Genomic DNA, 144,179 nt, shown 5'->3' with positions numbered 1-144,179 from the left:
TAAAGGCTAGTAAATGCCAGATTGGACAAGGCTCAGTGGTTTACCTTGGACATGAAGTAGGTGGAGGGAGGATACAGCCTCTTCCCAGTAAAGTACAAGCAGTACAAGACTGGCCTACCCCCACTACGCAAACCCAAGTGAGAGCCTTCTTAGGACTCACGGGGTATTACCGCAATTTTGTGGCAGACTATGGCACCATAGCTGCCCCTCTGACTGCCCTCACAACTCCGAAGAAACCCAAGAAGGTAAATTGGACCGACGAGTGTGAGAAGGCCTTCAATGGCTTAAAAGACTCCTTGTGCCAGGCCCCTATCCTCAGGGCCCCTGATTATCAAAGACCTTTTATCGTGCAGACGGACGCCTCTGACACTGGGATAGGAGCTATACTATCACAAGTAGATGAGAAGGGTAAGGAACACCCTATCGGTTTTATTAGTCGCCAGCTTAAGGACAGAGAGCTCAGATGGTCCACGGTAGAGAAAGAATGTTTCTCTGTTGTGTGGGCCCTAAGGAAGCTGAGGCCCTACCTCTATGGGACCCACTTCACTGTGCAAACTGACCATAAGCCGTTAAAGTGGCTAATGAACATGAAGAGGGAGAATCCAAAGTTGCTTAGGTGGTCCATAAGTCTACAAGGCTTCGACTTCACTATTGAGCATAGGCCAGGTGTCCAACATAGCAATGCTGATGGGTTGTCCAGAATGTTTAACCGACCTGAACAAGAGACTCATCCAGGGGTGGATTAGTTCCCCCTGTCCATAGTCTGGGAGGGGCGAGTGTTAGGAAAGATTTCGTGATTGTAGGTAATTTTCCTTCCATGTGGCAACCCCTAAACTTTTTGCTGTTGTTTTTCACCTTGTTCTTGACTTTGCCAGAGAAGTGCAGCCTTCTGCCGCACTCCTCTGGGCTTTTGCTCCTTTCTTACGGGGAAACTGACATGCCCTTAAGACAGTCAGTACCGGGGAACGCTGTTTCCTGTAGTTTCTTTTATCATGTTGCGGCTTTCGTGCAACATGACACAAGAGGGCACTGTAAGCTAAGTTACAGCTCTCTTGGGTCTCTAGCCTTCTACAGGCCCTAGATACTCGTTTAGGATTGTAACTGATCGGTGCAAGTGATTCAGGGACGGGAATGGTGGCAGCGATCGTTTCTTGTGTTTTGAGCTCCTATTGGCGTTCTAAGCGCGTTTCTCGCGCTTAACCCAAAATGGTGGCCTGGCTCCCAAAATGGCCAGACCACGAGGCTCCTTTGTCCTGTCCGCTGACCGTCTTGCTCCCTTCACCTTCCCCAGGTCGAGCCGACCCGGGGCCTTCCTTATTTGGGCATGTACTTTCCCACGAAACACGGATGCTTTCGCGGGCTTCTACATGTCTTGTGTGTGCCTCCAGGATGTGGGCTGGGATGTCTGGTCCCAATACACATCCTGGGTGCCAGAGAGTCTAGGGTGGTGTGAATGCCTGGGACCACTGTGGTCCGTGATTGGTCCACGAATGGTGTGAGTGTTGATGAGCGGATCTCCCATTGGGTCCCCTCCGTTTTGGCGCGAAGGGAACCGTGGATAAGAGGGGGCTGGAAACACCACTACCAGGTCGATCTCCTGAGTTCTCACGAACGAAGGAATACAGGAGCCAAGTATCCTGCAACCAAGAGGCTGAACCGAGGAATCGCTGGTGACCCGCTGAAGGACTTCTCCTCTGCACTGCTGTCGCCTTGTGAAACCCTTTTCACCTTTGATCGAACCAGAAGGCCTGTACTGGTACTTCGACCCTTGGAATAGCGGGGACAGCTATTCTCGGCATCTTCATCATCTCCTGCCAGTAAGCCTTTGGAAGCGTCTCTGGGCCATCCAGCTGACTGACCAGCTTACACGGGAGTCTTGCTCTGTAACCGCCGCCAGGTTGTGTAGTATTTCAAGTCCTTGTCACTCTCACACGCTTCGTATACTTGACGTTCCCAGGTCTGAAGTGAGTAGTGTACATTTGGCTCAGATACACACGGCCGCTCCGTTGCCCTGCTGTGGTAACAAACTGTGCAGGTTTCTTCGATTGGGACGTCTTTTCACTCAACACGACGACGAGACGTTGCCTGCTCTTCTGAACCTGCCAGCTGCTGAAACTGACGCGGAGAAGCCTGGGTCTGCTTGCATCAGGGACCGGTGAGTAGCATAGCTAGGATCTGGTCGCCCTCCTGCAGGAGCCCATTGCTTTTCCCCGCTGTGTTAAACAGCACCCTTTTCCGTACTCGCGCTCTGCTTCTGCCCACTGTGGAGGCTGCGCTTGAGTCGCGGAACTTGTTCTCCTTCATTTGTGCTCTGAACTGAACTGCCTGATTTCCCTCGAAGAGCTTCTCCTTTTGCCCGTTGGCACCAGCGTGTGCAGGTACTTTTGAGCACAAGGCTCCACTCTTCGCAGGGCTCGGACTTCCATCTAGTTAGGTGCCTCTGAAGGCGAACTGGGTCTAAGCATTATTTCGCACTGCCTGTTTTCCTTCCCTTTTAGGTGGACTACATATTTCGTGCATATAACGCTTGAGACTTGTTGTATTTGTATATATATTGTATTGGTATGGTATGTGTTGGTTTACTATTGTTATATTGTGATTTTCTCGCTACGGTCATTGTTTTAAAGGCCTTGAAATAAATGTGTATTTATTTTTAATATAACAACTGTTTGGAGTAGTTTGTAAGTGTTCTTGCTTTGTGTGCTCATTGTGGGCTTTCAGTCACCCTCACCCCTCTTGAGACCTAGTCTTGACCGCCGCGATCGCTACCTTGATTGGTCTGGCTCGTCCAGAGGTTACCCTGTTCCAAGTAATTAGGTTGGCCTTCTGAACTTCTGTGCCACCAGGACAGAGTTCAGAAATCCGTCTTAACAGGTACCATTAGGGTTAACGCATGACCCAGGACCATTCCCTCACTCTTTTTTACAGACGCAGCAGCAGCAGCAGCAACAGCTCTCAAACATCTCAGCAAAGCGCATGCAACAGGATCAAGGGCAGATGAGAAATAGCCGCACGGCCTATTCTTCCCTCCATGTTCCTGCGTTAACACAGCCAAAGCACATCCATCCTGTTCATGCACATACAACACAAAGGCCTTTTCATAATTGGGAGTTCCTAAAACTGGCGCCGAACACAGCGCGGTTTTGAGCAAGTCAAATGCTGTCTGGTGTTCCAAAGTCCATGGCAATGGCAAAGAAATGCCCTTCTTTGTCAAAGCCAGCATTGGTTCAGTCGTTAACGAAAAGTTAGGGATCCACAATCTACAGTAGGAAGCCATACCTATCAGGGCTCTAACTTCCTTCTGAGTATTTGGGACAGACATGCCAGAAATAGTTTTTATTCGTTCAGGTGTCAACCGTCTTCCCTCCTTTGACAGGAGATAGCCTAAACAGGCGACCTCCTGACAACAATATTGGAATTTCTTAAGTGAAGCTTTGTGGCCATGTTTTGCTCGATGACAAAGCATCAACATGGTGCCTTCTTTACAGGCACTCTCAGAATCATCAGCCAAGAGGAGATTATCTAGATACTGTAGCAACGTGCAAGTAGGCAACTCGAGAGTATCGAGCTGCTCTTTTAATGCCCTACTATAAATACTTGGACTCTCATTGTACCCTTGTGGTGCACGAGTGAATGTGAACAAGCGTCCACCTAGGGTAAACGCGAACAAATACCTACTATCCTTGTGTATGGGAATACTGAAAAACGCGTTTTTGAGGTCAACAACGCTAAAGTGAGTGGCAGAAGCCGGAATCATGGTTAATATCGTTGTAACATCAGGTACAATAGGAAATTGAGGAGCCACAATTTTGTTAATAGCACGTAAATCAATTATAAACTGAAAGGGAATTGCATTATCACCTTTCTTGTATACTGGCAAAATCGGCTGTTACACAAACTACCCGTAATTTCCTCAGTTACTCCACGATGTACAAAATCAGAGACTATACATTTCAAAGCCTGTTCACCTTCAACTGAGATCTTATATTGTGGGATGCGAGGCAATTTAACTCCATGTTTCAGAATAATTTTAACAGGTTCAATTTGAAGAATGCCCACATAATTATCATCAATTGCCCATAAGCATTCCGGAATATTACTGAATTCTGGCGGTAAAGGTCGAGTCAAAAACTGAGAGGCGAGTGATTGCTGAGGTGAAATTGTTAACCGAACTCCGTCCGGAGAACAGAGTATTACTGCATATAATTCCTTCAACAAATTGAATCCCAGCAAATTCTCCCCACAGTTTGTGGTAAGTAGAAATGGACACTGCTCCGTGAAGGGACCCAGTGTTATCGGTACCGGCAAAGAGACCAGACAAACTACAGGTGTGCCTGAAAACCCTACGGAAACGTTGAACTGCCCTGACAGGGGAATATTTGGAACCCGTGAATGGTCAATGGAACATTTCTGTGCTCCCGTATCTACTAAAAATAGACGCTTCCTATTTCCCACTGCCATCTCAACGTAGGGGCCTTTCTGATGAACAGGAATAGGGGTTGTTTCCAAATCCTGCTTTGGGCAATCCTAGTGAAACAGAATGTCGTCAAAAGGGAGCTCTTCAGAGAGGTACGCGGCAGAAGGGTGATCAAACATTTTTTTATTATCTACATTCGAAACTTGCTTATCCTGTGAAGGAGGTTGCTGTGATTCTGGTGCAAACTGACCTCTGCCAGGGCCCCCTGCACCTGGGCGACCTCTGTATCGTCTACCCATGTTCCCAAATGAACTTTGCTGCAAGGTCGGACATTGTGCGCGCCAGTGACCTTCCTGTCGACAATAGGCACACTGGTTAAAGGTTACCGGAGCCAGGGGCATACTTCCCTGTGGAACGTACTGACCTCTAAATTGATTACCCACTCTAGGGTTTCTAACAATCTGTTGTAATAGGACTTTTGTTTTCAGGTCACCCCTTTTTTTTTCAAGTTTTTCCTTTTCATTATTCACACGATTTTCATAGTACTGAGCCATGTGCAGTACTTCTGATTGAGACTTCGCCTGCCAAGTGCTTTCGGAAGACATAATCTCTAACTGGATGTCAGGCAGCAATCCATGTACAAATTTGTTGACAAACAGCCTTTTTACCTTACTCTGTGCCTAAGTCTTGTCCACTGAAATCTGAAAATACCTGTTCAAACCGATTGAAGAAATCGGTGGCACCCTCAGACTTTCCTTGGACACAGGCCGTAAGCTTGTCCCAAATGATTCTTTTTTCAGGAACTATAGTTTTTTAATTTTACAATAATCCTATCAGGCAAAGTTAATATCACTTGAGGCGGTCGCTCGCCATCTGGTCTTTCTCTGTCGAGCCTAACCATGCTACCCCATGTATCTCCTAACCCAGGTGCATCATCTACAGTTCTAATCTGTTTCCACAAATCAACTGGCAGGAGTACGGGAAATAATAAATCAATATCACTTAATGTGAATACCGATGATTGTAAGACCGACTCTACTTCTTTATAGAACCCCGTCGGATTCTTTCTTATATCGGGAATAGATTGCTTTATGGTGTTCACTTCCTGTCTTGAAAACGGGACGTGAAAAAACTGCGATACGTAATGTGCAGGAATGTCCACCGTGAGTATTCCTTGTGCAGCATCGGCCGCAATCTCAACTTTTGGGACAAATGTCGGAGGGACCTCTCTCATAGGCAACTGGAAGTAGGTAGCTCCGAACGCTTACTAGGCAACAGAGCCAAATCAAGCGCTAAGGCAGTCAAAGAAGTATCAATCGAAAAGGCTCTCTTATAAATACTCAACAATTCTGCCGGACAACAAATCTTTCTTTTTACACACTCATTCTGCAGGTATGCTACCATAACCTGTATCACTTTCTTTTGCATTTCTAACGTATACTGACCATATGTGTCATATACTTCATCTGGAGTTATCGACATATCCGAAATCCATCTTATTGCATCCTTTGTACAAATTTGCGCTTCCTCACCTTTTAATTCACGACGAGGAAAAAAACGTTTCTGTAAGAACATAATACCTAAACTATCACCATCTGCTTCCTCATTCTGTAACTCTTCCAACTCCTTCCTATACACAAAAATCCTCTTGACATGCTCATATACTTTCTCTGCAGTATCTCTGGACAACGCTAAGGCGTTCAAATCCCGTAACCCTTGTGGGAGATCTACATCGTTTAATCTATTCCACATTATACTCAAATGAATCCCTAATCCTTCAATAAAAACATTTTTCTCAGGAATACCTTTTAAATTTTCGAGTGTGGAAAAAACATCAGCGTGTTCACCCTTCTCGTACAATATTTAGCCCAAGCAATCAATTCATTATTTTTATCTGGGGACACAGTATTACGAGCCACAACCCTTGATCCCGCTCCGTGGTCTACTACAAGCGATGCGGAATCACTTGGAAGAGGAAGAGTAGGCACATTCTGAATATCAACAGGTGGAGGCAAGGGGGCAGGCAAAGGAGCAACGGCTGGAAGAACAGGAAGAACAACAGGGAGGACCGGAGGAACTATAGGAGGAGGAATAACAACAGGAAGGGGCACAGCGCCAGGAGGAGGGACCTACGGGGGTGGCGCGGAGGCATCGGGCCTTCGTTCATGCAAAGGTTTATTAATCAATTCATCTGACGTATGAAAATCCTTTGAAGGTTACATTTTTTGAATGCCTAATTGAAACGCTCTGTCCATGTTCTTAACTGACTCCAATTGTTTATTTTGATCATATAACCGTGCCTTTTCGACACTTGTCATATGTCGATGCACATGTTTCTCTCTATTCTTTTGTTGTTGCAAAGCTTCTGTTTTCCAACTGTGCAATGCGTCAAATGCTGCAGGTCTAGCCTTTTTCTTTACCAATACAGAATCTAGATATTCTATACGAGGGATTTCAAAGCTACCATTGGTTGGCCACCGAAGATTAGAGTTATGTCTGGTCTGTCTGTGCCAAATGTCATTAAATGCCATACTACCAAAGCCTTTCTTACAGTACATAGTACATGCCGGCGACCCCTCCTGTGGTGCGGGATGGCTATCTTCCAAAGATTGTCTGTAGCTGCGGAATAATGCCCTAAAGCAGGCAGACAATTTCTCAGGCATTTCAGAGTTCTGGTGTTACCTGGTCAAATAATTGTGCTCGCGAGTACAATGCACCAAATTCAAATTGTCAGGGTTAAATTAAGAATTGGGTCACGATTCACCTGACCAAAGGACTGGGAGGCCCGATCGGGTTACTAAGGACAATTCAAAGGACCCACGTGTCTGGTGATTTTGGCAAATTTACCCATCTCGATATATGGACCCTCGTCAAGACATCATCTCGGGCTACAGCTCACCGTTCAGGGATCGGATTGTGCTGTTCTGTCGGGGAATTCACTTCTCGTCCAGAGGGGCCGTTTCTGTTGGCACCGTCCGATCGCAGTCCGATAGCTGAGCCAACCTTCAACGAGACGAAGTCGATCTTGAGGGTCCCTATTCGGGCGCCATCTGTGGAATGAGAAATTACAATATTAAGGCTTTTACACCATGCAAAGAGAAATACACCGACACGGGCTTGTAAAGATTCCCAGAATCTTTATTGCAATTATGTACAGTTTACAAAACAAAGTACACAAATAGCTATTTGGCCGTCAATACATCACAGAGACCACCAGCAGGGTTCAATGTGAGCAGTGAACAGGAATTGCTAGCTGGACATCAGCGTATTTATACAGCTTCTTTATAACGATGTCCAGCCTCTTACAAGTTATTCAAGTACTGGGCTAGGGTCGCGCCAGGTTCGTTCCTAATTTACATATCTTGTGCATGCGGTTTACTTTTTAATACATTTGCTAACAAACACTATTATTTTCTAGGTTTAACTTTACACTCTTTATACATTGCTTTAATACAGGTCAAACAGATGTTTTGCATGTCGTGTTTAGGTAGCGTTATTGTTCTTGTATACTTGTAGGTTAACATCGCCGATTCAAGTAATCCCCTGATCCCGAGGTCAACAAAGGACAAGGTCTACATGACGCTAACATGTAGCCTGAAGGCAGGTTAGACATTAACAGGCCGATTCATGGAATAAATGTGCGCCGAAAATCCCGGCGCAGAGGGGCCAATACGTGCGCTGCGCCGAAAATAAGCGAAAAGCGCAGGGAAACCAGCGCACGTCGATTCATGGAAGTCCGTGCGCAAGAAAAGCAGAGGACGTGCGCTGAAAAAGCACGCGGCGCAGGCCGGCGCACAGGTCAACCAACGTCGTGCGCCACGGCCACTGCGCTATCACTCCGAGCGCAGCGCACAGCTCTAAAGTAGGCGGAACACAGGGCGGGACACTCGGAATGGGGAATAAAATGGGGCACAACACTCGGAATGGGGAAGAATGTGGGCGGCACGGGGAAAGTATAGGAGGCAAGTGCGCGGAACGCCCACACGCTCGCATACAACACGTATTCATGGAATAGAATAGGGCAAAAAAGCGCACGCTCAAAGCAGCGCACAGGCACAAACAGGCACAAACACGACCGCCACAAGAAAGCAGGCGGTAGCGTCTCTGCGCCTGCAAGAAATGTGCGCTAAAAGGTGCGCCAACAAATAGCACCTATATACAGACATGATCAATGTCCAATACTGTGGCCCTCCAGGACAAATGACGTACAAAGGGGTACCCACAGACACGCGCTGAGAGAAAAAATAAACGTGTGCGTGCATACCGGGGTGCGCGGGAAGTTGCACACGCGATATGGCCGGGTACGTGGATTACAGGGGTGCGCGGGAAGTTCCACACGCGATTAGTCAGGGTACGTGGATTGCAGGGGTGCGCGGGAAGTTCCACACGCGATATGGCCGGGTACGTGGATTTCAGGGGTGCGCGGGAAGTTCCACACGCGATATGGCCGGGTACGTGGATTTCAGGGGTGCGCGGGAAGTTCCACACGCGATATGGCCGGGTACGTGGATTGCAGGGGTGCGCGGGAAGTTCCACACGCGATTAGTCAGGGTACGTGGATTTCAGGGGTGCGCGGGAAGTACCACACGCGATATGGCAGGGTACGTGGATTGCAGGGGTGCGCGGGAAGTTCCACACGCGATATGGCCGGGTACGTGGATTTCAGGGGTGCGCGGGAAGTACCACACGCGATATGGCCGGGTACGTGGATTTCAGGGGTGCGCGGGAAGTTCCACACGCGATATGGCCGGGTACGTGGATTGCAGGGGTGCGCGGGAAGTTCCACACGCGATTAGTCAGGGTACGTGGATTTCAGGGGTGCGCGGGAAGTACCACACGCGATATGGCAGGGTACATGGATTGCAGGGGTGCGCGGGAAGTTCCACACGCGATATGGCAGGGTACGTGGATTGCAGGGGTGCGTGGGAAGTTCCACACGCGATATGGCCGGGTACGTGGATTTCAGGGGTGCGCGGGAAGTTCCACACGCGATATGGCCGGGTACGTGGATTACAGGGGTGCGCGGGAAGTTCCACACGCGATATGGCCGGGTACGTGGATTGCAGGGGTGCGCGGAAAGTTCCACACGCGATATGGCCGGGTACGTGGATTTCAGGGGTGCGCGGGAAGTTCCACACGCGATATGGCCGGGTACGTGGATTGCAGGGGTGCGCGGGAAGTTCCACACGCGATATGGCCGGGTACGTGGATTTCAGGGGTGCGTGGGAAGTTCCACACGCGATTAGTCAGGGTACGTGGATTTCAGGGGTGCGCGGGAAGTACCACACGCGAAATGGCAGGGTACGTGGATTGCAGGGGTGCGCGGGAAGTTCCACACGCGATATGGCCGGGTACGTGGATTTCAGGGGTGCGCGGGAAGTACCACACGCGATATGGCCGGGTACGTGGATTTCAGGGGTGCGCGGGAAGTTCCACACGCGATATGGCCGGGTACGTGGATTGCAGGGGTGCGCGGGAAGTTCCACACGCGATTACTCAGGGTGCGTGGATTTCAGGGGTGCGCGGGAAGTACCACACGCGATATGGCAGGGTACGTGGATTGCAGGGGTGCGCGGGAAGTTCCACACGCGATATGGCCGGGTACGTGGATTACAGGGGTGCGCGGGAAGTTCCACACGCGATATGGCCGGGTACGTGGATTTCAGGGGTGCGCGGGAAGTTCCACACGCGATTAGTCAGGGTACGTGGATTTCAGGGGTGCGCGGGAAGTACCACACGCGAAATGGCAGGGTACGTGGATTGCAGGGGTGCGCGGGAAGTTCCACACGCGATATGGCCGGGTACGTGGATTTCAGGGGTGCGCGGGAAGTACCACACGCGATATGGCCGGGTACGTGGATTTCAGGGGTGCGCGGGAAGTTCCACACGCGATATGGCCGGGTACGTGGATTGCAGGGTTGCGCGGGAAGTTCCACACGCGATTAGTCAGGGTACGTGGATTTCAGGGGTGCGCGGGAAGTACCACACGCGATATGGCAGGGTACGTGGATTGCAGGGGTGCGCGGGAAGTTCCACACGTGATATGGCCGGGTACGTGGATTACAGGGGTGCGCGGGAAGTTCCACACGCGATATGGCCGGGTACGTGGATTTCAGGGGTGCGCGGGAAGTTCCACACGCGATATGGCCGGGTACGTGGATTTCAGGGGTGCGCGGGAAGTTCCACACGCGATATGGCCGGGTACGTGGATTACAGGGGTGCGCGGGAAGTTCCACACGCGATATGGCCGGGTACGTGGATTGCAGGGGTGCGCGGGAAGTTCCACACGCGATATGGCCGGGTACGTGGATTTCAGGGGTGCGCGGGAAGTTCCACACGCGATATGGCCGGGTACGTGGATTGCAGGGGTGCGCGGGAAGTTCCACACGCGATATGGCCGGGTACGTGGATTTCAGGGGTGCGCGGGAAGTTCCACACGCGATTAGTCAGGGTACGTGGATTTCAGGGGTGCGCGGGAAGTACCACACGCGATATGGCAGGGTACGTGGATTGCAGGGGTGCGCGGGAAGTTCCACACGCGATATGGCCGGGTACGTGAATTTCAGGGGTGCGCGGGAAGTACCACACGCGATATGGCCGGGTACGTGGATTTCAGGGGTGCGCGGGAAGTTCCACACGCGATATGGCTGTGTGCTCCCAGGCATTACCTGTACACCCTCCACGGCCCCTGCAGGCAGCACACACCACAGGGAACTACCCTGCACACCTGCTCATGTCTCCCACCACCCCCACCCCCCATCCACCAGGGACACCCTCCACCAGGCCCCCACCCATGTCTCCCACCACCCCCACCCCCCATCCACCAGGGACACCCTCCACCAGGCCCCCACCCATGTCTCCCACCACCCCCAGCACTGTGGGGAACCTGCCAGCAGGCCCCCACCCATGTCCAACCCATGTCTCCCACCACCCCCACCCCCAGCACTGTGGGGAACCTGCCAGCAGGCCCCCACCCATGTCCAACCCATGTCTCCCACCACCCCCACCCCCCATCCACCAGGGACACCCTCCACCAGGCCCCCACCCATGTCTCCCACCACCCCCAGCACTGTGGGGAACCTGCCAGCAGGCCCCCACCCATGTCCAACCCATGTCTCCCACCACCCCCACCCCCAATCCACCAGGGACACCCTCCACCAGGCCCCCACCCATGTCTCCCACCACCCCCAGCACTGTGGGGAACCTGCCAGCAGGCCCCCACCCATGTCCCCCTGGCCCCAGGTCCTGACGATACACAATCATGGCAGTAATGGCCAGCATACCCAGCACAAACACCCAGGCAAGGATTGCATGCACCCACATAGTGAATGCAATCACATGACACAACCCCAAAGGCAAGTATGCAAAAGAACACATGTCTGTCACACACACATACACAATGGGTGCAAGTGAATGTCAAAACCCATATCATGACATGTAAGAAACCAAAGAGAAAATAACACAAGTGTAAGATAATATAAAAATGTATTAAAAACACAAATCAAGTAAACCAATAAAACATACAACTATGTGGCAAAGTAAATAAAAGGTCCATGTCCGAGAACAAAAATGATAAACCAAAAAACAAAGGATTAAAAAATCTATATAATTTGTCCAAAGCAAAACCATGTAGTAGGAAATCAAAGAAAAACCATTACGTCATGGTGTAAACAATAAAAAGATTTAAAAATGTATCTCCCAAAATATAACAATATATACAGGAATGTTCCAGGGTCCATGAGCCCAACAGCACAAATGAAACCTAATACAAACTAATAAAATAAATATGTACAAAAAAGTGGCCATTGTCCGAGCGGTCCAAAATAATAAAAATAAATAAAGGAAACCTAGCACTAACTAACTAAAAAACTATATACAAAGGCAGCGGGCTAGTCCTGCGGCTCACTTGGTGATGCTGGCCAGGGCATCCTCGAACTCCATGTCAATGTCCTGGAGGCGGGACTCTGTCCTGGCCCCGAGGTCTCGCAGGGACAACCCCATGTGCTCACCAAAATCCCTGCGAGCCTCCTCGAGGCACTCAGCCCGCCTCAATGCCCGATGCATGGAGATCTCCGCCCTGGCCATGGCGAGCCGCTCCTCTTCCGCCCGCTGCCGCTCCGCACCTATCCGCTGGGCAAACTCCTCCCACACGGAACACACCGCCATGCCAGGGTTGCCCTGCCCTCCGGCCGATGCCTGCCCCTCTGATCTTGATGGCCCTGAGCCATGATGCCTCCCACGTCGAGCCCGCTGCTGCCTCCGACGCTGATGGTAACCACCGACGCCGTCGTGCACGTGCCCTGCCCGATGATGCCGGCACATCTTCCATCTGCTGGGGTCCACTTGCTGTGTCGTCCACCCCTGCTGGACTTCCGACTCCCAACTGTGGCAGGGATGGGATCCCCACCGAGCTGGCTGCATTGGTCGGGGCAGGTCCACAGGGGGCCATGGTGGCATCTGGGCCGGAAGACGGCAAGGAGAACGACCGTTGGATAGCCTGCACAGAGGAGGAGAGGGCCGTCAGATTGGCCAACACATGCAGGAACCCCCCGAACATGGCCGATCCCAATTGGGCCACGTCGGCACGGTGCACTTCGTGATGACGTGCGTGCTCCTCCCGGGAAGCACGCACGTCATCACGAATCACAGCCGTGCGCATTGCGACCCCAATCAGGACCTGCTCCACGCGGCCAGGGGTTCCCACGGCCGCAGGTGGAGGGGAGTCAGTTGACATGGACATCCCCACTACCTGCGGACGGGCCTGGGACGGGGCATCCCTGCTGGTGCATGGTGGTGCACTCACAGGGTCAGGGACAGCGACATGCACAGGCACCTCCACGGTGACCTGTGCTGCCTCCTGCCCCTGGCCCTGGACTGCACCACTTGCACCAGCAGGGATGCTCCCACCAGGCCCCATGTGTGCACCAGTGTCGGCCTCCTCCTCCTCTGTGCAAACCACCAACCTGGATGGCTCCTCACCGTCTCCCGCCGTAGCAGGCCCCTGTGGGGGCTCACCCACCCCTTCCGCTGCAGCCGTGGGTGCATCCCCGCCGCCTTGCTCCACAGCGCCGTCTCCGCCCTCTTCTTCACTAGCCGCTGCGTAGAGGGAGACAAAGGACACAAGCATCAGGCTACTGTAAAATGGTCCCCTAGACAGGAAGCAATAGCAGATGAGCACCCCTGTCAAAGTACACTTCCATCATGTCCCTCCACAACACATGGGTCAGTCCAGGCAAAACACACACAGTAACAGGCATGGTGCATGCCATGCACATTTCCATGCATGTCCAATTGACTCTTGAAACATTCAATGATATGTGACTCACATGCATCATGGCTCATGCATATCACATGCACACACTTCACCTCAGTCACATCCATCTGGCCCCAAACACAACGAACACAGGCGAAACAAGGGTTAGTTGGGTGCGTCACAGAATCTGTGCATTGTCACACACATGTGTCATGCATCCATGGCATGCACAAGTCACAGACACGCAGGTCAGGCACACAGACATGGCTACCATATATGTACCTGGCATCAGCACCCATCCTTCACCCCCATCCATGTCCAGGTACAGAGACTGGCATGCTCTCATGTCCTAAATCTGCATAGGGCTCCCCATGCCACATTTCAACACATGCAACAACCATGTGGGTCACACATCACTGGTCGCACATGCATTACCATGATGTCCCTGCACACATACATGCATACATGGCCCATGGCACACATACAGGCAAGTATCATAGAACCAGCACACCGCAACATGCCCTGTCTCACACAGTAATGCTTGCACACTTACCGCTCAACTCCAGACGGGCCTCCCTCTCAAGGACCTGGGCGTGGAGCGCTGGGCGTACGCGTTCCAGGACCCTCTTCTGGATGTAACTCATGCGGCCCCGGCCCCCCTCCACGAGGCGCCGGGCCTTCACAAGGGTCCTGGACCTCAAGTCCTCCCAGCGCTTCTTGATCTTCTGGACGTTGCGGGTTGCCACCCCCTCCGCGTTGATGGCAACCACACAGTCGGCCCAGATCCTCTCCCGTCCTTCCTTGCTGGCGCGGGACGATCCAAAGAGGGCATCATACTGCCCCAGGACATGCTCCACCAGGACACCAACTTCGGTGGCAGTGAAGCTGGTGCCCCTCTGCCCCTCTGGCCTGGGGTTGCCACTGGTGCCAGATGTCGAAGTGCCCGACATGGCAACCCCAGAGGCAGGTGTGGGTGGGCAACTGGGTCCTGGGGCTGGGCTGTGGAGCAATGTAATCCCAGTTGGGAGTCTTCAGTTCCAGCAGGGGTGGACACAGCAACTGGACCCCTGCAGATGGCTGATGTGCAGGCACCAAATGGCAGGGCACGGTGGCAGCAGGCAGGCAGGCAGGCAGGCAGCAGCAGATAGCACGTGGGAGGCTGCTCAGGGCACTGGGGGGGCAGTAACTCGGCCTTCTGGGCAGGAGCGTGGTGTTCCGTGTGTTTTCGGGTGGCCAGCTTGATACGGAGTGATTTGGCACGTGAAATTCCTGCACGTCAGCGTGAAATCCGAGGAAAGGGCCTTAGCGCGTAAGTGCATCAGCACGCATACGCGATTCTATTGGACCAGAGTCCCTCACCGCGTAAGCGCGTCTGACGTGATCCGCACGGGCGTTCCCCACTCAGCACGTGATGACGGAGCACACGTGGAAATACTGCACGTCAGAGTGTCATCGCGTGTAATTGGCCAAAAGTGCGCGTACACACGATTGGCCAATGTACGTGTATTACATCGCGTGTAATTGGCCAAAAGTGCGCGTACACGCGATTGGCCAATGTACGTGTATTACATCGCGTGTAATTGGCCAAAAGTGCGCGTACACGCGATTGGCCTATGTACGTGTATTACAGGGGTGCGCGGGCACTTACACACGCAAGTACGTCAGCGCACCTGTATGCCTGCTGCGTGGGAATTTCCACACGCTATTGGAGTGGGAACTAGATTCCAGGGGTGCGAGGGTCACACGCTCGCCTAGAACACGCGCAAGGCATTAATTTGCGCACTTATCAATAAACAAGCCAGATGGCAGGATGAACATACCGTTCCTAGCAGCAGTGGCAGTGGGCTACCAAAGGAGGAGGAGGAGGAGAGTCAGGGCCAGAATATTCACACCCAGAACCAGCCTATTCGGGATGCCTGATGACCAGGTGTATGGGAGGTACAGGTTTCCAGCACACATCATACTGGACCTGGTCAGTGAGTGGGAGGATGACCTCACATCACCCACCCTGTGCTCCCAAGCACTCAGCCCCCTGCAGAAGGTCCTGAATGTACTGCACTTCTTGGCCATTGGATCCTTTCAGCGGACAAGTGCCATAGTGGGTGGTGTGTCACAGGCCACGCAGTCACGCTGCCTACACCAGGTCTTGAACATCATCACTGCACGGCCATCAGTCCCCAGGCACATATATCTCCCCAGGACTCATGCAGAAAGGCGGACGTGCATCCAGGATTTCTATGGTGTGGCTCAATTCCCCAAAGTGCTCGGTGCAATTGTCTGCACACATGTGGCTCTACGTCCACCCAGGGCAACAGAGCACATCTATAGAAACCGCAAGCACTGGCATTCCATCAACGTGCAAGTTGTATGCAATGCCAAGGGAATAATCACATCAGTATATGCCAACTATCCCGGGTCCACCCACGACAGCTTCATCTACAGAATGTCTACACTATGCCGGGAACTGGAGGCTGGCCAGCATGGAGATACATGGCTGCTTGGTGAGCATGAATGCCACTGCACATGCATGCATGTCAGATACTGGGTCATGACACAACACCACTAATGATACCCATCACCACCTCCGCAGGGGACAGTGCCTACCCTATCAGCCCCCACATGATGACCCCAATCCGGAACCCCACCACGCCACCCGAGGTAAGGTACAACACAGCCCACATTGCAACACGGGGCATAGTGGAGCGCACATTCGGAGTGCTGAAGTCACGCTTTCGCTCCCTTGACCGTTCTGGCGGGCAGCTGTTATATGCTCCCCGAATAGTGTGCAGGATCATAGTGGCAGCATGTGTCCTGCACAACGTTGCAACACGCCGGGGCCTGCCCGTGGACATGGTGGTGCCCCCACATCCACAACCACATGCACGCCCGCTGCGCATGGGAGGGGAAAGGGCACGGGGGGTGGCAGCCCGTACGCAACTGGTGGCCAACTTCTTCACCTAGGAATCACGGTGCTGGCTAGTGCACACTGCTCTGGCACATACCATCTGACAATCAATGATGACACTACCTGACAATGTCACAAAATTACTCGACAATAAACTGTCAGATACACATCAGCCTGAGATTGTTAACATGGAAGTGTCACTATGTGTGCACCCCTACCTACACATACACCAGCAATGCATCACAACGAGAAGACACAACTCCATCAATCAAATATGCATTGCCACAGGCGATTCACTACATGACAACATTGCCATGTCACCCATTCCCTTCACAGTCCCGCCACTGAGGACACCATGTCATGGTATGTGAGAGCAAACAAACTGGCCATCACAACATGACACCGGTGTCACAAATAGCAGTGCCCCAAATGGAACATAGCCGCACTTGAACAGCTAACCGCGCTGGAGCCACTACTACACACCTGTGTAAGAGTAATTTCAATCAAATTACACACCAACCCACCCTGAAGCCCACCCAAACAAGACACAATGCATGTAATCAATGGTAGTCTCATTACCTGATTCTGCTGGTATGTCCTCACCGTCCAGATGTACAGTGATGGCGCCACACAAAAGTGTCAGTGCACATCTACCGACATGTAGTCTGACTCCAGAGAGTATGCCCGTGTGAAGAACTGGGTGAAATACCTGCAAAACACGAGCAACATATGTAAGTAGAGGCACATATCAAACCATCATGCATAGTTAGGTGCAACAACAATGTACACTATGAATGTCTACACAGTATTGACTATGGACTGGCCAACAGCTCATGGGAGTCCAATGTCACCGTGTAATTTGCTGTCACTTGGGCACACCCTTTGCAAGCCCATGGAAACGGAAGCAGGAGGGGTGTGGATGTCTGCTACCCAAGCATCTAAACCAAACTCAGGACAAGCCTGCATGTGCCCAGCCACAATACAGTGTATGCCCAGGTACCCACACAAGGCAACACTCTTGGAAAAGAAAAAAGAAAATTGAGAAAAAATGGCCATGAAAGGGCCGGCGGGGGGGGGGGGGGCACCTATGAGGTCCGAGGACAGGATGCACGCCACAATCCACCTGTGTGGATCATGGGAAACTAAAACACCCCATAGGCTCGTGGCCCACACGGCTACTCTGTTGTGGGAGATGAGTCGCTATCGCTCTGGCCAGACCCTGAAGCTGACTCAGGAGGTGGGGGAGCTGCCTCAGAAGATGGTGTGACAATGGGAGGCAGCCCACGCAAAGCACGAGTTTGCTCCTCCATGGCTGCAAGCAGGCGGGTCTGGTAGTTCTGGTTCTGGGTTATAATCATGCGGAGGTCCCCATGCAGTAACTCCTGGGATGACCTGACCTCCGCACGAGTTGCCTGCATCTCGGCCGAGAGCGTCCGTGTCAGACGCTCCAGCTGCTCCTCTGTCCTTCTATGGGATGAAGCCTCAAGCTCTAACAGGGTCGACCTGAGGTGACGGAATTCTTCCCTCAGGCCTTCCCTGTGGCGCTGGGACTCCATGGAAAGTGATTCCCGCAGAGTCGCCAGTGCCGCCCGCCTGTCCTTGTTGGACGCCAACATATCCTCCCTGTGTGCCTGGCTGATGGACTCTGTAGCCTGCTCCAGTCGCTCCATCAGCCTTTCTGGGGGGACAATGGAAGTGGCCACCCTATCCATGGCCTGTGCAATCATCTCGGATGATGCTGCCTGTTGGTTGGCCATACCGTAGATGGATTGCTCCCAAGCGGTATTGCCAGGTGGCATACGGCCACCACGTTGACGGGCACCACACCTGCCTGGGGCAAGGCGGACTGCGCCTTGCTGTGCCGGCAAGGCCTCAGGCTGCAGGACTGCATTCCCTCTCTGATCTGCAGCCCCAGGAACAGGATCAGAGATTGTGTGGTGTGGCCCTGCATCCGTAACCACCGGAGGCTGAGCTGCCGACACTGACATCCCCATTGAGGGCAATGGCCCGGCTGCAGGTGGGTCGGACAGAGGAGATTCTCTCCCAAGAACACTCACCTGCGACTGCACATAGGTGTCATCCTCCGAGTCTACACCTGAATACTGCTCGGGGGAGGAACCCCCAGAGACACCCCTCGACAGCACGACCTGCAGCACTTGTGGGTTTTCACCCACAAACACACCACGTCCCTCACTTGTGGAAGGTCGGCCCGGGTTGCCCTCCTGGGACGGCTCAACCACCACATCCCCAGCATCAACAAGTGCTTCGTCCCCTGCAAAGACATGAAAGAGAAAAATGTAAACAGGCATTAGCACCATGGCATGCAACAAGGGCTGATGAACAACAGAGGCAGTAGTTCTACGACACATGTCCCACATGACTGGGAGACCTCCTATGCATTCACCATCACTGGGTCTGTAGGGGAGGCTCAGGGCATACAATGTACAGATTGGAGAGCAACGCCTGCTCACCATGCTGCCTAGCACTGCCATCACACATTGGCCGGTGATTGCCATGTCAAAGGCACATGCCATCACACACATGGCATGTGACATAGCCACCAAGTGAAGAGGGAGAGGAGGGCAACTTTTTTGGATTTCTACCACTCTGGTCCTGACATTGCATCATCACATCAATAAGTTGACATGTTGTACATGGATCTGCTAGTCCAAATTGGCCACGATGCACAGTGCCTTGTCTACATCAACAAAATGCAGTAAACAATGAGATTCCACCTCCCCATCACCTGTAAAGGAATCATATAGCATTCATGAAGAACCGGTCCAGAAATGTATGAAGGTACAGCGGAGCACTGAGGGGTGGTGGGGCAGTAGGGGATGCCAGTCAACAATCCTACTGGTGCTGGTGTCATTCATGTCACGCAAGTGCAGGGGTGGGTGGCACAATGATGTGCAAGGGGAAGTGGCGGCTGGAAGTGCTGTACAAGGTAAGTAGGACTTAACGTCAAGGGCAGATGGTGTTAGGCGCAGACAAGTGCTGGGGGGGTGGCCTATAGGGGTACAGAGACAATCATGCAGTGCTGTGGGCTCGGAGGGGACAGGGGAGGTACACACTGCATCTGGCTCGGCAAGGTCCTTGCAGATTTCTATCTGTCCTGCAGAGTTGTCACATGCCGCAGATATGTGCCCTTGGATTGGGGATCTCATCTTGGTGAAAAGGGTGAGGCGCTATTGCCTTTGGAGCATGTGGCAGGCCAGTTTGCCAGAGGATGAGCATGATGCAGGACATTCCCTCTCTGCCACCCGGCACCTGTGGTCTGGGTTCACATGATCCGAGTCATGCCAGGACTCTGCATTGGCATGGGGCTTCAGACAGGTGGTCATGACCGTGGCAAAGACATCCAGTGTACCTGACATAGAGTGGAGCATGGAGTGGGCCCTGTCAGGATGGGAGTGAGCCTAAGGGGGAGCTGGATGGGGGGGAGATTTTGGCAGCATGAGCCTCGACTGACACACACTTCATGGGTTGGAATACCAAGAAGGTGTGTGACAGTGGTGAGGGTGGCTTTGCGTGTGGTGTGGTGAGGGTGAGCTGGGAGGAGAGGAGAATGTGATCACTCCAGGAGAGAGGAGTGCAGAGATGGACGGAGAGGGGAAAGTCAGATGAGATCAGAGCATCAAGAGTGTGCCCTGCAGAATGAGTAGGGACAGACGGGAGTCTAGAGGGTGAGAGGGAGTTGCTGAGGTCACAGAAAGGTCACGTGGGGGGGTCAACAAGCATGCAGGTGGATGCGTACAGCAACAAGGAAGAGGATTTCTGTGTCTGGGGACATGAGTGAGGAGGAGAGGTGAGGACACTCAGAAAGGAAGTAGTACATTTGACCAGTTTTCCCAGACACAGTACGCACAGTTTGTGAATGTCAAGGTGTGGTAGAGAGAGACGTCACACAAGCCATTCCAGAGTGGAGTAGGTCTAAGTAGGAGTGACAGTGGCAGGAATACCCTCAGGGAAGCCAAGGGCACACCCCCCCTGCACAGTAGTGGCGGGCAAAGGAGAGGGTCTCCTGAACATCAGGTAGGAGTGTGTGAAGGATGCAGACAGAGCTGGCCGTCAGACATGTTTCCATGAGACCAAGGATGTCAAGGTGCATAACCTCATGTAAGTGACAGATATCGGAGGAATGCCTGATGCAGCCGCAGTGAAAGGAGTGTAATTGTGGAGGAGGTTGACAGCCTTGGAGGACTTACGGGGAGTGCTAGAGATCAGAGGTGCAGCATGTGTAGGAGTTGGAGTGGGAGGCGGAGAAGGATCATGGGAGGGTGCAGGGAGGCAGTGCAGGATTGATGAGGAGAGAGGAGGGGGGACAGCAGGAGAGGTAAGGAAGTTGATGAGATGTGGCTAGCATTTCTCAAGGAGAATGAGGTTGGCCTAAGGGCCTTGGACTGAGATGCTCCCATTACCATGCACATCAATTGTGGCCTCTGAGGGTTGGAAGGAGGCCAGGAGTACACCCCAACGGGTCCCACCATTGATGGTGGAAGAGGAGCAAGGAGAGAGGACAGGGACCATGTGAAGGGTCTATGGGACAGGCAAAGGCATGTATGAGCAGATGTCGGTGAGAGTTGGCTTTGAGTAGGCTCAGATGCACTTGTCAGCAATAGGGTGGGTCGCATTGGAGGGCAGGGTGCCCTCATTTGACTGTTAGCAAGCAGGTGTCGTGAGTAGGGCATGATGGTCTGAACTGTAGAAGTCAGGGAAGATAGACCATGAAGAGCAGCATGGAGTGTGAGGGAATGGGGCTCGAAACCAGACGGTACCAAAGCACACAGGTAGGAGGTGGATGTCAAGGCAACATCCACAGTATGACAGCATGTTGGTTGGCATTTATATACAGAGGACGCATTAGCATGTGGTATCATTGCATGTCAGGCATGTGAAGATGAAACTTGATTGGCTGGGGGAAAGTATAGGAATGGTATGTAAGACATCAGATGAATAGACAGGGGAGTATGAGCAACAATGTAGTGACAAAATGACAATTCAAGGGCAACTTCCATGGTGTAGGGCCATATGTGCACTGTTGCCAGTTGGGATAGTGCTGTGGGCAGATGGTGTTGCACTGAACATACTGGATGAGGCACATGGGTGCCACTATCTACTCTGCCACACACCCCCTTGACAGGCACCCAACATGAATGCTTCACACACACACCATGCACATGGATAATACACACATGCATGTGCACTCACCGGATGATGCCTCGTAATCAGGGAGATCTCCCACACCTTGGAGTTGTCCCTCGGTGACGTAGGATCCAGCTACGGACTCGTGTGGTGTGAGTTCTATTTCCTGTGCTGGGGACCCACCTCCAGTCACCAAGGTTGCGGCATGACTTGAGGCCAGCTTATCCTTTGCCCTGCGCTTAAGGTCATTCCAGCGCTTCTGGCAATCACTAGCTGTGCGCCTCACTACTCCAAGGGCACTTATTCTGTCAGCAATGGTCTGCCAGTGTGCCTGGCGTCTGGCATGTGTGGTCTTGGACCCTGCAACGATGACCATTTCCCTATCATGATCTGACACATACTGAACAAGTGCATTCAGTTCGGCGTCTGTGAAGCTTGGCTTCCTTGATGGGCCGGACTGTGCAGCCGTGCCTGGGGAATCAGCCTCTGCCGGACGTGCACTCTTCCTCTTGCGCTTGGAAGGGGGTGGGGATCCAGAGTGTCCTACGCCGCTGTGGACACTAGGGGCAGGAGCCGTGGTGGACTCAGTACTGGGTGTGTGGGATTGCACACTCAGCATGGGAGTAGGTGCAGGCATTGGGGGTAGTGGGATGGGGTCAGGCCTGATCTGAGGTGCATGAACTAGGACCGACACAGTCTTGGCAGGGTGTATGAGAGGTGGGGTGGATGGAGCCACACCCTGGCTACGGGGGCCAGCAGATGACCTATCTGGCATAGATGCGCGTGCCCTGATGACACCAATGTGCACCGGTGCACGTGCAGTGGACCTGCTGACCTGGATGTCAGCGATGGGATCACCCTCGGACAGGTCTGCTGCCACAATGGGCTGGTCCAACAAGGGCTGATCAGGGTTGGTATCAGCCACATGACCCTCAACTGGGGGGGGGGGGGCATGGGTGTCCCTGACTGGTCCTCCAGACTGGGGGGGACAGGGGCACCCTGCAAGTCACAACCACGTCCCCTAGTGGATCCTCCACGGCCACCACGTGTGGCTCGGCCACCTTTGCCACCCTTACGGCTTGCACGCCTCCCAACCATGGCACTGATGTTATTGTGCGTATGGGAGTCGGTGTGCACAATTGTCCTGGGCAATTGGGTGTCAAAGGGGTTGGGTACCAGATGGTATTCGTACCCTAGTGCAGTGGCAAGGCTATATGACACCCCTGGGGAAAGATGACGGGTCACGCAACGCACAGGCACCCCAGAAAAGTTAAGGAACGTGCACAATACCCCTCCTAGACCACGTGTGCTGATGGAAAACCCTGCACTACGCTGTGGCATCCAGTAACACAATGAACGTATGCGTGTCACACGCAGCCTAGAATGACCTCTGAAGGGGTAGGCTACACACGGGGCAAGCACAGAAGTTAGATACGTGCGTGACTCACCGTCTGCCAGGTAAAAGAGCGTGAAAAATGAGCGCGTTTGGTTGGCAACACCCCCGCCAAAAGAAGATGTGTACGCTGTCTGAGGAGACAGGACAACAGTAGAAGGGGACACTGTTTGAGGGAACAGGCCCAGGTAAACCAGTACAAGAGGAAAAAGAGAAAAAGCTGTCAGAGGTAACAGGGAGTACGAACTGGAAACGCCGTGAAGTAAATCGCGTGTGAAACGACAAGAAGTACAGAATTCACCCACTCGCTCTCCACGAAAAGCACGTACAAGGAAATGGTGTTCAACACTACCTTATATACAGGCCCACACGTACAGCGTCACTTACGGCGTGTACGTGCTTGGCCCATGTTCACCAATCACACGCTTTGTCACTTCTGCGTGTGGATCCTTTTTCACCAATCACACGCTTTGACACTCCTGCGTGTAGCTCACTTTTCACCAATCACACGCTTTGTCACTCCTGCGTGTAGATCCATTTTCACCAATCACACGCTTTGTCACTCCTGCGTGTAGATCCATTTTCACCAATCACACGCTTTGACACTGCACGTGCAGGTAACTATAGACGCACATATGCTGGTGACGGGTTTTCGCGCGATTCGCTGAGTGTGGGGTTTTCACGTGCAAAATCACTCCCTATCAGGCTGTCCACGCGTTCAAACACGAAAGACCACGCTCCTGGCCAGGAGGCAAAATTACAGTCCCCCAGAGCCCTGAGCACGCTCCCACCTGCCATCTGCTGCTGCCTGACTGCCTGCTGGCCACGTGCCCCACAGTGCTGGTGGGTGGGGGGGGTGGGAGACATGGGTGGGGGCCTGGTGGAGGGTGCCCCTGGTGGATGGGGGGTGGGGGTGGTGGGAGACATGGGTGGGGGCCTGGTGGAGGGTGCCCCTGGTGGATGGGGGTGCAGGGGGACATGATCAGGTGTGCAGGGTAGTCCCCTGTTTTGTGGGCTGCCTGCAGGGGCCGTGGAGGGTGTACAGGGTACACCTGTGAGGGCCCACCCAGCCTAATCGCGTGTGTAACTTCCCACGCACCCCTGTAATACACGTACCAAGGCAATTCGCGTGTGAGAATTCCCACGCACCCCTGAAATACACGTACCCTGCTGAAGTCGCGTGTAAAACTTCCCGCGCACCCCTGTAATACACGCGCCCAGCCTATTCGCGTGTGGAAATTCCCGCGCACCCCTGAAATACACGCGCACAGGCTATTCGCGTGTGATAATTCCCGCGCACCCCTGAAATACACGCGCCCAGGCTATTCGCGTGTGGAAATTCCCGCGCACCCCTGAAATACAAGTACCCTGCTGTAATCGCGTGTGGAACTTCCCGCGCACCCCTGAAATACAAGTACCCTGCTGTAATCGCGTGTGGGACTTCCCGCGCACCCCTGAAATACACGCGGACAGGCTATTCGCGTGTGGGACTTCCCGCGCACCCCTGCAATTCCCGTAGCCTAGCTTTTCGCGTGTGAAACTTCCCGCGCACCCCTGAAATGGACGTAGCCTGGGATTTGACGTGTGAAACTTCCCGCGCACCCTTGAAAATCGCATGGGCCGCTTGCCGTGATGGTCCAGTGTTAGCGCAGCCCCTTGCGCTGGTTTGTGATTTTTATGAGATTTCCCAGCGCAAGGGGCGTTCCTGGGGGCGTAACTGGCGCTGCAGCGAGTCGCTGCGCCACTGTGCGCCACGGCTGCCTGGGGAAGCTAAAATCCATGAATACGCTGTGCGCCGGATTCAGTTTTGGCGCACGCGGCTGGCGCAGACTATCGCAGGCGCACGCTGTGCGCCAGCCGCGTGCGCTACTTGTGCGCTGGATTCTATGAATTACCCTGTAACTCTTCTACAGGGGTTGAAGAGGTTAGAGCAAGAACAAGAGAACACAGGTCGGCCATTTTAGGCCACAGGGTGACTTTGCACAATAAACTAAAATGGCGGCTTTAACCTAAAATGGAGGCTTGATTCACTTAAGGTCACAACCTTGCAATACGGAATTCCTCGCAAAGCGACTGGGCATAGGCCAACATATACAATGAGGACGAAACAATATTATATCAGTTTTAACAACAAGGCCTAGAAAGATAGTTTGTCTTGTCCTCCCTCCGTACCCTTGCTTGTCTTGTCACAGCTAGCAACATGAGTACTGGCGCGTTATAAATGAATTATCATACCATATCAAATACTTCAGAAAATCCATACCCAACAAGTTTAAAGCACGTTAATCAGTGACAACAAGCAGAGCCGTGCAAAATAAAGGACCTTTAATAAATTGTACAGGGTTAGATATTGGACTTTGAACCGGATCAATGGGGAATTCCACTCATATGTTTACTTCCCCGGAGAGGGCAATACAGGGCACTAGTTTTTGGGAAATCAATCTACAGGACACACCTGTGTCAAGGAGATATTTCATCTGTTTGCCTTGCACTGTTGCTTCTACAAATTTCCCCTTTGGATGTACAGAAATACTTATGTGCCTCTTTCTCTCTCCAGGGCAGCCATAAGCTATGTAGTGTTTTATACTGTAATCGTCCTCATAATAATCCCTAGCAAAATACTGCTGGCCTTGCCTAGGGTCAAAATAATCTGTCCTTACAAAAGTTCCTTTCACCATTCACCATTCCTTGCCCATACAAGAGCCCACGCCCTCTCCGGTGCAGCCGACACTCCCTTATCTAGTGGTCTTCTGCCCGACAGAAATGACACCCAGTATCTATTATACTTGCTCCATTTCTTGGCGGAACACTTGCACCTCTTCCTCCTCTATATATTCCTCTTCCCCTTTGTATATGTATATTACCTCTGCCTCTTTCGGGAAAAGCCTGTTGAATTAGCGCCCTTGTTTCTAATTCTTTCATCTTCTTTTCCTTCTCCCCCCTATTGTTTGCATAATACCTAGGCATAGTCAAACTCTGAGCAGCAGTTTGAGTCTGCCATGTAGACTCATAGGTTTTTATATCATTCTTTAGGTGAGGTAACCGACCCTCTACAAAGCGTAATCAAAAGACTTTCTGCCCCTATGGCATTGTCATGATGCCTACCCCCGGAGCATCAGGCCAGGCCCAGCACCCCCGGAAGCAGGCATCATGCCCTCGGGTAAAAGCCCAGCTGCCCCTTATAGGGACTCTTTGGACTCAGTCCTGGCGCCTTTGGCGCCAGGCTCATGTTGGACATCAGTCCTGGCGCCATAGGCGCCAGGCTCATAAAGGGAGGTGTTTTGTGCACTTGCCTGATGCAGACCATGCTGCACGCTTCAGGCCTCCCTGAGACCTGAAAGGGACTATTTTTTCATAGGGACTATTTTTTCACTCGGGCGTGGCCAGGGAAGGATACATACCTAGTTGGGGAAGGACACATACCTGGGACTTCTTTGGAGGCTATTTAAGCCACGCCCATACAGCAGCTCATGCTTCGCGTTGTTCTGCTTCCTGCAGCTTAACGCTCACCGTGTCTGCTCCTGCTCCTGGACTACAGCCACGCCCGTCTTGAACCTGGAAGACCTGCAAGGAAGGAAGAGAAGAGAAAGGTGAAAACCAAGGATTATTTCAAGCTTCTTACCTGCATCCGGAATCTTCTCGCCAGCATCCCTGAAGGAAGACTTCAATTTAAAAGCATTGCGTTGCTCGCTGCAGCGCCACGCTTCACTCACCTGTCCTGTCCTCGAGACATCTCCCGGCTCCATCGCGGCTGTGAGCATCGGACGCCACATCTCTGCACCTAGGGGAGAGAGGAAGAAACAAAAGGTGAGCAGAAGGACACACAGAAGGAAAGCCTGATTAACAGCCATACTACTTACCGGCTTTTCTTCCACATTTCGGGTCGGCGCCGCCCCGTTGGCAGGTACCGTACCCCGGCCCCTATGGGGAAAGGACTAGAGACATTTCAGAGGAATGATAAGGACATCTAGAGGGATCGACCTCATTACTACTCACCTCGGCAGGTTAACCCCTCGACGCATCGCCTTCATTCTGCACCTGAAATAAAGGACAGATCACAGGTGAGAAAGACAGCATAAAGGGGGCCTCACTTGAACTTTGAACTTTCATACTTACGGCGCATCGCTCAGGAAAGTCAAGTGGATTTTGCCAGCGCCATTCTGAAAACCAGTGAAGTAACTGGACGAATGCGCACCCCTGCACCAGAAGCAGGATGGAGAGTTCAACCTTCCAAACCATAAGGTGAGCTTAAACCGGGTTTGGAGGAATAGAGAGGAACGGAGGGGGGAGGGGGGAACTAGCACACCATTCTGCAGACTGTTAATCCCCTTTCTCATCTGCAGAAGGATATTCCTACGGGCCAAGGAAGCACGATTTGGAGGTCCTGTCCAATCGGTGTTCCGGGTCCTGCGCATCACGCTAGAAGAGGCCGCAGTAATCCAGACTAGATCAGCGCCCCCGTGGGAACCAGGTGGGCGTTACAGGCATAGCCATGTCCATTCCACTGATGGAGGCAAATGCTTCCTCCTTGCATGCAAAATACCTCTCAACTGACTCACCCTCTTCTTGTCTGCAAGCTGTCAACTTATCCCAATTGATCTGTTTACACAGCACTATCTGCTGTATTCTGGTTAATAACAGGACTGGGAGAGCTAGTATTTGTTTAGTCAACATACCGCATTCTTCTCGTTTATCAGCATTGTCAGTAAGGTCAGCCCATTTTATGTTGGGATCTAGACTATCCTGCATTCCACATTATCGCCCCTCATGCATTGGCTGAATGCATGAAATCAATTCATCTATTTCTCCCAACATGAGCAGACCTTTTTAAGAATGCGGTATGTCTGGGTGTAGCATTGTTCTGGATTTTTATTAATATCTGGATAATCTTTAGTAAAGGAAATCAACCCCATTCTATTCCAGGGGACATGGATATGGTGAGTGGGATTTTGCATATTGAATCCCCGTACCTCCCTCATGGGATATGCTGAATTTTGGGGTTTCACAGTGTCACTATCAGGGGTAGATACAATTCAGGCTGTGCTACTTCTGGATTGCCTCAGTGGAATGGAGGCTGTTTTATTGTGATATGAGGGTGGAGGTGGCCTTTTTAATAATAAACATTCTACCAGTGGATCAGTCTCCTCTTCAGGACTTGTAGCTGTTTTGGAGATCAGGGCAGAAGGAGTCCTGGGTCTAGTCAAGTATACCCCTTTATCCTCCTCGTATTCCCCAATCCCATTCTTCCTTCACTTGCTTATGCTTGTATGCACGAGCCTTGTCTCTTTCTGATTGGGGCCGCTTCTTCTTCAGTTGTTCTTCCCTCATACATTTCTGTCTGGAGTAGTTCTCCCAGTGTCTATATGTTGCCCATTGCAGGGGTCTAATGGCCTTGTCACCCTTGGTGGCTAACGTTTCACTTAAATGTCCTATTATTTCCAGGTCAAAACCCACATGAACGATTGTTGCCGGTATATTCATTCCAATTCTGCAAGAATAATACCACCCCATGCCTTTCTTTATCATCAACTCCCATCCCGGCGTTTCTTCTTGGGGAGTAGGCACATGTTTTTCTAAAGAAACTTGACACAAACACTGATGCAATAGTTCACTCAACTACTGGGAATCACGAGCAGAGCAATTATAAGGGCAAACAAATCGATTTGGCCTTATTGGTATGAAAATACAGTACATTTTATTTAAATATGATTTTTTTTTTAAAACACAAAACAGACACTGGTAAAAAATATTCTATTAATAGTTAACACTCGTGTGTCGTACAACCACAGGCTTGATAGCGAGGCACACAAACCTACATTGTCAAATAATTCACACTTAGCACTCAACAAAAAAGCAGATTGATATTAAAAGCTTGAAGCAATTAAACAAAAGCTAAAGTGCTGAAATTCATAGAGCATAATCAATATGGTGCCTAGTCATCAGTTTTTCTAATTCTGAACGATTTCTACAACATTGTAACCCACAACAGCCTATTTTAGTGCATGAACTTCCCATTTTTTTAACAGTAGGCTTCTTGTGATCACAAGGTTGTATTGGTATTGGCCACTTAATGCTGTGCTCCCATAGTCGATACAAACTAATCATTCATAACATCATATCACACATCATTCTGCACTAAATCATCACAATCTATGCATGAAATGGTCTTAACCCCTTTCAGCAGTCTTCTGTGCCTGCGCTTCAACAGGAGTTTAAGTCACCCTTCCACAAACAGGCGGGGGGACGTTGGTCGCTGAGATCAACGTGTCGAAGAGACCGGCTGGCAGGTGAAAGTTGTGGCTCCAGGAAACCTCTGTCCACCTTTTGCAGTTTGCTCCACGACCCACGTCGTCCGGTGCCTGCTACCCGACTCTGGCGGAACAGTCCAACTGGATCTTAACTGCAATATGGTCCCATCTGGGGTGCCAATCTGTGGGCACTAACTCTCATAATGCATGCCCATGACCATAAGCATCAGAATGAGACACAGGGACAGAAAGTTGCAAAGGCAAATAGCCACAGCTTATTAACCAATGCGCTTAAGCAGAAAGCAAATGGCAGCAAAGCCTGTGTCTGTACCTATGAGGTTATTCTGAGAACAAACAACTTTTATACACTAGGTTTTACATATCTCCGTGAACACAGAGTCAGGGTCTCAGGCTGCTGCTAGTGCAGCTGCTATCTGGGTTATTTTCTTTCTTGGAGCCTGCTCCAAGAATAAATATGTACCTGCAGAAAGGGTGTTTTTACTGCAAGACAAGCATACTATTGTTGTGTGCATAGAAATGACCTGCTTGCAGAACAAATGTTCACTCACTTTCCACAGTTCCTACAATTACCCCTTCACAATTTTCCACAGTTGCAACTGCCACAGCTCAAACACAGGAATGTACCCTGTTTTGTTGGCTCAAAAAGGCTGGTTTATGACGGGAGTCTCCATTAGCTTGGAGAACAACTTCTCTTTTGGATTTGAGGGTTGAGCAGTGGAGATGTCTTAGGGGTCGGGTACCCCCATGTGCTACAGAATGGCTGTACCGGGGAAGGCAAAAGGGCAACTCCTGCTGTGCCTGCATCACAGCCCCAAGGCTTAACAGGGGAATGTCACAAGTGTACTACCTCTTCCATAATGCCTCAGTTACCTAGACAGAACATTATAGCAGAAACTGCCAAGGAAATGCCACTCAAAACAAAACCACATTTACTTGATAGTGATGAGAGGGAGCAAGTGCAACCAGAGCAAGTCCCTCTTCACATTCTAAGCAGTCAAAGTCACTTTAGGAAAGCAAAAACAGAAGGTACTTTCCGACTCGTCACATGAAGTATTTTTGTAGTTTTGACAGCCTTTTCCATTAATTCCCTGGTATGAAGATCGACAACACTTTACATTTAAACATAATTCGGGGCAACACATTTATTTTCACACATATGCCCTCATATTGTGAAATGTAGTTTTGCCAATCCTGCCATGTCTGTTTTAATATTCCGTAGCAGGCTCTTAAAATTAGCTTCATACATAGGACTTCTGTTGAGAATTCAATACCCTACCCAGGTATGTAAATGCTGAGCCAACGGTTTCCTCTCCCAATTCACCAGATGGGCTTGGACACTGTCCACTGAAAGAAGGAGCACCTCGGATTTGGTATGATTCATTTTGTACTTTAAAAATAGCCGAAATCTTCCAGAGTCTCTAATAGTGTAGGAAGAGTGTTCTCTGAGTTGGACACTAGAACCAACTTGCCATCCTGCCAAATTCCCTTTATTATCCCTTTATTTTCTCCGACTCAGGTATAGTCTCTGTTAGTGGTCATATATGTGGATTAGAGGGCATCCTTGTCTTGCTCCACTTTTAAACTTGCTGATTGAAGGCCATTCACTGAAACACGTGTGTGTTGCTATTTAATGGATTCACCCATCCAATAAACACTTCAGCCAACCCAAACAAATTTAGTGCTCTGAACATAGATTTCGAGTTGGCACAATTAAATGATATGATATCATTAGCCATATGGTATGATATCATTAACCATAGCGTACAGTGACCGCAATACACACCGATCTATCAGTGGGAAAAACTGAGGTAAATATCCAAAGATATACTAAAGGACCAAATGGGATACAGTTGCAATACGACCAAAGACAGTAAACATAGCAAACTAAGACATAAAGACTAGAACAAATTGTCAAGAGGACCATGACCTTAACTATGACCTTACCCAACAGTCATAAGAACAAAACATAGAGATAGAAAGGAAGCACTGCATCACAGGCCCCATTACAATGGATGAGAAACAGAATGTTTCATCACTACACACTGCCCACCAATACAAAGCCAGAAGCACAATGCCCCACCACACAAAACCACAACTAAACAATAGCCCCAAAGATGCTCGCCCTGTGAAAATCAAAGAACCGGTCAGGACAAAAGGACAATACTGCAACACGACCCGAACCATTCAAAGCCTTAACCGACCAGGGTCACAATAGATCACCTGAGAACAAATATCACCCACCCAGTCCCACACCTGAAGATTAGGTTCAGACACACCCACCAATCCAAACTATACTGAATAGGATGCAGGTGGCCCAGCGCATCACCACCAAAACAAGTCGGGCCTCGAAGAACCAGCAACTTCTGAATCCACAGGTTCACAACTCTAACAGAATCATAAGTACCTGAACCAGGATACAGACCCCACTAACCAAACCCTCAATCTTCTGCATACTTACACCCACACAAAACCACACAACCATCTCTCTCCCAGCAATTTGTACGCACTTTACAACACCGCATCAGCAAAACATAAACTTCACCCACAGCACTCAAGGCCTTCCTCCGATCCGATAATAGCACCAAAGCCCAGCACTCGGTGTATACCGAGCTGAAGCTGCCAACAGCAGACCACTTCTCCCACTCACCTTCTCCCCTCCTCCCGACTAACCCTACCCACCCTTCCTGTTTACAGATCCACCAGAGCGCCTGGGGACCAATTCCGTTGGAGACGGTGCGCTATACAAGTACCGCTAACATAACATAACATGATATTGTATTTGTATCGCGCTCATGTACAAGTGTTGCAGAGCCTGACCAGGCAAAGGGAGGGGAACAAGGAAGAAACAAAAACAACGATCTTACTAGGCCCAGTGACATTAATAACGCGCAAGTGCATGGAAAAAGGGAAAGAGGGGGGAACGTGCAATTAAGGGAGGAGAAGTCGAACGTGCGGAACAGAGGAGAGAGCAGAATAAATAATAAGAAAAATAAATAAATAAATAAGGCGATGAACAGTGGAAGTGCAGCCAGCAAGTGGCAAGTGCTAGATTAGTCAGATAGGGTAAATATGATAAGTGCAGAAGAAAAGTAGGAGGCGGCTGTATGGGTACAGATACAGAGCCCAGTCCAGGGGGGGTCCGGAGGCAGTGCATGAAGGCGGCAGGTATCTGGCCCGAAGGGCAGAGGTTGGCCAGGTGCGCAATGCCGAGGGCGAAAACAGATCAGCAGGAGCAAAGGCAAAAGCGAAGAGGCTTTTTCTGCATCCATTATTATTGCTGGGGAGAAGGAGGAAAGCTGAAAAGCAGGTATCACTGGAACCCCAGACCTTAGCGAAAATTACAACGATATGCAGAAAGGGAAAGTCTGGTGGTATAAATTTAAAATTAATTATTTAGGTGAGAAAGGACATTCAATCAATTAAAATATCAACCTAAATTAACATACAACAGACAGTGTGGACAATGTCAATGGAAAATGAGAACAACATTACAATTAGGGTACAGAATGTGAATCAAAAATACATGATTAAGCACAAAATAGAACCTGAAACTAACAAAACGTCTAAAACACAGGACATCCAAAAGTGAAAAAAAATCCAACATTTCTAGGGGCCAATACAAATCATAATAACAGCAGCTGCACTAAAGAATTGTTGTGCAAAAATTCTACAACAGAATCACTTGATATGATTCCAACATGTGGCTTGACATATGATATTGGCATTAGTTATAGTTTCCATCTTCGGCCCTCTATGATGTTACCGACCAGTTTTGACATTGCACGCGCACTTATGCACGTCTTCACTAGGGAAAATCGCAAATACTAAAATATATGTACATAAAATGCCAAAAATCACACTGTCAAATTGTGCAGAAAATTACACAGCCACGGTGGTGGCTGTGTAGTTATGGTTAAGTTGCTGTTTCCATAGGAAGAGCACTTTTTGGGCGACCTATAACTCGGCTCCCCCTAGATGAATCCTCACCAAACTTTGCAAAAAAAGTATATGGGCCACTCTGAATTTATTTGCAAATTTTGGTGAGGATTCGCCCAGGGGGTGGAAAAGTTATAAGAGGGGTCCCAAAACCTCTTTTTTTCCCATGGACTGAATGTCGGACAAACTTTGCACATGGCTACAGGACAAACCGCAGGACGGATTTTCACCAAATTTGTGCCAGGGGTAGGGGCTTGGTCCCGAAAGCGTGCTTTCGTAAATTTGGTGACAATTTGTGCAGTACTTTTATTTAAAATGACCAAAAAGTAGGTGTCAAAGAATTAGTGATATCTATGTTTGCTCCGCGGTCACGCTTCCCTGTTCGCTCTGTGGACAAGATACTGATTGGCTAAGGGGCTGGCGTCATGACCGCGGACACGCAACGTCTCTGCCGATTGGCTGCAGTGAGCCGTGTTCTGCGTCAGATTGTTTGGATGCGCCCGACATCTTGGATCCGCCGACAGCTGAGCGGCGATCAGTGGCAAAATGCTATTTCAATAACTGTTTTGCTGTGTCAGAGTGTTTGGGGAGGTTCAGACAGTAAGAGATGAGTGAAAAAATGTATTTGTTCGGGCGGTAGGTGTTAATGATGTATTCCCTATGCTCGCCTTGTTCAGGATGTTTGTAAGTATAGAAAATGAGGGGTCTCATAAGGTTAGTATTTCAGTCCGTGCTGTGCGCAGGCAACTTAAAACTGTTCTAAGGACACGCGTGGTGTTAGCGAACATTGAAATTGAGTACATGGCGTAATTAAATTATTTTTTTCTATGGGTGTGCTATTGATTTGTACGCCGCCATGGGTGTGACATGCTGCGGTGGTTGTGGCCAGGGTCTAGAGTCTTGGATGCATGGCCATAGGCCGTAGGCCGGAGGCCATACTTACAAGACTGTAGGCCCTGGCCACAACCACTGCAGCATGTCACAGCAATGGATACACCTGTAGAATTGCTTATTGATCAGATGGTTGTGGGGAGTGTGGAGAGTATTGGGTGGATGGCCGAAGGATATTTAGTAATATCCATGGACATACGGCTAGGAGTCTAGCCTGTGGCCACAACCACTGAAGCATACCACACCTATAGCTACACCCGTACTACCGCACATCTCTCAAGTGGTTGTGGGGAGGGCCTGCAGTTGAAATTGAGTACATGCCGTAATTAAATTATTTTTTTCAATGGTTGTGCTATTGATTTGTACGCCGCCATGGGTGTGACATGCTGCAGTGGTTGTGGGCAGGGCCTAGAGTTTTGGATGCATGGCCGTAGGCCGTAGGCCGAACAGCACATTTATACGTAGTGTAGTTACAAGCCACAATGGATGTGATATGGTGTGGTAGTTGTGGCCAGGACGTAGAGTCTATGGTGTATGGCCAAAGGCCATGCACCCAAGAACAAAGATATAAGCGCTGCAGTTATAAGCCACTATAGATTTTATATACTGCATACCCATACTGTCATGATGCCTACCCCCGGGCATCCGGACCCAGCCCAGCAGCCTCTGGAGCAGGCATCCAGACATTTATTAAGACCCCAGCAGCCCCGGCTGGGGGCTATCTGGGTTCAGTCCTGGCACCTTAGGCACCAGGCTCATAATAGACATCAGTCCTGGCGCCATAGGCGCCAGGCTCATAGACATTACTTACCTCCTGCAGACCATGCTGCAAATGAATCAAAGCCCACGTGAAGCCTGAATGGGACTATTTTATTACAGGGACTATTTTTTTACTCAGGTGTGGTGCTGGGGAACTTCTTACCTGGGACTACTTTGCAGGCTATTTAAACCACGCACGAACAGCAGCCCATGCTTTGCGTTATTCTGCACTTCAGCAGCGTGACGCTCACCGTGCCTGCAGCATCCAGTCCTCTGCCATGCCCGCCTCGAACCTGGACACCATCCTAGAAGAAAGAGAAATAAGAACAAGAACTTACCTTTTAATCTTCATCTGTTCTCTAATTCGCTGCACTTCAGAATTGGAAAAGACACGTTGGAAATAAAAGCATTGCATCGCTAGCAGGCGCGCCGCGCCATACTTACCAGTCTGCATCTCCACGGTTCAGAACTGCAGCTATCATTTCATCACTGCATCCGTGGAACCTGGAAGGGACTAAGAGAACAAGGTGAGCAGGGGGCTAACAAAGACAATCAAAGCAACCATATTATACTCACCAGAGTTACCGCTCCCCTAGGCATCTTTCATCAGCGTTCCACCTCTTTAACGCCGCACCTGTGGGAGGAAAGAACACTTGTTAAAGACATTTATTTTGCTTTTAGCGGACAACGCTGGGTAATACAGACTCTTACCCACGCGCAACCTGCAGCACTTTAGGTGAACTCTTCTCGGATTAAGCTGCAATACAAGGGCATAAAAACGAGTGAATAACAGACAATTGAACTCTATAGACATTAGACTTACAGCTCCTTGCCATTTACCACAGAGTCCAACACGTCTGGAACTCACCCAAAATCTTCAAACCAGTGAAGCAACTGGGATTCTACGCGCCCCTGCGCTCGGTGCAGGATGGAGAGCTCATCATTACAAACAATAAGGTGAGACAACAAAAGGGGAATATCGGGGTGCTTAGAGGGAACAAATTAAACAAGTGTTTCCTTGCATCCACTGGGTGGCTAATTCCCCTGCTCCTGTTTTTAGGAAACCACTTTTACGAATCAAGCAGACGAAGCTAGGAAGGCCGGTCCAGTCAGCCGTCTCTGCACTATGAATAACGCTGGTGGAGACCTTAGCAGTCCAGTTCCGATCGATGCCCCCGTGGGAATCAGGTGAGCGTTACAGAATGCAAAGCCCATCTACAAATCCCCACCCGGGCGTTATGGAGACCTCAGAAGCTGACCAACTGGCACAATTATTAGGGGAACTTAGGGCAGAAGTGCACTCCGCCCGTCAAGAGACTAATGCCCTCAGGAGAGAACGGATTGTGTCAAAGGAGCGCACTGATGATCTTGCTAGGCAATTGCTGCAAAACAAAGCTGGGCAAACACCCTTACCTGGACTTGGCGGGAATCCAACCCCTGTTACATTGAGAAATCCTGTGCAAGTGATTTTACCTTTAGCTCCACCTGAACGCTTTGCTGGGGACCCAAAAAGGTTTGCAGTGTTTATGAATCAATGCCGCTTGCACTTTTTATGCAGACCTGGAGCCTTTCCGAATGACCTAGCCAAAGTAGCCTTTGTATTATCATATCTTAGTGGCAGCACAGCAGTTTGGTCCATTCCACTAGTCAACCAGGATGACCCCCCTCTCCGGGATTTTCAAGGTTTTCAAATGAGCATGGAAAAACTATTCGCCAGACATTCACAGGGACAGGCCCTGGATAACAAACATTTATCCTTATGACAGGGTAACCAGGATCTGTTAACCTATATTGCAATTTTCAATAGGTTGGTGGAAACCGGATGGCCTGAGGAAAAACGAGTTACATTATTTCACCGTGGACTTCCGGGAGAACTCAAAGACGTCTTGGCTCAAGTTGTGAACCCATCTCAGGATTGCGCAGAGTATATAGACTTAGTGGTCCAGCTGGACCATCGACTCCAGAATAGAAAGGCTGACTGAGCCAAGTTCGAGAATCGGGTATTAGTTAAGCCCAACGTTGCCTCCAAAGGGACTGATGCATCTGAACCTATGCAGATCGGGGGGGTTTAGAGGACCCTTAATGCAAAAGGAAAGAGAAAGGAGACTCCAGATGCAATTGTGTCTGTACTGCGGAACCTCAGGACATTTTCCATGGGATTGCCCTGCAAAACCACCCAAGAGGGTGGTAGGAGTTGCTGATAAAGGCCAAAGAGAACCCGATTCGGGAAACGACCACGCCCGACAAGCCTAGTGGTCCGCTTGCCGAGCTTAAAGAAGGACACTCAGACCTTGCACCTCATCATAACAATGGTCCTTGTTGATCCAAATCAGCCATCACGTATGCACGCAGTAGGGGCATATATTGACAGTGGGACCATTGGAAATTACATGGACCATGATTTGGCTTCAAGGATGAATCTACCTCTTTGCAAGAAGACCACTTCGGATGTCATCACCACAGTCGATGGAACTGAAATAGCCTCAGGGCCCGTAACTCATTCCACTACAGAGATGACACTGTTGGGTCAAGACGGACATTGAGAAGCTATTGTGTTTGACTTAATCAAGGCCCTGCAGTTCCAAATCATTCTGGGAATGCCATGGTTAGAAACACATAACCCTTGTATTGATTGGCGAGAGAAGAAAGTGACCTTGCCGGATTGTGCACATACCTGTTACACGAAAGAACCTTTGAACAAAGGCCTGGCCACAGTTACTACTCCAGTCGTGCAGTTACCTCAGGAATATCAAGACTTTCAAGATGTTTTTCAAAAAGAACAGGCAAACACATTACCGCCTCACAGACCATACGATTGTCAAATCGACCTCTTACCAGGTGCACAACCTCCTTGCAGTAGGATCTACGCCCTTACTGAGCCCGAAAATCTTCACCTATGACAATACTTGGATCAATACCTTGCTAATGGCTTCATTCGGCCATCCAAGTCTCCAGCATCCTCAGCTTTATTCTTTGTGCCTAAAAATGATGGTGACCTTAGAACGTGTATAGACTACCATGCGTTAAATCAAATTACGGTAAAAACCCGATAACCCTTGCCTCTGATCCCCGAGTTACTAGACCAAGTAAAGGATGCTTGCATCTATACCAAGTTAGAGCTCCGAGGGGCATATCATCTGGTACGTGTAAAGAAAGGCGATGAATGGAAGACTGCCTTTCGCACCAAGTACGGATTATTCGAATATCAGGTGATGACCTTTGGGTTGTGCAATGCAAAAGCAGCCTTCCAGTATTTTATGAACGATGTCCTTCGTGAACTCATTGACATCTGCGTTGTTGTATACATAGACGATATTCTAGTGTACTCCTCCTCAGAATCAGACCATGTTAAGCATGTTCATGCAGTCCTTGAGAAACTACGCCAGCATAAATTATATGCAAAATTGGAAAAATGTGTTTTTCATACTACAGAAGTCGAATTCCTTGGATTCATCTTGACTCCGAAAGGGGTCTAAATGGACTCTCAAAGGTGGACGCAATTCTCAAGTGGCCATCACCCAATTCAGTTAAAGGCATACAAAGCATGCTTGGATTTGCTAATTTCTACCGCAGATTTATTCCGGACTTCTCACATGTGGTACACCCCATCACAGCACTTTTGCGAAAGAACAAATGCTTTTTGTGGACTGAAGAGGCCGAAAGAGCCTTCCAAGAATCGAAATTGAAATTCACGTCTGCGCCTGTCTTAAAGCATCCACGGCCCCAAACTTCCATATATAGTGGACACCGATGCATCCAGTTTAGCCATGGGAGCTGTCCTATCCCAGAAGAATCCAGAAACCGGTCAACTTCATCCAGTAGCATTTTGGTCTAGAAAGTTCTCAGCACCCGAGTTGAACTATGCGATCACTGATAAAGAATTGTTAGCCATCAAATCAGCCTTTAAGGCTTGGTGGCATTATCTTCTCGGTGCCAGGCATACCATTACTGTAATCACAGATCACCGGAATCTGCAGTATTTAAAACCAGCCAAGGCCCAATTGTTGCGTCAACTTCAGTGGGCATTATTCTTTGACGAATTCGATTTCGTGATCACCTATCGACCAGGTTGTAAAAACGGCAAGGCAGATGCATTATCCCGAATAGGAATGGGAGAAACATATTCCAACCCGGAACCAGTACCTTTAATTTCAGAACAATGAATCCTGGGCATAACTACGCTACAGACTTTAGAAGACATTCATTTCAAAATCCAACAACTTTCCGATCCAGCAGCCCTGCAGGACTGGGTAAAGAAAGGCCAAGACTATTCTGTCATCAATGATCTACCTTACTATCAAGGGTGTTTATTTCTACCTCACAAGGAACTACAAGAACTAGTCATCTCCAATTATCACGATACTCTGATGGAAGGACACCCTGGTATCGCAAAAATCGAGGCTAAAATTAAAAGACAATTCTGGTGGCCCACCTGGCGAAAAGAGGTAAAATCGTTTGTGCTGTCTTGTGGTATCTGCGCCCAAAACAAAAGTCAGAAGAAAAAACCAGCTGGCCTTTTACAACCGTTGGATATTCCGCCTACACCATGGAACACTTTGTCCTTAGACTTTATTACCGATTTGCTTCCATGCAATGGATTCAACACCATTCTAGTTATCGTGGATCTTTTTTCCAAGATGGCCCACTTTATTCCTTTAAAAGGATTACCTTCCACTTCAATTTTGGCCAAGGAATTTCTCGAAAACATTGTGCGAATCCATGGAGTTCCTTCCATATTGGTCTCTGACTGAGGTAGTCAATTCATTTCGCAATTTTGGAAGAAATGTTGTCAATTGGCGCAAATCGAAGTAAGGTTATCAACCAGTCACCATCCCCAGACCGATGGTCAATTAGAGAGGACCAACCAGACTCTCGAACAATACCTACTTTGCATGCTACACTAAACGGAAAGCAACTGGAAGGATATTTTATGGATTGCTGAATATGCATACAATAACTCAGTACACTCAGGAACCGGACAGAGCCCCTTTTATACTATCTTTGGGCATCTTCCTCGAACCTCAGAACTCAACTCGCCTCAACACTTAGAAATGCCCGCAGTAACTCACCTGCACTCTACTATTACACAAGCCTTTAAAGAGGCATCAAAACATTTCAAACAAGCAAAAGAAAAATACAAGAAAAATGCCGATCAACATAGAAGTGACACTCCACCATACCAGATTGGGGATCAAGTTTGGCTGGCTACAAAACACATACCTCTGAAAGTAACTCTAACTTTTAATCCTCGATATTTGGGACCTTACACCATCAAGGCCATTATCAACTCGGTGGCCGTCAAATTGGAATTACCCTCTAACATGCGGATTCACCCTGTCTTTCATGTCTCACTTCTAAAACCAGTTCAAGTTGGGACTAGATTAGCCAAACCACCTGACCCCGTCCTCATAGATGGGGAATTCAAAGTTAAAAATATCCTGGACTCTAAGATGGTTAAATCAAATCTTTTTTATTTAATCTACTGGAAGGGCTGCGGACCACAAGAAAGGTCATGGGAGCCTAGTGATCACGTTCATGCGCCTCGATTGGTGAAGAAATTCCATCAGAACTTCCCAGACAAACCAGGGCCAGGGGGAAGAACAACTTTAGGAGCAGGCTTGGGGGGGAGTGCTGTCATGATGCCTACCCCCGGGCATCCGGGCCCAGCCCAGCAGCCTCGGGAGCAGGCATCCAGACATTTATTGAGACGCCAGCAGCCCCGGCTGGGGGCGATCTGGGTTCAGTCCTGGCGCCTTAGGCACCAGGCTCGTAATAGACATCAGTCCTGGCGCCATAGGTGTCAGGCTCATAGACATTACTTACCTCCTGCAGACCATGCTGCAAATGAATCAAAGCCCATGTGAGGCCTGGATGGGACTATTATATTACAGGGACTATTTTTTTACTCGGGTGTGGTTCTGGGGAACTTCTTAACTGGGACTACTTTTCAGGCTATTTAAACCACGCCCAAACAGCAGCCCATGCTTCGTGTTATTCTGCACTTCAGCAGCGTGATGCTCACCGTGCCTGCAGAATCCAGTCCTCTGCCACGCCTGCCTCAAACCTGGACACCATCCTAAAAGAAAGAGAAATAAGAACAAGAACTTAGCTTTTAATCTTCATCTGTTCTCGAATTCGCTGCACTTAGAATTCGAAAAGACACATCGGAAATAAAAGCATTGCATCGCTAGCAGGCGCGCCACGCCATACTTGCCAGTCTGCATCTCCACGGTTCAGCGCTGCAGCCATCATTTCATCACTGCATCCGTGGAACCTGGAAGGGACTAAGAGAACAAGGTGAGCCGGGTGCTAACAAAGACAATCAAAGCAACCATATTATACTCACCAGAGTTACCGCTCCCCTAGGCATCTTTCATCGGCGTTCCACCTCTTTAACACCGCACCTGTGGGAGGAAAGAACACTTGTTAAAGACATTTATTTTGCTTTTGCCGGACAACGCTGGGTAATACAGACTCTTGCCCACGCGCAACCTGCAGCACTTCAGGTGAACTCTTCTTGGATTAAGCTGCAATACAAGAGGATAAAAACGAGTGAATAACAGACAATTGAACTCTATAGACATTAGACGTACGGCTCCTTGCCATTTACCGCGGAGTCCAACATGTCTGGAACTCGCCCAAAATCTTCAAACCTGTGAAGCAACTGGGATTCTATGCACCCCTGCGCTCGGTGCAGGATAGAGAGCTCATCATTACAAACAATAAGGTGAGACAACAAAAGGGGAATATCGGGGTGCTTAGAGGGAACGAATTAAACAAGTGTTTCCTTGCATCCACTGGGTGGTTAATTCCCCTCCTCCTGCTTTTAGGAAACTACTTTTACGAATCAAACAGACGAAGCTAGGAAGGCCGGTCCAGTCAGCCGTCTCTGCACTACGAATAACGCTGGTGGAGACCTTAGCAGTCCAGTTCCGATCGACGCTCCCGTGGGAATCAGGTGAGCGTTACACATAGATTGAAAAATCTATGGCATTACACTCAAGTCTGTAGCCCGTGGCCACAAGTACTGCAGCATATTACAGGTATAGATACACTCATACTATCAAACATCATTCAGGTGGTTGTGGGGAAGGCGTAGCGTTTTGGGTGCATGACCGAAGGCCATGCTCCCCAAAACCAACTTTATACGTAGGGAAATTAGAAGCCACAATAGGTGTGATATGCCGTGGTGGGTCTGGCCAGGACCCAGAGTCTTGGGTGCATGGCCAAAGGCCATGCACCCAAGACTGTTGTCATAAGCAGTGAGGTTATAAGTGAACATGGGTGTGCTGTGGTGCGGTGGTTGTGTGCACAACCTAGCGTCTTGGGTGCATGGCTGCAGACCATGCACCCAAGAGGAGACTTATAAGTAGTGAAATTACAAGCACCATGGTTTTCATATGCTGTGATGGTTGTGGGTACGACCTATAGTCTTGGTTGCTTGGCCGTAAGGTGTAGGTGGTAGGTTATACATTGCAGATGCTAGCCTATAGCCACTGCACCATATTACTTCCATGGATTAGATGTGTACATTCGAATATGTATGACATGACTGTAATTATACTTACTGTTTACTTTGTTTGAAATCCATATATGTTTTACATGACTTTAATACTTGGCGGAAATATCCTTTTTTAACTTCTGTGATATAGGAAAAAAGCATGTTAGTGTTTGCATTTTATAAAGACGTAGTATTACATTGTATAATAGACAGCTTAGCTTTTTTTTTACCCTCGTATTTAGTTTTCAAACCAGTGTACTGTGCATTTTGCTCAGTTTCTGTGTTTGTTTTTCAAATCCTTGGGTCTGGGGGAAATAAATCCTCGTTGGATTAAAAAAAACCTGTATTTGGTAAGCTAAAAACTATTTCTTTGTTTCCTTTGAGTGTTTCCTTGTTCTTTCTGATTAATGTTATGTCTGGTGTCTTGTTGGAGATTTTTAACAAAAGTTAGATACCTGTTGGTGTATTCTAACTGTGCATTTGTTGTTACGGATCTGTGGTATTCATTTATCTGTGTCGTTGTTATACACTCTTGGGCAGTTAGATACCTGTTGGCATATTCTAACTGTTTATAGTATTTTACTTGATTTTTTGGCAATGTTGAAGTACACATTAGTTATTAAATGTTGGCTTTAAGAAGATTAAATACACATTTGTAAGATTAGCTGGCAATCTCTGCTTTTGAGTAATAGTGCTATCATTACATTCCAACCATCCACGTTTCTGCAGTGTAGTGACCTGCATTGGGTGTATCTCATTTATACCTATTGTTGTAAAGATTTTCTTTCCAAGTGGCAATTGACCGTGTGTGAATCCAGTCAGCTTGCAGTTATTTTTGGTACCATCTGCATTATAAAGTAGAAGCATAAGTATTATGTAGTTACTATGTGCTTGTATCAGTAAGGTGGAGCGATTGTCTGAATTGCACATAGTACATAATCTGCCATGGTTTGCATTCTGTACAAGTTGCTTAAATGGAATGAATTCACAATGAGTATGGATACATACACAAATCGCTCATTTGGGAATTGTTCCTGTATCACATTGTTGCAGAGAGTGCATGTATGTTTCCACATATATGACATCTGGAAGATTTCATTTATAGGTATGCTTTTATTTTCCAGTACTTGTAGTAAGTACATTAGAAATTCTTGTGGATCTTCTTGTGAGTTTATAGTGAATCTCACCATTCCAGCACAGTAGTCAAATTCTTGTCTTATTCCGTGAACACTGTACGTGTTGTCAGGATTGTTTGTTGCGTTTCTATGAAGGACTTACATTTGCAAACACAATTGGTCTGTACTGTGTAAGTAAATATTGTTGACAATTGCTGTCAATTGAAATAGAATATTCATTGCTACATTTGCATAGCAACTTACACCAATTTCATTTGAAAATTTGAATGGACCAGCTAGTTCTGTATCTGAGAGGTTTTTTCAGAGTTTCTGTTGCTTCTTTGAAGAATGACCTGGTTTACTATCCCTAATAGGTTCTGCTTTGCTTGTGGTAATTGATGAGGTTTTACCTTCTTTTGTTTTCTTTGAAGGATTTGCCGTCAGATTCTGTTGCATTTCTGTTTGAATTAGTTTTCTTTTATAACGTTTTACTTTTTCTGGAACAGGATATTGTTTCAGATGGGGGGTGTACAGTGAACACAGTCTATTTTATTCTACAATGCAAGGAATATCAGCGTTCAGTTTACTTGCATCAAAGTTGATTAGAAATAGACCGTGAAGTGTACGTAAGCGTGATAGTGCTACGTAGCTCATGCCTTCTTTAAAGACTGTGCTTCCTATATCTATCAATACTTTGTCTAGGGTAAGACCTTGGGATTTATGTATGGTGATTGCATATGCAAGAGTTAGAGAAAATTGTTGTCTACGTACATACATGTCTTTGAAGCGAAGGAATCGAGCAGTTGAGCGCCCTATCCTTTTCACTTCTGAAAGTTTGTCAAAGCGAATATTGACACTGAATGTTGTTGTCACGTGAGTATGTTTGAAAGCCAACAACTGTACCCAGTGCCCCATTAACTAGCCCTTGTTCCACGTCAAGGTTACGTTTAAGCATTACTCTACAATTTAAGGATAATTTTAATATTTTTCCAACCTAGCTGTGTTGGAGATTGAATTTTCTAAGCTATTAAGTCTTGTTGTGGCTTGCTCACACATGGGTAGTGTCATACCATGTACGTCTAGTTTGTCTGTGGCGCGAATTTCCATTAATGGTTGCATATATTTATTTAACATTGTTTCATTGAATTTGAAACAGCTTGCAAGAGTTGGCATTAAGGCCATACAATTGACATTTTTGTGCGCTAATTGCTCCATAACATCAGTAGCACATGCATTACCGCCATAAAGTGCATAAATGTGGTGGTTTTTCTATAATGCTTGTGCTTCTTGAGATAGTACACCAACTCTAATACTTTTCAAGATGTTGGCATAAGTGAGATCTGCAGATTGCCGCATGTTTTCTGTTAATTATCTGTATTGGAAATGTTGTCAAAGGTTGACATTTCCTATGCTGCCAACAGTTTTACAGCAGAGTTTGTGTCCTAAGGTTTTAAAAATAGGTTCGCCTTTCACTGGTGTCAATTGTAGAAGATCTCCAAACACAATAATGTGTTTCCCTGCAAAGAGTTCTCCGTAGTTTGTGTTAAGTACTTCTTGCAATCTGAGGTGAATCAAAGCCAACGTCCGGTTGGAGACCATGCTCACTTCATCTATTAGTAGCATTTTCATTTGCTTTAATACTCTGCATAGTTCCTTTGCAGCTTCTGCAGAAAGTTTGTAATAGTCTAATTTGTTTTGGAGTTCTACTGGAAGGAGTAGTAATCGGTGTAAAGTGACACCGCCTATGTTGTAGGCAGCTAAACCTGTGGGGGCAGTTACAACAGCTGACAGTTTATTTGTCAATTGTTGAAGGAACTTGCTGATGATTTTGATTAAGAATGTTTTTCCTGACCTAGCTTCACCACTGACATACAGCAGTATAGGTTTGTAATTTTGGCGGGTACATTCTTTATTTTCGTGTTGTACACCATGTGCAATTTGTTTTGTTACGTCTTCAAAAATGGTGCGCTGATCTTTGTTAAGTTTTGCTTGTTGTTCATTTAAGTCTTCTATATCTTCTTGATAGTGACACATGGTGTTTTCCACTTCTGTCATAGCTAATTCTGCATCATTTGCTATTAGTGGCTGTCCTAGTGGTTCTTGGCTTCCTGTTACAGAAGGCTGACTACCGTCGGAAGAGTCCTTATCTAGTTGGGCCTGAAGCTCTTCTTTGTGTTGCTGTTCATTGTGCAACATTGTTTTGTACTGCGTAAAGTTCGCATCGGTGATAGCGCTTTCATTTGCTTTGAAAGCATCTTCATAGCAGTCATAGTTATCTAGTATCTCTTCCTCTTTTCTCCATGGTTTAAAAAGTTGTAGCAGACACATGTAATAGTTCTTCTTTCTATTGAGGAGTTTTTAATGACAATTTGACATGATTAATTAAGCTTCGTTTGGTAAGTTTCACTAAACTGCCTTCACAATCTGTCACTCTATATCTACATTTGCTTTCATCGGATTTTATATTATTTTTGTATGCAAAGGTTTGAACTATGTGGTATAGACACATGTTTTCCAAAGTGCTACTCCTGTTCGGATAGTATGTGTCCAGTAAATTGTTTATTTAAATGTCTTGGCTGTTGGGATCATTTCTGGCAATTGTTTCTATGTCCTCATATGATTTCAGAACTCTTTTTTCTAGATTTATCAGGACCAAGACTTAGCCATACTATGTTGTCTGATTTTCCATACAAAGCAGTACCGTTTAAATGATCTGCTGCTTCATAGGTGTCACATTCTCTATGAGAGAGCATTTTTATGCCTAGGGTGTACAATTTCTTAGATAGTGTTTTGTCTGATGATAGGTCATCCCAGAGGTCTTGAAGCTTTTGTTAAGTAGGCTGTAACATATCGTGCAACAGCAGTGAATTGTCTGCAATGTACTGCACATCTATGCCTGCATTCCATAAAAGGGCAATGATTGCATTGTAATCATTGATATATCTTGATTCTTCTGTTCTTTTTATGTAATATGTGTTCTTAGGTGATTTACCTTTAACACTATGTCGAACTGAAGACGTGAAGTTGTTCACTTCACCTGTTTCTGTAACTGGTCTAGGGAAACCAAAGAGGCATTTGGTGTAGTATTTCTCTTTGTTTTTGTATTTGAGACGACAATATTTGCCACATTTGTGTCTTTGAAATTGTAAAATCTGCCCATGCAGGTCACTATGTGTCCGCTGTGAAGGGATTTCACAAGTGACATATTTTTGGATGAACTGCAAAACAGTGGCATCACTGTCGTGACCAAATTTAGGTGCACCTTTGATCCATAAAAGCATGTGAATATGTGATGCTCCTCTCGCTTGGTATTCTTTTCTCCAATACAAGTGTTGCACTTCTCTGAGGGGAGGAACAGTTTTATTGCAAATAAAGTGTAGCATAGCAATGAAACGATGATGGAAATATCTTGACACATTAACTGGATCTAGAGAGCAAAGTTCTCTAGGTGTTAATATATCTATATTGGTTTTGTTGTTGTTTGATATGAGTAGGAACTCATGTAAATCTTCCCATTCATATTCTGCGCAACTTAGTGTAACAAACCAAGTCGGTGGTCCAAGGTTTCTGATCATACAACGTACGTCTCTGTGCCGTCGGAACCAGTATTCTTTTGTACCACTCATGTTTGCAAACAGATTTGTTATACTTGATTGTAAAACCTCATCTTTTTCTTGTATTTTTTGCAATAATTGCGTAGCTGACATATTTTGAAAGTGGGTTCCAGATTTCAAAAGGTCTACAACTCCGTAACATAGGGTTGCTAGTTCACTTTCAAATAGTAGGTGGAATATGTATTCTACATTTTGTCTAAATCTGGGATCTTCCGAATACATTCGTAATAAGCGGTATTCTGATGCCTTAATCTGAGTGGGTCTATCATCGTATCTTCCACCTTTGCCAGTAGGAAATAGCAGTGGAAAAGCACATGCTTCTATACTTGTTTCCCATATGCTCATTGGTGACCCTTGATTTGTCGCATTTGGTAAGTTTCTAGTGCATCATCTATGCTTTCATTGGAATGCAATGGATGACTTGTGTAATGGTCCAAAAGAGTGGATACTGCAGCAGGATCCAGAAGTTCAAATTGTCCAGTTTCTGATGACTCTAGAATTATTTTAGTTTTTTCCCTTAAGCTTTATTTATTTCCTTGTAGTATTTGTTATTGTCGTTCAGATATTGCAAAGCTTGTTTAACTTTATGTAAATCCACCAGTTGTTGCCAAATCTTTTTGTCTTTTGTTGGTACACCATTTACCAAGACAATTAAATAATGCTCTATTGAACGTTGCACTCCTAGAGTGTGTACATTTTCTGTTAGATCTAATGGCAAATAAACTACTTTGCCACGAATGCCTTTCACCGATTCAGAGGGAGGTAATTTTGCTGTTTTTGGTTGAAGGCGTATAATTGCTTGAAATTGGTGAACTGTTTGAATTATGATGCTCTCATACAAATTGAGTTGTTGCAGAGTTTTTGGTAGTGGGAACAATTCCAAATTATTTGTGATAGCACGTGAAGGAGTTTGGTTGTTGTCCAGTTTTGTACTGCAGCAACTGCAACATATTGGGTTCACTTATTTGGTATTTGTTTTCTGCTAAAAGGTAGAGAGCTAATTCAAACCATTTGGAATCTTCATTGTCTTCTATTTTGTATGCTATGTCTATATTTTTTCTGTACCTTTTGTAAAACTTTCTGCGGCAACACACATGCACATGGTTTGGTACTTCAGCCGATACACTTTTAAATTTTAGTATTTCTTCTTTGTATGTGTGTAATAGAAGGTTGCTATGTGCAGAATTCTTGCTAGTATGTTTAAAAACAATTGCATTTTTTAAGTGGCTTTCACTTCCAAAATATTTTCTCTGGATACGGTCGATTTCTTCTTGTAGGTATTTGGGTGTACCATGCAGAAGAGTGTTATTTAAATTGGCTAAATCTGAAGCTGAACTTTTAGAATAGTATATTTTATACACTAGATTTCTTACATTTGAATGATGTATTGCTATCCTTTTGATATCATGGAAAGTGCTTTTGCAAATAGGTCCTGAAATGCAGGCTAATGAATGTCCTTGTAGTCCTGTTTATTTGCGCACTGGACAGATATCCATATTTTGCAGCACTTTCATTTTAATTTTGTCTTCACCTTTCACATACTGATTGAGGAACTGACGTAAAGATTTGGAAGATTTGTTAGGAATGGCACACATTGACGTGCATGGTCATTTGTATACTGGACGTTCTGGTTCAGTCGAATCGAGAGGTAATTCTGAGTTTTCAGGGGATACTTTTCTAAGCAGTGTTTCTTGTTCCATGATGGTATTATTGATTTTTTCATACCCTCGTCCACTGCTATGGATGGCAACTGTGTTTGTTTGATTTTGTTTGTATGCTTCTTCATTAAAATATGGTTCTGTGGTTGTTGTGTGACTCCATTCACCTCCACAAATATGTAAGAAGTTATTTTTGTTGACATTCCGTTTATTGATAAGTTTATTTTGTAGTTTGGTACTTAGTTTTGTCAGTGGTTTCATTCTATTTAACACTAATATAAACAACTTCCTTTTGAGAAGGATTGCACTGTCCACGAGAGCTTGCAGGATTAATTTTCTACAGTAGGTTTTAAGGGTTGAGGATGATTTTGGTCCTCTTCTTATTAGATTCTGAAGGAATGTGGCAAAACATTTTTGCTAAAATACTTTTCTTACTATGGGTTCTTGTTACTATATCAGGATTAATAGGAGCATTGTTAGCAGTACTGGTAGCAGATTTTTTGTGAAGAGTTTTGTGTTTCGTGCCACATTTTGATGGAGGAGGTAAAGTTTCGGTAATTGAAGCTTCCTTTGTTTCGCTAAATGACTGTATTAGCTGTTTTGTTCCAACGTTCTCTGCAAACTCTGCTACAGATGGATGCTTAGTTTCGACACTTTTATTTTTATTTGCTCTATTTCTGCATTCCTTTCTACGGACTTGCTTTTTGGTAGGCGTTCTTTGGGGTCTGTTGAAAAAAAGAAGGCATGGTTTGGTCTGTTGTACAATGTATGTGTGCTGTGCGCATGTGTGCATGAGTTTGATGGGGAAGCTCTTTGTGGTAGTGTGTGAATGTGCATTGGCCTCTTACAATGATTTGGGAATGCCATTTTTCTGTTTGTGTACTACTACAATGTGCTTCAGATGAGAGTACAAAGTAAGCTAGTGGTGAGGAGAAGCATTAATAGTAAACGTAATGGTATAAAATTGAAACGGCTATTTGTTTTCTACTACTAATATTCTAAGGCTTCTATATGTTATTTGAGTTCCAAAAACACCAGGATTTGTGAGCCATTCTGCCTGTTATTCTTTGTTTAATAAATGAGAATTTGTGGGTGGAATGGTTCAGAAATCAATGTTTGTTTTGGTGCGCAAATAAATAAATAACCCACACAGTCTCTTTGAGGAATAGTTAGAATATATAGGTTGTACTGTACTTACTTTTTTTGCGGAATGACCAGGTTTCTTTGGATATGTCGTTTGCAGTGCAGATGCTGTTGATTTTCAGGAGGGTAGTCTTCACTGCGATTGTAAAAAGAAGAAGTTAGTAACTTTGTGTGTTCAAAACAGTGATGTTACTGCACACGTTAATTTTGCATCTTTCGTCCGAGTATTTTCCTTTGAAATTTCAACACAGTGCATGTGTGAATTTCACTTCACTATGTGCTGCTTTTGTATTTTATTTGCAGTATGTTAGTTGCACGTGAATCAGAAATTAGTACAATTTTTTAGGTTATGAAAATGCCTTGTTTTTTAAGCTGTGTTATCCATAGCAGAGAGGTTTGTAAGTGATAGGTCATTATAGTAGATGGGAAATATTTCACTACTTTCATATTATAAGTACGCATCCAAAAAATCGGGAGACCCTCAGAGGGACATGTCACCACAGCAATCGGGAGCATTTATTTTTCTCATACGATCGCATTGGAAGTAGCATTAATGTAGGCGGTACACAGTTCAAAATTGTGACATTTTCTAATGGAAAATCGAGTTTCGCGCTAAATAGCGAGGGTTGTAACGTATGTATAGGTTATGCGGGAGACAGTAAGAAGTAGTGCGGTTTGTCAATGAAAAATTGGACCTCTTGCACTTAAAGGGAGAGTGTTGGTATCTATTTGCTATGCAGATTTAGTGGCATTCATTTGTTTAAATGAAATCATAAGGGTTGCACAAGTTCTCTGATTAAAATATGCATAACTGTATTTCATACTCATGCATGTGCGCATGCATGGAGCTGTACGTAGAAATCTGCGAAACTTGCACAGTAGTTTTCGAAGTAGGTGCTTTGCAATGATCTGCGACTTGCATTCAGAGTGATCAATAGTGCATTTGAAGTGGGAAATTTTGATGACGGAGTTAGATGTAGAGATGTTGAATGTGATTGGTGGATGGTTGTGTGACTGCTTAGCTGTGTCCAATGGGGGAATGGATTCACCAGTGATGTGAAAAGGGTAGAAGGACTGGCTAAGAGTTATGTGCCGCACGTAGACAAAACTTGTCAGCGGGTAGGGCGTGTCACATACAGGGTTCTACAGCAAATCTAGCAATGAAAGGGGACTGTAGGCATCAGCCAATCAGATGTTCACATTGTTCTTTTGTGTCGAAAGACGGCCTACTTTCGGCACTATGCCGAAAGTAGACATGTGGCACACAATTTCGATGTGAGAGGAGTGGATGTGGTGTGGAGCGCTGAGACTGATCGCAATGTTGCAGTAATTCTCTAGGTTTGCAGAGAAATGCGTAGAATGACCACTCCTCATGTGGTACTTTTCCACTACAGTGCTTGTACTTTGTTGGAAGATTCTGAACAGTTGGTTCAAGCAGTAATGAACATCTTTCCAACTGCGAAAGTAATTTTTTCTGGGTTACTCGCTAGAGGAAAATGGGACAACAGTTCTGTTTTCTGTCCTGATCAAAGTATTGGGAGGTGTAACATCAAGTGTGGCATGCGTGCCTTCATGTTACGAGCTGGAATGTTTTTCTGCAGCCACGAGAACATTGTTCCCAGTAATGTGGCTTATTTTGAAGCAGATGGTGTTGCGTTATCTTCTTTGGGAAATGCCATGTTCTTTTGGAATGTAAGGCTTGCTTTGGAGAAGGTTCTGTAATGGTTGTAGGAGTAAAGTAAGATTAAATAATATAAATAAAATACAAAATAACAGGTGTCTTTCAGGCATCTGCCAAAAAAAAAAAACGGCTTTTTTCAGAGCCCACCTTAAAGGGGAAAAGGGGAATAATATTTAAATGTACAGTCGTCACGCTCTGATCCTCTACGTGTCCGCGAACCTGGCGGTAGTTTGCAGGCAGCGCGTATTAGCAACAGGGATTCTGGGCTGCAGACGCATGCAAATGAGAATGTGCAAAGGTAGGGATTGGTCAATAAAGTTCAGTGGGTTTGTTCTGAATGGAGAGATTTAGTGAGAACATCTTTTTTCTAAGAGGAGAATAGACAGCTATGGCTGTGTGCACGAAAACAGATTATCTGGATTTTGGGAGACTCATGGATACATTGGCTGAAGGAGGTTGCAGAACGTTGCGGTATATCTGCAGATCTTGGATTTCCTCATGTGGAAGTGCACTGGCATGGCGTGTGTGGAATGAGGTGGCTGGACTTGGTACCTCTCTGTGCTACTTTACAGACAGACCGTCATCCTGATATACTGATATACTTATCATTCATTGCGGAGGAAACAGTTTAGGCCATGTCTCTGGAATTTCTTTGCAGTTTGCAATGAATTAAGGACTTGTGAAGGTCATGTAAATGTTTCCAAATGGCCAAATACTTTTTTCCCGTATTGCACAAAGACAAGTATGGCTGCGTTCTTCTGCATTTGGTCCACAAATGGAGAAAGCGAGGCGTAATGTCAGTAAGCCTGTATGTGACTTTGTAAGAGATGTTGGCATATCCTCATTCCACAATGAAAACATTTTGTTTCGCAGCACTTTTATTATTCGCACAGATGGAGTACATCTCACATATGCTGGCAATCAGATTTTTCTTCGCAATGTACATAATGCATTGCAACCTTTTTTGGATTCATAGTCACCTATTTGGCAATCCGTTTTTTCAATTTACAGTTTTTGAAACACACAAAACACCACCAAAAGGCTATTTTCAGAGCCACCATTTACTCCCATCGAAAAGTGCATTGATTTTGCTCCGCTTGCACCCTCCATTTTTGTGCGTCCTGAGACTGTTTTGAAAAATGCACGGGGGGCCTAGAACAGTCACTTATTAGTTCTATTGTTAAACTGAGAAAGGCGGCTCTGAAAAGAGCCTTTTTTGTAATTTTTGTTGTTTTCCAGTTTACTGCTTTTGAGCACACCACACACTAGGAGAGGAGGGCAACGGAGGGTAAGGAAGGGACACTAACCACGGGGATAAGAAAGGGCAGGTGGAGAGAGAAAAATGTGGGGTGGGCTTTACTTAGGTAGGGAGCAGTTCTTCTGGTGCTCCGTGACCGTGCCTCAAAAGCACTTCGAAGACTCTCCCTCCAACCTGCAGAGTACTGCGTCGCAGTACATACACAATATTGTGACCCTCAAAAGGTAAGGGTCAACAGCATTGCAAATGGCTTGCGAGGCAGCTGGAGGGATGCGCTCCCCCACAGGAGTGTCTCTTGTGGTGAGAGGATCAGACACGGAGGATGCTGTGGAGGAACTCACTCTACTACGTCCTTCACATGGCACCACCTTGCGAATGTCCGCACTGCGGAACGAAGTTAGGTGTCCCTTCATGGTTGTCGTATCAAAGCTGTACGTACCAGGTCTCCCGCTACTCAGCACCAACTGGCACTGGTTACACCTGTCCAGGTTCGCACATGCTTTTGGTATGATCCAAAAAACGGAAAATAACCGCCTCACCCACGACTCCCGGCGAGTGCTTGAAGTGTGGACTTCCTCCACCTCATTCTCTTCTTCCTCTTCTTCCTCGATCTCTACCTCCTCACCCGTATTTCCCTCTGCAGGTCCTTGGGGAGGTGGTGGCGTTAGAGGGTTTGCGGGTGGTGCTGAGGCTAATGAAGCAATAGTAGCCATGGATGCCATAAGGATTAGTTGGCTAATGGTCGCTACAGCAGTAAAGGCAGCAGAACTCAATCTGCTATAGCCAGAAGCACAATTAAGATGAGCTTGGGGTGTGGCCATTTATAGGGGTGGAGGGGTGCGACTCATGGCCATATTGATCACTCAAAAGCGTTGCAAAAATTCTAAACAATACGTTCAAAGGTGGAGCCATTGTATGGGAAATGTGAAATAGTGATTTTAAACTGTAAAATAATTTCCCATGTTTGTATAAGTTCTTTTGCAATGTTGCGGAATCAGACAAAGTGCGCAAATTAGTCCACATGCTCAGCGTGGGTGCGGTCACATGATGACGTCCTGAACACATCCGCGAGGGAAATGGGTGCCCGCTGGACAGCAAATGCAGAGTAACGGACGTGCGCATGTGCGCAAGTGTTCTACGGACAGTGTTTGTGTCCTGAAACTGATTAAAAGTGCGACACAAGTCAGATGGACAGTTAAGGACAGGCACGATGTTCACAGTACTTATGGGTGTAGTGCGCATGTGCGTACATGATCTGCTGACTGTACGGCCAGGTACAGTGTCCTTAGGACACCTCCATTTTGTTTGACTACGGACATGCCGGCCAGCGCGCCTGTTCTACGGACGGTTCCATTTTGGCTGCGGATGGTACGGACAGGTGTAGTGTTCTTAGGACACTCCCATTTTGCTCATTTGCAAACATCCCAGACACCTGGTGTGTTCTAAGAACATGTTTTATCTCATTTGTGAGCGGTACGGAGAGGTATTATGTCCTTAGGACGCCCCATTCTGTTTATTTACACACAACTTGAACAGATGGTGCGTTCTAAGATCAGTTCCATCTTGGTTGCCATTGGTACGGGTAGGTGTATTGCTGGTAGAACATCAATATTCTATTGCTTATGGCTATGTCGAACAGGCGCGCTGTCCGCGGACATTTGAACTCTTTAAAAACATTTTTTTTGCCTCAAACCCTTCTACTACAACTAACCTAAAACAACTTTCAATACACACACACACACACACCAATCAACAGAAATACAGGGGGAAGCAGATACTGAAACAAACATAGGGGAATTAGGGTTCAACACGGGCTGGTTGTGAGGGGATGATTTGTGAGGGGATGAAGGGATGGATGTTTCATCAAAACGTTTGTTTTCTTCTTGAAGGTTTGGGGATGGTTCACTAGGAAATGGAGAAGGGGGCAGGTACAGGTGGGACAGTGATATCATATTTTTCCTCTCACAAGTTCCTCCACAAATTCCCATAAACTGTTAAAATCGTCGTTTAGTATGTCCACTTTCAATTCTATCCTTTTCAGCCTGTCTTCCTCTGTGTCCTTTGTTGGCGTTTCTTCTTCTTTTATCTGGTCTGTTAAAAATAAATATATATATGTTAAATGCCCATAAAATACTGACCATTAATTTGCTTATGCAGAATACTTTGTACCATTAGTATCGCTATCTTCAGACATTTCCCCATGCGGAAAATTCTCCTCCAGCCACTCCAAAGTACTGCACATTTCTGTGTCAAAACAACAGAAAGAAATTATTTTTTCTGCCCCTCATACAAAAAAAGTACACACACATATAAGAAACATGAAGTTCACTTACTATTTTGTTGTAATTTGTCTTCGTTGTACTGTGCCTCTACTGTCGCTCCTGGCTGGCACAGTTTCTGTGAGGTAATTACGTTGGAGCCATACCTTTTTTTGTTATGGTATAATCCATTTCATTCTACATGGTCATTAAATGCATGGTTATTGTTTCAGATAGTACTTATAATGTCTTTATGCGTCCTTTTTCAAAGTTGTACATTTTTTATCTAACACAATAGTACCATTTCTGATACCCCCTGGCTGTTTGGGTACTGTTGACCTCGTCCGCTCCCGTCCGCAGACAGGTGCTCAGTCCATGCCTTTCGAATATCATTAGCGAGGGGGTTCAGTATGTTCGATGTTACATGTATATAAAGTAAGGAAATTATACTACATATCTTCTAAAATCACATGATGAAAGTGTATATTTAGCAAAAAAAACTTTATTAACGAGATGTTATGATTAAGTTCCTCTTCAAAAAAACCTGTGAAATTCAGTAAAAAAAAACTTTATTAAAGGGACATTATGGTTAAGTTGCCCTACTAAAAACCCATAAAATTCAATAAAGAAAACTTTGTTGAGGGGACGTTATGGTTAATTTGACCTACTAAAAACCTGTGCACTTCACTAAAAAACTTTACACACGTGATATTATGGTTCAAAGTAAAAACGAAAAACCCCTGAAATTCGCCCAGTTATGGTAGGCTAAGCAACCATAACTCGCGCCACCACCTTGCACTGCTAAGACTAACACCCAGGACATCAAAGATGGCATCACAAATATCATTGATGACATCATTGATGACATCACATGTCCAGCACCTTCTTTTTTGTTCACTGCCATATCTAGGCCAGGTGGTTTATTTACTGACAGTCAGAAACTTAACATTCAAAAGGTATTACATTTATAGATGTTGCTATTCTCACGTGTTCTTGCACTACTTTCCTTAGAATTTACTCACATCTCATGATGTACATATATAGGGGAAGAAGCAGGCCTGAAACACAGCAATCATTTGTGTGCCCGAATACAATGATGTAGATTATACACAGTTGCTAATGATACTGCCTCTTGTTTGCCTACTTTAGTCTCCATATATAAGCCCCATAAGTGTATGCATTGTAGTCTATTCATGTTTGTGTGTATTAGTAGAAATATTTAGTAAGTGATGCATTATTAGGTACTCAGAACATGTTTCACAGTACAGAAAAGTCTGATACAGAACCATTCACCATTTTATTATATAACTTTGGAAAATTACAAATATTCCACCTCTATGGTGTATGCTGCAGCCAATACCTACATTTCTGTATGAGTAGGTTCCTGTACTAGAAAGAACACTGCAATTGAATGTTCTTTAGAACACTACATTGCGTAATGAAGTATGTAGTTTATTACATATCGCTTTATATTCCCTGATACATTTTTTCCAACATTACATTCACAAACCCTTGTATGAAAAGTAAATGCACATGTGATGTCATCAGTGATGACATCAATGGCATTTGTGATGTCATCTTTGATGTCCTGGGTGTTAGTCTTAGCAGTGCAAGGTGGTGGCGAGAGTTATGGTTGATTATTCTACCATAACTGGCGAATTTCAGGAGTTTTTCGGTTTTACTTTGAACCATAAGATCACGTGTGAAAAGTTTTTTTAGTGAAGTACACAGGTTTTTAGTAGGGCAACTTAACCATAACGTCCCCTCAGCAAAGTTTTTTTTATTGATAATCTACATATACTTACAATAAGCATAGGCCAAAAAGTTAATTTCCTATAATTTTGGCTAAACACCTAAATATTTTAGAGACCTGAAAAGAGCATACCTGAGGTTTATAAATTGCATCGCCAGACACGTAGCCTTGCCGACCTAAAGCACAACTAGAAATGAGCTACAACATTTGTATCATGTGACATATTTGGTGCAAGATACAAAAACATGATGACAGCTCTCAACACAGCAGCCAAACGAAATAGAATGAGAAGCATACCTATTACTTTAATCGATGAGAGCCGCTAAATACACGCCCACCATCTACAGAAACGCTGGCAATTGCTCGCATGTCTTTGCCATCAATAAATTACCCACATTGCCTCGCTGCGCTCACACAGCAAAGTCAGTGCGCAGGGTTAAAAAGACTCCTGGCGTTCACTTAAGACGGAATAAGTGAACTTGTATAAAGGTAAAACTTCCCATTGCTCGAAATTTCGGACCACCACTATGAAGTTCATCTTAAAAAGCCTGCAGATCATAAATGAGGTGGCTACCCTTGCATACCAAAGGGATGGATCAGGATACTGCTTCTCTAGATAAGTCACAATAATAGGCTTGTGGGTTGGAAGTGCAAGGGCATTCAGAGGAGATTAAACCAACAGGGGGTAAGGAAGATGTCCCAGCTGCATCACTGTAGACAAGCAAGCATGGTACGGCTGGTAATACTAGGGATGAGCCCTAGGAATGGCAAAGTGAGGTATATAACAGTTAAGGGGGCCCAGAGTATATTACAAATGGAGGGGGGGACACATGGGCCTGCATGCTTTCTAGCTGTGGGCCATGTCACGCATAATGGAATTTATCGTATCCTGTTGTTTTACCGACAGGAATGACTTCAAAGTAATTCATTTGGAAAAAAGTCATTGAATAATATAGGGGTGGGGTAAGGGGTTGAAATGCTTGGGGGGTTTGGGGTAGGGGTACTAGTATTGGGAAAGCAGAACTTGGATGGGTCCCCCTCAAATAAAATAAAACAAATTTGATGTTTTTTTTTTAAAGAATGACTTTGAAGTAAACCACTTCATAGTAAATCCTGTTGGCAAAATGACATGGAACCGTATTTATATATGCAAACATCTCAAACGGTTTGGTGACCTATTCCTAGGCCGTTGGACAGGGGACCAAAACTGCAGATCTCCATCTACCTGGACAAAACTGCGGGAAGAGCATGAACCCTAAGTCTCCTGCCGCTCTCACGCTCACCTAGAGGGTGTTTACTATTGATGTTGATCAGGATAACCCTAGAGGAAAGGACCCACAGACAGAGACAGCTGCTGCTGGATCTTATGGTGGTGGCTTTGGTTCGTGAGAGCTTCTTTTGATTGCACTGTGTAATCTGCTAAAAGTTGCTTAGCCAATGTAAAGGGTGTGATGCTGGAAAAGCATCCGAGGGACAGGGCCTCCATATCCTTGTCCTTTACTGTTTTTTATCGTGTGTTCTGTGGTGTTTTCCATGCAGGAGTTCATGTGGGACTCCTGGCGGTGCAGCTCTCTTTCTTTTGGTTTGATGAACAGACCCGTGGGATACCCTTATGGCACCCATGGGTGGGGGTACAACCCTGTGCTCCTAGTGTATGTTTTTGGGCACCTGTGTTTGGCCCACAGAGCAGGGTATGGGCTGGTGGCAGCTCCATGCTGAATTTGACAGGTGCTCTGAGTATCCACCATTTTGGGATACACAGGCCCTGCCATTGGAATCAGTTGATTCCTGATAGGAAACAAGATGGCCCCTGTGGCCTCTTGCTTTCTATTGCCTGTTACCTTGTTTTCCCAAAGTCCTTGGAAGCCCTGACTCTGTCCCTTCCCCCTGACTGGCTGTTGGGTGGAAGTTCCATATATGGTGTTGTTGTGAAGTCCAGGCCAGACTGGCTGGAGCTTTCCCAGTGACTGTATGTTGTGGGTATACCCTGTGGGTGGGACCTGGGTGAATGGACTGTGTGACAAATATGCATCCTTGTTGTGGATGTCTGGTTTCTGGTGTTTGACACAATGACTGAGACAGCCCTGCCCGAAACTGGTATGAATGCAGTGTGGAGTGTTGAATGGCTGGGTACTTGTCCCAATACACATAACTTTTTGTGAGTGTCTGGAGAGAAGTGAATAGCCTGAATGCACAATGCACCTGATTGGCTGCCTGCCTGCATGAATGCCCTTCTGACCGATTGGGTGCCTGAGTGTGAACCAGCAGAATGAATGGGAGACCAACTAGTATATCTGGGGGCCTCTCCCTGCTAGAATTCGTGTTCAGAAGCTGAAGAGAAACTGGAGTTGAAACTGAAGCTTAACCTTGAAGCCCTTCTGGAAGAGAAGTCTTACTGTTGCTCTACTTCAACAATCTGAAAGCTGCTGTGTCTCCAAGGACTGATCCAGAGAGGACCTGGTAAGGCGCCATCTTCCCGAGCTACGAGGGACCATTGTGCACCAGCTGATCTTTGCCAAAGCTCCCTGGTAGACAGACCTATGTCAGGCTGCCGACCGGAGATGGGGACTGCCGGGGAATCCTAAAGAAAAGCACCCAGACTGTTGTCCACCACCGTCGACGACCGCCGTCGCTGACTGTAGCCGCCGTGCTCCTATTGCCTAAGAACTTTCAATTCACAGACGCGCTCATCCAAACCGTGGCCCGCCTTATCCTGCCGGAGAAGGCCAGGCTGTCGATGCGCTGAGGAGCATCCGCCGGTGAGTTTCCCGCCACCCAAAGACCACAGAGACGCCGACGACTCGACGCTCTTGCTTGGCCACAGCTCTTCAAACCCTTTGCGGTCCAGAACTATCGACATCGAGGTGCCCCGCAAGCCTCTTCCTTGCAGGACGTTTACGCTTCCCCGTCGACGAGCACCGCGAGGAACGAAGCTGCCACTTCACCTCCGTACTTCACCGTGTTCATCACCAGACGTTCGACGACCCGTGGCTCCTGCCTTAAAGGGAGTGCACTCAAGAAGGGCTGTCAATTTCCTGACGAGGAACTCTACAACACCAGGTACTTTGGGGTTGCTGAACTATTGGAAAGTTTCCTATGAACAATATATGGACTGGGCTTGTGGTATATCTTTATTCTACAGGTTGCCCAGGTGGGGGGATCTCCACACGGAACTGTGTCTAACAGTAGAGGCCAGTATTCTGCCTATTGTTCTCATCAACAGCTTTCCTCTTATATCTATTGTTGGTTTCCTTTACAAACTGATTTGTGTGACATTTAACCGTACAGTTGATGCACTTTTATGAGATCTAATAGTAATAGTGGTACAGAACTGTATATTTGCCATTATAGATAACCGAGTACAAAGTGAGTTATCGTGATATTGTACATAACCTTGAATATTAATTATATAAAGACTGTGTTTTAACTAATACAGTGTGTGGACATTCCTTTGTGGGGTCTTGGGGACTACACTGTACTTAAGAACCAGCCTGCATCATCTCCTGAGAAGCTAGGCCTTGATTGCTCGACCACGTACCAATAATAGAGAATCTTGGCTGGGGTCCTGTGTGCCTCTCCTCTGCCATATAGAGAGCAGAAGTACAGACACCCCCTCCAGTCTTTACAAAGGGGTGTACATGTATTGTGCAGACATTCAATAGGTGAACCTATTGACATATGCACTGTATTTTCTACATAGTAGTTCTGGATTTATGAGAAGAGAGGTACCTTTTCAAGAAGGTCTGACTGTTCCTTAGATTACTGCTGATATACCTCCTGTACTGGATGAATCCAACTCCCCTAACCCCTTTTAAGGCTTTGTGCAACAAGTCAGAGGATATAATAAGGCTTTAATACATTCTCTATTGTTATTTGATGAGCAGTGGGTCCCATCATGGGTCCCTTTGGAAAGTGAATGTGTGCTGTTTTCCTTCATGCAACTGTTAGTAGTGTCCCCTGTTTAGCCAAATCTATTCACAATGCTCCAAAACGAGTGCTCCACACCAATAAAAAGGTAATGCTGTCAAAAAAGGTAGTGTCCCAAAAAGACATTTTAGGGCTCATGCATAAAAGCGTCCATACAATGTTCCAAAATCACTGTACTCAAGCACACATGGCATGCAATAAAACAGGCAGTATTTAGCTCCCTTAAAAAACTGCTAGAGAAACAATGCAGCCATGGTCATCCACAGTCAGGGTTGAGATTATGGAGCGCGCAGGTGTTTGATAGTTCAGCCTAAATACTTTGATGTAGTCACGTCAAGTTGACAGCTCCCAAATCTCATGAGATTAGTAGGACTTCAGGGTATTGCAGTGCAGTATCTGGTTTGGTAACTCTGGTTCCTTCTGCGAAAGAGTTTGAAGTTTATTTAATGAGGAAGAACATTGGGGCTTTAGTGTTCCTTCCTGACTGATATATGTGGGCAATCCACACAAACCAGTGAGAAGAGAGTATTTCTCACCTCTTCTGAAATAACATTTTATTTCAATTTTTCAAAACATATATAACAAGCCTAAAGAACAAAGGCTCATTAATGAATTCACCCGCCTTGTGAGATCACGCCCTGCCCTCCTCCCCATCCCAGCAATATTCATCTCAGATGTATTGGTCCTTCCAGAGCTGCAGGTATCAGATAACCTGTTGATTCATCGCAAGTCAGGTGCCTTAGGCCTGATATTTCGTTAGAAATGGCAGCCACAGATCCTCTATGTTTTCCCTTTGTTCATCCAGCATGTGTGTGATTCCCTCCATGTCATAAATGTCATATGCTTTGAGCAGGCATTCCCTTTTTGTAGGTGACTACGTTCTTTCAATATTGATAAAAAGGTGATGGGTGGAAGATTTTGAATAAATCTGAACCACAGGCACTGAGCTGGACAAACGTCCACACCACCTTTTTTTTAGTCTGGCTGCACCCTTGCAAAAGGGGTCCAGCCATACGCACATCAGACAGGTACTGCCACCCATGGGAGCAGCCCAGCCTAAGCTGCTACTAGGCCAGGCCCCCTACGGCCAGAAACACAGCAACCCGAGACATGCTTTGATCTTGTTGGGCCTTATCAGTGAAGTGCAACTTGGTTCCCTATGGCGCAGTGAGCAAAGGACCCACGTCTAGGCATACCGTCACTCACACAAGGAGACAAACTACATTCAAAAAAGTGATGGGTGGAAGGTTTTTGAAAAAATCTGAACCACTGGCACTGCTCTGGGCCACCTTCCACACCACTGTTTTTTTGCCCCTCTGTGCCATTGGAAAAGGGGTCCAGCCATATGCAAATCAGTCAGGTACTGGCATGCATGGGAGCAGCCCCGCTTGAACTGCTAGACCAGGTCCCTTGCGCATGGAAACAAATGCAAACGAGCTTCCAACCTCTGGCAGCCAACAGTAAGGAGTGGGTCATATGATTCAGAAAGTACACCTCGTCATCCTATTCGCCAATCCCAAAGAGGACGAAACAGTGGCAAAATATCCTTTGTAATCCTATCCAGCTCCTTGATCCATGCAAGGATCTCCTTCCAGAACTTCTGAATATTTTTGCATCCCCACCATATGTAACGTTAGTCTCCAACTCCATGGCAACCTCTTCAATCTCTTCAGTTAACCCCTGGGGATATCGTAGATAGGAGAGCTGGGGTATAGAGCCATCTATGGAAGTACCTAATGGCGTGAGCCTAATATTGAGTGGCTATGGAGGACTGGAAGGCCCTCCTACACATCAGCAACCATATGTTGCAAGAGTTGTCTCAATCCCATATCCTTTCCTCATTGATTATGGACTCATATGGGCTTGCCTGGATCAGCCTACAAATGTTCCCTTTAAAGAGAGGAGTTGAGGCTCCTCAAGTCACTCTTGGTGAGGATGAGTTGTTCGAAAAGTGTCATTTACCTCTAAATGTTGTTATCCCATCTCAGGTCTGTCATCGCCCCTTATGCTGGAGATAAAGGAACACTGATAGGTTTCCCTTGTTTAGCTGGTTGTCAGGCCGGTTGTGCAACATGAGGTACCCCTTTACCCACAGCTGTCTCGCCTTCTGGAGCTGGAGCCTGGCCTCCTAACACCCCTGGAATCTATTAGGGTCTTGGGTAAGGTCCCTAATCGGGTGATCCCATGTGCAACTTAAGGGGGGGCACGATGTGAGGAACCTCAAATCTCCGCCCTCCTTCCAGATTGTCTAGAATACCGATAGAACCAGATGCTTCAGAATCCTACTCTGCAGGACCCATAGCCATTCCCCCAAAATCACTGGATCAATTAAGGAATTCTCTGTCTATGCCCATTGATTAGTGTCTTGTTGATCAACTTAGTTTACCAGTGCCCTCATTTGCGTTGTCCTATAGTATGTCCCTCCCCTTTCCTTTAGTCAGGCCTTTTAGGTCAACTGAAGGGACGTGTGGGGGAGTTCGATGGGAAATCATAGAAATACAAATGGAAATTTCGGCAGAGGGATCATCTTGGTTGTATTCAGCCTCGTCAGCCAGGAAAGCGTCAGTTGCTTCCATCTGACCATCTCCTGCTGGAGCCGTTCCCACAGGGTCTGCTAGTCAGAAGCGGTTCTTGTTATGGTTATTGCCCGATATTTTAATCTATCTGTTTGTATAGTAAAAGGCAGGGATTCCAAATATTCCCTGTCTCCTTGCACTAAGTTCCCACCTGAAAGGCTATGGACTTGGAAAGGTTCATTTTATAAACCGATAGTCTCCCATATAGCTTGAGCTCTTCTAGTATATAGGGGAGTATATGGGGGATAGGCTCATGTGGGCTAGTTGCATACAGCAGCATATCGTCTGTGAAGACTCTCACCTTAAAGACCCTTTCATTTATCTCTACCCCCCTCACCCGATCTTTAGCCCAGATGCTTGCTGTCAATGTCTCCATTGTTACGGCATATAAAAGGGAAGAGAGGGGGCACCCCTGATGTGTTCCCCTCCCCAAGCCAAAGGGCTGCGAGCAATGTCCATTGACCCACACTCTATCCGAGGGGCTAGAGTATAGGGCTTTAACCCACATTATATCCAGGACTTCCCAAATCCCATTCCCCAGGCCCTTTTCCATAAATGTCCAGCTCATACGGTTGACTGCCTTTTCGGCATTGAGGGAGAGCATCACCATGTCGGTTGCTATCACCTTTGGCTTGATCATCAAATTCAGTATTTTTCTTAAGTTGTCTAAGCCTTGTCTACCCTGGATAAAGCCCACCTAGTCTCCATGGATAAAGCGCAGGGGGGCCGTGTCAATCTGGAATGCCAATACCCTGGTGAAAAGGTTCAGGAGTGATATTGGACAGTAGGATGAGCACAGTGTCTGTTCCTTCCCCTTCTTAACCAGCACTACAATTAGGGATTCTTCAGGGAGAGTGGGATTCCTTCGCTACTTTGGATACCATTAAATAATTTAGCCAAAAAGTTGTCAAAAATGTCTGCCTAGCATTTACAGAATTTGACTGTGAATCAGTCCAAACTGGGGGATTAGCCTGCCTTCATGCATTTTATTGCGGCTTTCACCTCTTCCAAAGTGATGTGCTTGTCTCGCCATACCCTATCAGTGGCTGTAAGGTATGGGAGGTCAAGCTTTGCTAAGCAGCTTTCCAAATCAGTCATGGGGCCTTCATCCCTACTCCTGCACAGTTACTGATACAAGTCTGAAAATTCTAAGGCTATGTTCCTCTGGTCTTTCTTAATCATCCCACTTGACCTTTTACCAACTCTACTATACATTTTAACCTTTAGGTTTTCAGCCTTTGCGCTAGGAGCGTACCCACTCTGTCACCTTTTTATTTCACGCCCCCTCCATGATAAGGTCCCTTGTCGTATCTTCGGCTGCCTCCCATACATATTTCATTGCCACCTCCCTATTATCATTAATATCAAAGAATAGAGTTTTTTCAAAAGAAATTATTTCAGTGGTTGTTTTTTTTTAACTCTCTTTATTGGTGATTCACGTCACATAACATTTTACCATACATTATAAAGTTGAGGTACAACATCAGGCCAATTAGTTATACAACATTCAGACAGGGCATTGTTCTGGCAAGGCTGCCATCAGTCCAATTAAAGCCGCTCTGAGTCCAAAGGGGAGAAGCATTTATACTGTTGCCTGCTACCCACTTACTTCAGAGGTGTTCAGACTGTGGACATAATGTAACATCACCCTTTAAACTCCCATTTCAAGTACTCCTCCTACATGCCCGAATCAGAAATATGGGCTCACAGATGTTCCGTGAAGGGGCTCCAGATGTTCTTGGGTCTATTCTGCAGCCCACACAGTCCTCCATACTCCTTGTCAGTGTCACGTAGCCATGTTAAGTTTTCAGCCACATCTTTATCCCTGCTGGAGATGGACTAGTCCATTTCAACAATATACATCACCTGGCGACTATCATACTTGTCATAAGTAGTTTCCGGTACTGTTTAGATAGGCCGGAGGCCAGCCAAAGATAAAGCACAGTAGGTCACCAGAGATAGTCTGCCCCAACATCTCAGGCATACTTTTCCCCACCTCCTCCCAGAAAGGCTTCAAGCTATTACAGGCCCACATCATGTGCAGGAAGTCAGCCGGTTCATAGGTTCATAGTTGCATCTCGGACAGCAGGCCGATCTGGTGCTATCAAACCGATGCGTGCGGGCCGGGGTCATGTACCCTCTGTGCAGTGTGTTAAGCTGGATCAACTGTAGCCTCGTACTGAAAGCCCTGCTGCGTGTGTTTTCACAAATTCTCGGCCACTGTTTGTCTGTGAAGGGAATCCCAGCATCCCTCTCGCATTTCTGTCTGCATTGTGGGGGTTCTTGAGGAGGGCCTTGCTGAATCAGTTTGTATAATGCGGAGAGCTACCCCCGCTGCCCGGCGAGCACAACATGAACGTCAACAGTGGGGTAGCTTGCGGTATCGCCGGGAAAGGAGGGGACCACTCCCTGAAAGCTGCTCTCATTCTAAAATACTGCAGCCTCCAATGGAAACCCTCCCCCATCTTTTCAGTAAAAAGCTCCTGGGTGACAAAGGAACCATTCAGGTACAGGTCTCCATATGTATGATCCCCACCCCCTGACATTTTTTTCGAATGATGACTGCGTCACAAGTTGGTGCCAGGCTCTCTATATTCCACAATAGAATTACTGGGTGAAAGGGGACATCTACCCGCATCCTTTTCAGGGCTCTTTTCCATGCATGTAGTGTACATGTCACCGAGTCAAATTTACATTGGTCCGCCACCCTCTTGGAGACCTATACCCCCTGCAGCGAGAATGGGTGGACCGAGCATTTTTCTATGCAGACGTGGGGGGAGGCCGGGGCCCCTGGCATCCATTGCGAGGCAAAATATAACTGAGACGCCAGGAAATTCTACATCAGGGTGGTAACCACCCCCCCATCCCAGGGGAGGGACAGAGTGTCCCAACTACTAATACGTGGGTTTCACGGATGCTATGCCAGCTTCACTAGATGAGCCTTCACCTCTGCAAAGTATCTAACCCCTGGCCATACTAGGAGGTTCTGAAAAATGTATATCAATTTGGGAATCGCCACCATCTTTGCTACTGCAATTCTGCCCAACAACGAGAGGGGGAGCCTGCACCACTTTTCCACCTTTGCTTTCAGATTTTGTCGATATTTTACATGGTTGTCTGCCAATAGTGTCTGGGCATCTCTAGTCATCCGCACCCCCAAGTATGTCACCCCCTGCTGCTCCCATTTATATCTCTCATTATTTGGTGATTTCATCGTGGCTTCGTTCAGTGGAAATAACATGGAGTTACCACTATTCAGCCTTAGCCCCGAGGCCTCTCTGAATCTCTCAACCTCACGTGACAGAGGCCCAAGTTAGTTGCGGGGTCTTTAAAATATAAAATGGCATCATCCGCATGTAGCGACACTAGTTCCATAGTACCACCCAAAGCTAGGCCCCTAACCCCATGGTATTTCCGCAGTCGGGCTGCCATCACCTCTATCGCCGCAGCAAAAAGCAAGAGCGAGAGCGGGCACCCCTGCATGGTCCCCCTTCCCAAAGCAAAGGCTCAAGACCTCATGCTTCCAATCCCTATTGGGGCGTTCGCCCCAGAGTATAACAAGCTCACTGCCGCGAGGTAATATTTCGAGACCCCTAACTGGTGCAATACCTCAAACAGATAACTCCACTCGACTGAGTCAAATGCCTTTTCCATGTCAAGCAGGGTTGAAGTGGCCTGTACTTTTGGGTCGATTTGTGCCAGAATTGCAAATAGCCTGCGCAGGTTTGCTGAAGTCCATCTCCCCGGAATAAAGCCAGACTGGTCTACATGTATTAGGTGGGAGATATGCGGGAGAAGGCAATCCGCCAGTATCTTGGCAAAAATGTGTGTGTCGAGGTTCAATAACGAGATAGGGCGGTATGAGGAGAATTCCAAAGGGTCTTTGTCCGGCTTCTGGATCAGCATTATCATGGCTTCCTGCATTGTAGGGGGGGAGCGGTCCCAAATTCATAACCTCCTCCCACATTGATAGCATATGTTGTGCCACCTCGGGTCCCCACTCCTTAAAGAACTCAGCCTTAATCCTGTCTGTGCCTGGCGCCTTAAAGGAGGGCAGGGCACGTATTGCAATGGGAACCTTGTCGATCGTGATGTGCGCCGCCAGTGATTCCACTGCCTCTTCGCTCAGTATCGGAAGTGCTGCCTCCCATATATATTCCTCAATTTTTTCCCCCATAGGCATCGACCCCTTTGATGTACATAAACTCTTGTAATATCGGCGAAAGTTATCCGCTACGTCCTCCCGCCTTACCACCACCCCTTCCCTACGGAGTCCTTACTTCTGCTATATCGATATTTCCTCTCTAGTGCCTAACCATTGCTGCCAACATTGCTTACCTGGCCTTCCTTCCTCACTGTATCTATGAGCCATTGTCGGGCGCACCAGGTACCTGACCTCACTCTCCGCCAGGTCATTAAAGCAAACAAACTCTTCCTTCAATTTAGCTAGAGGCCAAACCTCCCCCCCTCCCTGCATCTACTTTCACTTCTTGCGCTTCTATTTCATTCACTGGTCTGCAGTATACATTTTAACACACCCAGTTCTAATGACAGGCACCCGCCCCTGAAGCACAACCTTAAATGCCTCCCATACATTACTCATATCAGATACAGAACCTACGTTCTCCTGAAAATACGACTTATTAAAGGCATGCATTTCACGTTTAAATGCTATATCCGAGCATCTAGATGGGAGTGTGAATGTTAGCATGTGCCACACTTAGACATAGCTGTGAATGTTAGCATGTTAAATATCATATAACCCACTAACCAAAAATCCTTAACATCTCTGCATACTTATCTCATTCAAAAAACTCACACACTCATCTCTCGCACAACAACCCACACACACTTCACAACACTGCAACAACACAGATACTGGCACCAAAGATCAGCACCCGGTGTATACCGAGTTGAAGCTACCAACAGAACACCACTCCTCTCACTATCCTACTCCCTCTTCACCTCACTAACATTTAACATTTAACTGTACCGGAGGCTTGAATCTCCAAAAGGGACGGGATATTACCTCCGGTTCTGGACTCAGTGACCAGAGGACCGGCGAGTGGTCGGACAAAGTTCTAGGGAGGAGAATGCAGTCTATTGTCTGGTGGATCAAGTGAGGGCTTTCCAGTATGTCATCTAACCACAAGGAGGTCCCATGCACTTCAAGTGAAACAAGTACTCTCTTACCTCTGGACAAAGCAGCCTCCACACATCTCCCAACTCTAGCTCCTGCATGCCCCTCAGTACCGCCTCTGCAGCTTTAGAACACGGTCGGTCCACCCCAGCTGATCTATCTCTACATGGATCAAGTACAATATTGAGGTCTCCCGCCACTACCAAGCAGGTGTGAAGGAATTTATGGCATTTGTTCCCTGAAGCCGGGATCATCCACATTGGGTCCGTATACGTTAATAAACGTGCCCATTGTGGCCCCCCAGCAACCCGACACAATCACAGATCTTCCATTCGGGTCGACTGAAGTTTCTATTGTACGAAAGCGAAGAGACTTGTGCACAAGAGTCATCACTCCTACTGAGTACGATGAGTATGAGGTGTAGTGCTTACGGCCTCCACATGCCCTTGCCACTCCTTCGTTCCCCCTGCCACCAGATGTGTTTCTTGCAGCAGGACCACCTTGGTGCCATGCCGTTCACAATACTGGACTACTTTGCAGGCCTTGTGTGGGTTGTTGAAACCCCTCACATTCCAGCTAATTACCCTATTTGCCATTGTTTGCTCTTACGTTGTTTGAGTTTTCCTGTCTCGCCCACATCCATACGTAGGCTGACCCGTGGCCAGCTCTGCATGACATGAATCATTTTTAACTGGCAAAACCCAACAATCCCTATGATTCCCCTCCCGCCCCCCTTACTCCAACATCCCACTGACCTACCCACCCCCACCTACACTGCCCAACCCCAACTCGCAGTGACATATCCCCCCCACCCAGCTACCCTCAACAACTGAGTTACAATGGGGCACAGCCCGGGGGCGCCAGACTCCGACACCCAAGTGACCTCTCCACACCGTGTACCTCGGGGGGAGATCATAGCTTAATCTTGGTATGCTACAGGACAGATTTGTTACATGTTTACCATACATATTGGATACCCATCGGGGAACATTGACGTTATGGATACAGTTGACCACTTTTAATCAGGGGACGGACCAGAGTGTCCCAAAGCCTCTGAAGCAGCACTTCCGACGTCTGCAACAGTCCGACTGACATAACTGTTATGGCCCAGCAGTCTGCTTTGGAAGCGTCTCTAGAAAATCGTGCACCACTCCTGGGTCTGTAAAAAAAGTGCAATTGACGCCAGAAAAGAGAGGCGGGCCTTCTGCACAGATGGGGTGAAGTGTGGGTAAAAGGAGACCCTGGTGTTTCCATACATGAGGTTTCCGAGCTCCCTGGCCCTGCGGAGTACAGTATCTCGGTCCCTGTAATTTAGCAGGCGTGCAATTAACGGGCACGGGCTCTGCCCTGGTCTAGGATCGGTCTGTGACACCCGATGCACTCTCTTAACCAGGAATTTAGTGAACAGTGGGGGGGACCCTGCAGCACCTCCTTGATGAAGTTTTCCATGAACACCTCCATATTCTGCTGTAGGAACGATTCGGGGACCCGAATGTTGTTTCTTCGTGATCTTGCCTCAAGATCTACGTTCTTGTATTTGACCATCTTCACTTCTCTCGGCAGCCCCTGGATTGCATGCGTCACCTCACCGCTAGTGTCTTCCAGTGTCTCCAGGCGGTGCTCAACTTCAGATATCTGTCTGCTTTCTTTCTCAATGTGCTCCTGCATCCTGTCCACCTTGTACGCCATCTGCGAAGCCGTCCTCATCTCTGCCAGCACTAGACCCAGTTCTGATTGCCGGATGTCTCCATTCAAGCTCCATGATGGCTCCTCCTGGCCAACAAGGGGCATTTTATCTTTGCTACCCTGAGACTGCAACCTCATCTCACAGCCTTTATATAGCCTCTCCTTCTGTGAAAAGGTCAAGCGGGACTGCCGTTTGTTACCTTTAGCCATGTACCTCTCTATCCGCCACGCTGCGGTGCCCCACCACTGCCGATGCTGTATTCCAGGGGGGCCTGCCTGTGAAACCGCATTTTGAAATACATTCTATGTATGATGGGTTATCATGAGATTAATCCATTGCATTCCTTAGAAATGCATTCGTTTTGCATTTCGTTTAGGATACTATGGTTTTGGTCTAAACTATAAGGGTTCCATATATGCTGAAGAGACCATGTGATTTATGTACACTTTTGCATTTTTATAGCACATTGCAGCTTAGCTTTAGGTGCTAGAATCTGCTCTGTCTCTGTCCATTTCTGATGGTTTTTGCCGAGTGCACAGAGAATTGTTTTGCGCAGGCGTGCACAGTGAGAAAAATGTTTTGAAAACATTCTTGAGTCCTTGGCAGACAACCAGTAGACAGCCTTGGCTGGCTGACTGCAGGCAGAGAGAAGGTTTTCTGCTGAGTAGGGGAAAGAATATTTTGGGTTCTGCAAATGAACTGTCTCCAGAGCAAAGACAGGATTCTTATACGATATGCTTGTCCTTCGAATGTAGAAACGTCACCAGGACTAGTCTGGTTCAAGCCATAACAATGTATGCACATAGGTAAACATGCTGTCTTTCATGAAATGCTTGCTGGCTGAAATTATAGTAGCCATAGAAATGAGTCTGTCACAGCACTACAATGCTAATGTATAACTGTGGGGTTTCTGTTGAGTTGAATCAGAATAGACGGTAGGTGCAGATGGCAGATGCAGACGAGGGGAGTAAGAGTGTTTGTCTGGAGACTCTCATCATAGTCTTAGAGAACTGGCTGTGAGGGGACAGAGAAAGGCTGAGAGCTAGTAGGGGTTTTGCTATTTGCTAATGCTAGAGAGAGCATTGCTAGAGATGCAGTAGGTTAGGCTCAGCTGGTCTCGGAGCATTGCTAGGAGAAGCCGGAGGTGCTGGGGTAGTTGCATTTATGCTTAGAGAGTGCTGATTTGCTTGCTTATGTAGTGATTTGCTGTCATTTTTGTCATGCATTGTAAGGCATGAATAAAGATGCATTTTTACTTTGAAATGAACCGATTTCCTGTGTCTTTGTGATGTCTTTGTGATTCTCTATAGTTTGTTTGTTTACACAGTAACACAGTGCACACATTGGTTGGGCCCGGGCCCTCTCCTCTGCTGGTAATGAGCTGGAGTGGTAGCGTTGCCCCTCTGTCCTCCCGTGGACAGGGGCAACCACCGACTGTGTGTCTCTATCTGCTTTTGGCATCCTGCAGGAGGAGTCCCCGCATGCGGCTCGAGGCAGCCCCGGACTGACACTGCACCCGTGCGCCCAGGGCCTTCCCCTGCCCAGCTATTGTCTGTTCTGGGCGCCCAGCCTTAGACCGCACCTTTTTTCTTTTTTGGAGCCCCCCTGTCTCCTTTCCAGTGTTTACTCCTTGGCGTTCCTGGCTCAAACAGGAAACAACGGTCCACCTCACACAGGCCTGCAGGCTCTAGATTTATTATGAGCCTGGAGTCCAGTTCACACAACATTTCCACAGGTGGCCCCCACGCTCTTAATTGCCCTCAGCCATGTGGATCAGAGCATCAGATATCTTCTTTTTCTGGGGTGGCCACGTCTACCGCCATTAAACCTGCCGTTTATGTTGTGAGAAGTCCTGCCGGTGAGCCTTTCTCTCAGCATGCGTGCATATTCTTCCATCAGGGCAAGGCTAGGCTTCCCCGTGAGTCCGCGCTTCCCAGGTTCTATATATTTCCGGGCTAAGCTGGGGGATCGTGTCTGCTGGGGCTGGCCCAGCCTGCACCTGCGACGCTCCCTCCTTCCCTCACCGGTCGCAGCTCCTCTATGGCTGGGCTTCCCTCTCTATGTTACACCTGGGACCTCCGCAGCCGCAAAACCGCTGGGCTTCCAGCCTCTATGCCTCCTGTGCTCGGTGCGCACTCACCCCGGTCAGCCGGCCAGCGACTATGCCACGCTCCTCTTCTGCCCACCAACGCGCCCTCAGGCTTTCCTCCACTTGCCATCATGCCTCCATTGCGGCGGATGCTGGGCCGCCATGTCTTCCTCACGAGAGGGCCCCCTGGCTCCTCAGCACCACCATGGGGGGTTCCACCAGCTAGTCTCCACCTCTGATTGTTGCAGGGTTCGCCCAGTCTCTCACCGAAGGGCTCCCGCTGCCGCCCGCACCAAGACCTTCATCTGGCGCCAAGCAGTCCCTCCGGACCGCTAGCTGCACACCGCTCTTTCCTCACGTTCTCACTTGTCAGGAACTTTCTCGCGGCCAGGTTCAACCCCTGGGTGCTGACCCCTTTTAGCCACATATCCCTCGGTCAGGATTCAGGATTGTGCCCTCTGGGCGGTTTAGCAATCTCCCCCCCTGGCAAGTCAAACACAGGGATCAGAGGAATGCGGCCATCTTGGCTACAGGCACTCTAGCTCCCCCAAGTGGTTCGTTTATTACAAACCTTTCACTTATCACTCCAATACCAAACAGAAAAGACGGTACAAATAGAGAGAAAACATTGTCCACATATCATCCACTGTAAAATTACATAAGTCATCATAATACCATGATTCATTAAAATTAATTCATATAAAAACTATATATATAATTTTTAATATCAGTTCCATAAACCTATGTAATCTAATACACTACTTAATCCTTTTGGGGACAATACTTTAAATGATGCATCTAAAAACATTATCAAAGCAAATACCTGAGCAGATTTTTCTCCATGCACCTACGTAAGCAATCATTCCTCTGCTCAAAAATCAGGTTCTGAAATTAGTAAGACTAGGACAGAATACCACTATATGTTTGATTGTTTCTATTTCATTACAATTTGAACAAAATATACAAGTATTATTAAGTCTTCCCACCGACTCACGAGATTCTAAGACCTCATTAATTGGATATAAAAAAAACAAAAATGCAGAAATTGTGTTTGCTGGGGAATTTGCTCAGGTACTTACGTAGCACATTAAAATCCTGTATTTCATGGTTTGCTAGATTCAATAATTTATCATTTTCCTTTTCAACTTGCGTCTTAATCCAATATTGACACCATAATTTAACTTTTGCCGAATCAGGATTAGCTATCAATTCTTCCTGCGTAGTCACCAAGCTGTCTAAGGTAATTCTACAATTAGCTGCCCATTGCTCAAGCGCCCACTCACTCTGATTACCTGATTTCTTTTTCCTTAAAAATTAATTAATAGGCGCCTCTCCCATTATGAATTTCTGAAAAATAGACTACAGATCTTCCAGGCCACTATTACATATAAGGATAGTAGCCTCAATTCTGACCTAATTATCTGAATAGTTATCCCCTTTGGTAGCACATGCACCTTCTTCCAAAATTCTGCTTCTAACACGCCCATAATTCCCACGATAGACTAAATGTTGTTACCGCTCCATAGGTCATTGCTGGCACTACTTTTTCTTTGTAGAATGTCAGCACCGGGGTAACTGAACATTTCTTGTTAACAGCTGCTCCTTGGGCAGCTAAACCTTTAGCCTTAGCTCTTAACTCTATTACATTGGGACTATCATTTATACTTGAATTTGAAAACACACCCCCAAATAACATAGCACTTCCGCCCGTTTTATTATATCTTTACCCAAAGATCACATGAAAGTGATCTTAAACGTTTTCTTCATCTCTCTCATAGACATTATTCTAGATTTAGTTGCATTACAACTAACCCATTCTGCGCTACATAATCCTGCAATCGATTCAGCTGGCGCTGTAGGCCAATGGGTGTCTGATCAATCAAGTCCAAGTCATTGGCGTACAGCAGCCTGACTACTTTCTCCCCATTAAATTAAGGTGGAAAAGCAGTTTCACCATCCCAGAAGGTACCCAAATCATTTGCTTCCTACCACATGACTTAGTGATAATTGGATCACTGGCTACATTAAGTACCTCTGGTCCAATTGCCTTAATAGAGGTAATGTTTGCAGTTTGAACTACACCTTCATCTAAGGCAGTAGTGACAGCAGATGGTGTGGTAGAAAATCCCTCCAAGGCTATGTATCGAACCAAAACATCAGCATAGCATCAGTGCTTAGAAGGGAGTCTATCTAAAGAAGCTTCTTCAGATAGATTGTTGCGTGCTTGTTTAATAAGGTCAAGCGGATTCATATGGCTTCACAAAATATAGAACAAGGACACAAAAATTAGAGCCTAGATTGAAGAGGAACAGAAGCCACACACCCTTCCAGGAACTGGGGTAAGCAGGCAAACGCGAGATGCGTTTGTCGTGGACCGAGTGAGAATATAAAGAGAGCAGGGACTGCTGGCAATTGGTATTACATGTAAATTGGATGCAAGTCTGCAAAAGAAAAACGATCTCACTAGCATCCTCAGAGTAGCTGAGTTTAAAAGATACTAGGGACCACACAATCCGTTCTCCCAAATGCCCCAGAAAAAGGAAAATAATCACACGCATGCACATAATGTTCTCAATGTCATCCACCTTTAAACCTTTTTCTCTCACCGGCTGATCTAGTTCTCTGTGCTTTGCTTTCAATTTTGCTTTTAACACGTCCACCAAGAGCTGATTATGTTAAGGACTCCACCCTGTCTTCGATCTTGCCTATCCTAATCATTATTTCCGCCATTGATAGCTGGACTTCAGATCTCATTGCTTGTATTCCTGGTAGGATGGATTCAACATCTGATTTGAGTCACGTCATCTCTGTGGCACCTCCTCCAGTAGGTAAGCTCATCTGAGCAGTTTGGTTGTTCCCCCACAAATCTACGCTGGGGGAGTTCACACTGCCACAAGGTGCCAAAAAATGAGGCACACCGCTCCCGTGCGCCGATTCCACTGGGTCATCTGCCGACACTGCTCTTTTTTTGGCGCAAAGGGACTGTTGCCCACCTCTTTATCCTCTTTGCTCTGGGAGACAGGGGTTATCTGCTTGCGCCTTGACCTCGCCCTGAGCTGACCCAGATTGTCCCACTTTTCCTTCGGCACCACACAGTGATCCCCAGCAGGGGCTGCCCCTCGGACCCTGAAACCCTCTCTTCCCAGCTAATTCAAATCGACGTGACGCCAGGCTCCAGCGTCACACCGCCATGGGCGCGACCTCCAGTTTTTACCCTGCTGCCGCTACAGGGCCTCTCTCTGCTGCTGTAAACTGGGATGTATACTAATTGACCTTTTCACAATTGAACCCAGGAGAATTTACATTTTCACAATTGATCATGAAATGAAGGTCAATTAGGACATATATGGTGGAGGTAATCCCCCGCTCAATCCAAACCCCCCCGCTAACCCCTTACCCAATCCCATTATATTATTTAATACCCCAAAGCCACCTCACGCTTAGGACCACTATTATTAGGTCAATTAGGACAAAAGGTTAATTGTAAAGGGCAAATTTGGGTAATATCGTACACCGCAAGGCTGGGCACACATCAGCAGTGTTACCGCTGCACTCACCGGCATCCGGGAGTCTCTGCTCCTCCCCCACCGCTTGTGTCCTCCTACGTCCGATGCAGCTTTCAATGGGTGTCTGCCGCCGCACCAAGCACCTGCCCTCCCTCTGCAGCTTGCAGGATTTCCTGCCTCCTGGTGCGAGCCTCCGATTCCGGTTTACACAGCACTTCCTCTTGTGAGGAATTCAACTATCCACACGGCAGGTGTGCACTCGCCAGGGCTTTTTTAATATATTTTTTAAGAAGTTGAATGATGGGAGATCAACCTTGGAAAATGTGTGGAGCTAAACCGCACATATTTTCCTATGCTCACTGGACAACAACAAACACATAGATCTGTGTACTCTGGAGGGGACAAAGCCTACAGGCGCAAACCTCCTTTCACATTTAATTTGAATGTGAAAGCCAGGAGTACATGAAAGCATCAAGATGAGGAGGGCAACACCTTCCTCCAGCTATGGCCAGCCTAATTAAATATTAAAGGATCCGCGCAGCCCATTGTCAGTCTGCTGGTGGTGGGGCATACTGATGAGAGTTAATTGAAGCAGGCCTACGGGAGGCCTGGCCGCAGAGCTGACAAAGGGGCCAGGAAACCCAAAACCTTTTTGATATGCATATCTGTCAACCTGAAGTCAGCTCCCACCCCTTGGAATGAAGGGCAGTGAATGTCATGTCTGGAACAACTGTTTACAGTAGGCAGCCAATGTAGGGGGAACCTCTTTTAGAGGGAAGAAGTATTTGATAAGATGGAAGTCTGTTCTCGCCATAACTTCAAGGGAGACCTGCTCTTTGATGGGGTGCCACAGGGAGCTCAATTAAACAGAGAGACCCTCTGATCCACAACAGACAGGAAGATGGGTGGGACTTAGTAGTACATGTGCTCACCCCTTTACCTTTCCTGTTGCAAAGCACTCTGGTTATGACCTCCCACATAACAGATGATGGTTGATGGGGACCCAGGATTGGTTCATTAAGGTAGGCTTAGCCCGCACTAGTCACTGGGGCCCATTTGCCTTTAAATGAGGGCTGAGCCCCTCTCTTAGCAGATCACCCGAAGACTTTGCAAGGAGTAACAAAAACTCATTTGGCCACTGGATGAAGGTACAGTCTGCCTTACAAATTCTGCCAGTGAAGGAAGGCTAGAATTTCCAAGAGGGAAACAAGGTCCCTCCCCTAAACATCTCACAGGGAACAGAGAGTGGTACTGAATCCAGAGGACCCTCCAGCAGCTCTGGAACCGGTACCCAGCCAGCACAAAGTGGGCCCTGCTAGGCTCTGCAAGCAAGCTTACAAGGTGGGAAGTGCCAGAGAGTCTCTGAACCGAAAGAAGGACAAGGCTGTTGCCTGCAACACTCTCCTCAGCTTTGGGCCATCCGCCTTAAAGGACACAAGCCCAGCGAAAAATCTAGGAAGATTGTAACCGACAAGCATCAACCAGCGTCCACTTTTGAGGACATTTTCGAGGCAATCGAGCACCTCATGCTACAACCGACTGCACCACTGACTGTTGTCATACCAGAGTCGCACACGCCGTCTGAGATGCCTTGAACAGTGCTTCAGACCCACCAACCAGCACTGAGACAATGATTCCTGACCCTGAGCCGCTGTGTAGGCCAGCCTGCAACCGTCCATCCAGCCTTGCTCGCTGAACTGCCTGCCGCCTGATACCCCCAGCTGTCTCCCATCTTGAACTCTGTCTCAGAAGCTGAAAAGCACCCTGAAACTGACTCGACACTGTCAAGCACCAAGAACTTCTACAAGCACAAGGTACATTGTGCTTCTGTCCCTCTGGTCCCTCTCCTAAGGGCCCTAGTGTCATTTCAAGATCCATTGCCCCCTTTATGCTGAGACCAAGTATCCTTGAACATTGTGAGTATTTACTCTAGTGACTACCCTCCTGTCAGTATCCAGAGTGCATCCCTTTTCTTTCTTGAAACTGCCTGTCCTCTGTATTCCTTTAGAGGGTGGGCTGTATTTTGTAGTGTGCTAGAACTGTCTGTTGTGATAATGATAAAGTAGATATTTGTGTACAAACTTGACTGACGGTCCCTTTTATCTTTGGGTAATAATTGTATTTTTGCAGTATTGCAACTAACCAACTATCCATGACCTTGCAGAGATAAGCCTGCCGTTCCGTCCACGTTACCAAAATTGGACAATGAGGTTCATAATTGACTTGTGTTTCCAATTTGTTCGGAACCCTTCTGGTCTACTAGAGGTGTGGGGCTGATTGATGGTTTAGAAACCGATATTCATCCCTGTACCACTGGTGCCCCGGAAGTTGATTTGTCACACCTCTACTGCAACGAAAGAGGGCCTCTGGGAATGCCACCAACCTCTGGGTCAGATCCTGTCTTGGTGGGCCTCCAGGAGACATTGACTCCGTGGGGGGTGATAGACTGTTATGTTCCGCCGCTGGAGCGGTGTCTTGATGTGGCTACCTTCCGGTGCACCCCCTGGTAGACTCCCTCTATTGAAATGTAACATCAATTCATCCAAGCCTCAGACAGAATTTGGAATCTTTAATAAATGAGCTGCTGACGCCTGTGGTGTGAATTGTATCCAGTTTTACAACACCTTTGGTTATTAGAATACTGCGGAGGCAGTGCCTGTATGGGAGGTTGACTATGTGAGAGGTAGAGTAGAGAGGAGGGGCAGACTGAGTGACTGTCCCTGAGGTCTGCGTATAAGCCTTTGAATACCATGTTTAGGGCCTGGATATTAATAGCTGAAGCTGCGCTTCAGTTAAAGTACAAAATACCAGGGACAGTAAGTTAGATTTGGGGAGGGAGCAAACCATAGGAGGTTTCTGTAGGGACTTGTGTGACACATTTTGAAATGGAAAGCCGAGAATATAATGTTTGCCCAAGATCACAAGGCTGAACTGTAATGAAACCCTCCTCCTCCCAGTCTAGACTGCAGTTCTGATTGCTTGACTTGCCACGAGGTTGGAGCACACGTTCTCACAATGTGTTTTGTTTGCTTAAAAAAACAAGTTTGCACAACAAACAATACTTCAGCATCCCACTGCAGATTGTTCTCCTTCACTCCCCATTGAATGCAAAGATGACATATAAAATATATTTTCAAAAGTCCATGTGAATCTAGTCCTAAATCCTCTAGATTCAAAAACGAAGCATTGTATAATGTGAAAGACTGACCTGAATGGAAGTAGAACATGATACCCGTTCCATGCAGCCAACATCACCACCATCATTCGCTATGTGGGGGGAGTAGGGTTACCTGACCTGAACTAAAGCACATTTAACCCCACATTGATACAACCTAAAGATGGAAGCCACACAAGTGGGAATATACATTCTGATCGTGCCTAGAGGGTCTAGATCAGTGCTATGTAAAGACCCACCATGGCCCACACCACACAAGCGAAGGAAGGACTAAAAATCCCTTACCTTTTGTTAGGGAGAATTCTCAAAAACGTGCTAATTCCCTCCACCTTCAAGACCCCCAGCAACTTTGCTGGCTTTTGAGGACATAATTTTTTACCTGGAGAGAGTGTGACCCGTTTTTTCCCACTCTCTCATGTATTTTTGTGTACATTTTACCTCTGTGTTTCTTTTGGTTTTGGAGTCTGACAAACTCCATAGGCATCATCTTTTACAATTGTGCCACACAGCACCTTCAGCGCAGTGGCACAGGGAAGTCTTTTAGATTTCCCAACCTTTAAATACCTTATCTGGGTTAAACTACTATTTCCCAGAGCAGTAAAGTGAAATTGATTTTCCTTAGCATTGTACTTGCTAGACCCAGCAAACCCTATCTTACAATAGAGTGCTGGAGGGGTTACTTAGTATCCCCTTTGTCTAAATGCTCATGTAACATATTTTATGTTACCCTTTCCTCACAGAATGGCTGGTGGCAGTGGTTTAGTTCCAAACTACCAGGGTCTGGAATTACAGCAGCTGTTCGCAGCTCCGGTAATTGTAACCGCGGGAGCCATCTTTTTCAAAATGGTGCTGAGTCATCTTTGATAAAATGGTCCCCGGTCTTTGTTTTTCCGCCATGTCTTTGCGGAAAGCTCCTTCTAGAGATTTTCTCTGCACGCCAAACCAGGTTTGGTCTCTTTGTTCATTTCGCCTTTGGCGGGCTTCAAGAGTGAAACCCACCTCTGGCTCCAGAGTGTCTGGGGTAGGCAGGAAGTGAGGGAGGTGCCTGAAACTCCCTGTGCTTAGGCTCCTAGGAGACCCAAATGCACTCTGTGGTGATTGGCTGGCTGACTGTCCGGCAAGGACAGCCACCCTGCTAGGTGAGTGACAGCTAGGCTGGAATGAATGGGAGAGAACTGAATAAAAGCTGAGTCTTTTGGCTGCAAGGCAGAGTCGACCACTGGACGAAGGAACCGAAGAAGAGCTTAAAGAGGACGCCTCTGCAACTCCTGGACCGTTGATTTGCCCAGTGAAGCCCTGCTGCAGTGACTACTTGCCAAGTTCGCATTGACAGAGAAGCCCCTGCAAGGACGACTTCTCCCTTTGAGTTGGTGGCACCAATCAACTCCAAGGTAAGCCACATGGACACCCATCTCAGAGCTGGTTGAATTTCCTCAGAGTTGCTGCAGGAAACCGAATAGCCATGGAGAGGGACACCAGATTGTGTGTGTTACTTTTAAGCTGGCCTAAAGCTTGTGAAAGATCCTCCGGACTCCCACGAAGAAGGACTGACCAAGCCTGAGCCCCATCAGCACAGTCCGGGACCCCAAAAGCAAGGACAACCTACCTTGACAGCCAGGAACTATGCTTATTGCTATTTGCTGTACCGCAAGGAGCAGAAACGCGAAACAGCCACTGGAAGTGAAGTTTGCTGGTTGCGGGTTTTGACAGTCCCAGTGCAGTGCAGGAGTCCCCCGACATCCTCCCGCTTGTCCCCACTACTGAGGCCCAGGAACAGTGATATCTGCAGAGCTGCACAGGAACAGAAATCATCAGCTGCATCTTTTCTTCTTTACCAAGGTATTGTAAAACAAGTTGTTAGGCAGAAATATATGCATTACCCTTTGGGAACACTACACACAATTAGGACCACAAGTGGCAGCACAAATTCACCTTTGGTACAAGCCTGTACTACACAGTAAAGTGGTAGCAATGGTTGAGCAGCCAGACTTATCTCAAGAGCAAGTGAGCAGTATCAAATAGTTACACAAAGGACAGCAGTTACTATGATTCAAACAAACACTGACTCAAGGTTTCCAATTAAAAGAATATACATTTATTTACTCATCAGTTGTATAACGTTTCACTAAAGTAAAGCAGTTCAAAAATCACACTCTTAATACACCACACCACTCCCGATAGTTTTCAGACAAGTTCAGCTCACAAAATGAAGTGTGAGCAAAATGGCACTCTGTTAACTTAAAAAGGGAGGGAAAGACAAAGTTAGGCAGAAATTGAGCAGCACCAACAGGTAAGTAAGCAGGACAATCTAGAAAGAGGAACTCCAGTGATCGGACCAAATAGGCTTAGGGCCAAAGTCAATAGGACAAAAGTCTTTTGCTCAAGATCACACAGTTCAGGGGAGTTCGTGGTTAAGTCTTTGCCAAAAGTTATGGATGAAGTTGGTCGGCAAAAAAAATTAGTTTAAAGGAAGAGAAGGACACGCCCTCAGATTGGAGAAAGGTTTCACACCCTTTCACCGCGGCTGAACGAAACGAACAACCGGATGTTGAACAGTACCTTAAATGGAGAAGAAGCTGTAGCTGAGGCGGACGTTCCTGGTAGTTCCCGCAGGCTCACGGTTCCTGAAGCGACTGTCGGACTGACACGAAGTAGGAAGACTGGAGGGTCCTGCACTACCCGGGAAGAAACCAGCAGCAGAGCAAAGCAACGAATAAAAGGTGCGCTCCTTAAAACCCACACAGCGAATTCAAACAGAGGAAGGAGTCCTGGCTTGCAGTTTGGGTGAACTGGTTGGTCCCACCAGCTCAGGGAAAGAAGATTCCTGGAGAATCTTCTCTGTCGTTGGATTCTGAAGATTCGGACCTGCAGCAGGGCTTCACCGGGCAGTTCAGTCGTTGCAGGGGTCCTCTTCTGTCAGCTCCTCGTCGGTTCTTTCGTTCCAGTGGTGACTATGCCTTTCCAATCCCAGAGACCTGCTTTTTATGCAGTTTTCCCCCATTCACACAACCTGGCTGTCAATCACACAGGAGGGTGGCTGTCCTGGCCGGACGGTCACCTAGCCAATCAAACAGGGGTGCGACTTGGGTTACCAAGGGAACCCATTGCAGGGGTCCTAAAATCCCTCCCTCACATCCTGCCTACCCAGACTTTCAGGCGCCTAAAAGAGGGCTTCTGTGCAGAAGCCCGCGAAAAGACAGTGAACAAAGGAACCAAACCTGGTTTGGCACGTAGAGACGAACACGAGAAATACTTTTCCAAAAAGAAATGGCAACTAAACCCAGCCGGAACAATATTAAAAACAATATGGTCAAGCGGGTTTAAGTTTGAGGCTACCAAGATAGCCTAAAACAATATTATTTAAGATAACCGTTCTAGGAAAAATAGGGTAGTTACCACTGCCACCAGCCAAGTCTTAATGGAAAGGGAGCAAAACAATGCTCCAAGAGAAACAGACAAAAAGGGATAGTGTTAACCCTTTCCAATACTCCATGTAAGATGGGGTGTACTGGGTCTCTGGTTTATAGAGACTAAGTAAAGTTAATGGCAACTTTACATGTTTCTGGGAGACAGAAGTCAGTCCCAGAAAAAAGGAGTCAGTGGGAAGTCTGAAAGACAACCCTGTGTCACTGCACTGAAGGTGCTGTGTAACACATATTTAAAAAGATGATACCTATGGAGTAGGTGAGGCTCCATAGCCCAAGATCACACAAAAAGGCAGAAAACACTCAGCAAAACACAGGTAAGAGTGGGAAAAAAGGCTCACATTCTTACCAGGTGAGAAAAATAAATCCTAGAAATCCAGCAAAGCTGCTGAGGGACTCAGTAGGTAAGGGAAATGAGCCATTCTGGAGAATTCTCCCTAACACAAGTCTAAGAGAACTTACCTCTTACTGTAGGAGTGCTTGTAACTTCCACAACTCACAAGTCCAATCAGCTGTGGCCCTACTTTTGATTCTTCTTTTCATCAAAGACTCCTAAGAACTTGTGAAAACACTTTTTCACTACTTACCAGAAGTGCTTTAACCTATCCAAGACTTTTGCCCATTGACTTTGGCTTAGCCTATTGAATTGAATGACTCTTCTAGTGAACTCTAAACGTATCTGCACTGTTTTGGCATAGTTTTGGTCGCTTGTGTTCTAATACCCTTTGCCTTTTACCAACTTTTAAAGAGTATTCTGAATGCCAACAGTAAGGTATTAATGTCCCCAGCACCCTTGTTACTGAAGTCACCTGTGGGTGTAGGTTCTGTCTGTGGGCCATCCCAAAAGGGTCTTGTCTGATTCAGAAACTCAAAGTGTACAGTATTGAAGTATATTTGTGTGTTGCTATTCTATTGTTCCCTTCTGAAGAAGGCTTTATAACTGACTGATAAATACATTATTAATTGTTTATGCAAGAAACCTTGAGCGTAAGAGTTTATTTGAATACCTGTACCTTTGAAAAGGAAAGAAACACAGCCTCCCTGATGATTGATGGAGTCAAGAAAACGTTTGGAGGAGAAGACAATTTGTTGCTACAGCAGGAAAACTTGACTGGGAACCAGAGTGCGCGCCTTGTCATCATTTTTTAGACTATGTTCCAGGAGTCCCGGGCTCAAGAGGCTGCAGCACCAGGGCCATCATGCCTTACTATGGAGAGCCATAAACATGGTTTTCCCCCTCCCCCTATCAAGGATACATTTGTGCTTTGGAGGGAGTTGTTGCCCAGTCACCTGCAATTGAAAAAAGTGTCAGAATACAACTACCAGAATCCTTGGAAACATCAATGTGAATTAACCTGAAACACCTTCAAAGGAAATGCAACTAGACACGCCTGAAAAGGAAAGAAACACAGCCTCCCTGATGATTGATGGAGTCAAGAAAACGTTTGGAGGAGAACAGCAGGAAAACTTGACTGGGAACCAGAGTGCGCGCCTTGTCATCATTTCTTAGAGTATTGAAGTATATTTGTGTGTTACTATTCCATTGTTCCCTTCTGAAGAAGGCTTTATAACTGACTGATAAATACATTATTAATTGTTTATGCAAGGAACCTTGAGCGTAAGAGTTTATTTGAATACCTGTACCTGTGAATCTTTGTGTAACTCCACTACAGCTCACATTTCCCCTCTTGAGATAAGCCTGGCTGCTCAACACGCTACCAAAACTGTGTAGTACAAGCTTATATCAAAAGGTTGGGTTGCCTATGCATGTAGTCCTAGTTGTCTGCAGTGTTCCCAGAGGGTACTGTGATTCAAACTTGGCCTAACAACCATGCTCCAGATCCAATATGTAGGCAGCAGCAACAGCATTGTGATGTTTCTGGGCCTGGCTCCTGTGTTGCAGGACCTCTATGCAGCAGCGGTGCGTGGTAGTGGCAAACAATACTGAAACAAGTCCCTTTGTGGTAGTTTACATAATTTTGAAACCATTGCATAGACTCTATGTTGAGAGAGTGCTCAAAGGGTAGTTGTATGTTCTTTTGATGGGAACTGATTGGTTATATTATGTGACAGTCGCATGCGACATACTATCAAGTTCCAAATTCCCTCTTCCCTTCTTCTTTCCCACTTTGCAATTTCCCATTACTGCCCACACTTTCTTCCAAAACCTTGCCATAGACAAACATTCTGTTAACGTATGTTTTAGATTGTCATCAGGTCCCTACAAGCCCAATATTGGAGACTCTCTGGAGACACTTCGCGACCCACAACTGCATGATTATATAGGGCCTGTTATAAATCAGGGTGTTACAGCGTTGCTAGGGAGTGGCTGGGGGGGCTATAACCCCGGGTCTTTTGGTTGTAGCCCCAGATAGAAGCTCAGGGGCTACAACCAAAAGGCTAGCTAGCCCGAATCCTGACAACCCCGACAATAGCGTAGCCCCAGATCTTTTCCAGACCTAGCAACACCCCTGCGAGGGCGCTGTGAAACATGCGCCACATCCTTAACCAATCCTCCTCCATCAGCGGCAAGACACACTCCCTGTTCTATTTCTCCTGAACTATAATGCTTTCTTCACATCTGTCCTCTTTGACGATACTCTCATACAGGTCTGAAACCTTCTAACTCCAGATAGAGAGACCACCAGATCCCAGCGTAATCTCACTAATTATCCTCTTCAGGAACCCTCCTCCCCCTTTTCCCAGGGCTTTAACAGAGTGAGTAATTTGCCAAAACTGAAGTATTCCTTTGGTGATAAGAGCAATTGGGTTTGCAGGTTGGTGCCTTCATCTAACAGCTGCTTGATGTACATGTACATGTACAGTCCTCCAACCTACCCACCAGCTCCAAACATGTTTAATGTGTCAGTTCTACTTCTTCTGATGCAGCCCATAGAGCAGGGCTCTGCAACTTGTGGCTCGCCAGACGCTTTGGACTACAACTCCCATCATTCCTAGTCACCATTGTCAATGGTGAGGCACCATGGGGTCACATCTCGAGAGCCTCAGGGTGCAGTTCCCTGTCATAGGGCATAACCACATACAACTCTTTCATAAAGCAGAAAGAGAGGGGGTTGCACTGGCTACTCCTATCATTGCAATGCACTAATATTTGCCACATCCACCTGGTGATATTTCTGGGAGTTCAGGAGCCTTTTCTCTCCCATCTGGCTTCGGAGGACAAAGTCTAGTCTGACAAAATGTCTGATGCCTCCCTGCCCGCACCCGCCCCCTACCCCCCCTCCCCCCCTCACAGAAAGCAGAAGGCAAGTTAGTGGATGTTTTTAAAAAAATGTGCCCGGTCACATAACAGGCAACATGGGCAGGGGAAAGAGAACCGCTGGTGAGATCATCATTGTATTAGTCTCTTGCTGGCCCCACCAGGAAAGGCACAGAGGGGACCACTGATAGAACAGGCCCTGTAATACAAAAAGAGCCCTGGCCCATCATTCTGGGAAACATAGTTAAAGTACCAAAGCATCACGAATACATTGTAAGAACCCTGATGCTATATTCTAGGAAAACATAGCTAAAGTACCAAAGAATCTCTAAGGAATCGTAAAATAGAGAAATGGATCCCTGACTCTGTTGTGGGAAACATAGTGAAAGTCCCAATGCATCAAGAAGGCACTGTAGGGTAAAGAGAGCCCTGGCAGTGCATTTTTGGAAATGCACTGAAAGTAACAGCATTTCAGTAACAGAAAGGGAGTGCTGACGGGAAGTGAAAGAATAGAAGCATCAATTAGACATTGTATGATAAAGGGAGCCTTAATGCTACATTCCACGAGAAGTAGTGAAAGTACCAAAGCATTGAAATTACATTGTTAGAAAAAGTGAGTCATGATATGTGGCTTCGTTGTGGAAAATGGAGCACCAAATTGTCTAAGCGACGGTGGGCCTCATCACAAATAGCGTTACCACTGGGTTGTGCAGCAGTATCTGTGCCGCATCACGACCTGTCGTGCACGCACCCATGACTCCGACGGTAACACTATTAGAGCCCGGCAGTAATTGCATTACCACCGCCGGAACGGGAAGCATCGGTGGCCATTTTGGAAAACACAATCCATTTAAAATCTCAACTCCCAGCAGCCAACTAGCAGAACTGAGAGCAGAACATGTCACAGGAAAGGCAGAGAGGCAAAGGATTCAGAACATCGGTTCAGAAAGACCAAGCTCAGCGTGGGTGAGCTTGTGGCACTGGCTGAGGAGGCAGTGGGCCACAGCGATTAGCAATATGGGGCACGCCAGCGGAAGACCAGTGGGCAGCGGTGCACAGCCATATGTGCCAGCATTGCCCAGAAGGTATCGGCCGTGTCCTGCGTACCCCATGATGGTGAGGACTGCCGGAAGCAGTGGAACGACCGGAGGGTACCGGTGCAGGGACTGCTTGCACAACACCACAGAGAGTCCCCCTGCAAGTGGAGGAGGCAGTGCACAGCCACTGACACGGACACCGTGGGAAGAAACATACAGAATGGTGCTCAACCTCAAGGGCATTGAGAGAGGCGGCAGTGCTGAAGAGGGAGCCAGGAGGAGGGAGGTGAGTGAACCCCCCACCCCCTGCATGTACAAGTCTCAACCCTACACTATAGCCCACATGCACAAGGACACATGCCATCATCCCACAAAATGCAGCATGCTGACAGGGCAGAGAGATAGCCCGTCACCTCAGGCAACCCCAGGGCAGTCATGGTGCAGGGCACCAAGCACACCACTGAGCGCTTCAGCAATGAGAGGGAAGGCAGGTGAATCCCAAAAACAAATCCATGTGCATCCCACCCCTACTGGTGCACTATGTGACAGCAGGACTGAGGTGCTTTAGCAACCATGACGCCATGCATCAGTCACCCCTGAATGTAGGGGAACCAGTAGGCCATTCCCATAAGTGCACGGCAGTCAAGCCAGAGGGAAGAACAACCCCTCAAACATGCCCACAGCCTGCCAATCAACATGCACCACTGAAGAGCCATGATGGTGGCATGGAAGAAGCCCACCCCCCCCACCATGTCACTGCCGCCCGGAGAGGGTATGTGGGGCCATGAAGGGCCACAATAATGCATGTCATAGGAATCAAACCCTGCAATGCCCCCTGGCCAACCAACACACAGGGCAATGGCCAACAGGCCATCGGCTCACACCCATTGCCACTGGCACCCATGAAGGTGGGCCCACATGCAAACCCACCCCCCTATGTCCAAACATGCCCATTTGGCCACATGTCTGAGGACACAATCTGTACAATACCAATCATGTCATGCATGCCAAATCACGTGGTGGAACCATGCCTGACGTAATGTCCTATGCCTCCGACAGGAGCGCATGCATTGCCAGAGGCCCCTGAGGAGGCAGCAGGGCCATCAGGCAGTGGAGCCACAAGGCAATCGAGGTCTGCAACCAACACCACCCAACGAGGGGCCCGGACCCTATCACCTAGATGCACAGCACACCGTAGCACACCTGCACCCAGCAAGGGCAAGGATGCTGGGGACACCACTGGCACTGCTGCTAAAGCAGCAGACTGTCAAGGCAGTTCAGGTAAAGCTGCAACCACACTTGCAGCCGTCAGCACGGACAGGGAGTCAATGGCTGTTGCAAGTGACACCAGGAAGCAACAGGGGGACAACAGGCCTGAGTCCACACCTGGGCAAGACCCACATACCCCAGGGAGCCCTGTAGCAACACTGGAGGCTGATGTGGACATACCAGTTTATGGATCGCCTGCATCCAGCCCCTGCCCATGTAACGCTCACCTGATTCCCGTAGAGGCGCCGGTCTTGACTGGGCGTATACCGTATCTTCAAAGGTGATGTGTAACACACGGCTGGCTCTTTGGGCTGGACCTCTGTGCACTGTATTTCTGACTCGAAGGGTAAGATGTCTTAGGTAAGTGAACGCCGTGCTCTCCATCTGCCTCGGGGCAGGGTGCTGTAACCAGTTTCTTCACTGGTAAGGGGAGCAGGCCTCTTCACTTCAGAGGACTGCTGTCCGTCGTTTACTGCACGAACTGTAAGTTTCGAGTAATTCTAATGTCTTTAAAGTCTTTAGTAATGATGTCTCTTGTTTTGCAGGGTTCCGGCGATGGCGGATGACGAGCTGAAGTGAGTTGAAAATGGAGCCCGTGTGATGAATAGAAGCGCCTGGAAGCACGTAAGTAAGCGCTTGTTGCCTGCTTCACGATGCGCTCTAACTGTCTTTTTATTTTGCAGGTACAAGTTCGGAGCGGCTGCAGGGTGCCGGAATACCCACTGGGTTAGATGTGGAAAGGAGTAATGGAACGTGAGTATTAAAGTTCCCCAATGTCTTTAAACGCACCTTGTTTTGTCTTTCAGATGCGGGATGCAGCGCCGAAGGCCTCCGGAGCGTGCGAAGAGTTGGTAAGCTTTTGTCTTTCAGATGCCGGAATGCAGTGTGAAGACCTCCGGAGCGCACGAAGAGTAGGTAAGCCTTTGTCTTTCAGATGCCGGAATGCAGCGCGAGGCGTTGGTGACAGCCGATGGACCAGGTAAGTGAAGAGCTGTCACTGAAGACCGTAATGTTAACCTGTTCTTTCTTGTCTTTATAGGTGTTGCTGAAGACTGGATTCAGGATGGTAAGCCTTTTCCCTTAGGCCCAGGATCAGATGCAGAAGACACGATGAGCGTTCTGCTGCAGAGGATGCAGAATAACGCAAAGCAAGATTCATCCATCGGGTGTGGTTTAAATAGCCTCCTGTAGTGCTTAGGTGTCTCCTTCCACAGCCACGCCTAGGTAAGAAAAGAGTTCCTGCTTTCCAGAAGAGTTCCAGTGTTCTGAATCTAGGGAGTGGCTCCTGCCCCACCCAACAGGAAAAGTAGTTCCAAACAGAAGAGGATCAGAGGCTCAACTGGCAGGCAAGTAAGCAGCATGGTCTGCTGCAGGTAAGTCCACCCAAGCATTATGAGCCCGGCGCTTCCAGCGCTGGGACTGGGCATATTTATGAGCCTGGTGCCACTGGCGCCAGGACTGGGTCCAAAAGGTCCCAATTGGGACTGGTTGGCACTCGGAACCTGGGTTATGGATCTGCTTCCAAGGGAGTTGGGAAAACCCTGACCTTTTGGAAGCAGAGATCATGACAGCCCAACACCTAGCCCACGTTTCTTACTGCATAGTCCACCCACCAACATGGTACTTCAAAGGCTTGATGCCATGGAGTGTAGGCAGCGGGACATGGAGGTCATCACCCATACACACTCTGAACACCTGCAGACCATCAGGGACTCAATCCAGTGGGCCACACGCAGGATCGTGCGTCAAATGGTGTGGAACAGGGCAGAGACAAGTGGCAACACATCCACTCTGACGGAATATGCCCAGCGTGTGTGGTAACTCTCTGAGGGTGTGTCTGCCCTCGAAGAAGTCATCCATCAGAGGAATGAACTGCAGCGCAAGCAGGACCTTGTGGGCCCCTTCCTGCTATCCGCCTCTACGACACCCACAGAGGGGTCACAAGAGGGCACTCTGTTGAGCCAATCGCTGTGCCTCTTGCGTCCTAAATCACCTTGTGCTGGCAAGGGGGGGAAAAGGTCCGACAGTGATGAACGCTAGGCACTGGCTGCCACAAGTGGCTGTGCTGGGAAGTTGGTGGGGGGTGGGGACAGGGGGGATAGTATGCTGGGGAGTTAGCGGGGGTAGGGGATTTGTGTGCTGGGGAGTTTGTGGAGGTGAGGGAAGGGGGTTAGTTTGTGCAAAATTGTTAGATAAAAGTTATTTGAAAATCAATAATGTGTGGACATTCATGATTGTCTACATATGCAATTTATTCATGGTGCTGGTAGTAGACAGAGGCGGGGTGTGTTACCCACTTGGAAGGGTCACTAAGGAGGACGCGCACACGGAGTGGAAATGAACAACTCTTTATTCTATCGATATCAAACAGGAACTGGCGCTCTCAAGCCTTACCCAGAACTCCCCTTTCTTCCTCCCGCTCCCCGCTGCAATAACTCCGCCTTCCCAACGGCGGGGGCCGTAACCATTAACCCTTGAGTGCCTGGCAACACCACCCCCGAACAATATGTCCAAACATCAGAGTCAACACTCTTCAACTAGTCTCGCCGGCTTCTTGATGACTCTCCGAGGTCTCTCGTCGAGGGTACCCGGCCCGGATGATTCCGGAGTTCCTTCTTCCTGACTTATTCTTCCCGGGTCTCTTCCCGGAGGGATCCACAAGTCATCCCGCAGTTCTCGCGGCTCTGGAGAGGCCGACCGCTGGGGCGGTTCCACTCCCTCACGTCTGCTGTAGTGTCTGAATTGTTGACAGTTCCTGGTGACAGCTCTGTTCTGGTCCTCAGCTGTCACCATCGTGCCTTTTACTGCGGTTACCCTCATGGGGCTCGGGGCGAACCCCGGATCTGTCTTCCTGGGTGTTGGTTGTTGAACGAGCACTTCATCCCCTATGTGAAAATCCGGTGTCACAGCGTGGCAGCGGGAACCGGTGTCCCGTCTTGCTCTCTCTTTTGCCTCTGCGTCCCTTTGGAGTACATCCATGTTGGGTAGCTCCTCATATGATGAGTTGTGAGGTATGCAGGTTCTCACATTGTAACGGAGCATTAACTCCGCGGGCGTCTTGTTTGTGGCTTCATGGGGGGTGTTTCTATAGTCCCGTAGGAGTCGGCACAGTGCCTGGTGAGGGTCGACTGCCTCTACTCTTGCTCTTTGTGTCGTCTTCTTGATTGACGCCATGAAGCGTTCGGCCATGCCGTTTGCTTGCGGGTGGCGAGGGGTCACCTTCATGTGTTCAAACCCTAGGTGTTCCGCTAGTGTCCTGAACTCGTATCCGCAGAACGGTGGCCCATTGTCGGATTTGACTGTTTTAGGGATCCCCCACTCGCTAAACAGTTCCTCTATGGCTGCTGCTACTTGCAGGAATGCGGTAGTGGTGACTGTCTTGACGATGGGGAATCTTGAGTGCTCGTCTATGAAGAGCAGGAGGTAGTCACCAACTTCCGTTGGCCCATAGTCCATAGCTACGCGCTCCCACGGACGTTCCGGAATCTGCGTGTGTTGTAGCGGGGATGGATGCTCCGGAGGGGCTGTGCACTGGCATGCATGACAGTTCCTCACCCATTCTTCTACTGCTGTGTCTAGAAATGGGAACCAGACGTGGCACCTTCGCTGCTTCTTAGTGTTGTCGGCCCCTCTGTGCCCCTCATGAGCCGTGTTGACGATCTCGTTCCTTAGCGTGGCAGGGATGACGATTTTGCACCCTCTGAGGAGGATGTTGCTGTCTTTGACGGCTAGTTCTCTGTGTATCCTGGCCAGCCTCTCGATCTCTTGTCTGCATACCCCTGGGTGCGCCAGCATTGCTCTACGATGGTCGTTCCACTGGTTGGTTGACGTGAGGCTTATGGCGAGAGCTGTAGTAGGGCCAGCGGCTGAGGCGGCAGCAACCCTCTCAAGGGACAGCGCTGGGGGTAGTGAGTTGGACGATATGTACTGCACGTAGGCGACGTCCCCTTTTCGGGTCAGTGGCGCCCCAACAGGATGTCGTGATAGATAGTCAGCGGGGTTCAGATCACCCCCGGGACGGTGGACAATGTCATAGTTGTATTCCTGCAGGCGGATGCCCCACCGCTCAATTCTGGGGGGCATTTTGGTGTGTGGGTTCCCGAATAGGGACAGCAGGGCCTGGTGGTCCGTGATTAACGTAAACTTTTTCCCAATGATGAAGTTGTGAAAATGCTCACAGGCCCAGACAGCGGCTAAACTCTCCTTCTCCGCCTGGGAGTAGGCGAGCTCCGGGGTGGACAATGCCCTGCTCGCATAGGCGATCACATGTCTTGGGTGGACATCTGCGCCGCTGATCTGGGCCAGGATGGCGCCAAGGCCCACCGGGCTCGCATCCACGACAATTTCAGTGTGCCACGACGGGTTGAAGTATGCGAGGTGGTGTGCCTCCGTAAGAGCTCGCTTGATGTCAGAGAATGCCTGACGACAGGCAGGGGTCCACTCGAAGATTGACTCCTTTTGTAGAAGTTTCCTCAGCGGGTCGGTAAGGGACGCATAGTGGGGTATGTACCTCGCGCAGTAGCCCGCCATGCCGAGGAATGAGCGGACCTCGGCTACCTGTTGCGGCTCACCCAGGTTGGTGATTGTGTCGACCTTGTCAGGGTCTGGAAGCATCCCTTCGCGGGAGAAGATGTGTCCAAAAAATTTCAGTTTTGTCTTGCTGAACCGACACTTGGTGATGTTGAGAGTGAGGCCCGCTTCCTGAAGTGCCGCGCACGTGGCATGCAGGGCCTTGTCATGGGACTCCTTCGTAGATCCAAAAACGAGGATATCGTCGCTGTAATTTAGCGTGCTCTTAATGGGTCGGATCACCTGCCGTATGGCCTCCTGAAAAATCTCTGCAGCGGATGAGATCCCAAAGTTTAGCCGCCGGTATCTGTAGAGTCCATCATGGGTGGCGAACGTTGTGATGGGCCTGGACTCCGGGTGTAACTCCAACTGATGGTAGCCTTGAACGAGGTCGAGCTTGCAGAACATCTGTGCGTTGTTTAGTTGGACAATCATATCCTCGATGCATGGTCCCGGATGTCTCTCACGCTGAATAGCGGTGTTTGCCACCCTCATGTCCACGCACAGCCGGATCTTGCCCCCTTCCTTGGGCACGACCACAAGGGGAGATACCCATGGCGTTGGCCCCGTGGCAGGTTCGATAATACCATCGGAGAGCAATTGTTGGAGTGCCTCCGACACTGCTGTTTGTAGGTGAAATCCGACTCTCCGAGGATGTTGCGGTACTGGCGTCACCAAGGGGTCGATATGAAGCCGGATGGGAGGGGCCTTGAGCTTGCCCAGCCCCTTGCATAGGTTAGGAAAGTCTCTTGCGATGTCATCTTGTGTGAACAGGTTTTGTGATTGGTAGCACGTTACAGTGCCGACTGAGTCTCTCAGATTTGGGCTGTTCGAGGTTGCCGCGATGATGTCTCCCGTTTTCACGTGTATCTCGATTAGCCCCAAGCGAGACGCCGTATGGTAACTGAGTAGGCATTGACTTCTGGCCAGTTGTTATGGCCCTTATCAGGGGGCCCAAATGATTACAAAGTACGCGGAGCCACAGAACACGTCTTACTCTCTTTATTCTTCTTACAACTCTCCCCTCCCCCTGTCCCTCCCCTTCCCTTCTCCCGTCCTGCCCCCTCCCTTCCTTTTACTTTCGCTTTATCATAAAGGGCCCGCGCCCTCTCCCCTGTAACACCAGTGACCGGATGATGTGTATCATCGTGTCAATCGCCGGCCGTTCAAAAGGAGACGTTGCGTGAAGCATCCCACTGTCTGTAGGGGTATTGCAGCTCCCCACTGGAAAATCCTCGAGCGAGAAAGTTCGAGAGCAGGCGGGTTCGGTATCCTAGCGTAATCCTGCTCACCCATAATGTTAACAGTTGCGCCTGAGTCAATCATGAATTGGAACTGGTAGTTACCCATTTTGACAGGGATTTTGGGGGCCTCTCTGGCCTCTTCAGTGTCAAGTATGAGATTGACAAATTCGTCCTGGTCATATGTGTCATAAGACAAATCATATGCCCCTTCCTGTTCGTCGTGGTAGGCAGTCTCGTACCTGTATTCCATCGGTGGGTGGTCATATTCATCGGTGAGATGCCTGGGTTGGTCTGCCTGGTCAGGCTGCAACGAGTATCCCTGTGGTTGGTACTCATCAATGGCTCTGATGTATCACCTTTGCCCCTGCTGGTTGTATCTGGGTCGGTTGTATTGTGGAGGCGGCGCCCGAAAGGCGTCCTAGTCTGTGCTGGAGGCCTCATCGGCGGAAATGGTATGCCTTCTCGGCACACAGAGTGAAAATGACCCTCTCTTCCACAGTTTGTGCACCGTTGGGATAACGCTGGGCATGACCCTGCATGTGGAAATGACATCCCACAATGATAGCATTGCCTCTGTTGGCGGGGAACTTGCGTGGGTTGCGTTCTGTATGGATGTGACCCTCTGTCACCTGAACGAGAGGGCTGTATGGCCGCGATGAGCTCAGCTGACTCTTGTTTAGGGTTGCCTGGATTGGCCATGGATGTGGCTTGGGCGTCAACCCTTTCATGTATGCGGGCGAGCTTGCTCACCTCTTGGATGGTGAGAGGTTTCTTTAAGAGCTGTTTCTTGAGGGCCTGGGACAGACATCCTCCAAAGACTCTCAGTCTTATTGCTTCCTCTAGCGAAAATGCGTCAAATTGGCAGTTTGCGCCTTTCACCCATAGGCGGGTTATGAATTTATCGACAGTCTCTTGTGGCATTTGGGTGCACTTGTTGAACAGATAACGTTCATAATCACAGTTGACTTCTATGATGAGGAGTTTATCTAGCGCAGTGATCACGTTTTTGAATGTGTTCTGTTCAGCTGCGAGGATCGTCTTCACTACGGTTTTTATCTCCCCCCCTATCAAATTGAGAAAGATGTCTCTGATGTTGGGAGAGTCACCATCACCAGACCCCCTTACATAATGTTGGAAGTCCTCCATCCAGTCAGTCCATCTCGGTCCCTTCGTGGATTGGGGGGTCATGGTGAAAGACGGGGGTAGCCGTAGTTGAATTGGCTGCGTCGCGCGAACTTGTTGTGGTGAGCTGGGCCCGGACCCAGAAGTGGAACCCCTTCTGCTCAAGATGCCTGGTGGTGGTAGCTTGTGGAGGCGTGGGTGGGGTCACCAACACGCGGATGCGGGAGGGGCCTGGCGGACTGTCAGGGCCCAACTGCGCACTTCCCTGTGCTTCTGCTTTTACTGGGAGCAGTCGGCTCTCTCCCGGTGAAGCGGAGAGAGAGCGGATGGTGGCGCGTGAATGCGCGTGTCTGCGGCGTGCGACCGCCACCAAATCAGGAGGAGGAAAACAGGAGAAGGCCCTGATGTGGGTGGGCGTGCGTGCGGCGGATTGCCGGCAGGAACGTCGGAAGCGCACCAGCGCGAGTGTGGCGGACTGCCACGGAAGGAGTTCGGAGGCACGGAGGTGGCGGATTGCCAAGGAGGAGGAGGACTCCGTCGTGCGCACGAGATGGCCTCGTCGCCAGTGTTACCCACTTGGAAGGGTCATTAAGGAGGACGCGCACATTGAGTGGAAATGAACAACTCTTTATTCTATCGATATCAAACAGGAACTGGCGCTCTCGCGCCTTACCCAGAACTCCCCTTTCTTCCTCCCGCTCCCCGCTGCAATGACTCCGCCTTCCCAACGGCGGGGGCTGCACTCATTAACCCTTGAGTGCCTGGCAACAGGGTGTTCTAGAAAAAATTGTCGATTTGTGCCTGCCGGGCCAGTCTCCCGTCCCTCACGTCATCCCTGTGAAGGTCTGCTCTGGCTCCTGCCTCATGCTGTTCATCTGACTCTTCCTCTGAATGTGGCCTGTCCGCATCAGGGCGCAGTACTGCATTCCTCATGCATTGTGGTACACGCAGCATTACGTGTCGAAGTCATGTCAGCACTATGTGTACATCAGCTTGTGTGTTCAGGTGTGTCCGACGTGTGCACCCTGTCATTGGTGCAGGTGCTGCCAGTGCATCCACTTGTCTTGCCATGCTTCTTTTTAGTGTTGCCATCCCCGCCTCCCTTTTTGGTCTGGTGCTTCACTGTGCATATGTGGCATGGATTGTACTCACCCACTATCCAGGTCCGTTGTCCTCTGTGCCTCTCCATGTATCCAGGAAGTGTGTTGTTGCGTTGTGGAACCTGGGTAGCGGCACAGCAGTGGGTGATGATGAGGTCAGGCCTGCAAGTCACCTGCACGTTGAGGGAGTGGTAGTGCTTCTGGTTCTGGTATATGGCCTCATGGGTTGGGGTCCCACCAACGCAACATGGGTGCAGTCAATGGCTGCTATGACATTAGGCAGTTGTGTGTGGCATCTTTCCTTCAGCACAGACATAGTAGAGTCTGCTCGGTTACAGCGGAGGCTTCTCCAGTCTCAGTTTTTATGGTGTCCCTCAAGGGGCTAGTACCCCTCACGGGATCCCTTGAACAGGACGAGCTTGAAGTTAACAGAATTTTTTGTCTAATTGAAAACTGGATGTTGGATAACTATCTTCCCCTTAATAGGAGCAAGACAGAGCTAATGATCGTAGGCAGTTCATACGCCTTGCAAAGTCTAAATCAGGCTTATAGTTATTTTAAGTTAGGTGACAACACTATAAGTCCACTCCCAAAAACGAAAATATTGGAAGTTACTCTCGATCAGACTCTTAATATGAGAGCTCATGTTACCTCTTTGGTATCCTCTGCAGTCTATTATGCCAAATTATTGGCACACCTGAGGCCACTTATCTCACAGAAGAGAGCAGAAACTATTGCAAGGAGGATTATTGAAGCGAAGATGGATTAAAGTTGTAGTATATTACTGGGTACCTGTATGCAGTACTTAAAGAGACTGCAGGTTGTACAGAATTGGGCAGTGAGAGTTGTCGTAGGGCTCTCGAGGCGCGATCATGTCTCAGAAGCCAGGCAATCGCTTCATTGGCTTCCAATTGAATCAAGGATTAAGTTTAGGACTTTAGTCATAACTTTTAAGTGCAGGATGCAAATGATGCCTTTTTATCTTCAGTGCCATATCAAGGACAAAGTTAACACTAGATCCTTGAGGTCTGGGTCACAAAATCGTTTGGAGCAACTTAGACCCAGGACAGCCAAAACAGAATGGTGTGTTTGCATTTAAAGCAGCCAGCCTGTGGAACCAATTGCCAGGGTACTTATGTAACCACAAATCACTTGCAAACTTTAAGAAAGACCTGAAAACTCAACTTTTTACCTGATAAAGCTCCTCTTGGCAGTGCCAAATAAAGTATAGATCATCAGCTTTTTTATTGTTTTCAGTATCTAATTGTCCTTTAGATGCTCCAGATCCCGGAGTTTCTAGTTTCATGTTTTCCTTGTCGTCCGCACCTTCATGCCTGTGGCTCTATAGCGCGCATTATAAATGCCATGTGATGTAATGTAATGTAATGGATCCGGTCACCTGACATGTCCCAATACAAGGGTTAGGTAAAGTTAGGCCATTGACCAGAATCCCACACACCTGATGGCCCTTTTCCTTCCCCACAGGGATAAAAAGGTGGAGAACAAGAGCACAGGACGAGCAAGGCAGACCGCACGACGTGGGAGTTAACTCATCACAGCAGTTCAAGAGGAGGAGAAAGACGGTGCACACCGAGAGGGTGACAAAGTGAGAAGTGACCTTTCCGACCAAGGCCCGTGAAACCTCAGCAGAAGGAATCATAAGACCACAAACAATAGCCAGCGTGTGTTGCAGCAGTTGTCAACGGTACACAAGACCCTTCTCCACTGATTACAAACCTCGACTCCAAATAGAAAGAAACCCAAGCGGTTCATCACAGACGGTGAGTCGAGGGGAGAGTCGATAAGAAACCGAACTGTGTTGACCAAAAAGTAGCCAACGGCTAATTTGAACTTTGAAAGGTTTAAAAAACTATTGATAAAAGAAGGGGGGAACCAGCAACAAGGAGTCCGGCACCACGTGGGTGCTCACGCAGGAAACTCTGGCCGATTACACTATGGTAGAGACTACCGTAACCCGAAGGCCTTGGGAAGGTGCGAAAAGAGGTCATAGTGGTCATACAGGGGTCTTGTAAAAGCCTCTCTACCATAGAAAGTCTTTGACCGACAGATGATTGCAAAGCTAAGAGAAATTAATCCCACTTGGTGAAATGAGCGCATGAGCAATATGTTGCAAAAGTTGGCAAGAGTGAACCGGGCGGAGGGATGCTAATAAGAAGGGGCGAAGCCTGAAGTCCCATGAGCAGTGTGTTGATAGGTGTGAACCCGACCAAGGGATGTCCACAGTGAATTGTTTGATAATACATTAAGATTTGTGATTGCAAGAAGTATTGGAAGACCAGGGAAAGTGAATTTTCCCCCTTGTCATTTGGGTCCTAGTCCGGCCGAGGGAGATCAGGGGTGAAAAGTCATCACGCAAAGTCTGTTTGGAAAGGAACTCTTTGTTTGTTTGTCCTTGAATACATCAGGCCCTCGAAGGCAAGAGACTTTTATTGAAAGGAGACTTAACCATTGAAGAACTTGATAGCTGGAACGGAACTGTCGGCTCATGCCGAGAAAGCTTGCTGGTGTGCTGAGCTCAGGTGATCCACCTTGTCCCGTGCTCAAAACGTGATGAAGGGAGACACCTGGCAATCACATCCTGACTTATTATTTGTGAACACTTCTTTCTTTATGAAAACCCCTATCCCACACTCTTTCTGTAATTAGTTTTAAAGAATTGGTAATAGTTTTTTTAGTATAGGCCTTTTATTTTGACAAGACGCCCTAAGGGCTGCCTTATTTTCCATTTCATGGTCGAAACTTGCTCCCATCTTAGTTTTAGGTTAGGCATTTTTCCACCCTGCATTTACAGTTTAATAAACACCCTTGAACTGTGATCACTTGTGTCTGTCTTTACTGTTGCCACCATGAAGGCATCAGTAGGTTACATAGTTGTACTTTAGACATGAGTTACAGTGAGGCACGAGTTACAGTGGTTGCAGCAATATATGAGCAATATAAACAGGGTCACAGTAAAATACAAGACATACAGTATTTAAGTAAGTACAGTTATATACATTATGATCATACAGTGTGGAGCTGATATGTTTTAGGCCTTTAGGTGGTCAATGATCCTTGGCTATGAGCCAGTTTATAATAGTATTGTGGCTACATTTTATGAAGGTTTGGTCCGCTCTCAAAGGTGGAGGGAGGGCGTTCCAATACTGTGCTACCATGACAGGGAAGATGTTCCCCCCTGCTTTTTAAAGTTTGAATCTGTGAACTACCAGGCAGGAGGCGTTAGCAGTCCTAGTGGGGCGTTATGATGATTTTCGGATGATTCTTTCTGAGAGGTAAAGTGGGGCAGCTTTATTGAGACATTTGTGTGTTAGTGAGAGGATTTTAAGCATGATTTTGTCGTTGATGGACAACCATTTGTTCTGTCTCCTCAACTCTGACATATGTTCTCTTCTAGGTATGCCCTGTGCGGCTCTGAGAGCGTTGTTCGGGAGGATTTGGATCTTATTAATAATGTGCTTGCTTGGTCCCAAATACAAGGCATTACAATAATCCAGCTTGGATAGGATAAGGGCTCTGGCAAGGATAGTGCAACTGACCTGGGATAGACACGGTTTGCAAGCTCTGATCAATTTGCAGGTATATGCTGTAGCCGAGGCTATAGCATTGACCTGTCTGCCAAGTGTGAGGGTTCAATCTAGGTAAAAGCCTAGAGCTTTTACCTCTTTTACCACTTTAATGTGGTTGCCATCGATGTTGAGAGAGGTGTATTTGGAGTTAAGTTTGTTCAAGTTGACTGAGGATCCGAGTATGAGGAGCTCAGTTTTATCATCATTCAAGCATAGGCTGTGGGCAGCCAACCATGCTTGGAAGATTAGGTCAATTTTATTTACAAGGGCTGTGTCCTTGTTATAGTCCCGGTGAGCGGTATGAGGATCTGGGTGTCATCTGCATAGTTAGTGTAGGTGACACCCAGATTGTCCAAGTCTAATTTCAAAAACTTAGAGAGCCTCTAGCCCTTCCATCGCAGCCAAGGAAGCAATAGGGTTTAATATCTGTAGCAGTAGGGAAGCTACTATTCCCCCTGGGAAAAGAGAAATGATTCCTACAGACTTGGTTTTGATATCCCCTCCAGGGTGTTACATTCGATTGGCCCCAAAATCTGACCTAGCGTGGAAGTTCGGGATAGACATCTTAGCAGGCGTCATTGATCCAGACTTTAGGGGAGATGTGAAGATTCTCTTACATAACCATGGCGAGATCCCTTTTGAGGTACGTCGGGGAGTTCAAGTTGCCCAGGGGATTTTGGAAAGAGCTCTAATTCCTCAGTTTAAAGAAAGTGAACCGGATAAAACAGAAAGAGGTAACCTAGGCTTTGGGGAAGCTGATAAATCAATTAACATTGAAGAAAGGAAGGGAGAGGAACCCACCATCTATCCTGACCTAGCCTTCGTCCAGCGAAATGATCCAGTTCTCGCTAAAGCATTTTTACAAGCAATTCCGGATGAAGAAGGCTTAGAAAAGGGGAGTCCCTTTTCCTTTCTAAAACAAGGATTGCTTTACAGAAAAGAGACCTCACCAGAAGGTTTGGCAAAAACCCAATTGGTAATGCCCAAGAGCCACCGAGGGGTTGTACTGGAGGTCGCGCATTCCCATCTTACCGGGGGGCATTTGGGGAAATCTAAAACCAAAACCCAGGGGCATATTGGTGGAAGGTTTTACTGGCCATATGTAAAAACTTTCATCCAGACATGTGAAATATGTCAAAAGACCAGCACGCACATTACCATCGCCTGCCCCTCTGACGCCGTTGCCGATTATAGAAATCCCCTTTTGAAGAATTGGTATGGACATAATGGGACTGCTTCAAACCTCCAGATTAGGCAATAAATATTCCCTTGTAATCGTGGATTATGCAACCTGATATCCTGAGGCATTCCCAATGCGAAATAATACCACCCAGCAGATCCTTAAACATCTTCTACCATATTTCTCCAGTGTCGGTTTTCCTAAGGAAATACTAATAGACCAGGGCTAAAATTTTATGAGTAAGCTTATGGTCGAAGTCAAAGAGCTACTCCACATTACCACCTTGCAGACTTCTGTTTACCATGCCCAAACCGATGGGTTGGTAGAAAGATTCAATAAAACCCTAAAACTAATTCTCCAAAAACAGGTAGACAAGGATGGGAAAGACTGGGACCGAAGCATCCAATGGGCATTATTTGCAGTGAGGAAAACCCCCCAAGCTTCCACATGGTTTCTCTCCCTTTAAATTGCTCTATGGAAGAGAACCGAGAGATTTCCTGGATATGCTCTGGGAAATCTGGGAAGAAGGAGAGGAGGCCCCTATTCCCATCTCCCAAACCGCCACCCGAATGCGAGAACATATTTAGTTGGTCCGAGACTTAGTTTGTACTAATATGGAAAAAGCTCAGAGCCAACAAAAGGCCACTTATGACAGGAAAGAGAATTTAAGATCATTCTCCATAGGATAGAAAGTACTGGTCCTCTTACCAACCTCAGCGAACAACCTAGTCTCCAAATGGCACAGACCTTATGAGGTATTGAAAAGTAGGGGAACCTGTACTTATAAAGTAGCCCAACCAGATAGAAAACAGAAAATCCAATTATATCACATAAATCTCTTGAAAGAGTGGAAAGAGAAACCGTCAGCCACCCATGCCAAAGTACTAGCCTGTCTGGTTCTCAAAGACGTGGTAACTTTGATTGAATTCCTTCGGAGCTATCTACTCAACACCAACAAGACCTAAAGGATATAGTAATTTCATTTCCCGATGTATTCTCGGAAAAACCAGGAAGAGTAAAAGGTACATACCACTATAGCAGAACACCTAAAGTTAAAGGGGTACACTTAAAACCATATTGACTCCCAGAAGCCCGTAAACAGATAGTGATCAAGGAAGTCAACAAAATGTTGAAAGCCAACATTATTGAGCCCTCCTCAAGTCCATGGTCCTCTCCTGTCATGTTGGTCATTAAACCTGACTTTTCCTGCAGATTCTGTATCAACTTCCGTCAAGTTAATGCCATATCAGACTTCGATGCCTATCCCTTGCCACGCATCGATGACCTAATTGATAAACTCAGACCAGCCACCTTTCTATCTACCCTAGATTTAACCAAGGGGTACTAGCAAGTTCCCATATATGGACCATATAAGGAAAAAAAAATACGTTTTCAACGCTGCTTGGTTTATTCCAATTAAAAGTCATCCCTTTTGGTCTACACAGTTTGCCAGCCACTTTCCAACGCGTCATGGATCAAATCCTACAACCCTATTCTTATTTCTGATGAGCTTAGTTTGATGATATTGTCATTTATAATAAGAATTGGGGGGACCATCTCTTCCATCTTTATACCATCATGTAAGTCCTCAGAAACGCTGGCTTTACTGGTAATCCAGCTAAGTGCAGATTGGCCCAATCAGCCGTAAAATATCTTGGCTTCTTCTTAGGGAACAGGAATGTACAACCACAACATGAGAGGGTAAAAGCCGTCTTAGATACACCAACTCCCAAGATCAAAAGAGATCTTAGGGCTTTTTTCGGTTTAATAGGATACTACCGAAGGTTTATCCCCAACATTTTGGACAAAAAAGCCCGGCTGACAGATAAACTTAAGAATGTCGAACCCCAAAAACTTCATTGGAATGACGAGGATGAGATATGTTACAACACCTTGAAGCAGACACTGTGTCAGAACCCAATCCTAAAGGTAGTCAACTTCTCTTAAGGAGTTTGTCTTACAGACAGATGCCTCCCTTACAGGGTTAGGAGCCGGTCTGTCCCAGGTTTGCGATAGATTGGAACATCCCATATTATTCACCAGCCGCAAGCTGTTCCCGCATGAAAAAAATGATTCTGTGTTCGAACTGGAAGTCCTGGCCATCAATGGGCCAGTCTCCATTCTAGGTACTACCTATTGGGACGAAAGTTCTCACTCGTTACAGACCACTCACCCCTAGTTTGGATTAGCCAATGCAGAGACTCCAACCCTAGGGTCATGCAATGGTTTCTAGACCTACAACCCTATTGTTTCACTGTGGAACACGGAAAAGGAAAAGACCAGGGAATTGTAGATTTTCTTTCCCGGTTCCCCAGTGAAACAAATGTGGCTACATTGCATGCAGGAAGGGTATGTGAGAAACCTGAAGTTGTCTCCCTAGCTAAGCCCTCGGGATCTGTCATCCAGGTGGCCAGGACACGGCTATCCCTATTGGATCCAGTTCCTGGGGGTGGACCAATAAGGAGGATCACCTGGATGGGGGGTCCTTGGGGAGTGGGATATAGATGGGTGAGACGCAATATCCTCCTTCTTTCAACACCTTTTCCCCATCCTACCATGTAGTATATTCCAAAACACTGCCCACACTGCCCACAAACACTTTTGCACAACACGAAAGACAGCAGACTAACACCAGAGCCATTTACCTGACATGTCCCAATAGAAGGGTGAGGCAAAGTCAGGGAATTGAGCAGAATCACACAAACCTGACAGCCCTTTTCCTTCCTCAGAGGGATAAAAGGTGGAGCACATGATGAGCAAGGCAGACAGCAAAACGTGAGAGCTAACTCAGCACAATCAAGAGGAGGAAAAAAATGGCACACACTAAGAGGGTGACAAGGAGAGAAGCGACCCTGCCCCTTTCCGACCAAGGCCCGTGAAATCTCTGCAGAAGGAATCATAAAACCGCAAACAATAGCTAGTGTGTGTTGCAGCAGATGTCAATGGTACACAAGACCCTCCTCCACTGATTACGAAGCTGGGGAGAGACGCTAGCCTCTGTGGTACCAACCTTGACTCCAAAGAGAAAGCCAAGCGGTTCATCACAGCCGGTGAATCGAGGGGAGAGTCGATAAGAAACCGTACTGTGTTGAACGAAAAGTAGCCAACGGCTAATTTGAACTTCTAAAGGTCGGCACCACGTAGGTGCTCATCCAGGAAACTCTGGGCAATTACACGATCGTAGATACTACTGTAACCAGAAGGCCTTGGGAAGGGGCGGAAAGAGGTCAAAGTGGTCATACAGGGGTCTTGTAAAATCCTCTTCACCGTAGAAAGTCTTTTTACCGACAGATGATTGCAAAGCTAAGGGAAATGAATCCCACTTGGTGAAATGAGCGCATGAGCAATATGTTTGCAAAAGTTGGCAAGATTGAACCCGGCGGAGGGATGCTAAAAAGAAGGGGCGAAGCCTGAAGTCCCATGATCAGTGTGCTGATAGGAGTGAACCCGACGAGGGATGTCACAACCCTCGCCCAAATCCCCCTCTGGTAAACCCATTGGCCAGGTGGAGTCAGGACTCGGGCCTCTAGAGCCTGGCATCCTCTTCAAAAGCCCTCATGGGGCCAGTCCTGGCGCCTATGGCGCCAGGCTCATACACCATGAACAACAATGTGCTTGGGAACTACTTAATTGTATTGTCAGCCAAAATGGGGGCATCCACATAGCTTGGTTCCTAAGAACTAAGCTATGCGGTCTAGTGTTTTGGGTGTGGCAGGCTTGGAACTACTTTCCCTGGTACTACTTTACCTGGGCTATATAAACCACACCCTGACTGCAGAACATGCTTCGTGTTACTTTGCAGCTTGCAACGTGACGCTCACCGTGTCCAGCTATTCCCTCGAACCTCGGAGAAGCAGAACCTGCAAGGAGGCAAAAGGAACATCATTAGCAGCAGCATCTTACCTACAGTCTTCATCTTTAAACACTCGCAGCTACTAAGAACAGCTTCCTCGAATCTGCACGCCTCCCGGACAGAACGACCTGAACGAGGAAGATAGAGGCAACATTAAAGAAAGCTGTAGAGACATTTACAAATTACGAACTGCTCAAAAGGCTTACCTGACTGGTCGCCTATCGGCTGGCACCACTCCGGACATTCCACTCGCACTGAAGAACACTGCGACCTACAAGGAAGGAAAACACAGGTTAGCAAAGGCAAGACTTCGCAGCGCTGCGCATAGCGCTTACTTACCGCATCATAGCGCTCTTAATGCGCCATAATTTACCAGCGGGGCTCAACCAAGCCAGTTCGCCTCGCTGAAGCTTCGCATACCTAAGGGAGAAAAAAGAGACATTTGAAACAAAGAAAGGCATGCAGAATAGCAACAAAACTAAAGAACATCAATAAGACCTACCTGAACAATATCAAATGGGCCGGTGTCAGTGAAGTAACTGTACCGCACTCGCCCATGAAAGACAACATGCCCCTGCAAAGAAGGCAGGACGGAGAGCATGCCTAATTCTACCACAAGGCAGAACCTTCCCCGCAGACCACATAAGGGCAAAGCTGAGAAGCATACCAGCGAGTAACCCAGCTGGGTGGCGTCCCTGTGGATACCAGGTGAGCGCAACAGAACACGAAGCCTACCATAACAAATCCTACTGGGCGCCATGGAGACATCAGAAATTGACCAATTGGCCCAATTACTAGGAGAGCTTCGTGCTGAGGTTCATTCTGCCCGACAAGAGACTAATGCCCTCCAGAGAGACCTAATAGTGACAAAAGAATGCACTGAAGAGATTAGCAGGCAATACTTGCAATCACAGGCAGGACAGACGCCTCTACCTGGAAGCAATCCAACGATGCAAAACCCTGCCATACCACCCACTCCGGTACAGATCACGTTACCTGGAACAGTGCCCCTGGCACCACCAGAAAGGTTCTCAGGCGACCCACGAAGTATGCAGCATTCATCAATCAGTGCCGCCTTCCTTTTCTTTGTAGGCCTGGAGCATTTCCAAACGACCAAGCTCGGGTAGCTTTTGTCTTATCATACCTGAGTGGTAGTGCAGCAGATTGGTCGGTGCCGTTGGTAACCCAAGACGATCCTCTATTACATGACTTTGGGGGGTTCCAGAGAGAAATGCAAACACTTTTTTCTGGCCATACCCAGGAACAAGCAGTAGTCAACAAACTCTTGTCCCTCCGACAAGGGGATTCAGGACTTGTTAACGTACATTGCTACCTTCAACAGACTGGTTGCCGAAGCTAGGTGGCCAGAAAACAAAAGAACCACGTTATTTCATCAAGACTTACAAGGCGAATTAAAGGACGTCTTGGCCCAGGTGGTTGATCCACCCAGAGACTGTGCAGAATTCATAAATCTGGTCGTGCAGCTAGACCACTGGTTGCAGGACCGAAAAGGCAGACCGGTCTAAGACGGACCCTCGGACCGTGCATGTTCGACCAAGGGAAAACACACCCCGTGTACCTGAAAATGCTGTAGAACCCATGCAGATAGGAGGGATATGGCCTCCATTAACAAAACAAAGGTGGGACAAAAGAAGACAACAACAGCTTTGTTTGTATTGTGGGAAACCAGGACATTTCCTGAAGGACTGTCCAGTAAAACCCCCAAGAAGAACAGTCGGGGCCACAGAGAAGGATGAAGCTAAGGAATCGGGAAACTACCAAGCTCGACAAACGTAGAGGTCATTTTGTCGAGTGAGAAGAAAGAGTTGTTGACCTTGCACTTTGCAATACCAGTGATCTTAATCAACCACCAACAGTTGTCAAGAATGCATGCCGTTGAAGCATACATCGATAGCGGAGCAATTGGAAATTATATTGATCAAGAAATGGCAGCAGAGATGGGGCTTCCTTTGTGTTCTAAGCCAACTATGGGCAAGGTAACCACCGTGGATGGGACATAAATCGCTTCCGGACCAGTAACCCAGTGCACAGCCAGGGTAACCTTGCTGTGTCAGGATGGACATCGAGAGACTATTTCATTCGATCTCATCAAGGCACCTCAGTTCAGGCTAATACTAGGTATGCCATGGTTGGTTGCTCACAAACCTTTAATAGACTGGCGGGCATGAAAATGAACCTTCCCTGGTGACTGCTCCCCTGCCTGCTATTACCAAGAGGAGAAACCCAACGTCTGTATCCCCATGACTCCCAGAGCAACAGTATCAACCCTGGGAGTAACTAATACCTTGCCAATTGAATACCATGATTTCCAGGATATTTTCCGAAAGGACCAAGCCAATACATTGCCGCCGCACAGGCCCTATGACTGTCAAATCGACCTTGTTCCTGGTGCACAAATCCCTTATGGCAGGATCTACGCTCTCACAGAACCAGAAAACCTTAATTTGAAATCCTATTTAGACCAGTACCTTGCAAACGCCTTTATCCGTCCTTCGAAGTCGCCCACAGCCAGTCCTTTATTCTTCATACCGAAAAAGGAAAGAGACTTGAGAACCTGTATTGACTACCGCGCATTGAACCAGATCACCGTGAAGAACCGCTACCCCTTGCCACTTATCCCTGAGATGCTAGACCAAGTTAAAGATGCCCATATTTATACCAAATTGGACCTTCGAGGAGCGTACCAGCTGGTCCGAGTCAGAAAAGTAGATGAATGGAAAACCGCCTTCCGTACTAAGTACAGCTTGTTTGAATATCAAGTCATGCCCTTCGGTTATGCAACGCTCTTGCGGCATTCCAATATTTCATGAATTACATCTTAAGGGAGTTAATTGATGTGTGTGCCTTGGTGTACATAGATGACATCTTAGTATACTCAGCCTCGGAACAAGATCATGTCAGGCACGTTCGTTCAGTCCTCACCAAGCTCCGTCAACATCGCTTGTTTGCAAAGCTTGAAAAATGCTTTTTTCACGTCACCGAAGTAGAATTTCTTGGTTTTATCCTTACTCCAGGAGGCATCAGAATGGACGTGCACAAGGTAGATGCCATTCTGAAATGGCCTTCACCGACGTCTCTGAAAGGGGTACAAAGCATATTGGGCTTTGCAAACTTCTTCCGCCGGTTCATCCCAGACTTCTCTCAGGTTGTGCACCCAATCACAGTACTATTACGAAAAAACAATAAAAAGTTTGCTTGGACCGAAGAAGCAGAAGAAGCCTTTCAGGAACTTAAACAAAGGTTTACCTCTGCTCCATTCCTGCAACATCCTCGTCCAGACCTCCCTTATGTCGTTGAAACTGATGCATCCAGTCTCGCAATAGGGGCTGTCCTTTCACACAGAGACCTGGAAACTGTCCAGCTACATCCTGTGGCCTTCTGGTCAAAAAATGTTTCACCTCTAGAGATTAATTATGCCATCACGGACAAGGAACTCCTGGCTATTAAATCCGCCTTTAAAGCCTGGAGGCACTACATTCTGGGGCCAGACACACCATTACAGTCATCACAGACCCCCAAAACCTGCAATATCTCAAAACAGCCAAGGCCCAGTCCTCGCGGCAATTACGGTGGGCCCTTTTCTTCGCCGAATATGCTTATATAATCACATTTCGACCAGGTGTCAGAAACGGAAAGGCGGATGCCTTATCTCACATGGGCATAGATGAAATAGTATATACAACTCCAGACCCTGTATCTATTTTACCTGAAGACAAACTCTTGGGTATCACGACAGCCTTAACACAAGCAGAACTACGAAAATAAATCCAACGGGCAATGAATCCTGATGCCTAACTCTCATGACAAACTCAAGGAGAACAATATACCATCAAGGACCACCGACCCTTTTTTAGGGATTGCCTATATGTACCCAAGAAGGAATTACAACAGCATATTATTTCAAACTATCACGATTCACTGATCGAAGGGCATCCTGGGATCGCCAAAACCCTAGCTAAGGTGAAAGAGAACTTTTGGTGGCCTACCTGGCGTAAGGACATCATTCAGTATATTCAGTCCTACGGTGTCTGGGCACAAAATAAATCACAGAAACAAAAACCATCTGGTCTCCTACAACCATTGGACATTCCTCCAGTTCCATGGCACACTCTTTCCCTTGACTTCATCACTGATCTACCTCCAGGCCAAGGGTTCAACACCATCCTTGTAGTTGTGGACTTATTCTCGAAGATGGCCCATTTTATTCCTCTCAAAGGCCTCCCAGACGCAGCCACTTTAGCAAAAGTGTTCCTGGAGGGCTTTGTTAAGCTACATGGCTTCCCTTAGGTTCTGGTCTCTGACCGAGGCAGCCAGTTTGTTTCAAAGTTCTGGAAAAAATGCTGTGCAATGGCGCAGATCGATGTTCGGCTATCTACCAGTCACCATCCCCAAATGGGCGGCCAAACCGAGAGAACCAATCAGACACTCGAGCAATATTTACGGTGCATGCTGCACCACGAACAAAGGAATTGGAAAGACCTACTATGGATAACCGAATATGCATATAACAATTCTTATCATTCAAGCACGGGACAAACGCCCTTCTATACTCTTCATGGCAGACATCCATGCACCTCTGAACTAGACCTTCCAGCCAGCTTGGAAATGACAGCGGTAAAGACTCTACACACAACCATTACTCAGGCTTTCAAAAGGGCAAAGGAACACCTTATTCATGCCAAAGAAAAACAAAAGAGATTCGCCGACCAACACCGGAAAAGGACCCCTGATTATCAAGTAGGAGACAAAGTTTGGTTAGCCGCTAAATTCATACCCATCAAGGGAACCCGGACCTTTCAACCCAGATTCTTAGGACCCTATACCATTAAGGCAATTATCAACCCAGCAACCGTGAAACTGGATTTACCACCTAATCTACACATCCACCCGGTTTTCCATGTGTCCCTCCTGAAACCAATGCAACCCGGCACACGCATTGGGACACCACCTAAGCCCATACTTGTTGACGGAGAACCAGAATTCGAAGTCAAAGATATCTTGGATTCTAAATACTCTAGAACCAAGCTATATTATCTCGTCGATTGGAAAGGATTTGGGCCACAAGATAGATCCTGGGAGCCCAGTGAGAATATCCACGCACCACGTCTAATCAGGAAATTCAATCGGAACTTCCCAACCAAACCTGGGCCAGACAGAAGGAACACCATGGGAGGGGCCTTAGTGGGGAGTGCTGTCACGACCCTCGGCCAAAACCCCCTCTGGCAAACCTATTGGCCAGGTGGAGTCAGGACTCTGGCCTCTAGAGCTTGGCATCCTCTTCAAAAGCCCTCATGGGGCCAGTCCTGGCGCCTATGGCACCAGGCTCATACACCATGAACAACAATGTGCTTGGGAACTACTTTATTGTATTGTCAGCCAACATGGAGGCATCCACATAGCTTGGTTCGTAAGAACCAAGCTATGCGGTCTAGTGTTTTGGGTGTGGCAGGCTTGCACCTACTTTCCCTGGTACTACTTTACCTGGGCTATATAAACCACACCCTGACCGCAGAACATGTTTTGTGTTACTTTGCAGCTTGCAACGTGACGCTCACCGTGTCCAGCTATTCCCTCGAACCTCGGAGAAGCAGAACCTGCAAGGAGACAAAAGGAACATCATTAGCAGCAGCATCTAAGAACAGCTTCCTCGAATCTGCACGCCTCCCGGACAGAACGACCTGAAAGAGGAAGATAGAGGCAACATTAAAGAAAGCTGTAGAGACATTTACAAATTACGAACTGCTCAAAAGGCTTACCTGGCTGGTCGCCTCTCGGCTGGCACCACTCTGGACATTCCACTCGTGCTGAAGTACACCACGACCTACAAGGAAGGAAAACACAGGTTAGCAAAGGCAAGACTTTGCAGCGCTGCGCATAGCGCTTACTTACCGCATCATAGCGCTCTTAATGCGCCATAATTTACCAGCGGGGTCAACCAAGCCAGTTCGCCTCGCTGAAGCTTCGCATACCTAAGGGAGAAAAAAGAGACATTTTAAACAAAGAAAGGCATGCTGGATAGCAACAAAACTAAAGAACAGCAATAAGACCTACCTGAACAATATCAAACGGGCCGGCGTCAGTGAAATAACTAGACCGCGCTCACCCATGAAAGACAACGCGCCCCTGCATAGAAGGCAGGACAGAGAACACGCCTAATTCTAGTACAAGGCAGAACCTTCCCCACAGACCACATCAGGGCAAAGCTGAGAAGCATACCAGCGAGTAACCCAGCTGGGTGGCGTCCCTGTGGATACCAGGTGAGCGTAACAGGGATGTCCACAGTGAATTGTTTGAAAAGACATTAAGATTTGTGAATGCAAGAAGTATTGAAAGACCAGGGGAAGTAACTTGTAAGCCTTGTCATTTAGGTCCGAGCCCTGCCGAGAGAGATCCAGGGCTGAAAAGTCATCACCCAAAATCCGTTTGGAAAGGAACTCTTTGTTTGTTGGTTTGTCCTTGAATACATAAGGCCCTTGGAGGCAAGAGACTTTTATTTTATTGAAAAGAGACTTCACTTGAGCTCAGGAGATCCACCTTGCTCAAAACGTGGGTAAGGGAAACCCCTGGCAATCAGATCCTGACTTATTATTTGTAAACACTTCTTTCTTCATTGAAACCCCTATCCCACACTCTTTCTGTAATTAGTTGTAAAGAATCGGCAATAGTTTTTTTTAGTATAGGCCTTTTATTTTGACAAGACGCCACAAGGACTGCCTTATTTTTCATTTGATGGTCAAAGCTTGCTCCCATCTTAGATTTAGGTTAGGAGTTTTTCCACCGTGCATTTACAGTTCAATAAACACCCTTAAACTGTGATCACTTGTGTCTGTCTTTACTGTTGCCACCTTGAATACCTTACAGACCTACATGTGAATAATTGTCATGGTCATTGGGCAAGGGTCCAGGCCTTCATCACCCCCAGGGTCCAAATGGACCCACTCCTGGCGCCTTTGGCGCCAGGCTCATAGGTGTGCTTTGCACACCCTGTGCCTAAGGCACGTGCATCAGGGCCGGGCGTGGCCACAGAACATCATTGGGAGGCATTTGCCAGAGTCCTTGGGAGGGGCAAGGTGGATCCACAAGTTTGGGCCAGAGGGAGGCTTACCGCTGTACAAGAACTGTGTTCTTAGTCTGCTATTGGGTACATTATCATCCTCTTACATGACAGCCAGAGCTTGCCAACAGATTTCTTCGTTGAGGCCAAGTTGATGACTCCATAGCCTGAAAATCCATTGTTGTTCTCTTCTCAAAAAGAGAGCTGCTACATTGCCACCTCATTTGGGTATTTTGACTTTTTCCAGTATAGTCCATGCGAGGTCATTTTCTGTGTGTTTCATTTCAATACATTATACTGTTGGCAAGCTCTGGCTGTCATGTAAGACGATGACAAGGTACCCAATAGCAGACTAAGAACACAATGTTGGTCCTTGAGGGGCTTTAGCAATATTCAACAGCTTCCACTGGCAAATCCTCACTGAAACTGCACGGGTTATAACTGTGTAAAGACCTCTATGGTCACAGTAGAGTGAATTATCAGCAGAACACTGACACACATACTGCATCTTGTAGACACAATACAGAATATCACATTTGACTTTGCCTCCCAGCACCACTCAGGACTGACCAGCAAATGGCATGGAATTCTGACCCTACCACTTGGCAGGATCGAGGAATATGGGGAGGTAACTACTGCTACCCCGAGACACGCCGCCACTATAGTAATTACTGTGGTAAAATAGAAACATGTGAGGACACTACATTTCCCAGTATCCTTGGGGCCTAATTGACAGACAGAGCGTGCCTTAAAGAACCGACATAAGGTACGAAGAGTTAACAATACAGAGTTGCTGGAACCTAACATTGTTCATCCTGAAGAAAGCGGCCAATAACTAAATCCCGCTGAAACCGGTTGACCTACTCCTAAGTAGTACTGGATTGATTATCCAGACTCTGATACCACATATACACAGATGTAGGGGGTGTGGTTGAAGCAATTATAATCATCAGTTCTATCCTACCTTGTGTGAGAAGAACAGAAATATATGATTTTTAAACATCCCTTGACCACCGATCATAGGGTAAGCATTTTATGTTATAAGACATACGTGTTGGAGGCGGCAATATTAAAGACAGAGTCCGACCCCCACCAGGTATGCACTTACTTTTAGAAAACAGCAAAGTAGTGAAAGAGGATAGGGAGAGGACCTCTACAACCCATTTGTAGTCGGCACACCAGTACTCACTAGGGGTGGCGGCGATGGGGTATTAGGTTACTTACCTACAGGGCTAACTAGTTATCGCTAGGGATCCAGCTTGAGGAATAACTTTCTAATAAATATCCTTCGGTCATTTTTGTGATATGATAAAATACCCCAGACTATTCTACCAGCTGGCATTAATGAAGAAGAACCAGATGTTTTCCCTCATTTAGTCTTTGCACAAAGGAATGATCGCTTACTATCCGAAGCCATTCTGCAAGTAATTCCAGAAGCAGAGGGTAGGGATAAGGGAGGTCCTTTCTTTTCCCTGAAGCATGGAATGTTATATAGAGGAGACATCACAGGGGAAGGCATGGCTAAAACCCAATTGTTAGTGCCTCAAAGTCTCCGAATAATTGTGCTTGAAATTGCCCATTCACATCCAACAGGGGGGCATTTAGGACAAGTAAAAACTCAAGCTCAGGTTAGTGGAAAATTGTATTGGCCATCAATCCTCGCAGATGTCAAAAATTGTGTTCAGACCTGTGAGATCTGTCAGTAGACCAGTGCACATATTCCTTCTCCAACCCCTTTGTATCTTTTGCCAATAATTGAAGTCCCTTTTTCAAGGATTGGAATGGAGATAATTGGTCCTCTTGAAACCTCTAAGTTAGATAATACATCTGTCCTAGTAATTGTGGATTATGCCACAAGATACCCTGAGTCTTTCTCTATGTGAAATAACACCACACAGCAAATAATGAAACATCTGCTTCCATTATTTTCTTGGGTCGCATTCCCAAAGGAAATCCTAACAGACCAAGGTACAAACTTTACGACTAAGCTTATGGGAGAGGTGTAAGAGTTGTTACAAACCTCAGTTTATCACCCGTAAATGGATGGGCTTGTGGAATGATTTAATCAGACCCCCAAAAAATTCAGAGAAAACTAGTTGATAAAGATGTGAACGACTGGGACTGTATGATTCCTTGGGCCTTATTCGCTGTAAGAACAACCCAACAAGCTTGCACCGGTTTTTCTCCTTTCAAGCTATTGTATGGCCGAGAGCCTAGAGATATCTTGGACATGCTCCGAGAAACGTGGGAGGAACATGAAGAGGCCCCAATACCACTGTCTCAAACCGCTACAAGATTGCGAGAACATGGAATTATTCAGATATTTACTTCATACTCATAGAGAAAAAGCCAAATGCCAACAAAAGCTTCCCTATGATAGAAAGGGGATTCTAAGATCTTTCGCTGTGGGACAGAAATTCCTAGTCTTCCTGCCGACTTCAGAAAACAAATTGGTTTCAAAGTGGCACAGACCTTATGAAATAACTGAACAGACAGGGACATGTAATTACAGAGTATCACAAACTGATAGACGCCAGAAGACTCGCATTTACCACATCAATCTTTCAAAAGAGTGGAAAGAAAATCCTTCAGCGTCTCATTCTACCATCTTATCCTGTCTAGTACCACAAGAAATAGATAATCTGAGCCTAATTCCCCAGGAACTCAAAAACAATAAGAACGAAGACCTAGGCAATTTTAGTGAACAGTTTCCCAATGTGTTTTAGTGACAAGCCAGGAAGAGTAAAAGGAACCTACCATTTAATACATACTCTACCACAGTCCCCAAAAAAGATTGTCGTCGAAGAGGTGGGACATATGTTACAAGCCAAAATTATTGAACCCTCTTCCAGTCCCTGGTCTTCTCCTATAGTATTGGTGACAAAACCTGACCTGAGCTGGAGATTCTGCATAGACTTCAGAAGGGTAAATTCCATCTCCTCCTTCGATGCCTATCCAATGCCCATATTGACGACTTAAAAGATAAATTACGAGATGCTGTCTATTTGTCAACTTTAGACCTTACGAAAGGGTACTGGCAGATCCCGTCACACAGACCTGACAAAGAAAAAGCAGCCTTCTGAACTCCAAAAGCACTATTCCAACGATTAGCCCTTATCCCTTGAGTTCCTGAGTTCATGTCCTTCACTTCATACTTTAGTTTCACTTTGGCCTTGAGCCCTTGATTTCTATTTCAAACTGTTCTCTTGGCTTGTCTTTCTCACAGTATCTCCTACTTGGCAATATCTCAGGGTTACCCCCGTATCTCCTAAGTTACAAACCTTCCACTAAGGATTTTCATTCCACATCAATGTCTCATCAGAACTTGGACAAGTATGAGCATTCCATTAATAATTCTCTTGTCCATCTCTCACTCTTGATATTTTACTCTGACCGAGTATGGACGTTCCAGTAACGATTCTCTTCTCACTCAATTCTCACTCAATGCAAATGTCTCATTTGGATTGGGATGAGTATGAGCATGCCAGTAATAGTTCTCTTTCTCTTGACTCAATGTGAATACTTCGTGCTAACTGGGATGAGTATTAGAATGCCAATAATGATTCTCACCAGCCTCCCTCCTGGGTCTCCCGTTATCTCTGTTGCCTCTTATGCTCGAGGACAACATCACTGGTTCTTTCAGCGGTTTGGGACTTTCCTCTGAAATTGTCAAGTTGGCCTCTCGTAGTTCCTGTGACTTCATGCCCAGTCTCTGCAGTTTTGGTTTTAGTGCTTTGTTTCCTCTCTCCTTCAATGAAGTGGTGTCAGCGTTGTTCATGGACCTCCCGGTCCACCTGCACCCAACTTCGGTCATGCCACCACTTATCTCTTGGTCTAGGCTTGGGCGTCTTGCCTGCTCCTCAGCTCCTCTCATCCTTTCTTTGTGCCAATGCCAGGCGTGAGAAGCCTCAGCTGCACTTCTCTTTCACATAAGTTGCCGCGCCTGCAGTGTTCCTTCAGGATATCTCTGAAAGCCAGTTTGTATCATGTGGGCTCTCATTCCCGTCTTCCAGTCTCTGCCTACTTCTTTTTGCGTTTTCCTGGGACTTCCCCAATGTAACGTTACAGTCCTTTCCATCTGTTTGCTTTAGAATATGTATTCCTCCAAAGGTCTTTCCCCTCGTCTCAGTATCAAATCATTTTTTCCCTTAGAGGAGTACATTCTGATGGCAATAACAGATAGATGTATGTTCCTCATACTTTTCTTCACTATTGGTCTTTAGCGGTATGTTGGCAGTGTGTGTATCCTCATCAGAATGGGAATCCTTGTCCCCAAAGGGGGAGTCTCTACCAGTGAGATCCTGCTTGCCCCTACCCTTAAGGAGGGTATTGCGGAGCGGGCACACCTCCCTAGCCTCACAGGGGAAGGCTCCCGCTTGGGGAGAAGTGACGGATCCACATGTTTCATCACGCATCTTTTCCCTTGTTTCACTGACTTCCCCTTCTTCACCGATGGGAAATCGACTAAGGAAGTCCACATTTCCTTGTTTTTGTCCCTTTCGATGTTAAAAGAGAATGGTTGTAGGTCTAAGAACTATCTCATGATTTGTGTTTTGGCATCCTTTTTTAGACTCATCCACGTTAAGGGTGTTATATACCATCATATTCTTGGCATAACACAGCTTAGAGACCTGTTTTGGAGGCATCAGTTTGCAAAATAAATTTGCATTTAAAATCTGGTACTTACCTTACAGGCTCACCACAGAGTATGTGGTGAGCCTGTTCTCAACCTGCCCCTCTTAAATCCATATACCACTCTGCTATTCGTACCCTTTGTCTCCTTACCCCCCGTGATTCTATCTCCTCTTCGCTCTCTCACCTTGGCTGGCTACCATTCCACCTTCAACTAAAATTCCACTTTCTCTGCCTTGTTTTCAAATCCCTCCATGGTCTTGCTCCTCCTTATCTCTCCTCCCTTCTCTCCTTCTACTCCCCCTCGCTCCCTTTGTTCCGCTGACCACTTCCTTCTCACTGTACCTCCTCCCCCCTGCGCTTCCTCCCGGTTCCGCTCTTTCCATCTTCTTGCTCCTCTGCACTGGAACTCTCTCCCCCTCCCAATCCGATCTTACACCACCCTCACCTCATTTCACACCTCCCTTAAATCCCTTCTCCTCCATTCCCCTCTGTGAAGCCCCCCTCCTGCCCTCTCGACTCCCCCCCTGATTTCCCCTCTTAAATTCCTCTCTCTCCTCTCCCTTTACTCTTTCTCTCCCTTCTTTCTACATTTTTTCAATCCTTCCCCTGGTCCCCTCAACTCTCCTACTCCCACTCCACTCCCCCCCTCAGGTAATTGCTCTTCACACTGTTTTGTGGAATGATTCAAGTTGTAATTTTTGCTCACACTGTTAATTGTTGTTATTTCTGTTTATTTGTTGTTCCAATGTACAGCGCTTTTGTGCAAAGTGCACTATAAATAAATAAATAAATCAATCAATCAATAAATGTTCTTTAGTCCATTAAAACTTGCTTGATCTTCTGAGTTCCAAACTAACTTCTGAGGTTGTGTATTTTTAAGTTTATCAGTGAGGTTAGCAGCTATGCTGAAATAGTTTGGTATACATCGCCGGTAATAGGCAGTTTTTATATCTTGCTTTTAAGCTTAACCTTAAATCATAATTTGTAATGTGAGAAACTCATGGTGACCAAAAGCAAGACAGACACAAGTGAATACAGTTCAAGGGTGTTTATTGAACAATGAAAATTGTATAAGGGTTGTAAAACCACCTAATCTAAGCATAAATCTAAGATGGGGACAGGCGTCGACTATCAAATGAAAATAAGGCAGTCCTAGTAATGGCAAGTGAAAATAACAAGGCATATACTAAGAAAACCTTTTGCCAATTCCTTACGCGAAATACAAAGGGTGTTGGGGTACTTTTTAAGAAAGAAAGAAAGAAGTGTAATTCAAATAATAAGTCAGGATGCAGTGGCTTAGGTCTCCCTTCCCACATTTTTAGCACGGGGTAGGATGGGAGCTTGGAGCACAGTACTATCTCAGTCTTTTCCAGCACGAGACGACAGTTCCAATGGCAGTTCTCAGGACCGTCGATGGCCAAGTCTTGTTTCCTCAGGAGGTCTCTTGCCTTCGGGCCTGATGCGTTTCAAATAACAAAACCAAAAGTTCCTTCAACAAGTGAAAGTTCTCTATGGTGATAACAAGTTACCTGTGGGTCCCCCTCTTCTGGGCTGACCCTTTCTAAATTGTACTCTGTTCAAATAGGGTGACGGCCTCAACCGTGGGTCCCCCTCTTCTGGGCTGACCCTTCTTAATTGGAAACCATAAATTGCAATTCCTCCAATAAGTCCAAAATACACTGTTTCTTGGGACTCTAGACTCAGTCCTTCCCTGGGATTCGTCTCCTGGGTTTCTTCTCACTGCAGGATTTACTTCCCTAATCTGAACCAACCTTCGGGTCAAAGTCTTTCGATTGTACAGGGCTTTTGCTTGACCCTCGTGTGTGACAACTCTGCTTCCTTTGGCAGCCTTCCTATGGCTTTTGGTTTCTGTAGTTTCTCAATATGGGGCTCGACCAGAGTCTCCTGAGATGACACCCACTTGGTGTTGGTTTCCCTCTGCTGCTGGTTTCCCCTTCTTACTTTATGCAGTTTATTTAAAGTTAATTACTTCTGTTTCAATAATTGCCACTTTGCGATTCTCATTCAACACATCCCGGCTCTTTATCAGTTCCTCCTTTGACTCACTGATTGTACTTAACTGCTGGGTTTTTGGCTTCTTTGGAGTCAAGGCTAGTATCAGGGGCGCAGGAGCTTCCTTCACTCTGTCTTAACATAGGCTGGCCCGGCTTACGGTTGACATCTACAGCATGACACTGGGGCTGTTGTCCTTGGTCTTAGATTCTCCCCGGTTAGGGTTCGCGGGTCTGGGATGAAAAAGGCAATGGGCCTCATTACACGGATGGCGGTAGGGATTTACCGTTACCGGTAATGGAATACCGGTAACGTTAAATCCCCATGCGGATCACGACCCGGCACACCGCTATTAGCGGCATTGCAAATTACGGTGCCACTAATAGCGGGCAGGCCGTGTGCGCGCGACCCTCCATCCCGTAAATTACGCCATGCCGCTATTAGCACAGCATCACAAGGCCAGTGGACATGCTAATAGCGGCATGGTAAATCCACCCAAACCCCTTACCGCCATGGTGCTAATACCGGCATCGCGGACCACCCGTTAAGAGGAATGAGCAGCGTTCCCACCTGCCACAGGTGGACACAATCAGCACAGGTGGAGGCAATGGAGACTGTGGCAGCTCAAAAGGAGCACACCACACCCCTTCCCACACCCCTTCCCACACAAAGATGGTTCCAATACTGGCAGCAGTACATGGCCTGGGGGACCTCATTGCAGCGCAGCTGCTACTACAACAGGCAGCACAAAGGAGACGCAGGAGGAGGAGGAGGAGGAGGAGGGCAAGACAGGCACAGCAAGCACCACAACGGCACCTATTCATACCACAGAGGCACCCACCAATCCCCAGGATCAGAGCCAGTCCATTCAACCTAACCCCTGAGCAGATACACACCCTGTACCGTCTGGACAGGGTTACCATCACCAGCATCGTGGACATGATCCACGACGACATTGTGAGCCTCATAGACATCAGAACTGCCATCCCCCCGCTACTGAAGGTGGTGAGTGTGCTCCACTTTCTGGCCACAGGCACCTACCAGCATACAGTGGGACACATGCATGGCATCTCACAACCAGTATTCTCACGCACGCTGAACCAGGTACTCGATGCACTCCTGAAGCATGCACCTGAACACATATCCATGCCACGGACTGCCCAGGAGATTGCAAACACAAAAGTTGGCTTCTATTCAGTGGCAGGCATCCCAAGTTGCATTGGGGCCATCGACTGTACACATGTGGAATTGGTGGTCCCACATCACAATGAAGTAGTGTACCGAAACAGGAAGCAATTCCACTCTATCAATGTCCAAATGGTATGTGACGCCAACAAGATAATCACACATTGCTGTGCCAGATTTCCAGGATCAACACATGATTCCATGGTCCTGCGGAACTCAACTATCCCACGCTACATGGAGCGACACCCCGGACAACGTTTGTGGCTACTCGGTGAGTAGCAGGGCAAGCACATGGCAACGTGATTGGGGGGGGGGGAGATACATACTGCAACTGGGAGTGATTGGGGGGGGAGATACATACTGCAACTGGGAGTGATTGGGGGGGGGAGATACATACTGCAACTGGGAGTGATTGGGGGGAGAGATACATACTGCAACTGGGAGTGATTGGGGGGAGAGATACATACTGCAACTGGGAGTGATTGGGGGGGGAGATACATACTGCAACTGGGAGTGATTGGGGGGGGAGATACATACTGCAACTGGGAGTGATTGGGAGGGAGATACATACTGCAACTGGGAGTGATTGGGGGGGGAGAGATACATACTGCAACTGGGAGTGATTGGGGGGGGGGAGATACATACTGCAACTGGGTGTTGACTGTCGTCCGTAGGAGAAATGGACATACAGATGTACACCAATGTGCATCCGGGAAGGCCACGATGTACTTGAGAAGAACCCACATGCAATTTGAAGCTGCACAACATCGACAACAATGCAGGTTGCAAAATATCACACATCCATCCACATTGAACATCCTACCACGCCACATTTCACACGAATCTGCAACATGGCGTCAAGATAGTAATACACAATCAGCGCAGCACAACATCAATCCAGCAATGCGCACTTGAATGCATGCAAAGGGATCACCCCTAGACATAGCACTGAACCACACACCTATAGCACCACTGAAGTGATGCCTCACAGCATGGCCACATTGGTGTCAGAATGTCAGTACACTCGCAGTGTGGTACCAAATTTGCCTGGGACAGGGACACCTAAGACCTGGTCTCACCCAGGACATGTCAAATACTGTTGGAGGCATTAATGTTGCATTACTACTTGCAGGGTCAACCTCCCCCTTGCACGTTGCTGCCACACAGACCATCTGCATGTATGCTGTCAATTCAGTACTTGAATCACAATGCAATGTAAATTAGTGTGATGTGAACAGGCCGCTCTTGAGGTGAACAGTAACAGGACCCTGTTCATTCCCCCATACAGGTGATGCGGGCTATCCCCTGAAGACCTGGCTCCTCACACCTGTACGGAACCCACAGAACAGGCACGAGGAGGAATACAATCGTGCACATACCCGTACCCGCATCGTGATCGAGCAGACTTTTGGACTTTTGAAGTCACGTTTTAGGTGCATTAGCATGTCTGGTGGTGCTCTCCTGTATGGACATGAGAAGGTGGCCAAGATCACCATGGCATGTGTCATGCTGCACAATTTGTGTATCAGACGGAATGTGCCAATGCCCCCTGACGTTGAAATAGAAGCACCTGATGAGGATGATGATGGTGATGAGGACGGAGGTGAAGGGGATGCAGGTCTTGCAAGAGGGGATGGGCAGGAGGGACGTGCTGTGAGACAGCATCTGATCAACCAAATATTCTGAGGAACATGTTTTCGTACTGTCACATGGTAATGGGGAGTAATGCACTGGTGTATGTTTTCGAGCACACAATGGACCCTGTCCCCAATAAAGTACACACACACAATGAAGTTGTCCAAGCCAGTGTTCAGATCAGAAACCAGTGTATTGAGTAACATTAAGGTGTGAAAGTGCAAGTCCCAAAACATCCCACCACCCTTCCCCCCACCCCCACAACAGACCCATAACACCCTTCCCCCCACCCCCAAAACAGACCCATAACACCCTTCCCCCCACCCCCACAACAGACCCATAACACCCTTCCCCCCACCCCCACAACAGACCCATAACACCCTTCCCCCACCCCCACAACAGACCCATAACACCCTTCCCCCCACCCCCACAACAGTCCCTCATGTGTTTGCCAAGTTTGCCCTGGCCTATGCACACATAGGGATCTCTATCGACCCCCTATTTTCAATTGTCCTCGGGGGGATTCAGAGGGTTGGCAGATGTGCGCCTGGTGGTGCGCGTTGAGCGCCGGAGGGGGCTTGTTTGTCTCGACCCAGAAGATGAGGATGGGGCAGACTGGCCTTGTTGGGAAATGTGGCGGTCCATAGTGTCAGCCATGCGTACCAGGACCTCCCTGAGCCTCCCTATCTCATCGCACAGCCTGTTGGTGTTGGCGTCCGTCCGCTCTGTGGAGTGCCTCAACGCCTCCACGATGTTCTCACTGCGATTGGCAGCCTCCTCAACATGCTGCCCAACCAGCACAGACAGCTCTTGTTGGCGCTGCAGGATGGTGGTCAATTGGAGGGCAGTGCTGGGTGACTGTGCACTTGAGGCTGTGCCCTCGGATGCATCCACTACAGCAGGTGATGCCAACATGGGGGACATGATTGCAGGGATGGTGTCCTCAACTGTGGAATCAGACGCAGGGGTCTGGAATGGCACTGGCTCTGGTGATCCAGGGGGGCTTGGGGTGTGCATCTCCATGGCCTGGTCTAGGGTGTCCTCCAGATCGGATAGGGGGGCAGTGGCGGCTGCCTCACCAGTGGAGCTTGCCGCAGCTGATGGTGGGCCCTCGGTGGCTGGCATCGGTGCGGGTGGGTTCACCACCGGTGGTGGGGCCGCAGTTGGTGGTGCAGCTAGTACTGCCGTGGCAGTGGCACTCCGACGAAGTTTGGCACTCGTCTGGTGCGGCCTGCCCCCCTTGCCCCTTGATGTTGTTGGGGTATCCGCCGGCTCCTGTGCCCTTGGCCTCTTGCATGTAGCTGTTGCCTGTGTTGCATCAGCGGCATCCTCCCCATCTGTATGTGAGCCTGTCAGGGACGAGACGGGGGATGGCATTGGTTGCGTTTCAATATACTTAATGCAGATTACATAAATGATGCAGTTGTGGCAATTGGGACTTAGTGGTTGTGGATGCAGGTGATGTGCCAGTTCAGTGCCTCATCCATGCATGGTTGTGTTTGGGACTTGTCTGTGGTGTTGTGTGCATGTGTGTGTGTGTGTGGGTCTGACACAGGCATGGTGAGGGATGGATGCATGTGTGGATGTGTGTCCATGCATGAGAGGAGTCTGTGCTCACATATGGGGGGTACAGTACATTCACATCGCATCCTGTCATGTGTACACTCACCTCCATCAGAAGTGGTACCCACGCCGAGCTCCATGCTGCCTACTCCCTCTATTGACTCGACGGCAATCATGTTAGCGCACGTCTCCTCCCATTCCTTCATCCGGATTGGGGATCCATCTCCACCAGCACTGGCAATGTGGTGGTTCTCAGCCAGGATGCCCCTCACCCGCAGCCTGAGGTCGTCCCACCTCTTCCTGCATTCGCGCACAGTGCGTGTGCTGGTGCCCACTGCACTGACTTTGGCAGCGACCTCCTCCCAGATGGCTTTCTTCCTCAACAGGGTTGGCCGGCGCATGTCATTCGCGAAGACCACCTCAGCATTCTCCACAAGGGTCTGTGTCAACATCACCAATTCCTCATTGGTGTATTTTTCTTTGCGCTGCCTGTCAGTTGATTTCTTGAGTGCCTTAGGCATGATGCAGGTGTCCACAATTGTTTGGCACGGCTCACGAATCAATACAGGTCCAGGGGGCAGAGGATGGCAATGGATTGTGTTTTTAAAGATGGCCGCCGGGCTCTTTCCCGTTCCGGCGCGATGACGCTATTTCCGGTTCCGCAATTTTACGGTCACCGCTAATAGCGGTGACCGCAATTTGCATTTAGCGTGAGGGCGGAGGTGCTATCTGCACTTTCATCAAAGCCGGTAAGGGACTTTTTTGGGACTTTTGCGGCATGGCGGTAGGGTCATTACCGGCATGGCGCTATGCTCGTGTCCGCGTACTCGTAATGGTACGTAATTAGCACCCTCTTACGAGGGCGGACACGTTAATAGCGCCATGCCGCTAATATGCGGTTTTTAGCACACAACGTGTAATGAGGCCCAATGTCTCGTCTCTCCTCGCCCCCTATCGCTTCCCGCTGCCTTTCTCCTTCTCTTGAACTGTCGCGTTGTAGCAGTCTCGATGTGGTCTCTGCCGTGTTTGCCTCTCTCGTACTGTGCTCTCTTGCTCCACGTTTATATTTGTAGGGAAGAGGCCATCAGGTGTGTATGATTCTGATCAATTGCCTGACCTTGGTATTGGGAAATGTCAGTTAAACGGCTCTTGTGTTAGTCCGTTGTCAGTGGTGTGGTGCAAAAGTGTTTGTGGTAAAAAAGGGGGGCAGTAGTGGTTTGGAATGTCCTATGTGATAGAATGGGAAAAAGGTGTTGAATGAAGGGGGCTACCACGTCTCACCCATCAGTGTCCCACTCCCACACCCCGAGGACCCCCCATCTAGGTGATCCTCCCTCACTGATCCACCCCCAGGAACTGGATCCAATAGCAATGGCCGTGTCCTGGCCACCTGGATGAAAGCTCCCTGGGGACTAGCTAGGGAGACACCTTCAGGTTTCTCACAGTAACCACAATATCAATAAATATGCAATATCTCCTTATAAGGAGTTTGAGATTAGTTGTGTAAATGTATCTTTTGCAGATTTTATATCAACTGTAATTATAAACATGTCTTGATGCCGATACCATTAAAGGAGGTAAACAGGGTGTGCAAGTGCGATAAACAAACAAGTTATGATTCTTGCTACCACTGTATATGTAAACATGTTATGGATGCATGTTGCTTTTTAAACTTGCATAGGTTGTTGTTGCCATTCACTGGCCAAATCATAATAAACTTGTTGTGAGGTCTCCCTGGAGACATGGAACCTTCACAGGGTTCCACAAGACTGTATATATATGGACTTCAACCCTTCTGCCGCAGATATGCACTGACAAGACAGCATTCATTTTCTAAGAATAAATACCAGAAAACGTACCTTGTGTCCTGGGAGTTCTTCACTACAGCGGTTAACCCCCCAAAAGCACGGAGGTCTTTCTTACTTTGTGGTGTTGCTTTTACAGCTTTTACTTTATTGCTCTGTGGTTGGGCCAAGCCATTGCCTAAGAAGAAACCCAGATATTTCACTGCTGACTTTGCTAGGTGGCATTTCTTGGGGTTGGCAGTTAACCCGTATTTTCTTAGGGCTCTCACAACTTCATAGAGATGGAAACCATGGTCTGGCCAATTATCACTATGAATCACTATATTGTCAAGGTACGGCCCACAGAAATATGAAAAAGGCATCAGGACACTATCCATAAGTCGTTGGAACGTGGCAGGTGGCCCATGAATTCTGAAGGGAAGAAATCTAAAGTGAAATAACTCCTGCAGGGTTGAGAAAGCTGTTTTCTCTCGATCTATAGGATTAAGAGGAACCTGTCAATAACCTTTTATAAGATCAATCATGGAGGTATATCTGGTGGTGCCCAGTTTGTCAATGAGGTCATCTAATCAAGGCAACAGATACTTATCGAATAGAGCGGTCAAATTAAGTTTCCTAAAAGTGATACAAAATCTCCATGATTGATCAGGTTTTGCTACCAACACACTAGGGACTCTCTGAATATTCAATGATGTCGGATTTTGTCATTTCCTCCACCTCTTTCTCTATTATTTTTCAGGGATCATATAAGGTCTTACATTTATCATTTTTCCCACAGGTGTTCTAATGGAATGAAAGAGGTTTTTAACTCTCCCTGGTTGATCCCTAAAGACATCTGGGAGATGGACTAGCAGGTCTTCAATATCTGCTTGTTGAGATGGTAACAGGTCCATGGAAATTAAAGAGTTATCTTGACCGACATCAGTGAGATAAGTAGCTATTGTTACTGTATTGTTTTCTCTGGGGTCTACCCTCCACTCTTTAAGGAGATTGATGTGATATATTTGTGTCTTTTGCTTCCTATCCGGTTGTGAAATAAGGTAGTCAAAAGGGCCTTTCTTTTCGAGAACCTTCTACAGACCAAACCATCTTGATACCATTGTTTTCCACATGTTGGTAATAGTACTAAAACTAATTGTCCTACTGGGAAGCTGCGAGGAATGGCCTTTTTTATCACAATGATCCATTTGGTGTTCTTGGGCTTGTCCTAGGTGTTTTCAGACAATTTAATTTCTCTCACCGTCATCATATGTATATGTAGGTTTTGAGTGGCTTGAGAAACTGGTAGGATGGCCTCCTCACGCTCTTCCCATGTTTCCTTAAGCATGTCTAATTCATCCCGGGGCTCACTCCCACAAAGTAATTCAAATGGTGAATAGCCTACAGAGGCTTGTGGTGTTTTCCTTAAAGCAAAGAGGGCCCATAGAATCATGGTATCTGAGTTTATTCTGTCTGCCTCCACTAATTTGCATAGAATACTTTTTAACATTTGTCCATCATCCCCAAATCTATGGCTTAGTGGAGCATTTTAATCAGAGGTCCATAGGGTCTTGCTATTAAGGATTTCTTTCACTTTTCTCATGAGGGTGAGACGAAAAGGTAGTGCTCTGATGGGTGAGTAATTCTTTAGGAATACCTATTCGGGATAAAAATGATATCAAGTGTTTTGCTGTATAGTATTGTTTCTCAACGGGAAGGCCTCAGGATATCGGGTGGCGTAATCAACGATAACCATGATATACTGATTACCCAGTGTGATGAATCTGATGATGTCATCACTCCTTTCCCAGAAGTAGACTCTCCTCATGTGGCTATGGGACAGCAGCCACTACCATATCCTGATCCTGTGGGTGGATATGCGAGGGAGGATCACATGACGGGAGGTGACCCTCAAAAGGATTTAAAGGCATCATCAAATGAGACATGGTATCCCCGCTTTCCTTTTAGGAATATCCCCTCCATTCCCCATGACTTGATGGCGCATTGTGATAAATCCCCACAATATCCTGCAAAGGCTGCTGTAAGAACTTGTGAACCTTTTATATTTAGTAAAACAGCATATACTGAGACGAGGAAAAAGACTGCCATTAAACTGAGTGTGAATCATAATGCACAGTCTAGTGTTGTGAAGTATAGGATTGGCCCAAGACATTTCCAGCCTGGAGGCAGGAGTTTAAATCAGCCGCTCAGGAAAATGGAGAGGGCTTCCTTTTCCAAGAGTCGACTTGGAAACTGAAGGGAAACGCAGGTTGTAGTGCAGAGCAGAAAGTGGGCCTCATACCAAGGTGGGCGGTAAGGGATTACGGGCAAAGGTAAGGGCACCGGTGCCGGTAATCCCTTACCGCCCTACTACGAGTTACCTTTGCGGGTCCTTCCTTAACGCCTGGTTTTTGCAGGCGTTAAGGACGGGACCCGCAAAGGGACTCTAGAGCTAATAACGGTACCGCAATTTGCGGTACCGTTATTAGCGCCTTCCCCATTCCCATTGAGCCCTATGGGGTCTCAAATGAGAATGGGGAATGGCCCTGGTGAATGGGGAATTACCGGTCCCGCCAACCTTGGAAGGGACCGGTAATTGCTCCATTCACCAGGGCGGAGTCGGAACGAGTTTGGAGGCAGCCATGGTGCTAATAGCGCCATGGCTACCTCCAACCTCATAATGAGGCCCAGTGTCCCTATCCAGGAGGGAAAGTCAAAGGCAGGGGACTGGAGGTGGTGAGAGAGGGAGCCGCCCAAGCATTCCTGGCCGATTGGGCAGACCGAGAAGCAGATGTGACCGGGAGCCGTAGCCTCAGAGCATTGCCGGTGAGAGAAGGGATGCAGAGGCGAGCTCCAGACAGGCTGCGTAGTGAAGTGTTGCAGGTTAATAGCAGAATCGCCAGACGAACAAGAAAGAAGTCACAGTGGGAGCCGAAAGGCAGGACAGGCTTTGTTCTGATGTGAGGATCGAGAACGCTCAGTGCCGCTGACCTGGGAAAGTCACTGGAAGCCAGCAAATGCTGAGGCAAGTACCTGAATATGTATGAATGGAATGAAAGCACAAATATGTTACTGGTGAATCAAGAACGAAGATTGAGATGCCAAAACTGAGGCAAAGAGACCCTGAAAGAATGAGTTGATTGCCGAGAGTGGGGGAGAGAGTAAATCTCATTGGGATCACTGTCATCTTAATATTCACAGTACTTTGCCATGAAGTAGCTTGGGCAAAATCCATGACCCCTTGCACTGAGCGAGAATGAGAGATTGCAACCTAGAGTCCTGGCAGTAGAGTATAGCAGGTGATCTGCAGATCTAGTATTCCCACCCATTAAGAACTGTATGAAAGAACCTGGCAGGGGAGTACAACAGGTGCTTTTGCGAGTCTGGAACCCAGACCCAAGTTGAATTATATTGGAAACAGAATCCCAAGGAAGACCCATGCCCTTAGGATCTGAACTGTATTGAATGTGCTAAAAAGTCTGGGGAAAGGAATAATCTCAGCTGTAGTGAACTGCAACACCAAGAGGAGGGGGGCTATCCTCTTGGGCTATAAAGAACTTGATTATTATTTTGAACTTTTGTTTTGCTGGAAAGAAACCTGGGGAAGGGAGTCATTCCCGGAATTGTGAACATTATCTATTTGGAACTTTTGTTGGACTTATATCTTTTATTGAAATTGAACATTTGCACGCTTTCGAAGCCAAAGTCAATACCCATAACACCTTAGAGTTTGTTTTTAGGATTTGAGGGCTAGAATAGGTTTTCAGACACAGGACATTTTCTTTTGGACATCTTGACATCTGACAGACCCTTGGTTTTGGGTTGAGGTTGGGAAATATGTGCTAGATTAGGGATTGTGTGGCATTTTCCAACCCCTTAATTATTTAATAAAAGTGTATGCCAATCACCATGTGTCCTCTGCGTCCGCGTTTCATTCTTGGTTCCTCACACATGGTGTCAGAGTGGGATTGGGCTCTGTTGACACAAACTGGTGAACCCTCAGATATGAAAAATGTAGTAACCGAGCCACCGATCAATAAATAGCTACACAAAAATCTATTGAATTCAACCTAAGTAGTAGCAGGGACGAATAACTGCAACCTGGAGACAGAATGCTAATACCCACTGACCTGGTCCTATTCACCCCCCCGGTACTTACATTAGGTTTGCCTCTAAGTCTTGCCTATCTTGGCGGTATGACCTAGACGTCCTGGCAGGGGTAATAGATCCCGACTATAGAGGTGATGTGAAGATCTAAATTAAAAACAGTCGGAAACACACATATCAAATTATGGTGGGAGAGAAAATAGCTCAGGGGATTCTGGAAAGAGCTTTGTTTCCCAAAATTGAGAAAATTAAGAAAGCAGATACAACTGAGAGACAGGGAAAAAGCTTTGAGAAGGCAGATGCAGATTCCACATTTATATCTGAGGCAGTAAAAATGAAAACCCTTGGGGAAGAAGCTGAGATAATTCCTGGTTTAGCATTTGCTCAACAATATGACACCCAGCTAGTAGAGGCTTTTCTACAAGTGATATCGGAAGAAGAGGGGAAACTAAAAGGGGTACTATTTTTCTTTTTAAGGCATGGGCTACTTTATAGACAAGATCTTTAGCCCCGATGGTACTCCTAGATCCCAGAATTTAGTACCTAAAAGTGAAAACAGAATGGTGTTGGAGATGACCCACTCCCACCTAACGTGTGCTCACTTAGGAACAGCTAAGACTCAGGGGCAGGTGATAAGCAGATTCTATTGGCCTGGAATCTAAGCTGATGTGAAAAACATTGCACTTACTTGTGCCTTGTGTCATGACAAAAAACAAGTTTCCAAATACCTCCCCCAGCTCCACTCCAATCCTTAGCTATCATTGATGTACCATTTTCCCATATGAGTATGTACATAGTTGGATGCCTTGGGCCATCCAGGATGGGGAATTGTCACATCTTGGTAGTTGTAGATTATGCTACCCGATAGCCAGAGGCCTTCCCATTACGCAATAATACATCTCAACAGATTTTGAAACACCTAATCCCATTTTTTCTACAAATTGGTTTTCCGAAGGAGATTCAAAATGATCAAGGGACTACCTTCATGAGTCGGTTAATGGCAGAGGTAAAAGAGATCCTACATATTACCACCCTTACGACCTATGTCTACCATCCTCAAACTGATGGATTAGTGGAACGTTTCAACAAAACCCTTAAAAGTGTCATTCTGAAATTGGATGAGGCAGACAGCAAGCATTGGGACATTACGATCTCCAGGGCCCTTTTTGCCATCTGAAAAACATCACAATCGTCAACAGGGTTTTCACCATTTGCGCTGTTTTATGGTAGGGAGCCACGGGATGTCCTTGACATGCTGAGAGAGGGTTGGGAGGAGAGGGAGGACGTCCTATTACCACTCTCAGGCTGCCTAACGTTTAAAAACACATTTGGCTACTGTGAGAGCTGTAGATCAAGTACACCTGGCTAAAGCCCAAGAAAATCAAAAGACCTCTCACGATAAAAAGGCTCTACTTAGATCCTTTTCGATAGGAAAGAAAGTTCTTGTTCTCCTACCAACATCCGAGAATAAGATGTTGTCTAAATGGCATGGACGCTATGAAGTGGTCTTCTTAAAAGAAGAGTCAGACAAAAATACTTTGATTCCTTCCCACCTGCCACAGACCCAGAAACAAGATCTACGAGACTTACTGGAACAGTTTCCAGATGTCTTTAAAAGTGAGCCAGGGAGAGTAAAAGGAGTTTTGCACTACATCCACACATCCCTACAGCAAGAAAAGGAATAATCATAGAGGAAGTGGAGAAGTGTTGATCTCTGATCTTATTGTACCATCCCGAGTCCTTGGTCCTCTCCGCTAGCACTCCTAGCAAAGCCAGATAAATTGTGGAGGCTCTGTATTGATTTCAGGAAGGTGAACGCAGTATTCCAATTCTGACAATAGGTTACTGGCACATACCCTTTAATCCAGAGGACAATGAGAAAACAGTCTTCTCCACCCCTATTGGACTATTCCATTTCATGGCGTTATACTTTGGCCTCCACGGGGCACTAACTACATTTCAAAGACTGATGGACCAAGTCCTTCGGCCGTATGCCACTTTCTGTGGAGCTTATATCAATGATGTAATCATCGATAGTAGGATGTGGAAAGAACACATGCACTATCTCTATTCAGTCACCAGAGCATTGAGGAAAGCCAACCTTACAGCAAACACCAATAAAATGCCACATGGCACAGTCAGCAGTCAAGTACCTCGGTTTCTTTGTGGGGAATGGGCTTGATCAACCCCAAAGTGAAAAGGTGAAAGTTGTACAAGAAACCCAGTGCCTAAGACAAAAAAAATCTAGGAGATGTTGGTTGGATACTATAGGTGATTAATTCCCAATTATTCCTCTATTATCTCTTGCATCACTAATAAGCTTAAGAACGCCGAACCCAAAAACATAAAATGAAGTCCAGAAAACCCAAACTGTTTTGATAGGCTAAAACAAATTCTGCGCAGTGAACCAGTGTTAAAAGTGGCCAATTTTGACTAAGAATTTATCTTTCAAACAGATGCTTCACATGTTTGGCTAGGGGCTGTTCATTCCCAAGTTGATGGTGGCATCGAACATCCAATTGTTTATAATAGTCGGAAATTATATCCCAGGGAAAGAACTATGCCTCAATTGAGCTGGTGGCCCTTGCCATAAAATGTGTAGTTTCATACTCGAAATAATCTCACTTGCAGAATGGTTAGGTTAGTCAGCGATCATTCTCATTAACATAGATTAGTCTCCATTAAGACACCAATGCACAAGTCATGTGCTGGTTCCCAGAAATGCATCCCTATTGCTTCCCGGTAGAACATTGAAAAGGAAGAGAGCAAGAGAATGTAAACTTTCTCTCCTGTTTCCCAATACAGGTCAATGGAACCAGCAGCATTAGAGGAAGGGTATGTGATGAATCTGATTATGTCATAGCTCCTTTCCCGGAGGTAGACTATCCTCATAGGGCCACCGGATGGCAGCCACTACCTGATCCTGACCCTGGGGGTGGCTATGCGAGGGAGGATAACATGAGGGGAGGTGACACTCAGGGGGATGGACAGGCATCATCAGATGTGACAAGGTATCCCCCTTTCCTTTAGGGATATCCCCTCCATTCCCCATGCCTTGATGGTTTATTGTGATAACGCCCTACAATATCCTGCAAAGGCTGCTGAAAGAACTTGTGAATCGTTTACATTTAGTAAAACAACATGTACTGAGACAAGGAAAAGGACTGCCATGAAACACAGTGTGAACCATAATGCGCAGTCTAGTGTTCTAGTGTTGTGAACAATATGATTGGTCCGAGACATTTCCCAGCCTGGAGGTGGGAGTTTAAATCAGCCGCTGCAGGAAAATGGAGAGAGCTTCCTTTTTCAAGAGTCAACCTGAAAACCGATGGGAAATGGAGGATGCAGTGCAGAGGAGACAACATCCCTATCCGGGAGGGAAATCCAAAGGCTGGGGAGTGGAGGCCATGAGAGAGGGCGCCGGCCCAAGCACTCCTGGCCGATTGGGTAGACCGAGAAGCAGAGTGGACCAGAAGATGTAGTTGCAGAGCATTGCCGGCGAGAGGGGAGGTGCAGAGGCGAGCACCAGAACGGCTGTGTAGTGAAGTGGTGCCGGTTAACAGCAGAATCGCCAGACAAGGAAGAAGGAAGTCGCGGCGGAAACTGGAAGCCAGGACGGGCTTTGTTTCAAGGCGAGGAGTGTGAAACGTTCCATGCCGCTGACTGGGAAAAGCCATTCGAGGCCAGCAAATACTGAGGCGAGTACCCGAATACGTACGAATGGAATAAAAGTACAAAGATGGTACCGGTGAACCCATAGGGAAGAATGAGATGCTGAAACTGAGGCAGAGACCCTGAAAGAATGACTTGATTGCTGAGGGGGGTAATCCTCATTGGAATCATTGTCATCTTCATAGTCACAGTACTTTTCCATGAAGTAGCTTGGGGAAAACCCATACCCCCTTACACTGAGTGAGAAAGAGAGACTGCAACCTAAAGTCCTGGCAAGAGAGTATACCAGGCAAACTGCAGGTCTAGGACTTGCACCCATAAAGAACTGTACAAGAGAACCTTGATGCTACCAGATGCTTTGTGGGTCTGGGACCCGCACCCAAATTGTCTAAAGAAAGTGTATAAAAGAACCTAGCCAGGGAAGTACACCAGGTGCTTTTGTGACCCCAAGTTGTGCTGTATTGGAAAAAGAATCCCAAGGAAGACCCATGCCCTTAGTATCTGAACTGTATTGAATGTGCTAAAAAGTCTGGGGAAGGGAGTAATTTCCCCTGGAGTGAATTGCAGCAGCAAGAGGAGGGACCTATCCTCTTGGGCCATAAAGAACTTGCTTATTCTTTTGAACTTTTGTTTAGCTGGAAAGAAACTTGGGGAAGTGAGTAATTCCCCAGAACTGTGAACATTATCTATTTGGAACTTTTGTTGGAGTTATACCTTTTGTTGAACCTGAACATTTGCACACTTTCTAAGCCAACGTCAATACCCTTAACACCTTAGAGGGCCAGGATAGGATTTCGGACACATGACATTTTGTTTTGGACATCTTGACATCTGACAGACCCTTTGTTTTTGGTTAAGGTAGGGAAATACCTTCTAGATTCGGGATAGTGAGGCATTTTCCAACCACATTATTATTTAATAAAAGTTTATGCCAATCATCATGAGTCTTCTGTGTCCGCGTCTAATTCATCGTTCGTCACACCAGCTTTGATGTTTCTAAAGGTCCTACGATATCCATGGCAATCACGGAGAAGGGAATATCAATTATGGGGAGTGGTTGCCGCTGAGCCGGTGGAACAAGAGTAGTTGCAGTTTCCAGACACAAATTACATGTCAATTCAATATTTTTAATGTCTACAAATTCCCTGGCCAATATATCTTCAGTGTTACTTGACTTTGGGTCTTTCTGACTCCTTGATATCCTGCAGTCAAGTGGGAGTGGGGTAACTCCAATTCCACCCTAGGATGACTCAATGGTGGTAGTAACTGGGCACAAGGGGCTCCCTCAGCGTTGGTAACTCCCTTATAAAGTAGCCAATTTTTTAAGATGAAGAAGGGGCCCGTCTGACTCCATCCCTCCTCCTCTGGGATCACTTTTGCAAATGCCTCTGCAAGTATTGAGTCATTTCTCTGTGCAAAAGCCATATCAGGAAGAAGATCGACCTCACCAGTCTCTTGTAGAAGTTTGTCTTTCTTAGGCAATTCGGCCTCCCGAAATCCCTGAGAGCCTCTATAATTTTTCTTCTGGGTTTGTACCTCCTGAGGTATTGGGACTAGGCCTTTCTCTAGTATCCCTTGGGCAGTCTTTCCACCCTCCTTTAATGTATATGGTTTGCTCCTGTGATTATGTCAAATGAATTTATCGTCCCCAAGGTAGTCTGGATCAATAATTCCTGCCATCACATTGAATCCATATCTCCATGCTAGTCCTGATTTCAAAGCTAACCTTATGTATGTTCCTGTGGGGGTTGGGTGTGAGGCTAAAACCCAACCTGGTGGGGATTAAACGTCTTTCACCCACCAGTATTAGTACTTCAGTTGTGCTCTGAAAATCAAAGCCAAAATCAAAACCAATAGACACAGCTGTAGCTACTGTAGGTTCATGGGCTTTGGGTCTTAAATTGGCCCTGATTCCACCCTTACACCATGCGTGGCGGGTCAGAAGAAGGACATGGACTCTGACTTGTCATCTCACGAGCCTCGGGAGGATAGCTCAGGGGCAACGTGCTCGCCTTGGAAGCAGAACGACACAGAACAACACAGGTTCGATCCCCGGGCCCACGCTTAGAAACCTCTGGGTATTAAGCATGTTATAAATAACCTATCATATCATATTAACTGAAAGAAACAAACACCTATCTTTCCCTGTGCTAAGGTTTCCCTACCTAACCAAACTAAATAGGGTGCACGTCAGTCATTAGTGAGAGTCCAAATCTGGTTCAGCCCACTGTCCAAAACTAACCAACCATACCACTAATATAACAACAAAAGTTAGGAGAATTACTTCCTTCTTCTATGAGCTTTTTCTTTGCCAAGTTTCATTCAATGACGTAATTTTATGTAGTTCCTGGTAACTACTTTTATTAAATCAGACCGTTCTACAACTGGGTTCTTCAAGGTATCAAGTGTCTCTTTCCTTGGTGTATTCTCTTGTTCCTTCTTGTATTTCTCTTCTCTCACTCTATTGTATTTATCCTTTTCCTTTCACAGGATGACTTTGTACAACAATTAGAACTTAACCCTTGACTTCCTGAGTTCTTGAACTTCACTTGATAAACTTAAGTTTCACTTTGATTTTGGCCCTTGATTTCCATTTCAAACTGTTCCTTTGGCTTGTCTTTCTCACAGTATCTCCTAATTGGCAATATCTCAGCGTTATCCCTCCGGATCTCCTAGGTTATAAACCTTCCAGTAAGGATTTTCAATCCACATCAATGTCTCATCAGAACTGGCACGAGTATAAGCGTTCCAGTAATAATTCTCTTGTCCATCTCTAACTCTTGATATTTTACTCTGAGTGGGACACTTATGAACGTGCCAGTACCAATTCTCTTTCTCTTCTTCAAATATCAATCTTTGCTCTTGACTGGGGAGAGTATGAGAGTGTCAATAATAATGTTCCTTTTCGTCGTTCAGTCTTAATATCTGATCTGGAGTCGGACGAGTATGAACGTGCCAGTAAAGATTCTCTTTCTACTCACTCAATGCAAATATATCTCATCTGGACTAGAATGGGATGAGTATGAGCATGGCAGTAATCCTTCTCTTTCTCTTGACTCAATGTGAATACTCTGTTCTGACTGGAACGAGTATCAGTATGCCAATAATGATTCCTTTCAGTACCCCTCCCATGCCTCTCATTATCCCTGTTACCGCTTATGCTTGAGGACAATGTCACTGGGACTTTTAGCGGTTTGGGGCTTTCCTCTTTAGTTCTCATGTTGGCCTATCGTAGTTCCTATGACTTCATGCATAGTCTCTGCGGTTTCAGATGTACCGCTTCATTTTCTCTCTCCTTCAAGGAAGTGGTGTCAGCATAGTTCATTGACCTCTCAGTCCACCTCCGCTCAACTTCTGTCACCCCACCACTTATCTTTTGTTCTGGGCTTGGACATCTCATCTGCATCTCGGCTCCTCTCATCCCTTCTTTGTGCCAGTTTCACCCATCGGAAGCCTCAGCTGCACTTCTCCTTCACAAAGGATGCTGTGCCTGCAGTGTTCCTTCAGAATATCTCTCTCTTTCGTCTTCCAGTATCTGCCTACTTCCTTTATTGTGTTTCCTGGGACTTCCCCAGCGTAACGTTAGTCTTTTCTCTTTGTTTGCTTTAGGATCTGTATTCCTCCACAGGTAATTCCCCTCGTCTCAGTATCATATAGTGTTTCCCGTAGAGGAAAAATGTGTACATTTTGATGACAGTAATAGATAGAGGTATGTTCTTCATACTTTTCTTTTACTGGGGGTATTTAGAGATATGCTGCTAGTGTTTATCTTGCAGAGTTCCGCATCCGAACGGCAGTCCTTGTCCCCAAAGGGGGAGTCCATCCCAGTGAGGTCCTGCTTGCCTCTACCCCTATGGAGGATATTGTGAAGTGGGCTCACCTCTCTAGCTTCAAAAGGAAAGGCTCCTCCTTGGGGAGAAATGACCAATCCACATGATTTGTCACAGCCTCAGGGGGAAGAAGAGTGGTGTATTAAACTGTCATTGACTGGTTTAGTAGCATTGATGTTTTGGCAATGTGGGCCGACTAGGTATTCACGTCGTGAAATCATATCCAGAGGTAATTAAATGTGTGCACTCTTTTCAAATGTTCTTATCCGCAGAAATGAGAGGGGTATCCCTGTTGGTTCTTTTAAAGACCATAAAAACTGACTTTACACTATTTACATTCATATCTCCTGACTTCATAAATTCGACAGAAGCGGTCACAAGCTCTTGCAGAGCTTTGGGCAATCTGCCAGTAGGACCACATCATCCGCGTAGGCAGGATGTTTTACGAAGTAACAAGGATAAAATATCAGTACGGTTTCTTAAAAGGTATTTCTCCAGGTCGAGAACTTAATTATTAAAAAGCATGGGGTCATGACGCAGCCCTGGCAAACCCCTCTGATAATCTTGAATGTACCCGTGCATTCACCATTCTTACCAAAGGGAATGAAATCTTCAGTTTTGAAATACAACTGCATGAGAATGTCTAGAAGGCTGTTGTCAATATTCAAGTCACAAATATATGATATATATATATATATATATATATATATATATATATATATATATATATATATATATATGTATGTATATATATATATATGTATATATATATATATATATATATATATGATAATCTCTCTGGATTAAGCATCCCAAGGTGCCTTCTCTTGGATTGTATGTCTGTCTTAATGGACAGCATCCTCCCTTCAATTTATCTTCTCCTTGGAGTAGGGCCATGAATGTGGAGTTCAGTTGAATTCTCTCTTACCCTCCCTCTCCTTTTTTCCTAGGTAAAAAGCATTTTCTCTATCCAGGGGTAGCTCCATAGATTTTTTAGTCCTTCCAATTTCCAATTTCAGATCAATTCTCATATGTCCTTTTCCTCTTTCTATGGTGTTTCCCTAAACTTTCTTCCCTTTTTATTTCTTGTGAGGATGGACTTCTAGCTTTCTTCACTTGGCCTGATTCTTAGCAGAATACTATTTTCCTTTCTTTGTTCTGAATCTCAGTTTCTCCTCTCTCATCTCATCCTTGGGCTATGTCTGCTGTCCTTATTAATTATTTTGGCTTGGATATTTGCTACAGACTATTTTTTGTTTATCAAGGAGTGTCTTCCAGGGTTGTCTGTTAATTTTAAAAGCACACTCCTGTTTGAGCCCCCGGTAATCCATGCAGAAGCAAACCTCTGCGGTTCCGCTACTGTACCTCTTAGGGTCAAAAATCACTGGGTTCACCCAGAGTTTGCAGGATATCTCAATAACCCCTAAAGCCAACATCTTGTAGACTTCTACTTGAGGGTGTATTTGACCTTGTCGGACATCCGTTGAATCCTACTTTTCACCGGTTTACTGTCTCTGATGTCGCTATCATCGACATACCAATGTTTCCAAAGGTCAGTGAGCATAGTCCTGCAAACTGAATCAGCAACTGCTGGCAGTCCTGCATTTGCTGTTCATTAAGACTGAGGAGAGTTGAACTCCCTGTACAGACACGTTAGTGGGCTCGGTGTGAAACAAGTTGGGGAGGGTAGTCTCCTCCTCGGTCTCGTCCTCCGTGATGTAAGCAAGGCATCGTATCAAAGTAAGAAAGACACAAGTGACCACAGTTCAAGGGTGTTTATTGAACTTCATCAAGGGTGTGATAAACGCCTATGTAAGCCTAAATCTAAAAATGGGAGCAAGCTACGACCATCAAATAATAATAACGCAGTCCTAGAGTCTTGTCAAAATAAAAGGGCCTATCATAAAAACCTACTGCCAATCCTTACTGCTAATTTACAAATAGTGTGGGGAAATGTTGATGGAAAAAGAAAGAAGTGTTCACAAAATGATAAGTCAGGATGTTCAGGCTGTTGGCCTCCCTTCCCCACGTTTTCCGCACGGGACAAGGCAGTTCACTCGAGCACAGCATGCTCTTGGGCTTCTTCGGCATGAGGACACAGTGCTATTACCAACATCAGGGCCTTCTATGCCCAAGTCTCTTAAGTTATCAAAGTCTCTTGATTCAGAGGGCCTGATGTATCAAACAATTGAAAAGTTCCTTTCCAAGTATTCAAGTAGGGCAATTCACTCTTCACCCTGGAACCCACCTCAGCCGGGCTCAGATCCCTTTTCTTCCACAATCCCTTCTCGGGTGACACACGGATGAAACCGGATGCCCCTCAGTTGGGTTCCAAACCCTTTTACACAATTAGTCTCCCTCAGCAGGGCTCAGATCAATTACCGTTCGTATTAGCTATTGAAGACTTTCGAATGTGCACAGGGTCTGGCTTCAGCCGTTGCAGGACCACTTGGATGTCATAGTTCACAATTCTACACTCTCAGCTGGATGCCTAACAGAGTCCTTTGAATGAGCACCCATGTGGCGCCGGACCACTCTGTATATGGCATCTACCTTGGTTTCAAAAGTTCAGTCACTGCTTGGATATTCAATAAAATTTGCGTCGCTCATCACATACGCCTTACACTATGCTCGTTGCAGATTTCTTCATACAATGTTGTCGCTTGCAACCTTAGTTCTAACACAGACTGGTCTACTATCAGTCTATCTGACTCACCGCTGTGCTGACTTTACTGGAGCAGCTTTGTTGTAGGAGCCAAGGACAGTACCACAGCGGCAATCGCTCCTCCCCGCCTCGGCTATCGATGCGGGAGATCCCGGTGTACCTTTGACACACAATGCACCTTTCTTCAGCTTTAATTCCTGGTCTTATGTTTCTTATTCTCGAGGGCTCATGAAAGTATTGGTTTTCTTCCTCTGAAAAGGCCACAGGCAATTCGCTCCTAGCAACCCTTTCTGGTCTGGCCGCCTTTTTCCTTGTGTTAAACTGCCATCTCAGAACTGCTGCTTCCTTATGCGTTTTGCCTTGCTCAGAGTGTGCTTTCATGCTCCTCCTTTTATCCGTGTGGGGAAGTGTGATGGAAGTCAGGTGTGTGTAATTATCAGTAATTGCCTGACTGTGGCTGACCCTTGTGTTGGGACATGTCAGGTATACGGCTCGGGTATTAGTCCATTTTCTCTCACATTGAAATGTCAGTGGAAAAGTGTTTGTGCCGGGAAAGAATGGGGAAAAGGTGTTACAAGGAAGGGGATAGCATGTCTCACCTTTCGGTGTCCCACTACCACTCCAGGAGGACCCCTCATCCAGGTGATCCTCCCACACTGGTCCACCCCCAGGAATTGGTTCCAAAAGCGATGGCTGTGTCCTGGCCACCTGGATGACTGATCCCGGGGGAGTAGCAGCTGAAACACCTTCAGATTTCTCACAGTGACCAGAGCCATCACCAACTAATCCCGGCTGTAATGGGGTTTTAGCCAGTTGACGTGAAAGATCTGATGCATCTACCTTGAGGTCTTAGTGTCAATGAGGTTTTAACCCCACTGATCTTTTCCGTCTCCACGTAGGTCTCAGTCCACTTGTCAAGCAAGGTACTTGGGCTTCACAGGTTCCATAATTCAGATCATCTGGTCTGGTGTGTACTCTGTCATGATGGCCTTTTGGTCATGCCAATGCATCATGAGCTTTTGGCTTGCCTTCAGGTTCTGGGTGCTCTGCTCACAGTACTTTGTCATTTTGGATGGGAGGCCAAGCATATAGTCCATTATGTTGCGGTAAGGAGTTCGGGAATTGCCCTTGCATCCTTCCCAGCCAGACCCCTGATGGAATGGCCAAACAGGAGTTCAAAGGGATTGTACCCAACACTGTTCTGTGGCACATGCTAGTAGGAGAACCCTGGAGGGGGCCTTCCAAGCCACCTGTGATTCCATTGAATCATTAAGGGTCTTGTTGAATCCCTCAACAAACCCGTTGGTTTGTGGGTGAAAGGCTGTGGAGAACTTGTAGGTTACTCAACATTCATCACACATGACCTTCATGCACACTGATATGAAGTTGGATCCCCTATCGGAAATGACTTCCTTAGGGAATCCCACATGAGAGAATATCATGCACTGTCATTGCAACCACAGTGGCCTTGATCTTCCTCACAGGTACAGTCTGGGGGTACTGGGTGGCATGATCAACAACAACCAAAATGTACCAGTTTTCTGAGGCGGTTTGGTGATCCAAAAGACCAACAATGTTGATACCTCTTCTCTCGAAAGGCCACCCAACCACTGGTAGTGGAATAATGGGGGCCATGGTTGCTCCGCTAGCCATGCCAGATGCTTGGCAAGTACAAAAGGAACGTCCTGTGGCACTGAGAGAACACCAAACGCTATCTGGCCCTTTCCTCAGAATTCTTGGGCTCACAGTGCAGGAGACCGTTCTCTCAGTACACCATGAACATCCCAGGGGCTTCCCCATGGGCCTGCTCCTCTCCCTGCTCATGCAGATCTGCCAAAGTTGGAAAGTCGCGCTGTGCCTGGCAAACGCCAGCCTGACTCTGGCCCCCAGTTAAGGACAAGTCATTAGCTCCAGGAGATCCTTAAGGTCTGAAACTCTTGTGTTCTCCACCCCAGGTTTGGGTTTTACAACTCTAGGCAACCTTGAGGTCACTGAGTTGGGTGCTGCCACAGCAGGCACTTCAGTGACCACTAGACCCTCTCCAGAAGGAGGAAATGCCTGTATGGAGTCTGGATCTGGTCTGGGTAGTACCAGCAGAGCTGGTCTTTTGCTTAAATCAGCTGGAAGATCCCCTGGGACGAAGGCCACCAGGGATGTTTCCCAAACTGTTACCTTTGCCCTAGATCATGTGACCGCAGCAATGATTTCAGCGACAGGTTTATCATTTACCAACAGACAATTTACAGGAATGGCATCTTTAACAGCGATGCAAGCTGTAAGGTGTTTCCCCTCCAACTAATCTCCATGATAGCTAGTGGCCATCAGTTGAGACCATCAAATCCCCTAACTAGACTAGCGGTGATACTCTCAGCAGTAACACAAAGTGCTGGAGCTCTGCTTCCATTAATTAATACACCGTCCAGAAAGATCTTTGTGTTAGCAGGAAATGTGGCCTCGTAGGAGACACAGTACCTTTCACGCTCAGCAGTACAATTGACCAGCCTCAGGCTAAGTGGGAATTCATCATCTAAGATGGCCACGTTTATTATCTCTTCTTCCTCCTCCTCTATCAAAGTATCACTAGCTACTGCCGGCTTGGGTCTACTCTTACAGACGGGATCTCCCTTCCTATGGTTCTGATCATCACAGACAAGGTAGCCCTGAGGAGCTGTGACTGTGGAAGCCGAGTATTAAGGGTGCCCTACCTTCTCCTATCTGACAGAGGGAACGATGGAGGTGACTGGAATATCCCTTCAGGTTTATGGGGCCCTTTCTTAGCAAGAGGATGCAGACCTTGTTCCTTAACCTCCTTAGATTTACTTTTCTGAACCCCTTTGTAATCTTGTTTGGATGTACTAACCACTGCCTTTTTCTGGACGCGGCTAGCTATGAACGGGTCAGCTGCCTTTGCAAGCTCCAGAGGGTCAGTAATACTATTGTCCACTACATGCTGGTGCAACTCCATCTCACATTGTTTAAGTATGCTCTCACATGCAATCAGATTAAACATGCCCTCAAATGTGTCATCTTTGTTATCTGTGACCCAACCATTCAGATATTTCAGGGACTGATGTGTAAACGTCTCAAAGGTTTGACTCTACTTGGTGAGCTCTCTAAAGCTCTCAAGGTATTGTTCTGGGTGTTGCAGAACTTCCTGAGGCTGGAGGTCTTCATCTTCAAATAGATAGGCCTCTCTTCAGGAGTCAACTGAATAATTACATCAGTTCCAAACATCTGTAGACGGCTCATAAGGGCTGCACCCCACAACTCCTCTTCCACCTCCTGGAGGTGGAAAGCTAACTCCAGCTTTTTGTATCAGTCGAAAAATGTCCTTCCCTTCCTCATACGGCTGGACTAAGTCCTTGGGGAGGGGACACCTAGGCTTTCCTTGGGACCCACGGCTGAAGACACTTCCTTCCACACAATGAGGTTCGTTGGATTCCTTCAGGGCCTCAAGCTCCAGCTTGTGATACATCACATAGTCTTGTTTCTGTTCTTCCGGAGCAATCCTCCTTTCTTCCAGGATGAAGAACCGGGCAGCATTGCGTGCTGCTATGGTCTCTTGTGCCTGTCCGAAGCATGGGATCTAACCGATAAGTATGATTTGTGGGAGACTCACGATCCTTGGGACACCACTGTGCCCGACCAGTGAGAGGAATGCCGGGAAGTGCTATCGCTGTCACTTTCCTCAGTGGTTTCCACACACCACCCCCCTCCCCCAGGGGCATGGGAAAATGGGCAATAAGGCTAGGGAATCCAACTTGCTGCTGGTCCACTATGAACTTTCCATCCCCCTAGCTTCCTCGAAACTTGAAGGCTTGCTGACAGTTTGGCTTTCTGAACCTTATTGCCATGAGGGAAACCAATCTCTCGACAGAGGTCACACAAGACGCTTGCTGGCAAGGTCTGCCCTGTGCTCATGTCGAGTTCAATTGTTGTAAAAATACCTTAGCAGTGAAGGTTAACTGCACACTTTTATTTTGATGGCTGAGCTGTAGGCACAGTCTGTTTCAAATCCCACCACTGCCACCAGTGTGACAAACTGGATCTGCTCCGCAGGTGTACAAGGATGAATAGGGGTAAAATGGCCGACTAAGCCCTCACATTTCTACAAACCAAAACCCAGTGCAATCATAAAGGTTTCACAGGGATAGTTAAGAGATATACCTCCTTCACCTTTTGTGGTAACATGGTCCGAGGGACAGCTATGCTCTCAAGAGGGGTGTGGAGGTGAACCAGTAGTGGTCCAAACAACTTAGTATCATAGTCCAAAATAAATGGAATGTCCAATCAATGTTCTATGCAAATATATATAGTTTAATCAAAGAAACCATCTGCAATAGAATGAATAGAAATGTCCCCACAAAAACATTAACAGTCTTTTAGATAGAGTGGCATTTTCCACTTGTACTATGCTAAGAATCTGTCAAGAAAGAATTGTAACTCTGTGTGAAAAACCTGAGGGTTTTACCCTTCCCACTCCTGGGCTATCCTCTAAACAGTTGGCCAGGGGAGGGCCATCGCTTTTGGATCCTGACCCTGGGGGCGGGCTAGCTATGGAGGATCACCAGGGTAGAGGGTCCTCTGGGATTGGGGAGGGATTACCCAAAGGTGATAAATGGTATCCCCCCTTTTTGAATGACCCCCTCTGACATTCCCTCAGCGTATACAGCTTACTGTTCACCAGACACCCATTTTTTCCGCTGTGCTCTTCATGGCCAAAACACCACAGTGACATTAGAACGAAGAAACTGCATTCAGAGGCACTCTACTATTTTCCTTAATATCCCACTAACAAGGTTCAGACAAAGTCAGTCACTGGGCGAAGATTGTATCCACCTGAAGCCAGTTAATACTCCACAGGTGTATAAAAGGAGTAGCTGCAAGAAACAGAACAAATGGAGTGGAGCCCTAGAAGGAACCTGAGCCAGAGAACAAGCTAACAGGCAACCAGGAAAGCCTGAGCACCCCGAGATCTGCTGTCGGAGAACAGAGCACCGAGAAGCTGAGAACCCATGGTTTATGAAGACACGAGAAAGTGTGACAAGGAGGCCATGTCTCCAAGAAGCCAGAAGGGGATTGCGTGGGATGCTGATCTCTGAGGAGAAGTCCTTGAAAAGCTGTTCTTTCCCCTGGGCCAGCGAGGCAGCCAGGTGTGTCTGAGGGGCAGGCGAGGAGCCCCTGACCTCAACACGACAGAACTGCAAAAGCTACACTGAGGAAATCACAACTGGTGAGTTTAAAGTGAGACGGGAGCCTGGTTGGTGAATGACCGAAGCGCAAGAGATGTAAGAGAAGAACAAGTGTAGGATGAAAGATGCGCTGAAGAGAAAGCTTCAATTTTCCATTGTGAACTGTAA

Source organism: Ambystoma mexicanum, chromosome 14 (assembly GCF_040938575.1).
Source record: "Ambystoma mexicanum isolate Mex_15411 chromosome 14, UKY_AmexF1_1, whole genome shotgun sequence".
Lineage (NCBI taxonomy): Eukaryota > Metazoa > Chordata > Amphibia > Caudata > Ambystomatidae > Ambystoma > Ambystoma mexicanum.
This window is presented reverse-complemented; position numbering follows the sequence as displayed.